The following is a 144,179-nucleotide window of genomic DNA, read 5'->3' as shown; positions in this document are numbered from 1 at the left end:
CAACCCACTCCAGTATTCTAGCCTGGGAAATCGGATGGACAGAGGAGCCTGACAGGTTACAGTCCATGGGGTCATGAAAAGAGTGAATACTACTTAACAACAACAAAGAAACCTCAGAGTGTCTTCAGCCTCCTTCTTTTAAACTAGCAGAAGCTGAAACCTAGGTGAGCTTGGCTGGTTCCACCTCTAACAAATATTTACTGAGCACCTAGTAGGTGCCAATCCCTAGCACCAGGGAAGCAGCTCCACCCTGCGATGGAGCCCCCTACCTTATGAGTGGCAGAGAGGAAAGTGAACAAGTGGGCTCATGAATAAGCAAGGTGATTTCAGGTTTGCTGTGAGAGTTCCTGGGGTGGAGTGGTTGGTGGAGAGCATTCCACACAGAAGAAAATATGCGAAGTGGGCATGAGCTTGGCCTACTGGAGGAATAGAGAGAAGGTGATCTGGCTAGAACTGAATGAGCCAGTGGTAGGAGAGAGAGTGTTGAGGTCAGTAGGATCAGATCCTTCATTCATTCAATAATATTCAATAGACACCTATCATAAAAAGAGAATGCTGTTAATAGGCTTTTGGGGAGTGGCTGACAGATATATCAGTTGAAGTTTGATGGTAAATCTCTGCTTTCTGCTCTTGACTAAGCAGTCTGCTCGCTGACCAGAACTGTCAATGAGTCCAAAAACATGTGTCTCCTTGTTGGAAGCAGGGACCAGTAAACACTGGTTAAGTGCTTGGAAGATGAAGGACAGTGTTTGATTGGAAATAATTATATGAGGCATCTCCTGCTCTAACCTTTCCATCTTTAAAATTTTGAGTTCCATGATTGAAGGAGGAAATTGTTTTTGTCTCAGCAAGGCAAAGCCCCTTATAACCTTATATGTTTTACATTTCCGTAATGTGATACACAGTTGGAGAGCCCTGTTCAAAAAACAATGTTTAGTCTCTCATCTCAGGATGCTTTCGGAGCATGTTTTGAGGCGAAGAGAGTTGGGGTTATTGGGTTATAACAATAAGCCATAGAAATCTGATCCAGACATTAACTGTTTGAGGATAGAATGTTGTGTTGTCAGGTAGAAGGAAGAACTTTTGCAGTTACCTAGTTCACAGGATTATGGGAATGTAGCTCAGGGAATATTTTTTTCTCTTCCAATTTGAGTAGATTGTGTCCGGTTGGAGTACCAGACTGATGAGTGGTCTTAGTTATATGTTAGTCTTAGGTCATTGAGAGAGAGCCTTGGAAGGACTTGGAGTCAGACCATGTTGGAGTGAGAGGGAAAAGAATCTGGGGGACAAGACGGGCTTTGATGGTTCAGCGCATGTAGCCCAAAGTCCTGAAGGGTGGAGAGAAAGACCAGGACCCCACTAAATGAGCCACAGAAGCTCAGGAGGCACTACAAAGAACACCAGCGCTGAACCATCAAAGCCCATCTTGTCCCACAGGTTCTTCTCCCTCTCACTCCAACAGGGAGGAGAACAGTGGTTCTTTGGAGTCACCTTCATGAGGTTTGTGCAGGCAATGTCAGTTGTTTTTTTGTTACTATGTTAATACTGTTCTCTGACAAGGTTTTACGAATAATGCTTAATAAAAAGTGTAAACTTAGTTGTATTTAGTTCAACAAGTATTTGCTTGGTACTTGCTGTTTGTTTACACAATCCAGGGCTTTGAGATCATTTAACACAGTCGTTTCCAAACTTGCTTGGTAATGTGAATCCCTAGGAGAGATTTTTTTTTTTAAGCTATTGAATCAGAGGCTCCAGTGGTGGGAACTGGAAGTTTATATTAAAAATCAAGAACAACTCCAAATTTTCTCCTACTCTGATGAAAACTGGCTCTTTCCTAAAGACACTGCTCCTTTCGGCTCCTGGGAAGGAGCTGGATCCTGGTCGTGCCCCACCTGTTGCCAGGAGGTGGGGTTGGGTCCTCGTAGCTCCCCACTGCCTCTGCTCTGTGGCGAGTCCAGGCTTAGCACTCCCTTTGTGTCCTCTCTATAGTGCCTCTTAAGCTTCTGGGGCTCATTTAGTGGAGTCCTGGTCTTCCTCTCCTCCCAGACTCGCTTAAGCCCTCGAGACTTCGTGCTACGTGTGCTGAACCGTCAAAGCCCGTCGTGTCCCACGTTCCGTGTCACTTCCAGGGCCGTGTGCTCAGGGTGGCCCTGCCAGCCACTGCAGTCCCTCTGCAGGATATCCACGCTTAGTGCTGCAGCCCAGGTATTTCTGCCACATCCACCCTTCAGGCGTCCCTTCTCTCCTGGTCTAGCTGGCGGGCCCCTCCCTGGAAGCCCCTAAGACTCCTTCCCAGCTCTTGCCTGGGCTGGTACTTATCTCACACAGCCTGCCTTTTGCAACTTTCCTTCAGCACTGAGCAACTCTGACTGTCCTGGGAGAAAAAATCACTTTAGGTATGGCTGGGTTGACTTTAATTTGATGATCACAAACTTCAAAACCAGCTCTTCTGCCACCTGCTAGTTTCTTCTGGAGCCTTGCTTTCCTTGTTTCAGAAATGTCTCCTTCCTACTTTCTCTTTTACCCTGAAACCTTCCACACCCCCATCCTCCACTCTCCTCTGATACTTCATTGAGGAAAATAGAAACTGTCAGATGAGGTCCCCTTTCTGCTGGGATGGAGGGAGTGCTTTATCTGTGGAGGGCCCAGCTCCCCATTTCTGGATGTCCCCTCCTCCCTGCTCCTTTCATTATCCTCCTCTATTCTTCATCAGCCACCTCTCTCTGTCAGCTTAAAACAAGTTTAGGTTTCTCAAGCAAAAATAACCATCCCTTGATCCACGTGAGTGCTCGTTTCTCTGATCCTTTCAGAGTCAGACTTTAAGAGGTTGTGTACACATAGTATCTTCACTTCCTTGCATTCACTCCAAAAATAATTCAGTTTAAAAATTGGGTGTTATTTAAATATACAAATGTACAAAGAAGATGATAATAATAATTGTTCATATTCCCACTATCTAGAATCAATATTTTGAATTTTTTAAAAGAAAAGGCATTCTGTGTGATCATTATAAAGAATTCAAACAAGAGAAAAATATTAGGGTAAAATTTTTAAAATTACTATAGTTGACATTAGGCAATAACTTCAGACATCTTTTAGATAGATGGATGGATTGGAGAAAGATAGTTTGAATTACTTTTTATATAAAATATATTTATAGATATAGCTACTTATTTGCTCATTTCTTTATAAATTACTTTCTTTAATTCAAAAAGGAGTGGGAAATGAGTGGGAGCTTTCATTTAATTATTCAGTTGTTTGAGGATCACCAAAGTCCCTCTGAGCTTTCCTGGTGGTTCAAATGGTAGAGGATCTGCCTGCAGTGCAGGAGACTTAGGATCAATCCCTGGGTCAGGAAGAGCCCCTGGAGAATGGAATAGATACCCACTCCAGTATTCTTCCCTGGAGAATCCCATGGAGAGAGGCATGGGGTTGCAAAGAATTCGACATGACTGAGCAATTAACACTTAAGTCCCTCTACCACTTTTTATTATGAAAAGTTTCAAGCACACAGGAAAGTAGAAAGCAAAGTACACTGAACATTTGTACATACACCACCAAAATTAAGTAATTAACATTTTGCTATATTTGAGTGCTGAAGAATTGATGCTATTGAATTGGAGTACTGGAGGAAACTCTTGAGAGTCCTTTGGTCTGCAAGGACATCAAAACAGTCAATCCTAAAGAAAATCAATCCTGAATATTCCCTGGACGGACTCTTGCTGAAGCTGAAGCTCCAATACTTTGGCTACATGATGCGAAGAGATGACTCATTGGAAAAGACCCTGATGCTGGGAAGGATAGAAGGCAAAAGGAGAAGAGGGCAGCAGAGGATGAGATGGTTAGATAGCATCACCGACTCAATGGACATGAATTTGAACAAACTGTGAGAGATTTTGGAGGAAGAGAAGCCTGGTGTGCTGCAGTCCATGGGGTTGCATGAACCATTGAATACATCATTCATACATCATGAACTGCACTCTCAGATATTTCAACATGCATGTGTGTGCTTGTTCAGTCGTGTTTGACTCTTTGCTACCCCATGGACTGTAACCTGCCAGGCTCCTCTGTCCATGGGATCTCACAGGCAAGAATACTGGAGTGGGTTGCCATTTCCTTCTCCAGAGGATCTTCCTGACCCAGGGATGGAAACCACATCTCCTGTGTCTCCTGCATTGGCAGATGGATTCTTTACCACTGTGCTACCTGGGATGCCCTATTTCAACATACCTCTCCTGAAATATGGATATTCTCTGACATTAGTATCATTTTTGCTCTTAGCAAACTAAATGGTAATCTCCTAAAATAATCTAATACCAAATCTATAGTCATCCCAATTGTCTCCAAGTTGTTTTTATGATTGTTTTAAACATTTGAATCAAGAACAAATTGAACTTCATGCAATGTATACAGATACGTCTTTTTAGTATATTTTAATCTAGAAAAGTTCTCCATCCACCTCTTCCCCCTGATTATTGCTGTTGTTTAGTCGCTAAGCTGTGTTCAACTCTTTGTGACCCCAGGGACTGCAGCCCTTCAGGCCCCTCTGTCCGTGGATTTCCCAGGCAAGAATACTGGAGTGGGTTGCCATTTCCTTCTCCACTTCCCCTTGATATTGACTTTGAAATGCCTGACCCAAGTGTGTTATAAAGTGTCCCCTATTATGGATTATTTGATTTATTTTTTGAAGTCTCATTTAACCTACTTTCTTTTTTTTTTTTAACTGAAAGTTAGATCTAAAGGCTTGATTACATCCACATTAAACATTTTTTGGCTTTATACTAATAACGGACCCTGTACATTTCAGCTTGCATCATATGAGGGGTTGTAACACCATTAGTCATTCTGGCTGCATTTGTAGGCTTAAGGTGAGGGCTGCAAGTTGCATGTATGTATGAAATTTAGTTTTAACTGAATTGAATGGAGAGAAGAGAAATTAGAGTTCAATGAAAAGAATTGTTGACTTTCAAATATGTTTCTTCAGTTTCTGACTGTATGTATGTCCTCTCTGCTATGAAGCATGACACCTGTGTACTTCTTCCTATCTCCCCTCCCCTCCATGTCTTCTTTTATAGGGTAGCATCCTGTTGTGTAAGTATAATCCCACAGGTGTTTGAATCTGGTCTGTGTTAAATGAATGCAGTAGTCAGCAGTCTTTTATCGCGGTGTCTCCATTCCAGAGTCCAGTGTTTTGGTTTGACTCCTAAGTGGTGGATTCCATTGCAGGGTTTTTATGGAGAGTTCATGGCTGCTGTATTAATCGTGTTGAATATTCTTAACAACTTTTTCTGCAACAAATGTGCTTTTAGATCTGGAGAGTTTGCTTATTTTCCTCATGTCAAGGAAACAAATTTGCCTTTTTTATCTTCGAATTATTTTCTCTATTGAGAGAAAACAGCACAGAAATTAGCCCTTTCTGGTGGTATCTGTCTTCGAAATCTGTTTACCTTTGAGAATGTATCTTTTTCCTGGTCATTCACTGTGATTGCCTCATCTTGGTAATTCATGTTTCAGCAGCAGTCGTTGACTTCCGTTGTTTCTAAATTACTCATACAGCAGTTATGTTTTCTTCCTCAGTTGGTTTCCTTAAGATCTGTGCTTCCCTTTTCATCTCACTTGTTTGCTTTGTTATCTCAATTTTGAGCTGTTGATTTTGTTGATATCTTCTTATTAAGGTGTTCTGTAGCTGGAAACAGTTAAAAAGGTGCCTTCGCTTCTTGTGTTACATTCTCTGCTAGGCTGAGCTCTTCGTCTTCCTTCCATAAGCCTTTTGTTGTTGTTTTACTATTTGTTTATGTTGTAATCTTATTGTTTTGCTTGCTGTTGCAGGTTGTATTCCTAGGCAAGGAGACTCTCAGATGCGAGGAAAGTATACTGGGCAGTGCTCTTGGGACCCACTCCTGTGGGAGAGTGAGGGAAGCAGGATTAAGAAGACAGAGAAGCTGGGCTATGCTTCATCACAACAGAGCCTTATCCCAGGGTCTCTGGAGCTGGAAGGGCTCAACAGAGTTGTCTTGAATTGGGTCGAGGGCCCTTGGCCTTTATACCTCTGCACAGACATGCAGGCTTGGAACACAGGCTGGTCTCAGGGAGTTGGGGGCTGTTGGCAAGGCACTTTCTCCTTCTGAGGATGCTCTTGGGAAACTGGGGAATGAGGGCTTCAGTCCAGAAGCAGATGTCTGGGTGACACATCCGGCATCCATTAGAGTTCATTTTATTCTCATGGTGGCGCTGTTCATTCTGTTTTCCCTGACAAGGTAAGTTAGTCCCTTATTCTCTTCTCACCCTATCTGAAACAGGCATGTTTCCCTGTGACATGCAGTTTAGGAGATGAGGTGGTGTTGGTGGTGGTGGTTTTTTGAGTGATATTCCCTCTTTTTAATAGCTGGACAGAATGACTGGGAGCCAGTGAAGGGCTGGACAGTGAGTGAGCCTGGCGAGGTGATGTGCTGCCTTGTTAAGTACGGTATTAGGTAGGGAGCAAGCTTCTGTATCCAGTTGCCTGGTGCCATTTGTTAAAAGACCGACTGTCTTTTCCCTACTCCTCTGTGTGGTCATCGTTGTCATGAGTCAGGTTTCCATGTAGGCGTGTATCTGTCCTCATCTCTGTTTTCTTGCATTGTCTGGTTAGAATATCATTGTGCAAATACCACACTCTCTCATTTGGTGTGACTTTAAAATCAATCCTGGGAAATTCCCTGGTGGTCCAGTGGCTAGGGCTCTGCCATTCCACTGCAGGGAATGGGTTCAATCCCTGGTCTGGGAACTAGGATTCCAGCATGCTGCAGCCAAAAAAAAAAAGAAAGAAAGAGAATACTGGCATCCAGCAGAATCAGTCCTCCGATGTTTTTTCTTCATGATTATCTTAGATCATGTTTGCTTTTGCCTTGAAATTCAGTTTCAGGGTCAATACAAAATACCTGTTCTTATTTGTAAAGAGAGATTTGAGTTTATAGATCAGTTTGTGGATAATTGTTCACTACAATATTGATTCTAATCCATGAACTTTATTTAGAACTTCTTTCATTTTTTAAGTATAGATTTATAGTTTTCTATGTAGAGGTAGTTCTTGGAAACATTTTATTAGATTTGTACCTGGGTATAGTATTTTGAAGAAAGGAAACCAGTATAATGAATCTCCATGTAGCCGTCATCCAGTTTCGACAAGTTTGTTACATTTATATCACTCTTCTTCTCAATTCCAACATCTCCCCCCAGATTATTATGAATTTCTAAAGGATAAGGTGGACTATTTTGTTTTAAAAACACCACAATATCATTTCATGCTTAAAAAAGTAAAAATAATTTTTTATTACTATAAAATACCCAGTTAGTATTATTTGATGTTTTTGCATGCTATTGAAAGTGAAAACCTTTAAAAGGATTATGTTCTTTGTGTCTTTATGATATATAGACTTAAAAGTGATTTTTTTTCACGTGTTCATCTATCCAGTAACTTTGCTAAAGTTATTTATTAATTCTAGTCATTTATCCCCAGATTAATTGGGCTTTCTACATATACAACTGTGTTGTTTGTTAATATGACAGTCTGCCTCAAGGGGCAATAGAAGTTTGCCAAGTTTAGCAATGATCAGTTTAAAAAATGGAAAAGAAATGAACAATGAACAAATTAGATATTTTCACTAAGACAGAAAAAATAGCCTAAGACCTTTTAATAACCGTTTAATAAGTTCAATAAGCTTCTAATAACATAACCTTTTAATAACTCCTGTCATTCTGTGTTGTATATTGTTTTCAAATTTTTTCATCAGTTGCTAAAATTATTTGTCATTCTCTATTTTTTGTAGTTTCCCCTCACCAATTGTTCTTGGAGTTGGACAGGTAAGTGAAAAAAGATAAATTAACCTCTTAATTATTTGTTAGTACATATGATGAAATTGTAAGTGCTTTTGTTGAAGACTGTGGTTTACGAATTTGTTCAGTTGGCAGAGGACTGTGGTACTTTGGGTGAAACGACTTAAAGTATTGATACGTTTTATTTCGTTTTACAATTTAGGAATAGTTGTATTTGTAGGAAAAATGACTAATTCTCATTTCTTTAATAGAATTTAATTACTCTAAAGTAAGGGGGCAGCAGACTGGAAGCCTCTAAGTCCTGCTGGGTTACAGATGAGTGTGCACAGTTGAAGTCACTGTGCTTGTTTAAGAAAAGGATTGGGGGGATGAGGTGAGGCTCACTAGGAATCAGGGAAATTTTATTTTCACAGCAAACCTCCCAATTTGTAAATGGTGGCAACAGATTCATATTTTTTCATTAAACTCTCTATGGGCCAAACTAAACAGGTTTGCAGTTTCCTTCCTGAACTTCGTGATGTTTGTTCTCAAGTGTAAGGTTAAGCTTGGATAAACTTTCAAACTTACCCACATTTGGCTGTTTCTGAAATTTTCCATTAATATTGTTTTGTGACTTGCTTACATTTTGTTTTGGGGGTCATATGCTAGTAATTTCTAGTAGACCATGTTAACAGGTACTGAAGGGGTTTTTTTGTTGTTGTTGTTGATCTTTAGTTTACAGGGAGAAAAAATATAAAGATTATGTCTGTTAACTAAATTTCAAATTGTGAATCTGGAATTTATACAAATAAACATTATTCTAGTTAAACATTTTGCTAACAAGATACTCTTTGCACATCATTTTAGGGTGAAAAAATAACAAGGAAACAGTGTTTCCTTAAGGTAATAAAAATATATCTTTATGGTTCAGTGTGAAAATATGTTTAAAGAAGTACTTTAAAAGATCAATAGTATGTGGTAATATGCCCTATGTAATGCCCAAGGCAAATTAATTCACTGTCTTGTACTCAATTAAGGAAAAAACCTTTCTGATTTGCAGTTTGTAAGGGAAGAAGCCAGTAGACCAAACTTTAAAAATTTGAGTTGCAGAATAGTTTACATCGTGTTGGTATATTTCTGTTAAGAATTATAAGGTAAGTCATAAATACAAACTACAATTATTATTCAGAATGGCCCAAGTTGTATAAATCTATCATAAGTATCTGTACACTCAGGCTTGAGGTTTAGGACAATAATCATGTTGAAGGAGTCCTTATGTTTTTGCATCCTAATATGGAGAAAAGTGAATAAATTCTAAAATTTTCATAGAAAGATGATATTAAAACTATTTATTTCATAATAATAATCTGGAGTATTCCTGATATACCTGGTGGAACCCAGCTGAAGAGCATTTGAATGAGGTATTTTTGGTAACACTGGCTAGGTGGAGAGAAAATGTCTTCTGTGTTATAGAAATTGTGTACTTTACAAAATATGTTTATGTGTGGAATTTGCCTCCCTTCTGCCCCTCCTTTCACCCCAACACTTACTTTATGGGGGAAGGTGACCATATGCTTAGTACATGGGAGGTAGGTATGGTTCAGGATCAATAAGCAGCCTCACTGACTATGGTCATACTGGTCTGTTTGGGGCACACCATTGTTTTTTCCCTCTATTCTTGTTCCTTGAACCGTTTGAGATCACATGTATATGTGTGAGTCTATTTAATGTTATACTTTTTGCCTATAGTTCTAATGCAATCTATGCAGTGACAAAAAAAGTTAATATTTTAAGGAATAATAATTTTTTTGGAACCTAGAAAATAGATTTTTCCAATACATATGTTTTTGGTGAATCTCTTTTCTTCTTCTGATGTATTTGTACCTCAAATAGTCTTTCTAGATATTTTGCTGAAATTTTTCTCTTCCATTTTCTTTAGATGGCAGTTACCATAATGATACTATACGTGTCCAAGCTAAATAAAATAATTCACTTTCCTGATTTTGACAAGAAAATTCCTACAAAGGTATGTGATGGAAAGCACATATAGCTATGTTGGAAGGTGTGAAAATGATATAAAATTACAAATTGATCTTAGAGTACAGGTCCATTTCCATATACCTTGTGCTTCCTGCTGGTTAGAAACTTTTTAATAAAGATTTCGTATCATTCAGTGGTCATTAATGTAACATGGTAGTAAAAGTGTGTGCTTAGCAGTGGATATTAAGTAAATACTATGTGTCTTCTGAAATAGCAAAACTCTCTAACAGAAATTGTCAAGCTTGTTTGGTAAAGGACCAGATAGCAAATAATTAGACTCTGTGGGCCAGACTATCTCTCTTGCAGCTATTCAGCTCTGTTCTTTGAAAGCAGTTGTAGGTGATGTGTGTAAAAATGAATCGATGTAATTGTGTTCTAATAAAACTTTATTTGCATAAATAGAAGATGAATTAGATTTATCTCTTGGGCCTTCCCAGTTTGCTGATCTCTGCTTTAAATTTTCATTTTTAGCTTGGGTAGATAAAACCTGTGAGTGGAATAAACAGTAAATACAATTTGATATACATAGTTTGTTTTTTTTCCCCCCATGGTAGAACTACAAACACGAGACCTGCCACTTCTTCCTGGGTATGTGGAATGGAACTAATTTTATTGAACAGTTGCTAGGTGCCAGGCGTGAGGCCAGACATTTAATTCCTAGAACAGTCCCCTGCGACTGGTGGTATTAAATGGATCATGGTGACATTTTTGGATTTAGGGAGGTTAAGTCAGATTGCAGTTCCTTGAAAGTAAAGAGCTCACATGGATTGTTCACTCCATGTCTCTAAGGCCTGGAAAAACATTGGCATCTAGCTCTGGATTATTCATCAGGCTGACTAAACATACTTACAGCATCAATAATCAGGGACATCCACAAACAGAGAAAAACAAACCACTGAAGTGTAGGAAAGGTATTAACCCAGTCATCATAAGAAAAATCAGAATATTGTTGGGCTTGCCTACACTTAGTTTATGATATAGTTTTAAATACTTTAAACAACTGTGAAATATCTAGACATAGGGTAAAAAGACATCATCCATGAATGTGTAGTTGAATGAATAATTACATTGTAATCCTTACCTCAGAGAAGGCAATGGCAACCCACTCCAGTACTCTTGCCTGGAAAATCCCATGGACGGAGGGGACTGGTAGGTTGCAGTCCATGGGGTCGCTAGGAGTCGGACACGACTGAGCGACTTCACTTTCACTTTTCACTTTCATGCATTGGAGAAGGAAATGGCAACCCACTCCAGTGTTCTTGCCTGGAGAATCCCAGGGACGGGGGAGCCTGGTAGGCTGCCGTCTATGGGGTCACACAGAGTCGGACACGACTGAAGCAACTTAGCAGCAGCAGCAATCCTCACCTAGGTCATCAGATGGGGGTCACAGAATCCTTACCTGTTAGGTTCATCTAGTCAAGGCTATGGTTTTTCCTGTGGTCATGTATGGATGTGAGAGTTGGACTGTGAAGAAGGCTGAGCACTGAAGAATTGATGCTTTTGAACTGTGGTGTTGGAGAAGACTCTTGAGAGTCCCTTGGACTGCAAGGAGATCCAACCAGTCCATTCTGAAGGAGATCAGCCCTGGGATTTCTTTGGAAGGAATGATGCTAAAGCTGAAACTCCAGTACTTTGGCCACCTCATGTGAAGAGTTGATTCATTGGAAAAGACCCTGATGCTGGGAGGGATTGGGGGCAGGAGGAGAAGGGGACGACAGAGGATGACATGGCTGGATGGCATCACTGACTCAATGGATGTGAGTCTGAGTGAACTCTGGGAGTTGGTGATGGACAGGGAGGCCTGGCGTGCTGTGATTCATGGGGTCACAAAGAGTCGGACACGACTGAGCGACTGATCTGATCTGATCTGATTCTGACTTTTGTCGTAATGATTTTCTTGAGTTCTTTGTAAGTTTTCTAAGTTTGTATGTATACTTGAATTTAGTTTTGCCTGTTTTTGGAGGTTATATAAAGGGAATTAAACTATATATTTTTTTGTATTTTGCTTTCACTTTATTATGATGGTAAGATTCATCTACACTGTTGTGTGTAGCTGTATTCTTTTATATTCACTGTATAAATATAATTTATCTGTTTTACTGTTTATGGTAATTGGAGGTGTTTCTGGTTTGGGCACTAGAAAAATAAAAGGTACTGTTCTGAATGTACTGAGAGTTGGATCTTGATGCAGATGTATTAGTCAGATAAGGCTCCCATAACAAAATACCATAGACTAAGTGGCTTAAAAAAAAGGAATTTATTTTCTCACACTTCTGGAGACAGGAAGTCCAAGATGAAGGTGCTGATAGGGTTGGTTTCTGGTGAGAGTTCTCTCTCCTTGGCATATAGACAGCTGCCTTCTCACTGTGACCTCATGTGGCCTTTATGTGGTGCCTATGCACTCCTGGTGTGTCTTCCTCTTCTTATAAGGACACAGGTCTTATTGGATTAGGACCCCACACTTACTAGCTCACTTAACCTCAATTACCTCCTTCCAAGGCTCTATCTTACCTGCAGTCACCTGGGGTCTAGGGCTTCAAGATGTGAGTTTAGAGCAGACACAGTTCAGTCCAAAACAGCACATGTGCATGTCATTTCTTTGGGAGGCTTATGACGAAGTGGAACTGCTGACTCTTGCTGCTGCTGCTAAGTCGTTTTTGGAGCAACTAACTGAGCAACTCTGTGCGACCCCATAGACAGCAGCCCACCAGGCTCCTCCGTCCCTGGGATTCTCCAGGCAAGAACACTGGAGTGGGTTGCCATTGCCTTCTCTGCTGCTGACTCCTAGAGTGAACGTATTGTCAACTAGAAAAGATAATGGCAAACTGTTCTCCCAAGTGGTTGTACCAATTCACATTCCTGACAAAAGTATATGAAAGTCCCTATTGCTCCTCATTCTTGCCAATGCTGGGTGTGTAATGACATCTTCTTGGCTTTTATTTGCATTTCCCTGGTTATTAATGAGGTTGAGTGCCTTTTCGTTTTTTAGTGTCCATTTGGATATCCTCTTCTGTGAAGTACTTGTTAAGACTTGTGCCCATTTTTCTGTTGGGTTTATGTCTTTTTCTTACTGATCTGTGTTGGAGTTTAAAAAATACATTAAAAATATATTAATGATAGTCCTCTTGTTAGTTATTATAGCATTACAAATATATTTTTCCCCTTCTGTGGCATGTCTTTTTATTTTATTGATTATGTATTTATCTTGTATTTCTTTCTCATGGAAAAGAATCTTTCACTATGCAAAGTCTCACTGTCTGATAGAGCAAGTCTTTACCTCCCGAATTCTTGGTTCTTCACATTTTTAGATGAATATTAGAAGCACATTGTCAAGTTTCAGGAAAAATAAGCTTTTTGGATTTTGATTGGGATCGCATTGAGGCTCTAAAGCAATTTGGAGTGAATTGACATCTTTAAAGTGTTGAATCTTACAATCTGTGTACATGGTTACATAAAAGTGAAAGTGTTGGTCACTCAGTTTTGTCCATCTCTTTGTGACCACACAGATTGAAGCCCGCCAGGCTCCTCTGTTCATGGAATTCTCCAGGCAAGAATACTGGACTGGGTTGCCATTCCCTTCTTTAGGGGATCTTCCTGATCCAGGGATCAAACCTAAGTTTCCCGCATTGCAGGCAGATTCTTTACCATCTGAGCCACCAGGAAAACACATACTCCCTTTTAAATTGCCCTCAGTAAAGTTTTATAATTTTCTCTTTATATGTGCGTGTGTTAGTTGCTCAGTCGTGTCTGACTTTGCAACACCATGAACTGTAGCCCTCCAGGCTCCTCTGTCCATGGAATTCTCCAGGCAAGAATACTGGAGTAGGTTGCCATAGAGTTCTAATATTTTTTGTTAGAAGTAGATTTTGTTGTTGTTGTTGCATATATCATTTAAACAGGAAAATTTCCTGGTGTCCAGTGTTAGGACTCTGCAGTTCCATTGCAGATGGCACAGGTTTGATCCTTGGTCAGGGAACTAAGATCCTGCATGCTGCAAGGCATGGGCAAAAAAAGATTATTTGGAAAGTTAGAGGTATGTTGACTTAATATTGTTCACAAACCTTAAATTTCTGAATTGTAGTTTATTCAGCAGGAATTTTTAGGACTTCAAGCCTAGGAGGCAGCATCTCAAGTAATCGTGAGAGAACTACTCTGAGGAGTTGAGGCAGGGAGCTAGGACATATAGGAGTTTTGCAAAAAAGTGAAGGTAGTCTGAACTTCAAACAATTACTGTTAATTAAAGAAAACCAAATATGTTAACTTAAGGTATATAGCAGTTTTCTGTTTACAAGAAGATGCCAAATCTGGGCTTGGAAATCATTCCTTTGATATGCACCTCAGCTATCTGGGCCAGTATCCTGTTTTCATATCCTAAATTTCCTTAAGTCTCATCTGGGAGCAACTGCAGTCTGATGGCTCCTATATGGCAGGTTTTCTTTCCTTCCTGAGTTCCCTTAGGCCTCACCAGCTCACCATAGGCTGTGGCTGCGCAGGTGGCGGCTGCAATAGCTGATGACCTTTGTTTAGTGACATAGCATGAAATAGCCCATTTCTCAGGTACACGTGTTCATCTTTCTTTTGTATATAGTTTTTGTATCTGCAACGTTCTTTCATTTCTTTTACTTGCTTTCCTGTATAGCATAGGACCTACAATTCAGTGTTAGAAATGTAAATACTGGGCATTTTTGTCTGATCTCAAAGGGAAAGCTTTTACTATTTCGCCATTAAGTATGTTGTTTGCTGGAGGTTTATTTGAGATGCCTTTTATCTGTGTTCTAGTTACCTTTTGCTGTTAGGACATAGACCCTACCTCTGGATGGAAAGTGAAAGTGAAAGTGGCTCAGCCGTGTTTGACTCCTGGTGGCTCCATGGACTATACAGTCCGTGGAATTCTCCAGGCCAGAATACTGGAGTGGGTAGCCTTTCCCTTCTCCAAGGGATCTTCCCAACCCAGGGATCGAACCCAAGTCTCCCACATTGCAGGCAGTTTCTTTACCAGCTGAGCCACAAGGGAAGCCCACCTCTGGATGGAAGGGAGTATCAAAGTCACATTTTAAGAGTATGTGAGAATGGAGATACTGTTACAGCCATTATCTCTGATTATGGATTTGTCTATTTCTCTTGGTATTTGTTAGGTTTTTTTGTTTTGTTTTCTGTATTTTGAGACTGTATGATTAGGTGCCTAGGTCTTTTTTTTTTTTTTTGTCCCACTACACAGCATGTGGGAATCTTAGTTCCCTGATCAGGGATCGAACCCATGCCCCCTGCAGTGGAAGCACAGAGCTCTGACCAGTGGACTGCCAGGGAATTCCCATAGGTGCCTAAAATTTTAAGTTAGTTAAACCTTCCTGGTGCATTAAAGTGTTTAATTGTACGAGGTGGAACTCTTGTTTCAGTTCGTTTAGTGTTTCCCTGGAATCCAGAACAGGCATGCCTAACTCACCAGATTATAATGGTGAATGTATTCTCCCGTCAACAACGCAAGGACTTTCACTCCATTTCCCTTTCCTCTGAACTTATATGCTCTTGCCACTAAGTGATTTAACACTCTAAATCTCGTAATACATTTTAATTTTCTTTTAAGAAAATGTCCATTTATATTTACTGCTTCCTTTGTTTTCCTTTCCTTTGTGGATCTCACACTTGCCGTTTTCCTCCTGACTCAAACTACCTTGTTTAGAATTTTCTGATGGTCTGCTTCAATTCTCTTCATTTTTGTCTGAAAAAGGGGAAAAAAAATTCCTTTGTTTTTGAAATATATTCTTGTTTGAATTCTGCTTTCGCAGAGCTTCAGAGATGTAATTCTGCTATCTCTGGCTTCCGTTGTTTCTCTCTGGGTTTCTGTTCTCCCTTTATTTTTGACCTAGGAGTTCCTCACTATCTTCCTAGCCCTTTCATGCCTTATGAAGGTTTTAAATTATTTTACCTAGCGTTTTTAATTGTTTTCAGCAGTGGTATTTTTTTTCCCCCAGTGGTACAGCTCTATTTTATTTAGACGATAGCAGGAGAATCCCTCCTTGAAGCGTGAGGGCATGCCAACCCAAAGACATGAAGAGAAGAGAGTTGGAGGAGCGCGCCAGCGCGAGGGAGAGAGAGAGAGAGAAAGAGCGCACGCACACGGGGGAGAGAGGGAGAGACCTCGCTTTGGCTCCTCCTTTTGTATGTTTTTTCCTGCCCCCCCCCCCACCCCCGGGCCTGCCCTATGCAAATTGGGCTAGCCAGGAGTGTTGTTTGTTCTACCTGAGGTCTTCACTCTGGTCCTCGGACCTTCCTTTGACCTTCCTTTATTCTATTTTTGCAGGCTTTTCCCTTCCTCGTCTTTTAGCCACCGCCATTTTGGACTCCTGTTTCCTATTCTAACTACCTAACATTCCCCCCTCAAGAGATGAGAAGTCCAGTTCTTTGAGAATAGGGGCGTCGAGGTCTTTCTGGCTACTTCCTGCTGAATTGGGACAGCGAGGGGTATTGGGCCTCCCCCTCTTGCTAGTCTCAGGCCTCAGAGTCTTCATAGTGGTGTCCATCTAAGAGTGAGCGGTATTTTCCATGGTCGGCTGTAGTTTTGTATCTTTGTTGAACTGGCACTGCATGTTGTAGCTTGTTGACCTGCCACATCCAGTTGCACCCTTGGCTCCAGCCCCATGATGGTTATCTGTGACAGGCAGGCTGGCTGGAGTGGGCCTCTTCAGTCCTTAACTGGAGGTCTTCTGGAATCTGAGGCTGAGCTGCGTGAGCTTTCTGCTGAGTTCGTTTTTCGCTGTCCTGGTCTCCAGCATGATGGGCCTCTTGGCACTTCCCTTGCGCTGGGTTTTCTTCGCTTTCTGCTTCAACCATGGGAGGTTTTGCTGAATTGGGCTCCTGCTGTGCTTGGCCTCTTCCTTGAGTCACGGCACCATAGATGTTAGGCGAGTGTATGCTCCTCGGTTCTGTCTCGTCACAACAAAGGTTCGGAGTGATGGACATTAAAGCCCTCAGCACGTCACAGCTCTCGGGTCTTAGACAAACCATGTTAAAGCTCTTAGACAAATCAGTGTTACAGCTCTATTTTATTTAAAAGATAGCAGGAGAATCCATCCTCGAAGCGTGAGGGCATGCCAACCCAAAGACATGAAGAGAAGAGAGTGGAGGAGCACGCCAGCGCGCTGGAGAGAGAGAGAGAGAGAAAGAGAAAGAGTGCACGCATGTTGGGGAGAGAGAGAGAGAAAGAGCGCACGCACTCGGGGGAGAGAGCTCAGCAGCGGTATTGACACAAATAATTTTGCCCATGGTTACCAGAAACTAGAAGTCAGTACTGCCTTTATTTTGAATTCTATATGGTAGTAGGGGCAACTGATACTCTTCAATACCTAAGAAGCTCTGAAATTGTAATATCACCAGCTATATGACTGAGTCAGTTGTACACTGTTAACCAGAATATTGTTGACCAGAAAAAAACACACAACCTGAAAGTTGAAAATTGTGTTTTATTGTGAAGACAAAACGAGGACTTAAGCCCAGGAGGCAGTCTCTCAGCTGAGATAGCTCTGAGAGAGTGCGCCAAAGAGGTAAGGGAGGAGCCAGCATATGTAAAAATTTTTGCAACAAAGATCAGGTAGTTGGAACTTCAAAAGATTACTGTTAATTAAAACTGTGTAGTCAAGGTTATGGTTTTTCCGGTTGTTACGTATGATGTGAGAGTTGGATGATAAAGAAGGCTGCTGCTAAGTCACTTCAGTCGTGTCCTACTCTGTGTGACCCCATAGACGGCAGCCCACCAGGCTCCCCGGTCCCTGGGATTCTCCAGGCAGGAACACTGGAGTGGGTTGCCATTTCCTTCTCCAATGCATGAAAGTGAAAAGTGAAAGTGAAGTCGCTCAGTTGTGTCCGACTCTTAACGACCCCATGGACTGCGGCCTACCAGGCTCCTCCATCCATGGGATTTTCCAGGCAAGAGTACTGGAGTGGGGCGCCATTGCCTTCTCCGATAAAGAAGGCTGAGTGCCGAAAAATAAATGCTTTCTAATTGTGGTTGTGTTAAGGAGTCCAAGCTCGCTTTACGTGTCACACGGTAGGCCAATAAATCCAAGAAATGAAGCTTTAAGACAAGGAAGAGACTTTATTTGGGGAGCCAGCTGACAGAAGAGAGGCTAGGCCTCAAAATAACTGTCTTGTTGAGGGCTGAATGCCAGGTTCTTTTATGGATCAGAGATGGTGGGGAGGTAAGGAAACAAAGTCAAAAGACCATTTAATTCTTGCAAATATCTCCTGGAGTGCAAGCCTCAGGCAGGGGCATGTGTTAGTTTCACTTCCTTACACCCTTCACAAATCAAATCCCTTACACAGTGGAAGTGACAGATTATACAGTGGAAGTGACAAATAGATTCAAGGATTAGATCTGATAGACAAAGTGCCTGGAGAACTATGGAGGAGACAGGGATCAAGACCATCCTCAAGAAAAAGAAATGCAAAAAGGCAGAATGGTTGTCTGAGGAGGCCTTAGAAATAGCTGAGAAGAGAGAAGCGAAAGGCAAAGGAGAAAAGGAAAGATATAACCATTTGAATGCAGAGTTCCAAAAAACAGTAAGCAGAGATAAGAAAGGCTGCAAAGAAATAGAGGAAAACAATAGAATGGGAAAGACTAGAGATCTCTTTGAGAAAATTAGAGATACCAAGGGAATATTTCATGCAAAGATGAGCATAGTAAAGGACAGAAATGGTATGGACCTAACAGAAGCAGAAGATATTAAGAAGAGGTGGTAACAGTACACAGAAGAACGGTACAAAAAAGATCTTCATGATCCAAATAACCACGGTGGTGTGATCACCCATCTAGAGACAGACATCCTGGAATGCGAAGTCAAGTGGGCCTTACGAAGCATCACTACAAACAAAGATAATGGAGGTGATGGAATTTCAATTGAGCTATTTCAAATCCTACAAGTTGATGCTATGAAAGTGCTGCACTCAATATGCCAGCAAATTTGGAAAACTCAGCAGTGGCCACAGGACTGGAAAAGGTCAGTTTTCATTCCAATCCCAAAGAAAGGCAATGCCAAAGAATACTCAAACTACCGCACAATTGCACTCATCTCACACACTAGCAAAGTAATGCTCAAAATTCTCCAAGCCGGGCTTCATCAGTATGTGAACTGTGAACTTCCAGATGTTCAAGCTGGATTTAGAAAAGGCAGAGGAATCAGAGATCAAATTGCCAACATCCGTTGGATCATTGAAAAAGCAAGAGAGTTCCAGAGAAGCATCTGCTTCTGCTTTATTGACTATGCCAAAGCCTTTGACTGTGTGGATCACAACAAACTGTGGAAAATTCTTAAAGAGATGGGAATAGCAGACCATCTTACCTGCCTCCTGAGAAATCTGTATGCAGGTCAAGAAGCAACAGTTAGAACTGGACATGGTTAGACTGATTCCAGATCCAGAAAGGAGTATGTCAAGGCTGTATATTGTCAGCCTGCTTATTTAACTTATATGAAAAGTACATCAAGTGAAATGCCAGGCTGGATGAAGCACAAGCTGGAATCAAGATTGCTGGGAGAAATATCAACAGCCTAAGATATGCAGATGGTACCACTGTAATGGCAGAAAGTGAAGAGAAACTAAAGAGCCTGTTTATGAAAGTGAAAGAGGAGAGTGAAAAAGTTGGCTTGAAACTCAACATTCAAAAACTTAATGGAACGGCATCTGGTCCCATCACTTCATGGCAAATAGATGGGGAAACAGTGGAAACAGTGACAGCTTAATTTTGGGGGGCTCCAAAAATCACTGCAGATGGTGACTGCAAGCATGAAATTAAAAGATGCTTGCTTCTTAGAAGAACAGGCTACATTGTTTAACCTTGGTAGATATTTACTTATTGTAGGGCTCTAAGACAAAGTAACGCGGCCAGCATACACAGCTTTTTGAAAGCATCACTATTTGACACGTCAGTGAGATGTGAACCTTTGTCTTCGTCCAGAAAAGTGCTTATATGCCTAGATAGCAGAAGTTTGTACACTTTTTCAATGGCTTTCTGAGCCTCATCCATGATCTATATTTATAGAGTTTATAAACTATAAGCACCCATCCTCAACTCACCAACCTAGCTAGGGGTCTCCGCCCAAGAGAGGTGCTTGTTCAGAGCTTTGTTTTCAGGAAACAGTCTACTAATGTGGGCAAGGCCAAAATTTCTGTTTCTATCCACCTTCCCCACCACCACCAGGATTGGGGATATCACTGCATACCTATTTTTTGATCATATGGAGAAACTTGTATGTGTTCTGGATTCTGGAAAATTCAGTCATTGCAAGTAAAGGAACTCTGAATGAATTGCTTTCTGATGCGGAGTGAATGTCACCATCTTTATTGATGAAGGAAAATGTTATTGGAGTTCTAACCAAATATTCTTTCTTTCTTTCTTTTTTTTTTTTTTATTGAAGCTGTTTCCTCTGCCTCTCCTCTACGTTGGAAACCACATAAGTGGATTAGCAAGCACAAGTAAATTAAGGTAGAGTGCAGAATAACGGTTGATTGGCGGTTCTTCACTAGTTTTCTTTTAGTGTCACAGAGATAAACTTTGATTTTTTCAAGATATTGCTTGGGCTATATATGGAAGATAATAATATTTCATAATTTTAAGGAAATAAGGTAGTTTTGAGTTTGATAATGCTTTAGAAATGTTAAAAAGCTGATATAGTTTTCTTTATGTCCAAGTCTGAAGATAGAATGTGATATCTGTAGAAATCAAGATAGAGAACGTATGATTTTCCAGGAAGATTCATTTATATGAATGTGGTTCTGTGTAACTTTTGATTCCATCACAGTTTTATAAAAGCAGGAACACTGTCAGTTTTCGGGTAGTTCAAGTTTGGTACAAGGAAAAATTAATGACAGATATTATTTTCAAGTATGTGATACATATTTCTGAAGTTTGCATCTGCATTTATTTTATGGTCCTTTGACTACTTTGTTAATAGTCCCTATAAAAATGAAAATGGAACTGTATGATGAACAAGTCATCCTATAATTTGTAAAATGTGGTGTGAAATATGTAGCCTAATGAGTACACATGTGGGTCACGAACCTTATGATAAAGATGTGAATAATGAGAAAATCAAGTTTATATAAAGGGTGACAGAAGTGGAGTAAAGTCTGTTCGTATAGGAAGAGTAGAAAAGAGGCAGGTAGGAAGTAAGCCAGAAGGAGAAAGTACATAAAACCTGTTGCCTGTCACTCTTGTTTGGAAAGGGCAGATCGTGGTGGTTGTGAAAAACAAAATGTACAATCCTGTTTCTGATTATACCTTTTAGTTGTTTCTCTCTGGGATCAGGTCAACCAATTTTCCTTAATTTCCAAGTTTGTATTAAAGCTTCCTGTGGCAGGTGCTGTTGCTGTATTGCCGTGTAACCTCTTGGCCTCTCTCTGAGCCCACTTGCAGCGTGGGAGTGCCTTCAGTTACCCTGATAGCTGCCCAGCTCTTGCACTGGGGGTCTGGGTAGATGAGGGATTCTTTTTTTTAGTGATCTTAGAAACATCTTTATTAGAAGTGTTCTTCAATACTTTTCTGCATGCATAGCAGAAGAGGAAGATGAAGGCCTTTAGCAAGTAAGACTGAGGAGAAAGGAAGGAAATTGCTTATGCATGGTGTCATGTGGTATGTTTCTGTCTCCCCTGTTTCCAGTAAACTGGAAGTTGGTTCTAGAGGCTTAATCAAATTTAGATTCAGTTTTTCAGGCAAGATCAGTTTATTAGTGATGTTGGGTTCTTTCTTCTGCATCACCTCACAGGGCACATAATGTTTTATCCCACTTCTAATGATATTTAATTGATCAAAAATTCAGTCTTTAATGATTTTAAGGGGTCAGTCTGGTCCCTTCATTAGAACGTTCCCCATCAATTTTTTACCTAATGAGGTTAGCACACGCTGATGATCACTGTGTAGATCCATTATTTCATTACAAATTGAAAAATGATGATTTTCTAAACTGTATCTCCCCTTCTGCAATTATTATCTAAACTTCCTCAGTGAATACAAATTTTCACTCACCATTTCATACAGGAAAGGCAGGACAAAAGCTTTATTTTTAGGCCTCCAGAGTAATAAACCAGTGTTGTGTCACCGTCAGTAGTGAGCTGCAGATTTTTGTTTGTTTTGTTTTTTACCAGCATTATTAACTCATCAATTGTTATTTACAAGTCCCATATGAGATATGCACTTAGCAAATATTTTCTCTCAGTCTATCGCTTGCCTTTTCATTCTCTTAACACTGTTTCTCAGAGCAGAAGTTTACATTTTAATGACGTTCCACTATCGTTTTTTTCTTTCATGGATTATGCCTTTGATATTTTATCTAAAAACTCATTACTAAACCAAGGTCCTCTAGATTTTCTCCTACATTATCTTCCAGAGGTTTTATGTTTTACATTTAGGTGTATGGTCCATTTTGAAGTTAAGTTTTGTGATAGGTATAAAGCCTGTGTCTAGATTCAGTTGTTTTTTGTTTTTTTTTTAACATGTAGATGTCCGGTTGTTTGAAAACCATTTATTGAAAGGCTAGTCTTTCTCCCTTGAACTGTATTTACTGCTTCGTCAGAGATCAGTTGACTCTATTTGTGTGGGTTTATTTCTGGGCTCTCTATTCTCTTCCATTGAGCTATTTGTTTCATTTACCTAATGTTTTAGTTCATTATACGCATCTTCTTTTGATGCTTAGATTGTATCATCTCAGGTCAGTGGGAGCTCTTTGAGTAGACTCCTATGTTCTAGGGCTCCAGTAGTCTTTGATTACTTCCTTGCTTCCTGGCACATGATGTCCAGGTTTATCAAACTATTTCTGCCATTTCTCCAAGGGTCTCCTAGTTATTTTTGTTGTGAGACTGAGGCCATAGTATGGATGCTGGATATATTTGGAAGGAAGGGCTAACACAGTATCCTGATTAACAACATACAGTGTATGAGAACAAGAAAGACCAAGATGCCTTCATGGTTTTGGGCCTGATTAAGTGCTATCAACTGGGTCCATACCTGGGAGTGGGGTCGCTGAGTCATATGTGTTTAACATTTTGAGGAACTGCCAAACTATTTTCCAAGTGGCTGTACCATTTTACTTTCCCACCAGCAGTGTATGAGGGTTACAATTTTTCTACATTCTTGCCAAATTTGTTATTGTCTATCTTTTTGATTACAGCTGTTGCAGTGGTTGTGAAGTGGTATCTCACTGTGGTTTTGATTTGCATTTCCCTGCTGACTAATGATACTGACCATCTTTTCATGTGCTTATCAGCCATTTATCTGGCTTCTTTGGAGGAATGTCTATTCAAGTCCTTTGCCTATTTTTAATAGGGTTATTTATCTTTTTATTATTGAGTTTTAAGTCTTTATATAGTCTAGATACAGGTGCTTTATTATATACATGATTGCAAAATTTTCTCCTATTCTGTGGATGTCTTTTTACTCTCTTGATGGTATACTTCGAAGCACAAAAGTTTTAAGGTTTTAAAAATTTAGTGAATAATTAAAGTTAAACATACCTAATATAAACATTTTAACCATTTTTAAGTAGACAGTTTATTACATATATTCACAGTCTTGAGCAACCATCACCTCTACCTATTTCCAGAAAGTTTTCATCATCCCCAACAGAAATTCTGTGCCATTAAACAGTAATGCCCCATTCGCCCTCCCCCCAGCCCTGGTAAACTCTGTTTTACTTACTGTCTCTATGAATTTGCCTGTTCTAGATATTTCATACAAATGGAATCATACAGTATTTGTCCTTTTATTATGTCCAGTTTATTTCAGTTAGTGTAATGTTTTTAAGTTTCATCCATGTTGTAGCATGTATCAAAATTTCATTCCTTAGTAAGATTGTATAAGATTCTACTGTTTGGATCTATCATATGTTCTTTATCTATTTATAGATTTTGGTAAAATCTGATATATCTATTTTTTGTTATTGTTGCTGTGCTTTTGGTATTGTGTCTAAGAAAACTTTGCCTGATCCAGGGTCATAAAGATATAATCCTATTCTTTCATCTAAGAGTTTTATAGTTTTCCTATATTTAGGTCTTTGATATATTTTGAGATAATTTTTTATATATAGAGTGAGGTAGGGGTCCAAAATCATTCTTTTGCCTATGAATGTTGAGTTGTTTCAGCGTTATTTATTGAAAGACTATTTCCCCATTGTATGGTCTTGGTACCCTTGTTAAAAATTAATTTAACATTTCTAATTAATTAGAAAGATTTATTTCTTGATTCTCAATCTTAATGCTTTGATTAAATGGTTAACTTTAAACCAGTACTAGATAATACTGAAAATTGTAGCTTTGTAGTAAGTTTTGAAATTGAGCTCACCAACTTTGTTCTTCTTTTTCAAGATTGTTTTGGTTTGTTGGTTTTCTTGCATTTCCACACTGATTTTAGAATTAGTCTGTCCGTTGCTGGATGAAAAGGTGGTTGAAATTTTGATAGGGATTGTGTTGAATCTATAGATTTATTTGAGAAGTATTTCCATTTTAACAACATTAAGTCTCTGATCCATAGCATGGAGTGTCTTTCCATTTAATCTTTCATCCTTTAACAGTATTTGGTAGTTCGTAGTGTATTCCACTTCTTACACTGCTTTTGTTAAGTTACTCCTAAGAATTTTGTTCTTTTTGATGCTATCATAACTGGAGTTGTTAATTTCCTTTTTGGATTGCTCATTTCCTTTTGGGGTTGCTCATTGCTAGTATATAGAAGTGCAGTTGATTTTTGTATATTCTTTTTGTTTCATGCATACTTATTTCATTTGTTCTAATAATTATATGGTGGATTTTTTAGTATTTTCTAGATATGTATCATCTGAAAATAGAGACAACTTTCTTTTCTTTTTTCCCAAACTATATGCTTTTTTTTTTTTTTTTTGGACTAATTGCCCTATCTAGAAATTCAAGTGCAATATGAAATAGATGTAGTGGTGAGAGCAAACATCCTAGTCTCATTCCTGATCTTAGGGGAAGAACATTCAGCTTTTTACTATTAAGTATCCATATCTGCTTTTATTTTATTATTATTGTTTTTTCTTTTGGGCCACAGTATACAGCTTATGGGATATTAATTCCCCAACTAGGGCTCAAACCCATGTCTTTGGCACTGAGAGTGCAGAGCCCTAACCACTGGACCACCAGGGATTTCCCGTGCTGCTTTTAAAAGGCATCTAAAAGTATTTTTTTGAATTTAATTGAAAATAATGACTTTTTAAAATCTTGCTTTGAAAAAGGCCATTCAAACCAGTCTCATAAGACATCTTTAAGTGGGGACGTAAAGTTCCTGAAAATTCTTTCTGTACTGTTCGCTGGTTGTCGTGGGAAACCCCTCCGCAGGTCTGGTCAGGAGGAGCTGCCCCCTCTCCCTTAAGGTTCTGACTTTCCTTCTTTAGGTCACATCTTCTGAGAGTCACACTGGAAACAGATGGGGGTGGGTTTCTCCAGCCCTGGCAGTGTGGCTGTGCATTGAGCTGTGTCCTGGAATCTCTGGGTTTTGAGTGAAAGCCTCATAAGTATTTTTAAAAGGCAGTGAATATGGCCTTTTACATAAAGTTTTGGGGGTAAATTACCCATAATTTTATCCTCTTGCATACTATTTAAAATATTCACTTTCAGTCTCTTTCTGTACATAGAATGTATCTTATTACAGTTGTAGACTCTATATAGTTTCATTACCTCCTTGATTTATTTAACGTTTGTTTTCTAAGAGTAGTAGAGTTTTATATTATAGGGTTAGTGCATAATGTTCCCTCAAGTGGATTTAACCAGAATTTGTTTGATCATTGCCTTGTCTGATATTTAGATTGTTTCTGATATTTTCCCCAAATACACTACTGCAGCGAACATCTTTGTGCACATGAGTTTTCTCTTTTCTTTGGGTTATTATCTTAGGGTAAGTTTCCTAACAAGAAGTGATTAGATCTGCGGTTAGGACCATTTAATGACTGTCCATACCTAGTCCTAACTTGTTTTGTCAAAGGGTGTATAGGTTCACATTGCATATAATCTTTTAACACAATCTTTGTAGTTTCAACACTTTGTAGTAGTTGGATAGTATGATGTTTTGAATTGCTAATAAGTACAAGTGGCATGAAATTATTAAATTTCCATTTCTTTTTATTATTTTATATGACTTAGTAACATATGTGATAATTAAAGTTGACTCATATTTAATTTAGAAAATTAATGGGCTTAATTGAAAATGTAAAACATTAAAAAAATACTTGGTGTCTGATGTTATTATACTTGATTCTTTTCTGACAGCTTGCCGATGTTCACTGTGCTCAGGAAATTTACCATTCCACTTACTTTACTGCTGGAAACCATCATACTCGGGTGATTTTTGTTTTTCCTCTCTTCCTTTGGTGTCCTCTCCCCACACGCCCACATTATTTTTACCTAGCAAATTCTCAACATCTAGTCATCTTTACAAATAGTTGGTTTGAAGTGCTTGTTGTAATAACTAAAGGGCCAATGGTTTATTCATTTAAAAGCAGACTCCTATGTCCATGATTTCTTAACATGTTGTGAGTGTTTTTTTAAAAAAAGTTATAATTTTACAATTAGACAAATAACATGCATGTGTGGTAGAAAATTCTAAAAAAACCAACCACTGCAAAACAGATGTAGATCTGTTTTCTGAGCTGAATGGAATATACACTGCTCCTGGAATGGCAAGGAGAAGTTGTCCACATGTATAGGATGTGTGCTGTACTATAGTAGGTGTACAGGAGATCAGGGAAATTCATTCTGATGCAGTAATTATGATGTAACATCAGAATAAATTAATTCTTATAATGTTGGCTTAAAAATGTCATGTAAAAGATATTCAGGTTGACTCTAAAATGGATTCTTGGTTTTGCTGTGGAGATTACTTAACAATGAAATTAGGATGATGGTCCGGTGTTCTAAGTTTTACTATTGAATTTTATCTTAATCTTTGGATGCTTGATAAAAATACAAACCAACTAGACCTACCAGCAGGAGCTCTTCCACTTTTTTTTTTAATTGAAGGATAATTGCTTGACAGAATTTTATTTTTTTGCTTTACAAAAAAAATTGCTTTACAAAATTTGCTATTTTCTGTCAAACCTCAACATGAATCAGCCATAGGTATACATATATCCCCTCCCTTTTGAACCTCCCTCCCATCTCCTGCCCCAATGCATTCCTTTAGGTTGATACAGAGCCCCTGTTTGAGTTTCCTGAGCCATACAGCAAATTCCTGTTGGCTATCTGTTTTATATATAGTAATATAAGTCTCCATGTTACTCTTTTCATACATCTCACTCTCACCTCCCCTCTCTCCATGTCCATAAGTCTGTTCTCTATGTCTGTGTCTCCACTGCTGGCCTGTAAATAAACTCTTCAGTACCATTTTTCTAGATTCTGTATATATGCATTAGAATACAATATTTATCTTTCTCTTTCTGACTTACTTCACCTCTTATGCATTGTGTCCCAGCATCTCTCTAGTGAGAACAGAGAAATACATTTGTAATTAGATTAAGACAAATACTTAAGAAATAGAGTAAATTTGGTTTGATTTACTAATCCATTTAATGTGCTTTTAGTGCTCTTTTTACATAAAGCATTGTCCATTAGATTTTATGATAGCTATAAAACTGTTAACAATGTCTATTCTCAGTTTATTTAAAGTATAATTTATATTTTTCCTCTCCTCCTCCTTTTCTTTATCTATCTACCTATCTCTCCACCCACTATTTATTTATTACAGGAAACAGTATTCCTTGAACATCATCGTCAGTGTCTTTGCCATCATTCTTGGTGCTTTCGTAGCAGCTGGGTAAGACTTTGGACTATTTCTGCTCAATAACTCCTTTGTGTCTTTGACAACAGGCCTGGCCCTGTCCTCGTTTTTCATTTTCCATCTGGTTGCAGTTGAATTGAACAGCTAAGAGACAAATCTGTTGATGTTAGTGGAACCTCCATATATTACTGTGAAAGTCAAACTGAGTTCCAAGTTGGCCAGAACATTTCCGAGAAATATGTATAGAGAGCATTACAAGATATTAATACAGCTTTTTTTCATAAAAGGAATGAACTGTGTACTTTTATTACTGAATGTTTGTCTTCAATATAAAAATTTTACCAAGAGTTTTGAGAAGTTCTTAGGCTAAGAATATAACAGATTTATAAAGCCCTTATATGCTGATTTGTTTTATCATCCAGTAATGCCTTAGCGGTCAATATTTCCAAGGGTGGAATACTCTCATTAAATGTATTTGTATGTTTGGGACATGAGCCAATACCAGTGTATGACTGCTATCTTGTTCATTAATAAGCCTGACCAGGAATAAGGACTTCAAGTTTGCATCTGAAAGCAGGCACTCAGACTCCTTTTATAGCACAGTGTTTAAAGTATGTGTGCAGTTACTTTTCTTGGGTTGGAAACTTAACCCTGCTGTCTGTTAGCTCTTTCTTAGCCTCTCTGTACCTGTTTCCTCATTTATGATACATTTAGCCATTTGTATCTGAGGCTTTTGCATCTGTGGATTTAACTAGGTATGGATCAAAAATATGTTTTTTTAATTCTAGAAAATCCCCAAAAGCAAAACTTGAATTTGCTGTGCACTGGTAACTGTTGACATGGTATTTACATTGTATTAAGTATTACAAGTAATCTAGAGATGATTTAAAGTATATGGGATGGTGTACATAGATTAGGGCTTCCCTGGTGGCTCAAATCATAAAAGAATTCACCTGCAATGCAGGGGACCTAGGTTTGATCCCTGGGTCAGGAAGATCCCCTGGAGAAAGGAGTGGCTACCCACTCTAGTATTCTTGCCTGGAGAATTCCATGGACAGAGGAGCCTGGTGGGCTACAGTCCATGGGGTCCCAGAGTCAGACACAACTGAGTGACTAACAACAACAACAACAACAAAAACAGCATAGGTTACATACAAACTTTGCACATCGATTTATATAAGGGACCTGAGCATGCACAGATTTGGGTATCTGCTTGTGGAGGGGTTAGAGGTGTGGGGTCCTGGAACCAATCCCCTGTGGATATGGAGGTACAACCGTAATAGAAGAGAAAAACCTACATGAAGTGAAGGGGAGAAAGAAAAGGTTGGAGAAATTTCAGTTAAACTAGTTTCATTAACTCATTTAGAAGCAAGAGTTCTGGATCATCAATTGCAAATTAATGGTATAGGCTACAGAGCCAGGATGTCTGGAACCTTATTCTAGTCTCCTCACTTACCAGCTGTGTAACTAAGAACAAGCTACTCAGCCTCCCTGTGTCTCAGTTATTTTGACTGTTAAGTGAAGATTAGAATAGCATCCACCTAATACGGTCACTTGTGAGAATTAAATGAGATAATAGTGAGCCAGGATTCACTCTAATTTATGGCTGAGTCCAACAGAAACATGTTGCAGCATTTACTGTATGCCAAGCATCATTCTGTGTGCTAAAGAATCTAGCAGTTAATAAAACAGACTAGAATTCTTGCCTTCATGGAGTTTCCATTCTAGTAGATGGTGACAGATATTAGCAATAATAATGATGTTTATTATTGTTATATTGCAAATAGAAGGGGAAAAAAGTGGAAACAGTGACATATTTTCTTTTCTTGGGCTCCAAAATCACTGTGGATTGTTACTGCAGCAATGAAATTGAAAGATGCTTGCTCCTTGGAAGAAAAGCTATGACAAACCTAATAGCTTATGAAAAAGCAGAGACATCACTTTGCCAACAAAGGTCCATATAGTCAAAGCTGACTTTTCCAGTAGTCATGTACCATGTGAGAGTTGGACCATAAAGAAAGCTGAGTGCCAAAAAATTGATGCTTTTAAACTGTGGTGCTGGGGAACACTCTTAAGAGTCCCTTAGACTGCATGGACATCAAACCAGTCAATCCTAAAGGAAATCAACCCTGAATATTCATTGAAAAGACTAATGCTGAAGCTGAAGCTCCAATACTTTGGGCACATGATGCAAAGAGATGACGCATTGGAAAATACCCTGATGTTATTGAAGGCAAAAGGAGAAAGGGATGGCAGAGGATGAGATAGTTAGATAGCATCACCAACTCAATGGACATGAATTTGAACAAACGCTGGGAGAGAGTGAAGGACAAGGAAGCCTTGTGTGCTACAGTCCATGCAGTTGCAAAGAGTCAGACATGACTTAGAAACTGAACAACAAATTATTGTTATAAATGTGTTTAGTCCCTTACCTAGGCCAGGGTTTATTATTTGAATTTTTATCTATAATTTCCTCTTCTCCAATTCTAGCTATGTCTGAGCTGGCCTGTTTGGTTTCAGTGCTGGTCCAGACAATAAGCATCCACAATTAGAGCCTAAGTTTTGGTCATGAAGACTTTTGTTCAAACAGAATAAGATACATAAAGTAGCTAAAAATGGGATTTGTTCTATTGAAAGTGCCTTCCTCCTACAGTGCTCTGAGGTCTCCACTGGGCCTCCTCTCTTTTCTAGGTTTATTGGAGCTCAGTTTGAAAACCACTGACTTAGAGTCATTGAAGACTTTAAAAAAAATTAGTTTATAAAAATGTAAGTCTTTGATGAGGAATGACAGTTCAGGTACTGTGTGTGTGAAGGCACATTTCCAGAAGCAGTCAGTAGGAATTCAGCTCATATTTAATATATGTGGTAACTCTAATGAGCTGAAAGGGTAAATAGTGCTTCCTGAAACATCTGACTTCTACCCAAGAGCCAGCTTGGAGTAGTAATTCTCGACTTTTTCTTTCCTCAGCACCCACAGAATGGATAACCTTCTTATGGGTAATGGGTACAGTCTTAGCTACAGGCCAGCTGTAACCCCACCTTTCTGTGCTGTCACTCAAATTAATTCATCAAATGCAAGTATAGATGAGCCAGTTTGGGCTGCTATAACAAAAAGAGCCCACATCTTGGTTGTTTAACATACCAAATATATTTCCGCCCCATTCCACGTACATACCAACATCAGTTAATGCTGTGGGGGTGCTCTGCCCATTATAGCTACTCAGGGACCCAGGCTGATGGAACCTCTGCCTCAAAGGGGGTTTCCTTTCTCATCAAGAAAGGAAGAAGACATGTGGGGAATTGTACACTGGCTCTCCAAAGTTTTCCCCAGAAGTGACATGTGTTACCAAAGCAAGTTACATGGCCAATAACAGTTGAAATAGAATGTCTGTGAACAGCCCTAAATGACAAGGGTTAACCATGAATCCGCCCCCATCTATAACACAAGTAAATTCTTCTCAAACTTCTGTGCTTTCACTACTGGCCTAAACAGATGATGCTGGGAATTCTTGGTCCCCCTCAAGTAGGAGATGTGAAAACTCCAAGAATTCCCCTAAGGCTCTCTGAGGAAGTAAGTAAAATACTTCCTTTCCATTCCTCTGGAATCTTCAGGTTTTTGCCCATTCAACTCTTGGCCATCCTAAGGATGGCAGATTCTTTTTTTTTTTTTGGTTATACAAAATCCTTATTTTATTTGCATTGTTTTACATTTTCCAGATAATTCAGTTTAGACTCTCAGGAGCTTCCATAGAATCTTGTAACATATGCCAGTCCTCTGTAATAAGCCCATCTTCTGTGCAGGTTCTTCTTTACACTGAGCTGAATGGGGTAGGCACGATTTGGAAAACTCTCCTTTGAGAGATTCTATTTTTGTGACTGAACCACAGAATTCTGATTTACAATGATTTAAAATTATAATGTCACAAATATATTTGTAGGTAAGTAATACCAGTGGAAGCTTCAGGCAAAGTCTGGTTTAATCTGCATTCCAATCTTGATGCAGTTTTTGCATATTTCCTTCTTTTGGGGTAGAAATAATCTTATTTTGATACTGAAGGGGATGAGGATATGCCATCCCAAAATGTGCCACTTTGACATAAATGGTATTTTGACTTGAAGGAATTGAGAATCAACAAGTATGGGAAGAGTTCTCTGCCCTCCCCTTTTCTGCATAAAAGTAGACCATAAATTTCCGTTTGTGAAGGTGTCCCTGGTCCTTAGTCAGAATAGGAAAGCAGTTCTTATCACCAGACACAGAGAGTCAGCATCAAGATGAGTCAGCATAAGCAAACCTTATTAAAATAACCCTTATCTTCCATAAGTTTCCTCCATATATTTCCCAGTGCCTTTTCCACAATTTATTTATTCCTTGAAGCCCACACCCTCTGCTCTGTTTATGTGGTATATAAGCTCCATAGTCTAACCACCTCTTTGAGTTTCATTTTTTTTCTGTGAACTCCTGTGCATGTAAAATATTTAATATGATTTGTATTTTTTTCTCCTGTTACTCTATTGTCAGTTAAATTTGCAGGCCCCCAGATACTGACCCAAAGGTGGTAGAGGAATCCTCCTTGACAATATATAATTCATGTTATTCATACTTATGAATTATGACATGGGTGTGGTGCTGTTTGCAAGGTCAAGTGCAGGTGATGAATCATATCTGGGCTTAGCTGTTGTTTACTCTCCTCCCTTTGCCATATTCCCCTCAAACATGTTTATAGTAGTGTTGTTTATTTAAAATGGAAATTGAAGAGAAGCCTTCAAAGAATGGGAGGAGAGAGGCCTTAGAGGAGTTGCAGAGAAGGACATGGACCCTGCCTTGCCTTTTTGATGGATAGTGAGGGTACTGGTGGTGAAGTGATGTTAGGGGACCAGATGGAAGTGTCAGTTCCTCCTTTGACCTCTTTGGCCTGTCACTGCCCAGCTGTCCCCAGAGGGCTGTACTCTGGGGATGGCCCTGTGTACCACAATAAGAAAAGCCACAGGTGGGTTGAACAAATCATTCCCCTTAGAAAAACAAGGCTCATGCTGATTTATTAGCAAAAGAAGGGCTTCCTAGTCAAAGGAAGATGGTTAATGTCCGTCTGGTTTTAAGCTGTTATGATTAAGATGAAGCTTCCTGGTGGCCTGATTTTGTTCTTGTCTGGAGGCAGGGGAGAAGAATTAGCTATTCACCGCCACACAGGGGGAAAGTATGCCAGAGAAAAGGCAGTTTTGCTAGCACTACAAATGGATTTGATCAGGGAAAGAGAAAACAGAAGGCCTCTGAGGCCAAGCTGTGAGTTTTTCTTTTTTTTGAGTTTCTGATAATCATATTCCTTTTTATTCTCCCTCCCAGTTCTGACCTTGCTTTTAACTTGGAAGGGTATATTTTTGTATTCCTGAATGATATCTTCACGGCAGCGAATGGCGTTTACACCAAACAGAAAATGGACCCAAAGGTACCAGACTTTCGCTTCTTTGGCTTTTAGGCTTTGTCATCTGACCCCTGAAATAACATGAAAAAAATAAACTTGTAAAGCGGGCATGTAATTTAATTTACATGTTATGATCTACAGATTACTAATTTCTTTTAAATGATACTGTGCATAGGTTCTTGTTATTCCTTGTCATGCAAAATTTGGGGTGAAAATTAGGTAGGAAAGGAAAAATAGGCACTATTTTGGGTGCAAAGAAAGAATGCTACATAGAAAGGGGATCATTTTGAAAGGCAAAGTAAAACTAGATGTTTTTTACCATCACCATCAGTGATCAAGTAAAGTCGGGAGTATTCTGAAAGCAGCTCTAATTTGAGAGTCTGGAGATGTGGGTTACAGATGCAAGTATTGCTGAACAAAGTGAAAGTGAAGGTCACTCAGTAGTGTCTGACTCTTTATGACCCTATGCACTATAGTCCACCGGGCTCTTCTGCTCATGGAATTCTCCAGGCAAGAATACTGGAATGGGCTGCCATTCCCTTCTCCAGGGGATCTTCCTGAGCCAGGAATCGAACCCATGTCTCCTGCATTCTTTGTCATCTGAGCCACCAGGCTGACAGGTTAATGTGACTTCACTTCTCCAAACCTCAGTTTCCTCCTCTGTGGAGTTAGATGACTGGAATGGATAAATGGTAAGGCCCTTTCATGAGGGGCGGGTGGGCAGATGGGCTTTCCTCCCATGTGGCTGCCCCTGGGTTGGAGCTCCAAGCCCTTACCCCCACCCCAGCTGTGCAGGAAGCTCTGGAGGATGGGCCAGGCATACATTCCTTTGTTCCCAGTTCTTAGTGTTGAGTGAGGATGTTTGCTTTGATGGACAGGCTTATTCCTATGAGCTGTTTTTTATCTGCACTGTATTTTTCTGTATTATCATTTATTTTTTAATGGCAGTTTTACATAACTGGGTTTGTTGCCTTTTGAGAATCACAATATGTCACCCTGTATGGAAAGTGGTGGATGTAGTCTCTTTAATGAAAATTAAATTTATGCAAGATTGGAAACAAGATACCTGGTGTTTTTACCCTGCTGTTCCTTAATAGAAGGAGCAGATGTTTTTAAGAAGTTTTGTTTATATTAGCATTTTTAATGCTATTGACTTTGTTCCAGACTTCCTATTTTGAATAGCATGCTTTAAAAAAAAAAAAAGGAACAATTAGCATGGAGAATCCCAGGGATGGGGGAGCCTGGTGGGCTGCTGTCTCTGGGGTCACACAGAGCTGGACACGACTGAAGCGACTTAGCAGCAGCAGCATGTTAAAGATTGGTGGAACCTCGGAGTCCATCCAGCTCCATCCATTTTATATCTCATTTTTTGGGTAAAACAAATTTTTTTTAAAAATCACAGTATACTTGAAGCATTTTATTTTATGTCAGAAATTTGCTGAAAATATTCAAATACAGAACCGGTCAGAATGTGTATTCTAACTCTGCATAAGTACATCAGGCGAATAAATGGCTCCAAGAAATCTGACACTTTATATTTCTAAAACTGAGTGGAGTTTCTTGGCTTTTGCAGGAGTTAGGGAAATATGGAGTGCTTTTCTACAATGCCTGCTTCATGATTATCCCAACTCTTATCATTAGTGTCTCCACTGGAGACCTTCGACAGGTAAGCTGATGACAGTCATTCATTCTACTTAGCAGTCTTCACAATTTTAATATTTAGCCTGCAGTACTCATTAAAATAAAAAGTGTATAAAGGAAAAAAGTGTCTAAAGGTACCTAGGATTTCCAAAAGCAAGATGTTTGATATCCTCAGTAATACCTTTAGCACTTTCCTTTCTTTGCATTTGTCTTTAAACCCCTGGGAAGTAGCAGGAAGTAGTCAAAAAAACTCTGGCCTTGACGCTTTTAGCAAGACAACAATAACGAAAATCTGGAGTTTGAGTCTCCCTTTCCCCTTAGTTGGTGTGAGGACCCTGGGAAAGTTAATTAACATTGAAGGGGATTTTGATAGTTTAAAAAATGGATTTACTTATTTATTACCTTTATTATGGACATTTGGAAACATACGCACAAAGTAAAGAATGATTTGATGAGCTCGCATGTATCTATCACACAACTTCAGCGTATTTTGGCATTTCACCATTCTTATTTCATCTGTCGTCATCTGCTTTCACTCCCCCTTCTTCCCCTGGAGTATTTTAAAGCTAATCCCAGACGTCATGACATCTGCCTCTAAATATTCCAGGATCTGGAATTTTGAGAAGATCTTGTTCTTTTGGTATTTGCCCTGTTGACTTATCTGCTGCATACCTGTCAGAGACAGGTAAATTAGCAGAAGGATATGAGGTTCAGCTGGGGCATGGAAGTATCTCTTAGGAAGGGTGAATGTTCACCCCATAACATCCACAATGGCCACCTTGAAATGTGCTGACTCAGAAAGTTGCCAGACACACCACTTGAAGTTCATGTGAGAAACGAGGTGTGCTGGGCAAAACCCTTGTCCAGCGTGGCCTCTGGCCTCTCCCACAGATGCCCACCTCACCCCCCGCACCAGTAGCCAGGCATTAACCTCATTAGTCCCGTTGTTGCTAGGCTGGGGTGGTGTTTACAGCCCCCTACACCTGCCACCACAGCAGATGTTTGCCTACCATACGACAGTATTTCTGCATTTAACAGCATGGTTGTGGTGCACACTGGTTGAGCCTCAGTGCCCCTTGTGCCCGCTGGGGGTTTGAATGACTTCAGAAGGCTGCAGACTCCTGGGGACTCCTGGGGTGAATATCAGGGCTTCTTGTTCCTTCTCAGAACTATACTTTCTCCCTTTTCTGATTTCTTTCTCAGAACAGGGGAATAGTGGACTGGCTTAGTAGCAATGTCCCCAGGGGTAAACATCCATTTCCATGTGTTTATATTGAAGACTTCCAAGAAACAGCAGTTTTAATATAGGAGTCTCAGTTTGTGAACCTGGGCCTCATTGTTAATTCAGAATATTGGAAGTTAAAGCAAGCACCCCAAGCGTCTTTATTAATAATGAACAAGGGCAGAATATCTAAAAACACAGTACTTATTTTTTAGTTACCTTCAATTAAACCAATTTAGTGCCAGCAGCCTTACATAAACAAGATGAAATTATGAGCCCTCAATGAAGTAGTCCTATTGGCTTGCCTCATTTCATTATTATAAAAAGGAGTTTTTCTTTTGAGTCTCTGGAATTTATCTCTTCTGAGATTCTGATGTTTTATAGATTTTCAGATATATATTTATTTCTAAAGTATAAATCTAGAAACTCTTAGAACACTTGATTGAAACTAAAAGTTTGTTTCACCATAGAAACAATGTTATGAATGGCATAGTGACCAGAAACTGAATTTTAGGTACCTTTTGAAAATAGACTACATGTATTATGTTAATAATTTATAACAGTATTTCAATAGGAATATGTATTTCTACATTCAAGTTATTGACTTACAAACTTACAGCATGGTGCTTTCAGAAGTTGCCACCTGCTGTAATTATTATTATGCAGAATTATTATACTTTCTCATGTAATAATAAAAATAGTTAATAATTATCGAGGAATCATTCTATCAGACATTGTTTGAAACAGTGTACATGACCTATCTCATTACATTGCCACAATAGCCTGAGGAGAAGGTATTATTAATTATTCCCATTTTATATACAAGGAATCTAGGGCACAATATTCAAATAACTTTCCAAGGAAAGTAGGTGATGGATCCAAGAGGCTGTCTTGCTCTAGAAACACACCCTCTGCTGTAATCTCAGTTTTTAAATTTGTATATTGAAAGTGTTTGTTTCTTTCCTTCATATATGAAAAAGCATGACCTATCACTATAGCTTAGAAAGTATAAGAGACCTTAGATTTTCTTCAGCTTACTCAATTCTAGTGTTCTGGGAGAATATTGTATTCCTATTCTGACTTTCAGCTTACTCAATTCTAGTGTTCTAGGAGAATATTGTATTCCTATTCTGACTTTCAGCTTACTCAATTCTAGTGTTCTGGGAGAATATTGTATTCTTATTCTGACTTTCAGCTTACTCAATTCTAGTGTTCTAGGAGAATACTGTATTTCTATTCTGACTTTCCATGCTGGAGTATCTCAGTATTTACCCTATCTAGCCTCTTCCATTTGATCAGTCTCTTAAGATTTCAAACAGAAGTTCCTATAGTTACCTTAGAGCCCAAGCAATAATAACTATTCTCTGAAATTCCAGATGCTGCTAAGTCACTTTAGTTGTGTCCGACTCTGTGCGACTCCATAGACGGTAGCCCACCAGGCTCCCCTGTCCCTGGGATTCTCCAGGCAAGAACACTGGAGTGGGTTGCCGTTTCCTTCTCCAATACATGAAAGTGAAAAGTGAAAAGTGAAAGTGAAGTCGCTCAGTCGTGTCCAACTGCTAGCGACCCCATGGACAGCAGCCTACCAAGCTCCTCTGTCCATGGGATTTGCCAGGCAAGAGTACTGGAGTGGGGTGCCATTGCCTTCTCCGAGGCCTCTATAAGATGACAAGAATACAAAAATCATTAAGTTAAAAATTTGACTAACTTAAACGTGTTATATGGTAAAAGATGCCAAAAGAGATGAGATACTGTAATCAATAATTTTAAAAAACTCTGTAGGAAAAATAGTAAGATTCTCATTTCTTTCACTTCATTGTTCTGCCCTGTGTTCACTGAATCATCATGAATTTCTTCCAGCTGGTCACTTTTAACCATGGCTGAATCCATTTTAGACTGTGAACAAAATATAAGAAGAGCTTATATAATTAGGTGTGTTAGTCTGCCATATAAAATTGTGTTTTATTACCAAGTTTGGTTTGATTGTATTGAAAGTTGATTGATGAATTTGAGTGAAAGGTTAACTTCTCTTATTAATGGAAGGAGTACTTTGATGAGTCATTTTTTCCCAGTTGACCAAAGGGTCAGAGATTCTGTTGAGACTCACGTGTGTGACTCACTGTACTCCTGGACCTTGGACTTCCACAGTCTACAGATCTGGTAATAGCACCCTGATTCTGTTTGTGATTAACAAAGTCAGTAATGCCAGCTCCTCTTGTTAACAAATTAGGCTCCTGGAAAATAATGTGTAAACTTTCTTTAGTTAATCAAATCACTGCAATAAGTTCAAAGTACAGTTAATGTATTGCAGTTGATGAATAGAAATAAATAATAGGACTTTTTTCTGATTTAAAAAAATAATGAAAAATGAAAAAGATTCACACTCCAACGTACTTTCACAGAAATAGTAAGTTTAAAGCAGGAAGTGCTTTATTGTTACTCACTTAAAATTATTTTCTGTTTTCAAATAAGTATCATTCTATGTGATTTTTTAAAATGCCACCAACACAGCTCATCATTATTAAAGGAACAGAATAAAATTAAAATCTATCAAAATTGAAGTTGGCAATGAATCCAAATATTTTTAATGAAAATTACCACATAGCACTCAATGGCTTATGTGGTATCAACAACATACAGTTTTTATTTATTGTTTTTATAAATACTCCCAGTTCTTTGAGTAGATAAATGTTTCCTATCTTTGGTTTGAAGTTAGGGCCATGTGGCTTTCTCTTATTCCCAATTTTATTTAATTTTTCAGACACAGAATGTTTTCCAGAAGTTTCTGTTTTGTTTTGATTTTTGACAATCTTGGCATAAAATGTCCTGGATGTTTTCTGACCCTTTGATTGGCTTGGGGCTTGCCCGCAAGACAGATTTATATTGACTATGTTTTTTGTTTCAAAAGTAAGTGTTAAAAAGAAAAGTTTTATTATGAAAACGTGCAAACCTATTCAGAAGGAAAGAGAATAGTATGCAGGTCCCATGTACCCATCAACCAGGTTTGGTGGTTATCAACATTTAATGTGTATTTTTTTCATAAGAAAGGTGGGCAAAGTATTACTGATGAAACAGGTACAGTAAAGTGTGACAAGGTTGTACTAGTCAGAGAAGAGAGTTCCACTTTAATTGGTTTAAAAATTTGAATTATAAACTTAAGGAGGATTTAGTGTTAAATCTATAAAGTTACTAAAACTTGGCTAACAAAGTGTTGTTAAACAGAAAGTGAGTAGAAGTCATATTTAATCATGTTATTAAGCACATTCTTACACAGAGTCTTGAGTCACTGTGAAATCATTTTTGGATTCAGGCAAGGGAAAAATCATGAATAAAATACTCCTTTTTATTGTTACCTATCTTTTCCAAAGGGTTAATTTTATTTTCTCACCTAGGGACTAAGAGGAGAAGGCAGTGGCACCCCACTCCAGTACTCTTGCCTGGAAAATCCCATGGACGGAGGAGCCTGGTAGGCTGCAGTCCATGGGGTCACTAAGAGTCGGACACGACTGAGTGACTTCACTTTCACTTTTCACTTTCCTGCACTGGAGAAGGAAATGGCAACCCACTCCAGTGTTCTTGCCTGGAGAATCCCAGGGACGGGGGAGCCTGGTGGGCTGCCGTCTATGGGATCGCACAGAGTCAGACATGACTGAGGCGGCTTAGCAGTAGCAGGGACTAAGAGAAGAAGCTGAGCATTAAACTTCTCTACCAGCTCCTTTACCCCAGTTACTTGATTGGTTTGTAAATAGGAAACAATAGTTTATTTGTTCATGATACTTTTATAAGCATCTATAAATTCTTTTTTTTTTGCCTGCTCTTAGTTCCCTGACCAGGAATGGAACTTGGGCCCCAGCAGTGAAAGTGCTGAGTCCTGGCTACTGGACCATCAGGGAATTCTCCTTCCACCCTTTTCCTTTTGTGCAAATTCTTAAAAATAGTTTGTGAACTGAAAAGTTTTCTTAGTCTTGCCAATATCATTAATTTTATAATAAACTTTCTTTTAAGATTATTAAAAAGTGAACACAACCTTGATTTTATGACTAGAAATTAGTAAAAATTTAAAAATAACCACAGCAATAATAGCTGTCATTTTGTTCTTGCCACCTGCCAGGTTCTAAACAGTTTAATTAAATCCTCACATTGACCTTTGAGGCAGTTTTTAAAATAATAATTCCCATTTTGTGAAATGAGCCTCAGGTTCGGAGAAGAAAAGTAATTTGCCCCATTTCTCACAGCTGATATTACCCAGGAGTTTTGAAACTGTATTTTTCTGTTTGTGAAAGTGGAATTTGCACTAGACTGTGCAGATTGATAAAACCAGTATTATTATTCTAACCATTAGTTTTCTTTGCTTTTTTTTAACAATAGGCTACTGAGTTCAATCAATGGAAGAATGTTCTGTTTATCATACAGTTTCTTCTTTCCTGTTTTTTGGGGTAAGAAGCCACAGATAAGAAGCTTTGGTCTGTTGTATCTCTTGATAAGTCAAATCAAAATATACATTCTCTCTGCTTTGTCAAAATCCCTTAGTCTGTGCTTCTCCTGCTTTTTCTGAGAAGTAGCCCTGTAGCAGCCCTGGAGAAGGAAATGGCAACCCACTCCAGTACTTTTGCCTGGAAAATCCCATGGATAGAGGAGCCTGGCAGGCTACAGTCCACGGGGTCACAAAGAGTTGGACATGACTGAGCAATTTCACAAAGCTCTGTAGCAGAGGAGTGGATCGGGACCCATGACCTCCAAAATATGATGTTGCCTATTGATTTCTGCAAGTTAGTTTGAAATAAAGTCAGCTGCCGTATCACATTCAAATGTGTTTTTTGTCTTTGTCCCAATGTCCCAAGTTTCCCAAGATTCTCACCTCACATAAATATGTGGAAATAACCATTTTCTGTAGTGCTGTACCTGTTATATTCAGGGTGTTTTCTGAGGAGATTTGCCCAGGCCATTGTCCAATAATTTTAGGCTTTTGTTCTTAAAATTTTCCTCAGGTGTATCATTCTGTTGAGGGGCCTTGCAGCTTGTATTTTTTTATATGTTCCCCAAACTTGAAAATTTCCTTTCATAAGTAGATAATACATACAACTAGTAAATAATTCAAAAGCTGCAAAAGGATGCACGGGGGAACATAAGCTACCCTCTGTTCTTCCCTGCCTTGTGGCACTCACTGAAGTTTTCCTCTTTAGAAGTTTTGAAGAGACTTCCTCTCCACTGCTTGAAGTCTTTGAAGTATCCTTCCTGGGCTGGGCTCCATGTACATGCAAGCACCCGTGTCTTAGCCCATGAGAAAGGGTCTTTGAATGACTGTCTTGGAATTACTTGTCAAAAGATTTTTCCTGTGAAGAAAGATGAATTCCCCCTTATTATTATTATTATTTTCATTGTTGTGTAGATGGACTGAGACAACTCATGATCTCTTTGGTCAATAGTCTTCAATTCTTAAACTTGATCTTCCTTGCAGTAATGTAGTCTCATATACAGTAAAAGTGTTTATGTATATTCTCCAGCTCAGTAATTCTTTCTTTAGCTGTGTCTGATTTAATATTTAAACTATTTCTTGGAGTTTTAAAAAAATTTATAGTTTATTGAGGTTTAGTTGATGTACAATAATATATAATGGCAACCCATTATATAGTAGAATACTCCAGTATTCTAATAAGTATATATAAGAATACTCCAGTATTCTTGCCAAGAGAATCCCATGGACAGAGGAGCCTGGTGGGCTATATAGTCCATGAGGTTGCAAAGAGTCAGACATGACTTAGTGACTAAACAACAGCAATTATATATGTTTCAGGTATACAGCATAGTGATTCACAGTTTTTAAAGGTTATAGTCCTTTATAGTTATTATGAAGTATTGGATATATTCCCTGTGTTATACTATATATCCCTATAGATTATTTTATACATAGCAGCTGGTACGTCTTAATCCCCTATTCCTTTCTCACTCCTCCCCACTGGAGTTTTTTATTTTAACAATTTTATTTGTAAAAGTTCCAGTTTTTTAAAAATGTAATCTGTTCATTCATGACATTCTTTTGTTGGTTATCTTTGTGACTGTATCTTTTATTTCTTTAAATATTACACACATAGCTATTCTGTATCTGATGATCCCAATATCTGCAGTTCTTGAAAATCTAAATATATAGGTTGTCCACTCAATATGTGTTTATGTCATTATGGTTTATTTTCTTATGTATTTGGTGACCTGTGATTTGCAAGCATGTGATTCAATCTTAATCGTTAGGATTAATCTTAATTAATCATAATTTTGTGGACCAAAATTAGGAATTTGAGAAACTTTCCTGTATGGACAAATTGTTTTTAGTCTTGTTGGTAGCCAGGTGTACTCCTGACTTGGACCATTCTGGCCTTTTTGAGGGTCTGGGCTCAGTGGGCTAGTGTCTCTTCTCATTTGAGGTTTGGCCCAGGGCTCAGGCCCAGAGACTGTTGTTTTGCAATGGCCTCTGCCCTGACGTACTCTGATCCTGTACCCAGTTTCTCCTGTTTTCAAAGGACGGATTTTGGGCAACCTCTTGCGCCTCTTTCAAAACCAGTAATCTCTCAAATAATGTGTTCTTTCCAGGCGTTGATTGTTTGACAATGGTGAGTACTAAGTGCTCCCAGTACTTAGGCTGCCATTGTTGAATGCCTAACCATAGTAAGATATTTATATCCCAGTTGTGACTGAGAACAAATAATTTTGAAAAAAATCTACTAACCTGTGTGAGTTACTCTTTGTCAATTACCTTCCCCCCATTCCAGATAATAAAAAATTCAACTTATATCACAGACTCAGACTAGTGCCTTTCCTTGCCTAAGCCTGTGTTCATCTATATGTAAACAGCAGAGTCAAGTTTTAGTTCTATCTTATGTCATTAGAAACTTAATGAGATACAAGTGCTTTTTTTTTTCACTTGCACTTTATATATATATTTTTTCACTTGCTCTTGTAGCCATGACATTCAGAAAATCAAGAAACAAACCCTTTGATGTCAGCTGTCTTCATTGAGTGGTGGGGTAGGCAGTGCCTAGATGTGAGTTGGCAGCTTCTGGGGCTTCTTTGTCAAAATCTTGACCCCATCTGTCTACAACTCTATACATTTTTTTCCAGTTAACAGTGTGCTTCCTAGAAAACAAAGACGCTCTTGATAAATGTTCTTAATTGTTATTTTATGAGTAGTCATTTTGCAAGTAAAATCTAATAAAGGCTTTACCATCTGAGCCACCAGGGAAGCTCAATAAAGGCATAGTAATTAAAAATAAATCAGTAAGTAATAAAAACAATACTTCAGATTCTACAACTTTAAAGATGAAAATTAGGTGAGTTCCAGTTTTTTGGAGAAGAATACTGCAACCCACTGCAGTATTCTTGCCTGGGAAATCCAATGGACAGAAGAGCCTGGCAGGCTACAGTCCATGGGGTTGCAAAAGAGTCAGACAAGATTTGGTGACTAAGCAACAGTTTTTAAAGGGGGTCTTTTGAGGACATTAATTCATGGCATCAATCTAACAGTTCGGTGCCTCTCCCCTGGAATCAGATGGATTTGAATCCTGGCTTTGCCGCTTTTTAGTTCTGAGTCCGTGGACTAGTTATTTACTCTCTTTGAGCCTCAATTTCCTTATCTTTAAAACAAGAACAATGAGGTTACATAGCTGATTTATAAAGTTCTGTGAATTGTGGATTCCTCAAACTCATGTCCATTGAGTTGGTGCTGCCATCCAATCATCTCATCCTCTGTTGGCTCCTTCTCCTCCTGCCCTCAGTCTTTCCCAGCACCAAGTTCTTTTCCAGTGAGTCAGCTCTTCACATCAGGTGGCCAAAGTATTGGAGCTTCAGCTTTAGCGTTAGTCCTTCCAGTGAATATTCAAGATTAACTTCCTTTAGGATTGATTGGTTTGATCTCCTTGTTGTCCAGGGAAACTCTCAAGAGTCTTCTCTAGCACTACAGTTTGAAAGCATCAGTTCTTTGATGCTCAGCTTTCTTTATGGTCCAACTTTCACATCTGTATATGACTACTGAAGAAAAACTATGTTTTGACTATATGGACCTTTCTCAGCAAAGTGATGTCTCTGCTTTTTAATATGCTGTCTGGGTTTATCATAGCTTTTCTTCCAAGGAGTAAGTGTCTTTTAATTCTGTGTCTACAGTCATAGTCTGCAGTGACTTTGAATGCCAAGAAAATAAAACCTGTCATGTTTCCATTTTTTCCCCATCTATTTCCCATGAAGTGGTGGGAACAGAGGCCATGATCTTCATTTTTTGAATGTGGAGTTTTAATCCAGCTTTTTCACTCTCCTCTTTCATGTTTATCAAGGGGCTCTTTAGTTCCTTTTTGCTTTCTGCCATTAGAGTGGTATCATCTGCATATCTAAGGTTATTGATATTTCTCCTGGCATCCTGATTCCAGCTTGTGATTCATCCAGCATGATGTACTCTGCATTTTGTTGTTGTCATTCAGTCACTCAGTTGTGTCCAACTCTTTATGACCCATGGACTGCAGCATGCCAGGTTTCCCCTGTCCATCACCAACTTGTGGACCTTGCTCAAACTCATATCTGATGAGTCGGTGATGCCATGGAACCATCTTGGCCTCTGTCATTCCCCTTCTCCTCCTGCCATCAAGATTTCCCAGCATCAGTGTCTTTTCTAATGAGTTAGCTCTTCACGTCAGGTGACCAGAGATTTGGAGCTTCAGCTTCAGTATCAGTCCTTCCAGTGAATATACGATTTCCTTTAGGATTGACTGGTTTGATCTCCTTGCAGTCCAAGGGACTCTCAAGAGTCTTCTCCAACATTACAGTTCAAAAGCATCAAGTCTTTGGTGCTCAGCTTTCTTTATGGTCCAACTCTCATATCCATACATGACTACTTGAAAAACCATAGCTTTGACTATACGGATCTTTGTTGGCAAAGTAATGTCTCTGCCTTTTAATATGCTGTCTAAGTTTGTCATAGCTTTTCTTCCAAGGAGCAAGCATCTTTTAATTTCATGGCTGCAGTCACCTGCAGTGATTTTGTAACCCAAGAAAATAAAGTCTGTCACTGTTTCCATTGTTTCCCCATCTATTTGCCATGAAGTGATGGGACCAGATGCCATGATCTTAGTTTTTTGAGTCTTGAGTTTTAAGTCAGCTTTTCCACCCTTCTCTTTCACTTTCATCAGGAGGCTCTTTAGTTCCTCTTCGCTTTCTGCCATAAGGGTGGTGTCATCTGCATATCTGAGGTTATTGATGTTTTTCCCAGCAATTCTGATTCTAGCTTGTGCCTCATCCATCCTGGCATTTCATAGAAGTTAAATACGCAGAGTTACAATATACAGCTTTGATGTACTCCTTTCCCAATTTGGAACCAGTCTGTTGTTCCATGTCTGGTTCTAACTGTTGCTTCTTGACCTGCATACAGGTTTCTCAGGAGGCAGGTAAGGTGATCTGGTATTCTCATCTCTTTAAGAATTTTCCATGGTTTGTTGTAATCCACACAATCAAAGGCTTTAACATAGAAAGCGAGGCAGAAGTAGATGTTTTTCTGGAATTCGCTTCCTTTTCCTATGATCCAACAGATGTTGGCAATTTGATCTCTGGTTCCTCTGCCTTTTCTAAATCCAGCTTGAGCATTTGGAAGTTCTTAGTTCACATACTGTTGAAGCCTAGCTTGAAGGATTTTTAGCATTACCTTGCTAGCAGGCGAGAATAGTGCAATTGTGCGGTAGTTTGAACATTCTTTGGCAGTACCTTTCTTTCGGATTGGAGTGAAAACAGATGTTTTCCAGTTGTATGACTACTACCGAGTTTTCCAAATTTGCTGGCATATTGGGTGCAGCATTTTAACAGCATTATCTTTTAGAATTGAAATAACTCAGCTAGAATTCCATCACCTTCATTGGCTTTGTTCGTAGTAATGCTTCCTAAGGCCCACTTGACTTCACACTCCAGGATGTTGGCTCTAGATGAGTGCCAACTGGATAACCACACCATCATGGTTATCCAGGTCATTAGGACCTTTTTGTACAGTTCTTCTGTGTATTCTTGCCACCTCTACTTAATCTCTTCTGCTTCTGTTAGGTCCATACCAGTTCTGTCCTATATTTTCCCCATCTTTGCATCTATCTCCTATTTTCTTGAGAAGATCTCTAGTCTTTTCCATTCTGTTTTTTCCCTCTATTTCTTTGCATTGTTCACTTATGAAGGCTTTCTTATCTCTCCTTGCTATTCTTTGGAATTCTGTATTCAGTTGGGTATATCTCTCCGTTTCTCCTTTCCCTTTCACTTTTCTTCTTTTCCCCAGTATTTGTAAGATCTCTTCAGTCATTTTGCTTTATTGCATTTCTTTTTCTTGCAGATGGTTTTGGTCACCGCCTCCTGTACAATATTGTGAACCTCCATCCATAGTTCTTCAGGTACTCTATCAGATCTAATCAAACCACTAGGCAATTCACGTATGACCTAAATCAAATCACTTATGATTCAGTTCAGTTCAGTCGCTCAGTCGTGTCTGACTCTGGGACCCCATGAACCACAGCACGCCAGGCCTCCCTGTCCATCACCAACTCCCGGAGTCCACCCAAACCCATGTCCACTGAGTCGGTGATGCCATCCAACCATCTTATCCTCTGTTGTACCCTTCTCCTCCTGCCCTCAATCTTTCCCAGCATCAGGGTCTTTTCACATGAGTCAGCTCTTCACATCAGCTGGCCAAAGTATTGGAGTTTCAGCTTCAACATCAGTCCTTCCAATGAACACCCAGGACTGACCTCCTTTAGAATGGAGAGTCTTCTCCAACACCACAGCTCAAAAGCATCAATTCTTTGGTGCTTAGCCTTCTTTATAGTCCAACTGTTATATCCATGCATGACTACTGGAAAAACCATAGCCTTGACTAGACGGACCTTTGTTGGCAAAGTAATATCTCTGCTTTTTAATATGCTGTCTAGGTTGGTCATAACTTTCCTTCCAAGGAGTAAGCATCTTTTAATTTCATGGCTGCAATCACCATCTGCAGTGATTTTGGAGCCCAGAAAAATAAAGTCAGCCACTGTTTCCACTGTTTCCCCGTCTATTTGCCGTGAAGTGATGGGACTGGATGCCATGATCTTAGTTTTCTGAATGTTGAGCTTTAAGCCAGCTTTTTCACTCTCCTCTTTTACTTTCATCAAGAGGCTCTTTAGTTCTTCTTCGCTTTCTGCCATAAGGGTGGTGTCATCTGCATATCTGAGGTTATTGATATTTCTCCTGGCAATCTTGATTCCAGCTTGTGCTTCTTCCAGCCCAGCACATCTCATGATGTACTCTGCATATAAGTTAAATAAACAGGGTGACAATATACAGCCTTGATGTACTCCTTTTCCTATCTGGAACCAGTCTGTTGTTCCATGTCCAGTTCTAACTGTTGCTTCCTGACCTGCATACAGATTTCTCAAGAGGCAGGTCAGGTGGTCTGGTATTCCCATCTCTTTCAGAATTTTCCACAGTTTATTGTGATCCACACAGTGAAAGGCTTTGGCATAGTCAATAAAGCAGAGATAGATGTTTTTCTGAAACTCTCTTGGTTTTTCGATGATCCAGTGGATGTTGGCAATTTGATCTCTGGTTCCTCTGCCTTTTTATTATTTCTTCTATTATGTGTACTTCATCTTCAGTCAGTTTTAAGTCTGAAACTGATTTAGAAGAAATCTATTTTTTCATGGTGCATTTTTCAGAATGCTGCTTTCTTACAGTTTCTCACTCAGAAGACACTGTGATCAGATCATTTCCTTCTTGGCAGTAATACAAACCTTTGTAAGCTTCTGAGCACATCCTTGGTTTTCAGAGCAGCTGGGACTGGGCTCGGACTGTCCCTTCGCTTTGGTTCAAGCTCAAGGAGCCACAGGATTAATGTGTGCACGTTCCAACCCTGACTCCAGAAAACTCTCTGTCAGTTTCTCTCTTATTTTCACTGCTTTCAAGTTTGCATTTCCAACTTGCTTTTTCTGACCACCCAACCTCTATCCAGAGTTGAAAATGTAATTTAAAAACTTTTTAACACTTTGAAAATGTACATTAAGAAGCCAACAGAATGATGAAAAGGGCAGATTTTTTTTTGAGCTAGGGTTAAGGATTCAGCTTTAAGGAATGCTATTTGTAACCAAGAATTTGTAAATAAAGCTTATGATGAAATTGCATCAGGCAGGTAAACTGGATTGTGGCAGCCACGATAATTTAACACAGGCAAAGGTAAAATAAGACTGAAATTTAAGTAGACAAACTAGATTTTAAAAAGCTAGCTCTGCCGGTCTTTTTAATCTTGCCCAGAAGTGACAGGTTCTGGTTCGTTCACACCAGCAGCTGGCACCAGCCCCCAGGCCCTGGAGGCAATTATTTGACTCTGTTTCTGCCCCAATAGCAGCCTCTTTGATGGGCTTCCCTGGTGGCTGAGTCAGTAAAGGCCTAAATGTCCCTGGGTCCGCCTGCAACACAGGAGACACAGGTTTGATCCCTGGGTTGGGAAGATCCCCTGGAGGAGGGCATGGCAACCCACTCCAGTATTCTTGCCTGGAGAATCTCATGGACAGAGGAGCCTGGCAGGCTACAGTCCATAGGCTCGCACAGAGTCAGACACGACTGAAGCAACTGAGCATGCACACAGCAGCCTCTTTGATCTCACTGAAGCAGTAATATGTTCCTTAATAGAAATACAAGTGTATCTGTTTTCCCTGCTGACAGTATAAAGAATGTTCTATTCTTTGAAACTTCACTGATACTGCCAAGATGTAGGGTCCAAGACAAAACAATTCTGCTGGTTGCTTGGGCACTGGAGTGACAGAACCTTCAAAGAGTTTAGATATCCCCATCATTGCCCAACAAAGTACATCCTAGTGTGAACTCAATGCTCCAGGAAAATGGGCCATATTTATCCCATGGCTTTGGCTTCCTTGGCACACCACTGTGGTCTGGGGTAAGAGTGAGTTCTTACTAGAGTTGGGCAAGATGAGAGTACTTGAAGTTCTTTGAAATCTGGAATAAGAGAGTAATGTGCTTGGGTATCATTGTGATTGGTGGAAGGAGTGTGAAAGTGGCCTTTTATTACTCGAACATTTGTGTTGGATTTCTATATATGCTTGTACGTGGAATAGCAATCAACAACAAGATGTAAACAAGGCCATTTAGGTTCTGCTTGTGACTGCCAGGAGTGTGCCATCCAACTTTGGGTTAATCAGTTATTTTTTGTGTTATTTTTCAGAAACAGGAAGAAACCTTTGAGCAGGGGTTCTGGTCCAGGGGTTTCCACATGAGCACCTCCATCCCTCGGGGCCCTATAAACACCAGCTGGTATCTGTTGTCTGAATAAATGTATCTTGTATCTGTGCCATCATTTTTCAGATGTACACAGATGATAAGTATGATTTTAAAAGTATGGAATGGCAGAAAGCTACTGAGAATTCAGCAATGCTTTTAAATGTCTTTTCATTTTATTAATTCATAGATGCTAAAATCAAAACTATCATGTGAAGATTGACATTTTTGGTTTTAAAAGTGGTTTCCTTTGCACTGAGCTAATGGAGGATCTCTTAGTTCAGAATCTTGGTCTTAGCCAAAGGACTGTATAGGTCCTTTGCATATAGAAAACTATTATATTTCTTAGAAAATTTTAATATACTCCTTTGGGCCTAGTCATTTTATATAATAGTTACTCTCTCTGCCAACATTTGTTGGATCATAGAAAAAGCAAGAGAATTCTAGAAAAACATCTGCTTCACTGACTATCCTAAAGCCTTTCACTGTGTTGATCACAACAAACTGTGGAAAACTCTTAAAGAGATGGGAATACCAGACCACCTTATCTGTCTCCTGAGAAACCTGTATGCAGGTCAAGAAGGAACAGTTATAATTGGACATGGTACAACAGACTGGTTCCAAATTGGGAAAGGGGTACATCAAAGCTGAATATTGTCACCCTGCTCATTTAACTTCTATGCAGAGTACATCATGTGAAATGCTGGGCTACATGAATCAGAAGTGGGAATCAAGATTGCTGGGAGAAAGATCAACAACCTCAGATATGCAGATGATACTGCTCTAATGGCAGAAAGCAAAGAGGAACTCTTTAAAGAGCCTCTTGATGAAGATGAAAGAGGAGAGTGAAAAGCTGTCTTAAAACTCAACATTCAGAAAACTAAGATCATGGCATCTGGTCCCATAACTTCATGGCAAATAGATGGGGAAACAATGGAAACAGAGACAGACTTTGTTTCCTTGGGCTCCAAAATCACTGTGGATGGTGACTGCAGCCATGAAATGAAAAGACGCTTGCTCCGTGGAAGAAAAGTTACGACAAACCTAGACAGTGTATTAGAAAGCAGAGATATCACTTTGGTGACAAAGGTCTGTCTAGTCAAAGCTATGGTTTTTCCAGTAGTCATATATGGATGTGAGAGTTGGACCGTAAAGAAGGCTGAGTGCTGAAGAACAGATGCTTTTGAACTGTGGTGCTGGAGAAGATTCTTGAGAGTCCCTTGAACTGCAAGGAGATCAAACCAGTCAATCCTAAAGGAAATAAACCCTGAATAGTCACTGGAAGGACTGATACTGAAGCTGAAGCTCCATTACTTTGGCCACCAGATATGAAGCTAGAAAAGGACCCTGATACTGGGGAAGACTGAGGGCAGGAGGAGAAGGGGGCGACAGGATGAGATGATTAGATGACATTACGGACTCAATGGACATGAGTTTGAGTAAACTTCGGGAGATAGTGAAAGACAGGGAACCTGGCGTGCTGCACTCCGTGGGGTCACAAGGAATCAGGCAGGACTTAATGACTGAACAACAGCAACAAAAGAAATGCAGCCCGTCTGTCTGTAGAAAGTGGCTGTTCCTGTATCAGACGCCATCTGGCACTTAGGAGAACTGCTGCTAATTCGGATTCCCCCAGGAGGCTGGAGACAGGGACTCCTCCCCTCACTCAGCCCAGCTGGTGGGTGAGTATCCTGGTGGCCCACATTCATGGTAGATGGAAATTGGCCAAGGTGGTTTCACTAAAATTTGGAATGAAGAAAACATTGCACGTTTGGAACCTTGGATTAGGAAATTTAAACAAAACTGGAACATAAAGAACATCTTTGTTGTCTTGGGTATAACGCTGTGGTCCAGGTTAGGAAGTCTACAGGAAGCTTTACTGTGTCCTGGAAACTGGGTTGGGTCCCTCCCAGGAGTTGTGATTTCTGCTATTTTATTAGACTCTTAGCTCCTCCAGGGCAGATGCTGTGGCTTATGTGCTCTTACTACCCAGGCCCAGAAAAGCAGGCAACAATCAACATTGGGTTGATTTTTTAATCTTTTTATTATGCATGCTTTGGATTATTTATAGCTGCCTGGGTCTATAAATTAATGTTGAATTTATTAAAACTGTAAAAAAAACTTGTATTTTCTTAAGCCAATTTATAAATACTCTTGCTTTATTTATAAAATTAGTAACTTTTGTATTAATATAAGAATACTTTCATTATTTGGTTAATGGTTTAAGTGAAGTTTAAGTGATTGAAATCTCCTAAACAACTTACTGTAAATCAGTCTCATAACTTAGTGAATTAAAAAAAAATTAAACATCTTAAATGTAATTTACAAATGTAATTTACCTGATATTTTCCTAGCAATTCCAAGGTGTTATGAAACCCTAGAGAAGCTGATGGGCCAGGTTGTTTTATAAACCTAGAAACTCTTTGAAATCTAGTAAACCAAACTTGGCAATGTGGTAAATCACCTTTTAAACATCAGAATACTGTGTACAGACTTAGATTTTTGTATTCTTTTCAAGTGAAAATTGCAAATTTAATATAGATTTCAGATACAAACAACAAAAGTCAAGATGTTGGATTCTCTCACTTGTAAAATTGTTGTAATTACCTTAATAACAAAGACATACATTATTCTGAAGATTACAAAATTTATTTGTAATTGAGTTTATTCCTTAACTTAGTATAAAAACTTGATATATATTATCTCTAATATTTTTTCTCTATCATTCCTGGTAATGAACATATTCAGGCCAAAAACGGTTATTGTGTTGCATATTAGTGATCTAGATTCTATTGTTAACAATCAGAAATTTGGACCTGGACCTGAAACTGGTAGGTACATTGCCCCAGGGGGAGTCTCCCTAATGCCCGGGGCCTGAGCCCTTTCTTAGAGTACAGTTCCCAAGCTAGGATTTAGCTTTAAAATCCAACACATCTTATGTTCTCTGTATCTTTCCAGTTTCATTCTTAACCAGTTTTGATGGTAACCTCTTTCAACATTTAATCTCTGATTCCAGTGGATGAAATTTTGCACCCCACTTGGGTTACACCTAATTTTCTTTACTACTTGAATGAAATGAATGTATTTCTTTACTTTTGATTGGATTCTTCATTCTTTTCTGTGTATGTGAATATATATTTTCTTCTCTGATGCCTGGTCATGATTCTGTAATCATTTTGTTGACCAGTGTCGGACATACTGGTCAATGCTGAATACCTGTTGAATTAACTTTGGTAGTAGAGTACAGGAGTATTATAGGCATGTGGAACCCATTATCTAAATCTTCTTAGTCCAAAGCTAGCAATCGTTCAGCAGCTTTCCCTGGTAACACCAGTGTTTCTCAAAACTAGCTGCATGTTATAATCATCCACAGATCTTTGATACAGCACGTGTCTGGGGCCCCACCTCAAACCAGATGGAGACTGTCTGTCAGGCATCATGGTGTTAAAAGTGCATCAAGCGATTCTGATCCACAGAGAGGATTGAAAACCATTGTTGTAACATAGCTGTTAAGTGAAAGAGTTCAGATCATTTAAAAAAATCTTATTGTCTTTATGCCCTTTTTGTGGAAACACTGACGGGAAATGCACAGATAAAATGAAAAGGACACCTAAGGTAGAAAGTTTGGCTAATGCACGACTAGACTATTTTCCTGTAAAAAGTTGAAGTTAATAAGGAGGTGTTTTAAAATGTAGGTTATAAAATCTTCATAGTATGTTTTTCTTTTTTATTTGTTTAAAACAGCTGACTCTCCACTCAGGTGTTTGCTTCCTTGTCCCAGGTTTCTGCTGATGTACTCCACAGTTTTGTGCAGCTACTACAATTCAGCCCTGACAACGGCGGTGGTTGGAGCCATCAAGGTAAGTGGTTGAAGCCTTGAAATAAACAACCAAATTGGGGGATTGACTGTTTGATTTTATTGTTATTATCCGTGGTATAGTAAGAACGGAGGCTTGTGATATTTTCAGCTATGGCTGGGTAATCCCTTCTTACATTTTCTAATCTTTTAATCCACAAGACAGAGGGAAGGCCTGCTACTTTAAAGCTTGTTGTTCTGTTGCTCAGTTGGGTCTGACTCTTTGCAACGCCATGGATTACAGCACACCAGGCTTCCCTGTCCTTCACTGTCTCCTGGAGTTTGCTCAAACTCATGTCCACTGAGTTGATGATGCTATCCAACCATCTCATCCTCTATAACTTTTAAATTGGGAATGGAAGGAAGGGATGGTATGGGAAAACCAAGTAAAATAGCTGAAAAAATTACAAATTTCTGCGACAAGATACAGAGTGATCTACATTTTGATTTTCTGGGAGAATACTGCTGACTAAGGGAATCCTTATGAAGAACTGTTTTCAGTCTAGATCTGCACACAGTTATAAGGTGATTAACGCTGGGATTGGTGTATATGCTGTGTGTGTACAGCATTTGAGTACACACACTAATGAATCGGAGGGTGAGGTATTCTAAATTCTGTTCTGCAGTTGCTTTGTGTTTCTGTTCACATGAGCTTCTATGATGAATGAGTGCTTCATCAGTAGACTTATCTTTTGGCTACCCAAAGACCATTGAGAATATCCTGGACTGAGTACTGCTTAGAATTTGTCAGCTGTCTTAATCAGTTTACGTTTAGGACTAATATGATTAAAATTCCCTACCCAGTGATGATAAAGAGATGAGATCTGAAAAGCTGATTACAACCCAACTCTTACATCTTTTTTCTGGTATAGTATGTGGAAGAAGGTATAGATGATGCAGTTCTGTGATTATAGTGTTATAGTTTACTTCATTTTCTTTATAAAGCCATATGTTATAGTTTTTATTCACATATTCAATATTCCATGAATTCCTATTATATGCAAATCTCTTTCAAAAGTAACTGAAATATTTTGTTTCAGATTTCACCTTATATATGTGTTTTCCCCCCAAATCCTTTACTTCTAAGATCACTAATCCTCTCTTTTTGCAGAATGTATCCGTGGCCTACATTGGAATGTTAGTAGGTGGAGACTACATTTTCTCTGTGTTAAACTTTGTAGGGTTAAATATTTGGTAAGTGGGATTTTTAAATGAATTCATTTTAGTAACATGAATTTTAAAAGCCTGGTTAATATGTTATAAGTGAAAGAATAGGAGGTGTTTTGATGTTACAATTCCTAGGATAAATTTTGCTTGAAATATTCAGTTCATCTCTTTATGACATACTTGCTCATGTGGTTCATGGGGATGTGTGTAATGAAAATTCAGAGTCGAGAGCTGAATTTAATTCATGTGTCCTCCTCACAGAAAAGACCCTACATGTGGCCTTCCTTTTGTGAATGGGCCTCACTAAATCTGTGCTCCATCAAAGCACATGTGTTAAAGATGTTGGGAGATACTTTTGAAAGGCATTTTGGGGTCTCAGAGGTAGGACATCATTTTAGGATAATCAGTTCAGTTCAGTCGCTCAGTCATGTCCGACTCTTTGCAACCCCATGAATCGAAGCACCCCAGGCCACCCTGTCCATCACCAACTCCCGGAGTTCACTCAGACTCACATCCATTGAGTCAGTGATGCCATCCAGCCATCTCATCCTCTGTCGTCCCCTTCTCCTCCTGCCCCCAAACCCTCCCAGCATCAGAGTCTTTTCCAATGAGTCAACTCTTCGCATGAGGTGGCCAAAGTACTGGAGTTTCAGCTTTAGCATCATTCCTTCCAAAGAAATCCCAGGGCTGATCTCCTTCAGAATGGACTGGTTGGATCTCTTTGCAGTCCAAGGGACTCTCAAGAATCTTCTCCAACACCACAGTTCAAAAGCATCAATTCTTCAGCGCTCAGCCTTCTTCACAGTCCAACTCTCACATCCATACATGACCACAGGAAAAACCATAGCCTTGACTAGACGAACCTTTGTTGCAAAGTAATGTCTCTGCTTTTGAATATGCTATCTAGGTTGGTCATAACTTTCCTTCCAAGGAGTAAGCGTCTTTTAATTTCATGGCTGCAGTCACCATCTGCAGTGATTTTGGAGCCCAAAATAATAAAGTCTGACACTGTTTCCACTGTTTCTCCATCTATTTCCCATGAAGTGGTGGGACCAGATGCCATGATCTTCGTTTTCTGAATGTTGAGCTTTAAGCCAACTTTTTCACTCTCCACTTGCACTTTCATCAAGAGGCTTTTTAGTTCCTCTTCACTTTCTGCCATAAGGGTGGTGTCATCTGCATATCTGAGGTGACTGATATTTCTCCCGGCAATCTTGATTCCAGCTTGTGCTTCTTCCAGTCCAGCGTTTCTCATGATGTACTCTGCATATAAGTTAAATAAGCAGGGTGACAATATACAGCCTTGACGAACTCCTTTTCCTATTTGGAACCAGTCTGTTGTTCCTGGTCCAGTTCTAACTGTTGCTTCCTGACCTGCATACAAATTTCTCAAGAGGCAGGTCGGGTGGTCTGGTATTCCCATCTCTTTCAGAATTTTCCACAGTTTATTGTGATCCACACAGTCAAAGGCTTTGGCATAGTCAATAAAGCACAAATAGATGTTTTTCTGGAACTCTCTTGCTTTTTCCATGATCCAGCAGATGTTGGCAATTTGATCTCTGGTTCCTCTGCCTTTTCTAAAACCAGCTTGAACATCTGGAAGTTCACGGTTCACATATTGCTGAAGCCTGGCTTGGAGAATTTTGAGCATTACTTTACTAGCATGTCAGATGAGTGCAATTGTGCGGTAGTTTGAGCATTCTTTGGCATTGCCTTTCTTTGGGATTGGAATGAAAACTGACCTTTTCCAGTCCTGTGGCCACTGCTGAGTTTTCCAAATTTGGGGGCATATTGAGTGCAGCACTTTCATTGCATCATCTTTCAGGATTTGAAATAGCTCAACTGGAATTCCATCACCTCCACTAGCTTTGTTCGTAGTGATGCTTTCTAAGGCCCACTTGACTTCACATTCCAGGATCTGGCTCTAGGTCAGTGATCACACCATCGTGATTATCTGGGTCGTGAAGATCTTTTTTGTACAGTTCTTCTGTGTATTCTTGCCATCTCTTCTTAATATCTTCTGCTTCTGTTAGGATAATAGTATATTGTTTATTCCAATAATAACCAGGTGCTTATTTCTCTCCAAGTTTATGTGTTAGATCTGACCTGCTCTTTTTCTACTGCCAAAGATTTGTAAATAAGAGGGCTAATTCTCATCAATTAATCCACATATTTGAGGAAGTAAAACAGGGGGTTTGATAATTTCCTTCACATTAGGCCAGTTCAGTTCAATTCAGTCGCTTGGTCGTGTCGGACTCTGCGACCCCATGAATCGCAGCACGCCAGGCCTCCCTGTCCATCACCAACTCCCGGAGTTCACTCAGACTCACGTCCATTGAGTCAGTGATGCCATCCAGCCATCTCATCCTCTGTTGTCCCCTTCTCCTCCTGCCCCCAATCCCTCCCAGCATCAGAGTCTTTTCCAGTGAGTCAACTCTTCGCATGAGGTGGCCAAAGTACTGGAGTTTCAGCTTTAGCACCATTCCTTCCAAAGAAATCCCAGGGCTGATCTCCTTCAGAATGGACTGGTTGGATCTCCTTGCAGTCCAAGGGACTCTCAAGAGTCTTCTCCAACACCACAGTTCAAAAGCATCAATTCGTCAGCGCTCAGCTTTCTTCACAGTCCAATTCTCGCATCCATACATGACCACTGGAAAAACCATAGCCTTGACTAGCCGGACCTTTGTTGGCAAAGTAATGTCTCTGCATTAGGCCAACTGCATTGTAAATCAATTATACTTCAACAAAATTTGAAAAAAGAAATAAGTAGCCAAAGTATCAAAAAAATTAGGCTGATTATCTTTATCAAGAGTATAACTGTTGATGGTACCACCTATGGAATTTATTTTTACTGTTGTTTTTTTCCTTCTTTCAGCATGGCAGGAGGCTTGAGATATTCCTTTTTAACTCTCGGCAGCCAGTTAAAGCCTAAACAACCTGTGGATGAAGAAAACATCTCTCAAGATTTGAAGGTCTAGAACCTGGGGCAGAATTGCAGAGTCGCTTGCAGACTGTGGGGAGGGGGGGATATTCCTAGCTGTTTTGGCTGTGGCACTTGCCCTTCTGGTTAAGGCACAACAGGAATGTCTGCAAAATGCAAAGTGAATCTACCTCATGCGCTGCACGAGGAGCCATCATCAACCCTGAGAAACGTACCCGGGCAAAGCCTTACCAGCTGAAAGTGAATCTTTTCAAACAGTTGGTGAAAGGCATCGTTTCATGGCACTTGCGGGGCCCACACACCTGTGCACTCTTCCAGGTATCCACAGTGCTTCGGGGCGGTCAAAGGCCAATGCTGGTGAGTGTGCTTATCAGCACCTTGGCCTTAATTTCAAAGATCCCAGCCAAAGCAAAGTGCCAATGAGAACATTTCTTTGGTTTAAGCAGACATGTCTTCATTTTAGTAAAATCAACCACTTAACTGCCAGTAAAGTTGTTAGCTTTGATTTGATCTTATATGTTGGTATCTTCACAACCATCAAAGTAAAATAAAAAATAATTTATATGCATGCCTCATACTGTTATGTTATTGTAGGCAGGCAGTAAACAGTAAGTCATTTTATTCAGTCTGCCTTGAAGGGTAATAAATGACTCATGTTGGGAAAAATTACAAAATAACTCAATGGAAAAACAATACTCAGCGTGCTCTGTCAACATTTAAGTAGGTTATATTATTTAAGTAGGTTATATTTCTCTCCTGTTCTCCTCCCAGGTTTGTTCAGGGGACTCTGAAATTCAGATCACATCAACTTTAACCAAGGTATATATTTTTTTTCCTGGGCTTGCCTGACTTCCCAGACCAATGGTGCGTGGGAAGCAACCTCGGATCGGATGACAGTTCTTATCATCTCCTCCGAGGTGTCTCAGTGGTAAAGAATTCACCTGCCAAAGCAGGAGGCACAGGAGATGTGGGTTCGATCCCTGGGTTAGAAGGATCCTCTGAGGAGGAAATGGTAACCCACTCCAGTATTCCTGCCTGTGAAATCCCATGGACAGAGGAGTCCACTGGGTTGCAGAGTCTGACATGACTGAGCACGCACGCACTGTACGGCACCATTTAGAAATGGACTGTCCTCACAGGGGTTGTGGCGCAAGGTAAGGCCCCACTCTGGGAATCAGGGGCCCTTCTTTTCAGTCTTGTCTTCACTGCTGACTCACTGAGAGCTCCACAAGTCACCTTGCCATGGTTGCCTCCATTTTTTAATCTGTACAATGGAACAATATTCCCAAATCCCTGCCAGCTCTGACTTTCTAAGTTTATAGAAGCTGAACCAGATGGACAGGGCAGCAAATGAAGGAATGACTGTGTTGACATGTTTAATTAAAAAAATTAATTGTAAAATACACATAACATACAATTATCAGCGTAACCATTTCTAAGTGTACAGTTTAGTAGTGTTAAGTATATTGACAGTGTTGTGTAGCCAATCTCCAGAACCTTCTCATCTTGCAAAACCAAAACTCTATACCCATTAGACAATGACTCCCCATTCCTCCCTTTCCCCAGCCCTTGGCAACCACCATTCTGTTTTCTGTCTCTATGAATTTGACTACTATAGATACCGCATAAAAGTAGAATCACACAGTATTTATCTCTCAGCTAGCTTATTTCACTTAGGATAATGTCCTCAAGGTTCATCCATGTTGCAGCATATGTCAGAATTTCCTTTCTTCTTAAGACTGAGTAATGTTCCCTCATATGGATATACCACATTTTGTTTATCTATTCATCTGTCAGTGGACTCTTGGGCTGCTTCTACCTCTTGGCTATTTGTGTATAATGCTGCTATTAACGTGGGTGTACAAATATTTCTTTGAGACCCTGCATTCAGCTCTTGGATGGTAAAAGGAAACCTGTTTCTTCTACACATAAAACACTTCTGACACCAAATGTGTAGGGACTTTCCCTCACATTAAGCAATTCTTCAACTCTCTGGATGCCAACAAGGGGTCCTACAGTTAAATTCTGTCTCCACCCATATTTCACACAGACCCCCCAGGTTAAGGGCCCAGTCCCCCAAGATTCCCCCTACTTCAGATGCCAGTCCCAAGTCTCAGGTTGTGACTAGTGCTTCTGACTAACTGACCAGAAAGCTGGAGTCTTCATACCCGCTTCCTTGGGTTCAGTAATTTGCTGGAATGGCTCACAGAGCTCAGGGAAGTGCTTTACTCTCTATTGCCAGTTTATTATAAAGCATTTGACTCAGGAATAGCCAAAGGGAAGAAGTACATAGGACAAGGTATATTGGAAATGGTTTGGAGTTTTCATAACCCCTCCTGGCACATTAATGTGTTGGAAGCTCTCCAAGCCTCATCATTTTTCACAGTAACACAGAGACCATTTTGTATTCCCAGCCACAGTGAGGGGGTTCCTATTTATCCACATCCTCACTTGTTATTTGCTCTTTTTGGTAGCAGTAGTAGGAGGTGGTGGTGGTTTAGTCGCTAAGTCGTGTCTGACTCTTGTGAACCCATGGACTGTAGCCTGCTGGGCTCCTCTGTTCAATGGGTGTGAAGTGATACTGTAGGTTTGATTTGCATTTCCCTGGTGATTAGTGATGTGGAGTGTCTTCTCGTGTGCTTGTTGGCCCTTTGTACATATTCTTTGGAGAAATGTCTGTTCAAATCCTTTGCCCATTTTGAATTGGGTTGTTTGGGTTTTGTTTGTGTTTTTGAATTGTAGGAGTTCCTTATTGTTTCAATTTACTTTTAAAGGCTTCTCGAATATTACCTTGGGGCTCCCAAACAGTGTAACCACCTTTTCTTGCATCATCATCAAATGAAATCCAGGGACCAAAAGTACTAAGACTTGGAAAATGTTAACTCCAACTCATTTTTTTTTTTTCAATGTTAAGCTTAAACAAGGTTTGTTTTCTTCCAAAATTGTTTTTTCTCATTTTCATTTTTAGAATTCTTAAAGGAAGATGCTTTTGTGTTTTTCTAGTCTTACTATGGTTGGTCTTTTGTTTCAATAGCCAGGATGCCTCGGGATGGGGTCCTTTTATTTATTTATTTAATTGAAGGATAATTGCTTTACAGAATTTTGTTATCTTCTGTCAAACATCAAAATGAAGCAGCCATAGGTATACATATTCTCCTCCGTCTTGAACATCCCTCCCGGAATGGGGTTCTTATTTAAGTATTTTTCTTTTGCGGTCACCTCAAATGCTTGGTCTTACATGACCGGCCCCCGCCTTTTTTTAAATCAGTGGAAAGCTTTCCTTCCCTTGTTTCCATATGTGGCCAGCAGAGGGCACCCTATGAGCAGTCCAGCAGTCCTGTGTGCTGTGGCTAGCTTCCTCCTGTCCGACTCAGTGTGATCGCATGGACTGTGGCCCGCCAGGCTGCTCTGTCCATGGGATTCTCCACGCAAGAATACTGGAGTGGGTTGCCATTTCCTTCTCCAGGAGATATTCCTGACCCAGGGATTGAACCTGGGTCTTCGACAGTGCAGGCAGATTTTTGTAGCTGGGTTGAAACGTGCAAGTTCTGCTCTCCTCTACAGAACTAGGGTGGGTTGATGGGAATGCCAATCTGGGTTTTGAATTAAGTTTAGCTGAGAATGCTGGATGCAGAGAGGTGGTGCAAAAGGGATCCACGAACTTCAGAGAGGCTGAAGAAGAATAGCCCAGTGCATCAGGTCTCCAGATTTCTTTTTTCTTTAAAAAAAAAAAAAAAAAGGTAATAAAAACCATTCTAGTGGAACAAGGAAAACTAGTTTAATATACTTGCTACTTTGCTTACTTTTGGCTATTTTACTGCTAATAGCAGTGACGTTTGTTAACTTGTACTTTTTCCTGTTGTTTTAGTATTTTTAAAATATATTCCATATATAAGTAAAAGTACAGGGGCACTAGAAGTTAGTGAAAGCTGAGTTTGCCTAAAGAATAAAACCTAGTTTAGAGAAGAGTTATATATTATATGTGTATAATTGTTAGTATATGTTTATATATTTTACATATTTTTAATTTATATATATTTTCTGTGCTCTCGGGAAAATGGCAAAGATACATATGTCAATACTTTCAGAGACTTTAGTGAGTTTTTTCCTTTTGCATGATCACTTAAGCTTTGCAGTCTTGTTGAGTCATGTTTACAACTTGTGAGTACTTTTTGTTTTCTGTGAATGGGTGTGTGTGCTTGTGCATATATTTTGAGGACTGGGACTTGTCAAGGGTCAGTGGTTTAGCTGATCAGTAGCTGCCACTCTGTACTTTGGGAAACTGAGGGCGCCCAGCAACTCAGGATCTCTAAGTTCCCTTTCTGTCACTAGATACTGAAGCATGTGGTAAAACAAAACATGTCCCTTTAGGATGAAGCCATCCCTGGGACCTCCCAGGGTCACGGAACACCATCTGTGTGTCTCTGATTCTTACCTCCATTCCAGACTGAGGTCTCCCATAATAAGCCTCAGAACCTTTTCTCTGCAATGTGTGGTTCCTGGATCAGAATATCAGCATTACCTGGGGCTTGTTAGAAATGCAGAATATCAGGTGCACACACACACTGAATAGGAATCTGCATTTTAACCCTGGTAATCTGAGGAGCACTGCTGCTGCTGCTGCTAAGTCACTTCAGTCGTGTCCGACTCTGTGCGACCCCATAGACGGCAGCCCACCAGGCTCCCCCGTCCCTGGGATTCTCCAGGCAAGAACACTGGAGTGGGTTGCCATTTCCTTCTCCAATGCATGCAAGTGAAAAATGAAAGGGAAGTTGCTCAGTCGTGTCGGACTCTAGCGACCCCATGGACTGCAGCCCACCAGGCTCCTCCGTCCATGGGATTTTCCAAGCAAGAGCACTTGAGTGGGGAGCCACACTACCCCAGACTTTTGGTCCAGATCATCTTTTTAGTATCAAGGGTTCATAGCCTGAGGTTCACAGAATTTAGAGGGCTGATGAACTTGAATGGAGAAAGAAAACATCTTCATTTTTTCTAATGAAAATGCAGCATTTCTTTTCATTTGAATGTAGGCAAGATCATAGTTAATACTGGCTGTACTTGTGACTTAGTTATCGATAGAAGTTGAAATATTTTCGTATCACCTTAGAGTTTTTGTAGAAAATCATTGGTGCATTGCTCAGTATTCTTATAGTTCTTAGTGCCTCCACTAGTTCTTATTGTTTAATATGTTCATAAAGAAGAATACATCAGATTTAGATGTATTTTAATGTTATAGTACATCATATTTAGAAAATATTGCTGTAACTTTATGACAATTGGTTTTCATTATAATTTTATGTGTTTTATTTCTTGCATTTAAAAACATTATTTGGAGAAGGAGGCTGTAGCCATCTATAGACTGCCATTGTAGTTCATGGCACTGAAAAAAGTAAGGATCCCTGCTTTAGAGGAAAATAAAAAATTCAAGATTAATATGTTTCCTCAAGAAGTTGTCCCATTTTTGGCCTCAGGAGGCTTGCTCCTGGATGAGCCCAGGGGTAATTTTTATATCTGCTACCTGGTGGGAAGGCATCTTCCTCCAGCCAGCGTGGTCAGCTGGCTGCAGTCAGAGGGAGAGAGAGAGGCAAAAGGAAAGGAAGGGGAGGAAAAAGGGGGGAAAGGGTAGGGAAGGGAGAGACCAGGAGACAGGACAGCTAGGCTTCACTGCCACATCCTTCTCACTCACAGCTCAGAACAGAGATGTGCCTCATAATTGTGTCACAGTACTTGAACCTTGTTCTTCAAATTCTGCTTACTTGAAGTGTGACATTCTGTCTAGGGAAGGTGGGACAGCAGCATGAGATGCTCTGTGGGCCCACTCTCCAGGAATACAAGGGGAAGTAGAGAAGACTGTAAAACCATTTAAGATCCCTGGAAATTGTCCAAAGGAAGATTAGAGATTGCATTATTTAGTCTCAGTTCAATTCAGTTCAGTCGCCCAGTCGTGTCTGACTCTTCGAGACCCAATAGACTGCAGCACGCCAGGCTTCCCTATCCATCACCAATTGCCAGAGCCTGCTCAAACTCATGTCCATAGAGTCGGTGATGCCATCCAACCATCTCATCCTCTGTCATCCCCTTCTCCTCTGGCCTTCAATCTTTCCCAGCATCAGGGTCTTTTCCAATGAGTCAGTTCTTCACATCAGGTGGCCACAGTATTGGAGTTTCAGCTTCAGCATTAGTCCTTCCAATGACTATTTAGGACTGATTTCCTTTAGGATTATTTAGTCTATGCTTTGTTAAAATGCTTTTTGAGTTAGTGGCTTTATTTTCTAGCTGTCATTCAAATAAATTTTTTTTTAATAAAAATTGAGAAATTTCACATTAGAAACTGGATTTCTTACAATAGTTGAAAAAAAAAATCACAACTTGCCAGGTGGGCCAGAATCTCCATAGGGTAACAGTCAGCTGGAGCTGAGGTCGGGGGTAGTTGTTATTTTGTCATGTTCTCCACCATTTTCTGTGTCTCCAGTCGTGTGACTGAGTGTCTGCCTTTCATTAGTGTGCTTGTAGTGTTGTTTTCCTTGAAACAAAGTCGAAGGACTTTTATGGTGGCCCAGAGGCTAAGACTCTGAGCTCCCAGTTCAGGGGGCCCAGGTTCAATTCCTGGTTAGGGAACTATTGATAGATCTCGCATGTCACACCTAAAGATCCGGCACAGCCAAATAAATAAAAATAAATGTTAAAAAAAACTCCAAACAGAGTTGAGAGCATAGGAGGAAAATAAAAGCTGAATCAAGAGAGCCAAAGGTTCAAGAGTGTATTTGTGGAAATAGAAATTACACCTACTATGTGCTTGTTTTGAAACAATACAGATTAAGGTGCCTGGCCTACTTCATTAATTTATATTACTTGTCTGCCTTGGGGCTCCCCAGGTGGTGCTAGTGGTAAAGAACCTACCTGCCAATATAGATGATATGAGACATGAGTTTGATCCCTGGGTCGGGAAGATCCCCTGGAGGAGGGCATGGCGACCCACTCCAGTATTCTTGCCTGGAGAATCCCCATGGACAGAAGAGCCTGGCGGGTGAAGTCCACAGTGCTGTAGAGTTGGACGTGACTAAAGTGACTTAACATGCACACTAATCTGCCTTGACTGTAGGCATTTCGGTCTTTGATTCCAGTTTCAGAGGCCCAGTTCTCAAACTATTCTGTCTCCATCCTATGTAGAGTTACGAGACATGTATCATAAGGACACTTTTTTGTTACCATTTATTGAATTTAGGCTTCCCTGGTGGCAGTAGTAAAGAATCTGCCTGCAGAAATGGAGATCTGGGTTCGATTCCTGGGTTGGGAAGATCCACTGGAGGAGGAAATGGCAACCCACTCCGGTATTCTTTCCTGGTAAATCCCATGGACAGAGGAGCCTGGTGGGCTGCAGTCCATGGGGTTGCTAAGAGTTGGAAACGACTAAGCACGCAATGTATTTACAGATAAACAATATATTGGTGGTTGCCAAAGGGGCGGGGCAGCAGTGGGTGAACTAGATGTAGGGTGATCAGGTCAAAAGGTAAAAACATCTAGCTATAAATAAGTTATGGGGATATAATACACAGCCTGGTGACTATAGTTAATAATACTGTATTGCCTATTTGAAAGTTGCTAAGACAGTAGATCTCACCATAAATATTAAAAAAAAATTTTGTAACATATATGGTGATGGATATTAACTAGACTTACAGTGGTGATTATTTTGCAACATGTACAAATATTAAACCATTATGTTGTGTACCTGAAACTAATATAATGTCATATGTCAATTATACCTCAATAGAAAACTCAAACATTTAAAAATTTTGCTGATATAAGTATACTTAACGATGACTTTCCCGGAGAAGGCAATGGCACCCCACTCCAGTACTCTTGCCTGGAAAATCCCATGGATGGAGGAGCCTGGTAGGCTGCAGTCCATGGGGTCGCTAAAAGTCAGATACAACTGAGCGACTTCACTTTCACTTTTCACTTTCATGCATTGGAGAAGAAAATGGCAACCCACTCCAGTGTTCTTGCCTGGAGAATCCCAGGGACGGGGGTTAGGGTTAGGGTTAAATAAATCAATGTTCTGATTTATTTTACTGAAGATTAGATTTGACCTAAATGGCAAATAGATGGGGAAACAGTGGCTGACTTTATTTTATGGGGCTCCAAAATCACTGCAGATGGTGACTGCAGCCATGAAATTAAAAGACGCTTACTCCTTGGAAGGAAAGTTATGACCAACCTAGACAGCATATTAAAAAGCAGAGACATTGCTATGCCAACAAAGGTTCGTCTAGTCAAGCCTATGGTTTTTCCAGTAGTCATGTATGGATGTGAGAGTTGGACTAAAAAGAAAGCTGAGCACCAAAGAATTGATGCTTTTGAACTGTGGTATTGGAGAAGACTCTTGAGAGTCCTTTGGACTGCAAGGAGGTCCAACCAGTCCATCCTAAAGGTGATCAGTCCTGAGTGTTCATTGGGAAGATTGATGTTGAAGCTGAAACTACAATACTTTGGCTACTGATGCAAGGAGCTGACTCCTTTGAAAAGACCCTGATGCTGGGAAAGATTGAGGGCAGGAGGAGAAGGAGACAACAGAGGATGAGATGGTTGGATGGCATCACTGACTCAATGGACATGAGTTTGTGTAAACTCTGGGAGTTGGTGATGGACAGGGAAGTTTGGTGTGCTGTGGTCCATGGGGTCGCAAAGAGTCAAACACAACTGAGCGACTGAACGGAACTGAACTGAAATGGCATCGTATAGTAAATACATGTTGTGGGTAGCTTCTGAAACGGATCACAATGCCTGCCTCCTCATATTCACTTCCTTGTATAATCTCCTCCCTTTGAATATGGGCTGGACCTAGAATGTGCACTAATTTCTCATTATAGAATACAGCAAAAGTAATGGGTGGTTCTTTCCAAGATTAGGTTGTAAAAGAGTGTGGCTTCTCTCTTTCATCTGACTCATCATTTGCTTGATCTGATGAAGCAAGGTGCCATTTTGCAAGTTGCTTTCCAAAGAGACTTGTGTGTCAAGGAACATCTAGCTGTATGTGTGGGGCTGGGGGGGGGTGCGGGGGGGGGTGCGGGGGGCGGGGTAAGGTTGAAAGTGGAAGTCGCTCAGTTGAGTTCAGTTCAGTTCAGTCGCTCAGTCATGTCCAAACTTTCCGACCCCATGAATTGCAGCACGCCAGGCCTCCCTGTCCATCACCAACTCCCAGAGTTCACTCAGACTCACATCCATCGAGTCAGTGATGCCATCCAGCCATCTCATCCTCTGTCGTCCCCTTCTCCTCCTGCCCCCAATCCCTCCCAGCATCAGAGTCTTTTCCAATGAGTCAACTCTTCGCATGAGGTGGCCAAACTACTAGAGTTTCAGCTTTAGCATCATTCCTTCCAAAGAAATCCCAGGGCTGATCTTCAGAATGGACTGGTTGGATCTCCTTGCAGTCCAAGGGACTCTCAAGAGTCTTCTCCAACACCACAGTTCAAAAGCATCAATTCTTTGGCGCTCAGCCTTCTTCACAATCCAACTCTCATATCCATACATGACCACTGGAAAAACCATAGCCTTAACTAGACAGACCTTAGTTGGCAAAGTAATGTCTCTGCTTGTGAATATGCTATCTAGGTTGATCATAACTTTCCTTCCAAGGAGTAAGCGTCTTTTAATTTCATGGCTGCAGTCACCATCTGCTGTGATTTTGGAGCCCCCAAAAATAAAGTCTGACACTGTTTCCCCTGTTTCCCCATCTATTTCTCATGAAGTGATGGGACTGGATGCCATGATCTTCGTTTTCTGAATGTTGAGCTTTAAGCCAACTTTTTCACTCTGCACTTTCACTTTCATCAAGAGACTTTTTAGTTCCTCTTCTCTTTCTGCCATAAGGGTGGTGTCATCTGCATATCTTAGTTGTGTCCAACTCTTTGTGACCCCATGGACTATAGAGTCCATGGAATTCTCCAGGCCAGAATACTGGAGTGGGTAGCCTTTCTCTACACCAGAGGTCTTCCCAACCCAGGGATTGAACCTAGGTCTCCCACATTGCAGGTGGATTCTTTACCAGTTGAACCACCAGGGAAGCCCAAGGATACTGGAATGGGTAGCCTATCCCTTCTCCAGCAGATCTTCCCGACCCTGGAATCAAACTGGGGTCTCCTGCATTGCACACGGATTCTTTACCAACTGAGCTATCAGAGAAACCTTTGTGAAAGCCGCTATCCATTTCTGGATGACGTTTGATGACACACATCATTAGAAAAAATTAGTTTTGTTCTCTTTTACTGAAAACTTGGCAACAAAGTCACATTCTCTTCAGGTCTCTCTGGTGTGAAACTTATAATTTTTTCCCCTAATGCATACCACAGCTTACTTACACAGATGCTTCAGGCGGAAGGCCACGCCCTTACAATTATCTTACAGCCTTCTTCAGGCCTCTTTCTTTCTCTGAATTTCTCCAGTTTCCCACCCCCTTGGCTCTCCCCTCCACATCTTATCACATTAAGTCCAACCATTGTGTCCTCTGGGACAGGTAAACCCCAAACAAATATTGATAAATGGGTCAGTTGTGAAGGAATCCATTCCCTTCTTTGCCTTGTTCATTCTTTTGCATTTCCTCGTCACTTAACTCCACAGGCTTCCAGTCGAGATCCAGCCCTCCTCCCTGAGGCTCTGCAGCTTGCCCCCGACCTGTACCAGTGTCTGTCACCTGTCTACCAAAGACTTCTTTAACAGGACAAACTTCATTGCACCCACACAAAACAAAGGCTCATTTTTCCTTTTTCCTTAAAGAGTGAATATTTATTGAGTGGGCTTCCCTGGTGGCTCAGACGGTAAAGAATCTGCCCGCAATGCAGGAGACCCAGGTTTGATCCCTGAGTTGGGAAGATCCTCTGGAGAATAAAATGGTAATCCACTCCAGTATTCTTGCCTGCAGAATCCCATGGACAGAGGAGCCTTGTGAACTATGGTCCTTGGGGTCGAAAAGAGTCAGACACAACTGAGTGACTGACAACAACATTTATTGAGTCAGTTCAGTTCAGTTGCTCAGACGTGTCCGACTCTTTGCGACCCCATGAACCACAGCACGCCAGGCCTCCCTGTCCATCACCAACCCCCGGAATCCACCCAAACCCATGTCCACTGAGTCGGCGATGCCATCCAACCATCTTATCCTCTGTCGTCCCCTTCTCCTCCTGCCCTCAATCTTTCCCAGCTTCAGGGTCTTTTCAAATGAGTCAGCTCTTTGCATCAGGTGGCCAAAGTATTGGAGTTTCAGCTTCAACGTCAGTCCTTCCAATGAGCACCCAGGAGTGATCTCCTTTAGGATGGACTGGTTGGATCTCCTTGCAGTCCAAGGGACTCTCAAGAATCTTCTCCAGGCGCTGCTAGTGGGCTGGCGGGCCGGGCGGGACGCGGTCTGTCGCGCGGCAGCCCAGGGCCGAGCAAGCATAAAAAAAAAAACAAAAAAACAAAAAAAACAAACAAACAAACAAAAAAAGAATCTTCTCCAACACCACAGCTCAAAAGCATCAATTCTTTGGCACTCAGCTTTCTTTATAATCCAACTGTCACATCCATACATGACCACTGGAAAAACCATCACCCGACTAGACGGACCTTTGTTGACAAAGTAATATCTCTGCTTTTTAATATGCTATCTAGGCTGGTCATAATTTTCCTTCCAAGGAGTAAGTGTCTTTTAATTTCATGACTGCAATCACCATCTGCAGTGATTTTGGAGCCCAGAAAAATAAAGTCAGCCACTGTTTCCACTGTTTCCCCATCTATTTGCCAGAAGTGACGGGACTGGATGCCATGATCTTTGTTTTCTGAATGTTGAGCTTTAAGCCAACTTTTTCACTCTCCTCTTTCACTTTCATCAAGAGGCTTTTTAGTTCCTCCTCACTTTCTGCCATAAGGGTAGTGTCATCTGCATATCTGAGGTTATTGATATTTCTCCTGGCAATCTTGATTCCAGCTTGTGCTTCCTCCAGCCCAGCATTTCTCATGATGTACTCTGCATATAAGTTAAATAAGCAGGGTGACAATATATAACCTTGACTACTTGCTTTTTTTTTAACCATATAATTATATTTTATTTAATTTTCATGTTTGAAATCATCATGAATATTCAGGTTTTTCACTGTACATTTTAGTATAATATAATTATTGCAAGCAAAAGATTATGTGTGAAATGTATATAAGTTATAAAACATTGTATTATATTATATAAACACTCATGTGCATACTACTAAGTTCAAGAATCACATGATAGCAGTAGCTTATACCTGCCTATAGGACCTCTCCATCATATCATTTCTCCCCAGATGAAACCACTTTATTGAATTTTGTGTTTATCATTCCATTGTTTGTAACAACAATTTTATCACATTTTAACATAAGCAATATATTTCTTTATATTGCTTTTTTGAGTTTATAAAATATCAGACTTAATGTAATATTCTGGCATTTGCTTTTTTTGACTCAACATTGTGTCTGAATGTCACATATTGTTCTGTTTGGCTATCATTCATTCATTTGCACTACTGTATAATATTCCACTGTGAGAATAAACTTATTGGGATAGTTCTCACTTTTCCCTGTTGAAACAATGCTCTTTTGAATATTCTTCTACTTGTCTCCATTTGCTATATTAAGGAGCTGTGGGTCAGAGTACTTTTGTCTACAAAGCAAAGTCCCAATCCAAAGGAATTTACTTGTCATGGCAGGAGACCCAACCACAAGCAATAAATAAGATAAGCCAATAAAAAATATGCTCAGAATAAAACTAAACCAGAGTCACAGGACAGACTGCTGGACATTGGCCTGGCTTTTCCCAGACCTTAGTAAAAACAATAATTGTTGTCTTCATGTTTATCAAACACCTCAGCCTCTCACTCCTTTGGGAACATTTGTGGATGAGCTGAGATGGTTGATCTACACTATCTGCTTCTGCCAACTAACCATCAGTGGAAAGAGTAATAATTAACCAAGACAGGTAATCCTTGTAATGTGCTTAGTACAGAGTTGGGTACACAAGACATAGTAAATAAGGGGCAGTCGGAAAAACGGGAAGAAATGGGGAGCCACTGTTGGCAAAGGCCATCTCATTTGCTCTAATTATAGTTTAATCTCCATATTACTTGTACTTTTTTCAGGTAGCCCATAGCTTCATGAACAAGTGACAGTTGGAACTGAGAAGCTGCTCCAGATAAGGACCTTAGTTGAAAGTGCCAGGGTAAATACATGCCATGGTTTAGAGAACGATGCAGGCTGAACTTGGCAGTAACTTGTACCTCTCACTTTCCTTCCTGGGTCTCCTCCTCACTGAAAGGATTTTGCTCATCACCTGACATACAGGCAAACCTGTCTCCAAGGTTTTTAATCTGAACAACTGAAACATAAGAGCTGCCATGTTCTGGTATAGGGAAATTGGCAAGGGAAATAAGTTTTGACATTTGAAGGTAATATCAGAAGCCATTATTAGACTTAAGCTTGAGATGACTATTAAGCATTCAAATGGAGGTGTTAATGTTACTTGCATTCAAATGGAAATGCAAGTATGGATGAGCAGCCTGGTTACCGTTGAAGTTATACATTTAGGGGTTCTCAGTGCCCAGAGTCCTTAAAGTCAAGAGATTAGGTAATGCCATCAAATGACTAAGTGTGCACACCAAAGAGAAGAGGGCCAAGAGCTGAACATGAGGACACTATTCTTGGATGATGTCAGAGTCTCTTCATTCCCCTGTTTCTATGTCGTGATCATTCTCCATCTCTACCTCCAAAAGGTCACCTTTTCTCAGCATCAAGTGACTCAGATTATGTAATGCTATTGTCTTGGAAGAAAAGCTATGACAAAGGCAGAGACATTACTTTGCCAACAAAGGTCCATATTGTCAAAGCTATGTTTTTTTCAGTAGTCATGTATGGATGTGAGAGCTGGACCATAAAGAAGGCTGAGAACCAAAGAACTGATGCTTTTGAATGGTGGGGTTGGAGAAGACTCTTGAGAATCTCTTGGACTGCAAGGAGATCAAACCAGTCGATTCTAAAGGAAATCAACCCTGAATATTCACTGGAAGGACTGATGCTGAAGCTGAAGCTCCAATACTTTGGTCACCTGATGAGAAGAGCTGACTCATGGGAAAAGTCTCTAATGCTGGGAAAGACAGGGCAGGAGGAGAAGGGGATGACAGAGAACGAGATGGTTGGATGGCATCACTGACTCAATGGACATGAGTCTGAGCAAACTCCAGGAGATAGTGAAGGACAGGGAAGCCTGGCATGCTGCAGTCCATGGAGTCACAGAGTCGGACACGACTGAGTGACTGAACAACGAAAACAACAATTATCTGAGTGTCTTTGGTGGCTTCCTCTCACTTAAGTCCAAACTCCTCACCAGGAGTATCTGGCTCCTCCGCATGCCTCCATCTTACTTTATTCTTTTCTTTTGTTCTGTACACACCAGATCCTCTGTGTAGTGCTATTTACTCCTCAAATACATGCATCTTTCTCATTTCAGGTCACTTGTACTAGCTGTTCCCTCAGCCTGGAGGAAGAAACTTATCTTTGTAGGGCTATCTCCTTTCCACTCAAATTTCAGCTCAAAATACCACCTCTTCACAGAATTTTTTCCTGTCACTCCACAGCACTTTTTTATGGCACTGATATGTGACATTATCTTTTTATTTGCATATTGACTCTGAATCTCAGCTCCCCCTGGCAGTGACTGCCCGTGTTTACTATTCTCTATTCCCAAGGCTTCAAACAGTGATTGCCACCTGGTAGGCAGTCAATAGATAGTTGTTGACTAAGTGAATGAATGACTTCTAGAATTTTGCATAGTTTTTAGTATCTTTTTTAGCTTCCAGATTTAGGGAGGGAATGCTGGGCTGCCATTTTTCTTTGTCCGGTCTTTATCTTTATGTTCACCTTTGACTTCTTCAACACTCCCCTGCCTCACAAAAGCCCAACTGTGCTATAAAAATATTAGAAAGAATATTTTATTTTAAAGCTTGTGAATCAGAGGATTGTGTAAAGAAGTTACTCTAATCTGAATGCCTTGACACAGTGACTCATTGAAATGTTCCCAGTGACTCCAGAAGGGGACCGACGCTCCTGCAGAGCAGCCACGCTCACTTCGAAGGCTGTGAGGGACTGGACCAGGTCTGAAACAGCATCTGCCATGGTGCCATCATGAAGGAGGCTCTGGAGCAGTTCTTCATTTTTGTAGGGTTGCTGGTTTGCCTGGTCTACCTGATGAAATGCGTGAGATTCTCTAAATGTATTTTCCTGCACTTCTGGAAAGTTTTGCCAAGGTCTTTCTTGAAGTCAATGGGAGAGTGGGCAGGTAAAGAAAGCTTTTCATCTTTTGTTCTTGTTGTTTTTATTATTACTTAGGTCTCAATGATATATTGCATCTTTTCCTTTTGAGAGCAAAGATGTAATTCCTTTGGGTTAATTTGCGGGGTTGGAAAGTACAAATGAAATTGACTGAAAAACGTGATGTGAGGCATCAGGAGAATCATTCAGGAAGAATGTGACTCAGTTCTTTCCTGTGTGCTTTTCCTCTCATCCTCATTAGTTGGGTTTTCTTATTTTTGGAGTTTCTGATGATACAAATCATGGATGAGGCAGAAAATTATGTATCATCTTCCCCAGATTTTCAAAAACCCAGAGTGCTTTCATTTCCTTAAACAGAGCTTCAAAATTCTGAAATCCAATAATAATTTAAATCCATTTTATTATACTAATTTCTCAGAGACCTGTCACCAAGTGAGGGTAATGCAAAATCAAGGCAATAAAGATCTCTGTGGAGACATGTTTTTAAATGGTTATATTCAGAATCTGGGTCTGGTTTATGTCCCAAGTAGATTGATTAATCACTGCCTCTCAATAGAATTTGGCTCCTGAAACTGTCATGCAGAATTTCAGCCCTATACTGAGTTTAAGGTGAAGAACAGGAGGCTATGGTTTCAGCATCTCCTTGAATGAAGTGCTAGGTTTGCATTTCAAAGTTGGTATTATGTGTTGGTGTCAGTCTATCAATAACCAATGCTGTGACCTGGCCTGCCCTTGTGGGTCTTACTATGATTGCAAAATGCCTTTCAGCACCATCAGGAAACTTAAGAAAAAATAAAGGTTTATTACCTACAGGACCTGTAAATTATACAGCGCACCTGGTGCCACAACAAGGTCATGTGTAGAAAGAGAGGGAGAGAGTGAACGGGCCTGGGGTTCTGCATTTATTTTATTCCGGACTGGGGGCCTAGGGTTTCAAGAACTCTTTCTTTAATAGTGAATTTAAAACATAAGAGAGGGAAGTTAAAGCACGGGAAGAGAAAAAACAAGTGGTCAAAATGGTCAGTTATTGAAACCAACCAAGATTTTTAAAAGATGCTTGCTCCTTGGAAGAAAAGCTATGACAAACCTAGACAGCGTATTAAAAAGCAGAGACATCAGGTTTTTTTTACAAAGGTCCGTATAGTCAAAGCTATGGTTTTTCTAGTCATGTACAGATGTGAGAATTGGACTATAAAGAAGGCTGAATGCCAAAGAATCGATACTTTTGAATTGTGGTGCTGGAGAAGACTCTTGAGAGTCCCCTGGACAGCAAGGAGATCAAACCAGTCAATCCTAAAGAAATCAACCCTGAATTTTCATTGGAAGGACTGATGCTGAAGCTCCAATACTTTGGGCACCTGATGCGAAAAGCTGACTCATCAGAAAAGACCCTGATGCTGGGAAAGACTGAGGGCAAGAGGAGAAGTGGGTGGCAGAGGGTGAGATAGCATCACTGACTCAATGGACATGAGTTTGAGCAAACTCTGGGAGATAGTGAAGAACAAGGAAGCCTGATGTGCTTCAGTTTTGTGGGGTTGCAAGGAATTGGACACGATTTAGCAACTGAATAACAAAATTTTTAAAAAAGAGACCTCGTTTGGGGGAGATTATCTGGCTCTTTACTTTATCCTGTGGCTAAAATAACTTATATTAGCAATCACCGTTTTTAAAGTAGGTGCCTCTTTGAAACTGATACCTAACTGGCAATCAAAGCATAAGCCAAGACCTTGCATTATGAAAAAGAAAAAAACAAAAACAAAAACCCACCTGTCAGGTTTTATGCTACAATAGGGTTGTAAGAAATCCAGTGACTTAAAAAAAATAAAAAAGATTTTAAGTGGCTTTAGGAATACAATCCCAGGCTAAATAGGAGAGATTGTAAACAACCTTATAGGAATGCCAGATAAAATACAGGATTCTCAAGTTATATTTGAATTTCTTATTTAGTGATAAATAAATAATTTTTAATACATGATACTCTAGTTATTACATGGGACATTCTTATACTAAAAAATTATTTGCTGTTTACCTGAAATTAAAATTTAACTGGGCATCCTGTGTCCTTATTTGCAAGAGCTGGCAACCTTATACCCTCAGCATTGGAAATTAAAAAATTATTATATGGAAATTGTTTGGCATGAAAAAAATGTGTTTTTAACTGTTGCTTGTTATATCTGGAGAGAGAGAGAGAGAGGATATGTATGTGTGAGAACTCCTTCCTCTCAGGTCAGTAGGAAGTTCCCAAAGTACTTGCTGAGCATTCTGAACTTGAGTGTTCTGGATCCTTTAAGCCCAGCTCCACACAGATTTAAATGCCATGCTCTGAGGGGTTAGAACTTGGCCCTTCTAAGAACAAGCATTCCAAAAGAAATTCATATGCAGCTATATGTGGCCGATTTCCCAATTTTGTCACTGGTATCCTTTATAGAGTTTTGGGACCAAGATCAAAGCCTGGGTTCAGATCCTGCTGCCATCATCTTTAGCACTGCGGCCTTGACTGGGTTAAGAACTTTCCCTTAGCTTCCTCATTTATAAGGGAAATGATGGTCCCCGCATTACAGGCTTGTTTTGAATGTTAGATGAAATGGTGGCTGTGGGGCTGCCCAGCCACATGCGCTTTCTGTGTTTCTGTAAGCCTGACAAGGAAGAGCTTTACTGGACCTATGATGCCTGTTCCACCTTCTCCCTAAATTCAAACAGCCTCATCTGTCACCCTCACCCCCAACTCCCGTGAAGAAGCTGCTAGTGGGAGCCCAGGTGGCTGTGGAGTGACAGAGCCTGGACCTAATTTAACCTGTGTCCCAGGCCCGGTCTGGGAACTGGGACGGAGGCGGCACTGAGAACTTCACCGCTAACGCCCAGAAGCAGGAGGGGAGGCAGCCAGGAACCTCAGATGCCAGCCGCCTCCTCTCTTCTGTCTCCTGTCCATCTCATGCTGTGTAAAGCTGCTGTGTAATTTAGTTGGTAAATAATTAGGTCTAAGTGAATGACAAACAAACGCCCCAAATAAAGTGCATGGCAGAAAGTAAGCACTCAGTAGATGCCAGCCACTTAGCGACAGGATCTTGCCTATGTAGTTCAGGCCTGGTACTTGGTGATTTGGAGGACGCCTGTAAGGAAGGGGAAGATGGAGCGGAAGACAACAGAACCCTGAGCATAGTACCTCTACCAAGTGAAATAGGTCATATGCATGGAGTCACTTAAAAGTATCCAAATAAACACATAAAATAATTGGTAATTATTAAAATGAGGGTGCTTCTGCCAGTGTGCTGCTTGCTTGGTCCGCTTTCCCTCTCAAGTAAACTAAATGCACACACAGCTTTCATACACACTTTTGGAAAGCATATCCTTCGATTTTGCTGCAAAGGTAAATTGCAGATAGGTATATACTGAATTGTAGTTTATTTTGAAGCTATGACATTCACACAATTGAGTTTTACTCTGGAGCTCAGTCATTAAATATGTATGTGCTGTTATACAGTGGAAAAGTACTCAGTTCTACAAGGAAAAAATTGAGTCAGTTGCAGTGAGGTAGATGAACCTAGAGCCTGTTACACTGAGTGAAGTAAGTCAGAAAGAGAAAAGTATCATATATTTATATATATATATATATAGTATCTAGCGGAGAAGGTGATGGCACCCCACTCCAGTACTCTTGCCTGGAAAATCCCATGGATGGAGGAGCCTGGTAGGCTGCAGTCCATGGGGTCGCTAAGAGTCGGACATGACTGAGCGACTTCACTTTCACTTTTCACTTTCATGCATTGGAGAAGGAAATGGCAACCCACTCCAGTGTTCTTGCCTGGAGAATCCCAGGGACGGGCGAGCCTCGTAGGCTACTGTCTATGGGGTCGCACAGAGTTGGACACGACTGAAGTGACTTAGCATAGCATAGCATAGCATGGTATGTAGAAAAATGGTGCTGATGAACCTATTTGCAGGGAAGGAATGGAGATGCTGATGTAGAGAATGGACTTGTGGACTCAGCGAAGGAAGGAGAGGGTGGCAAGAGTTGCAGAAAGTAGAATTAACATATATACACTCTTATGTGTAAAATAGATAGCTAGTGGGGAGCTGCTATATAACACAGGGAGCCGAGCCTGGTGCTCTGTGATGACCTAGAGGGGTGGGATGGGGGCAGGGAATATATAATTATGACCAATTTCCATTGTTATATAGCAGAAACCAACACACCACTGTAAAGCAATATTCTACCAATTAAAAAAAATTTTTAATGTATGTGCTATGGACTATAAAAGGACTAGATAGCACATCTCACTGTCATCTATTAATCAGTTGATCTAGTGAACACAAATTCTTTAGGTTCCTTCATGTCACTCCATCCTCTTTTTGCATTTCTGTATTTTCCTCCTTGTTAAAAGTTCTCTATCTTCCATGGGTTTTGATTTCTGCTGTCCTATGAGGGTGAGGATAGGAAATGGGGAGAACTTGACTTTCACTAGGAACCTTGAAACATCCTTACAGTGACAACTGGGTGTGTGGGTAGAGAGAGAATAGAGTACACTGCTTGTCCTTGATGAACTAAGGCTTAGAACTGTAAACCCTTATGGGGTCTGAATAAAGTGTTCTTTGGCTAAGGCACTTTGTTTCATTTTGGACCATGTTTTCCATAGCCTCACCAACTCTTCCCCCAACCCCATCCAAAAAAAAGTTTCATTTTGAAGTTTAATGAAGGAAGTCAAGGCTGGAACATTCCCAGTTAAGCAAAGTTGGTCACAGTTGAGCAGAGTTGGGTTAGAGAGTAGGAGGGCATTGCTTTGGAATATTATATTGTATCTTAGAGAGTAGGCCTGCAGTCAAATGTAGCCAGCAAGAAAGAAGATCTTAAAGATTAATTAATTCTATCCTTTAAAACCATTTCTGCTTTTTTCAGTGATCACCGGAGCAGGAGATGGGATTGGGAAAGCTTACTCATTCGAGGTAGGTTGTGTTCTTGGGGACTTTCTCCTCTCCTTGTATTAAACATACCATGGTCATGTGTCACCACAAACACTACTTTTCTGATTAGAAAAGCAAGAGACATTCCTTTACGAAGAAAACTATTTTCTATTGAAAAGGAAATTTAAAAATTACAATCTCACCCCCTCGCTACCTTAAAAAAATACAATGATATTCAAAGGTGGCAGTATCTCTCCTTAGGAATTGTTTTAGGAATTTATGGGGGCACTGTTATTTTCTAGGGTAATTATACCATAAGCATTTATTATACTTAAAACAATAAAAAATTATCAACTACTTTCCTTGTGTTTATCCTTTACATCATAGCCAGGGCATATGTTAATTTAAAAATCATTTGTATAGGTAGCATATATATATAAAACTTTCATTTCAAGAAGATTAATGAACATTAAAAAATAATATAAAGAGAATCTGATAGGGTTGAGGGTCACTGGTGTATGATGTCTTTGAGTGTTTTCTTCCAGGCTTTTTGTTTCTCTGTAGACAGATAGATAGCAGGTAGTAACGCTTTTCTAAAAATGTGTTTACAGGATATGTAGTTTGGTAAGCTATTACTGGGCTTCCATGTGGTTCAGTGGTAAAGAATCTGCCTGCCAATTCAGGAGACACAGCAGACGTGGGTTTGATCCCTGGGAAGATAGTCTGGAGTAGGAAATAGCAACCCACTCCAGTATTCTTGCCTGGAAAATTCCTTGGGTAGAGGAGTCTGACAGGCTACTGTGATCAGTGGGGATCACAAAAAGTCAGACACGACTTAGCGACTAGGCAGTGGTCTAAGGGTCAGGAGCTATGTACTCTAGTCCTCACTCAGACACGGTCTGCAGATTTTGGACAAATTATATATCCTTTCTGGGCTTCCAGGTCTTTATTAGCACAAAAGATACCACCTAAGAACTTTCAAATTCTGTTTCTGTTCTAGACTAATTCTTGTCTTGCTCTTGTAGAATCTTATTCTTTGTTTCCTTTCATTCTTTTCTAAGGCTGTATTAAACAATTTTCTGTGATCTTTCTTTCATGCAAGATTTTCTCTCTTCCAGAGAACCTGTTCTTGTCTCCCTGCTAAATGCTGCTTCAAGGAAAGCAGTTCGGAGTCTGGAATACTATGGATTGTAATAGCTAAGAATTTGAGGTTGAAAATTAATTAGATCACTGTCTGTTCAAACTCTGCCTCCAATATGCTTACTGCAGAATTTCCACATCAATAAACTGGAGGAGATGCTAATTCCATCTGGGCTTTTGTAAAAGTTAAATGGATGAGGTGGGCAAAATGCTTTGCAGAGAGTAAGCTCTCCAAGTTTAGCCACTGTTATTATTGAATGTATAAGCTGCCTTTTCTCTCCCATATATTGCTTTTTTTTTTTGAGAAAGAAAATGTGTGGTATTTACCATATTTTTACTCTTTTTATTGTTTATTCTTCCCTAATGTTCCAAGATTTTTTCTTTTCTAATTTCCTATCTATTTAGAGAAGTTCCTGTAGCTATTCTTTTATAGTAGTTCTGCTGGTGGCACATTCTCATTGTTTTTCTTCATCAGAGAATGTCTCAATTTCCCCTTCATTCCAGAAGGATAATTTCGCTGAATATAGAATTTATAGTTGACAATCCTTTCCTTTCAGCACTTGGAAAATGTTGTGCCTCTTCCTTCTGGCCTGTATGGTTTCTGGTGAGTTTCGTGTCATTCAAATAATTTTTCTCATAGGTCAAGTGTTGTTTCTCTTTCATTGTCTTCAACACATTTTTCTTTGTGTTCAGTTTTCAGGAGTTTAGTTATGTTTCTTGGTGCGGGTTTATTTGAGTTTATCTTCTTTGAGATTCACTTAGCCTCTTGAATCTGTAAGTTTATACATTTTCACAGATTTGAGAATTTTTCATTTATACTTTCTGCAAATATTCCTTCTGCCTTCTTTTCTTCTGGGACTCTGGTGACACAATGTGAGATTTTTCTTATACTCCTTCCTGGTAGGTCTCTGAGATGCTGTGCATTTTTTTCAGTGTATTTTTTCTCTCTTTAGATTGCAGTTTAGTTGCTCAGTCATGTCTGAATCTTGTGACCCCATGTACTATAGCCCGCCAGGCTCCTCTGTCCATGGGATTCTCCAGGCAAGAATACTGGAGTGGGTTGCCATTTCCTTCTCCACTGTTTAGATTGGATAATTCCTATTGTTTTATCTTTAAGTTCATGGATTCTTTCCTTGGTCTCTCCATTCTGCTATTGAGCCCATCGATTGAGTTTTTAATTTCACTTTCTGTACTTTTCAGTTCTAAAATTTCCATTTGATTTTTTTTATCTTTATTTGCTGAAACATTCTATTTTTCTTTTGTTTTACTTAGGCTTGTGATTGCTCTCTGCAGTGTTTTTATGGCAGCTTTTTAAAAATTCTAACCAGATAATTCTAATATCTATGTCATCTCAATGTTGGTATTTGTTGATTGCTTTTATCTTACTCAAACTGAGATCTTCTTGGTTCTTGGCATGTTGAGTTTTTTTTTAATTGAATCTTGGATATTTTTGGTTTTAAGTTGTGAGACTCTGGATCATATTTAAATTTTCCTATTTAGATGTGAGTGGCCATTGCTTCAGAAGGGGGAGGAGAGGGTGCTGACATTTTTCTATCAGGTGAGATAGGAGCCCAGGTTTTCCACTTGGCCTCCACTGGCAGTTGCTGGATATGGGTAGGAGTTCTGGCTTCTCAAAGGCCACTCTGGATTTTGGGGGGAGAGAGTGCGTCCTTAATGCTCTCCACAAGTGGTACTTGGAGGCAGTGGTCTCACTGTTACTGCGGTGATGGTATAAGTCCTGAATATCCACTAGGCTTCCTCTGTCATCATTCCAGGGGAAGGAAGAGGGGAGAGAGCTGAGGGGGTGCTCTGGCACCATCAGGTAGGAGTGGAAGCTCAAGTCTCAGCTGACATGAGGGGTAGGATGGCTGGGATGAAAGTCCTGGCATCCTGCTCAGACTTATCTGATGCCAACATGGCAGGGGTTGGAATCCTTGTTAGGGCAGCCTTCCCAGGGTGGAAGTGTCAGCTCCCCCCTCAACCTTTGGAGGCGAGGGTGGCAGTAGAAGCTTATATGCATATATATATATATATTTGAGTTATTTGCCTGCAGTAAAGCAGTTATTTTCTAAAGTTTTCAGCCTTGCTAGCATGCCCATTTTCTAGTCTTTTTGTTAGAGACAGCAGACTCTTGTTGGGACTTTTTATGTCCATATCTGTTGGTGTTTCTGAATATCCAGCTTATCCAGCAATAAGTCTGGGATATATGAGGCAAAAATAAAACCCAGGAAACTCATGGCTGGTTTCCTCAGGTCTCAAGGCCCATAGCTACTCTTCTCACTCTCTTTTGGAGTCTTCTTATATTTATTTTATGTATTATGTCCACATTGCCTGTTTTAGTTGCATTTCATAGTAGAGATAGGGAAAAGTATTTTCACTCCATCTTTCTGGAAGCATTCTAACCTAGTCTGTATTTGTAACTGGAGAAGCAAGAGAGACTTTGTCTCCTTTTAAAGGAATGTCAACCATTACTGGAAGCAGGTGAAAAAAGTTGTTGAGAGGGATGGCATGGAGGAAGGAGGACAAGAATGAGCCTGCTCTTCACACCTCTGAAGCCTCTGCTTCACTCTGTATTTCACACCATTTCTGTTCCTTTGGCACCTGAATTCAAGCTTTTCTGTTTACTGCCTCACAGAAGAAGCCCTGTCTTCCCTGGTGTTCCCACCACCTGTTACAGATTAGCGGTGACAAGCACCTTCCTTGAACCAGGCCCTAACACACAGCAGAAGGAAAACGGCCCATTCATCACAGCAGCAGCCATTCTTCTTTAGTACAGTGCCCAGCGGGGAATTCTGGGAAAGTGAGTGCTTCAGGGGCTTAACTCCCTGAAGCAGGGGCCAGTAAAACCCATATATGGAGCCTGTCAGCCTGGACATTCTAGAAATAACATTGAGCCCTGCTCAAATGGACAAAGGGAACAATGCTGGCCCAGACAATCAAGTGTTTTCCATGCCCCCCTCCTGACTCTGACCACTTCACACGGAACCTTTACAAAGTCTATGGCTCGTAAGAGAAATGGCACAATTCAGGAGAGGCTGGAAGCCCACAAGGCAGAGAGTCCTTTGTGCTGAAAATGCAAATTGTTTTCCATTTAATGAACAGTTTCCTTTCCGGGAGGCTGATGAAGTGAATTGTGAGACGAAGGTGCTTAATTTTTAGCCATGGTTTGCTAGATTCCCAGACTGAAAATGAGGGCTGGTGGAGGGTGGGAGGTGGGGGATTTTCCAGGAGAGAAAGAGAAGACTTCACGATATCACTAGCCTTAAAATTGGACAGTTCTTACTTTTAATTTTTTTATCTTTTAATTTTCTATTTATTTTGAGAGTTTTAAAGTAGACAACTTTTTTGAGCAGTTCTAGACTGACCACAGAATCTTGCAGAAGGTGCAGCGAGTTCACATATACGCCCTGTCCCCATATATACTCCAGAGTGGCAAGTTTGCTACAATCAGTGAACATACACTGATACATCATTATCACCCAGTTTACCTTGGGGTTCACTCTTCTTGGTTTAGTTTTTCCATGGTGGTTGTTTTTCAGAGGGAAGTGTGGTATGGGCACAGCTGAAAATGTGTTTCTCTTAGGGACCCTCTTCCTACCCTCTCCTCTGTTCAGTCTGGTCTGAATGAAGCTTTCTCTATCTCAAGTCAGTCAAAATTGATACAAAAGTCTTTGAGAGATTTTCTGTGGCTTATTTCCTTTCCATAGCTATGTTCCAGCCAAACTGCCTGTGAGTAAATTTCTTTGCATGTCATTTAAAAATATACTAGGAAATCAACTATTTAAAGAAACGACAGATGCAGAATGAAAAAAAAAAAGGGAAGGTGTTAGTCACTCAGTCGTGTCTGACTTTTCGACCCCATGGACTATAGCCTGCCAGTCTCCTCTGTCCATGGAATTATCCTGGCAAGAATACTGGAGCGATAGCCTTTCCCTTCTCCAGGGGTTCTTCCTGGCTCAGGGATTGAACCCAGAATATCACCCCTAATTTTATATATATATATATATATATATATATATATATGTCTTTTTACAAAGTGAAACCTCACTATACAGATTCCAGGCCAGGGGTGGGACTTGTAATAATACTTTATGACTGAAGATCAGCGTTATACTGAGTATAATTTGCTTTAAAATACTTCAGCATGCATAATATGATATATATGTGAGTCCGTAAGTTTAAACAGTTTCTTGAGGTATAATTCACATACCATAAAATTTACCTAAATGTACAGTACAATAACTTTTAGTAAATTGGCCAAAGAGTTCACCATCATCACTATCCAGTTTTAGCATATGTCCATCATCCTAATGACCCTAGTGAGATCACTGACAACTGGCCATGGTTAATCCCCCATTCCTACCCCTAGTCCTAGGCTGCTGCTCATCTTTTCTGAACATTTCATACAAATACCACCACACACTATGCAGTCGTTTGGGTCTGATTTCCTTCAGAGTATTTTTGAGGTTCATCCATGTTGTAGCACGTGTCAGTGGTTCTTCAGTTTTTATTGCAGAATAATATTCTATCATATGGATACACCACAGTTTGTTTATTCATTTATTAACTGATGAATATGTGGGTTGTTCCCTCTTGGGAGGTATATAATATGCTGCTGCGAATACTCTTATGTGCTGTTTTGCATGGACATATATTTCCATTTCTCTTGGGTAGATTACCTAGGAATGGAATCACTGGGTTGTACGGTAAATTTGTATATAAGATTAGTGAGTGCACGTTTCTGCTGTGCGTTAACAGTTGAAGATAATGTCCAAGGTGGTGTGTGTTGAGTTTCTTCTACTTGCCCCCTCAGGATTCACTCTCTGCTCTTCTTCACCCTCCTCTGTGCCCCAGGAGGCTGACTTGCACCAAGCACCTCAGTTGGTCTCTGGTTTCAGCAGGGTTTGTGGGGGTTGGGAGACACTGGCAACAGGTAAAAGGGAGTCAGGAACATTAAGCTGGGTTTCTTTCTGCTCTCTTTCTGTGGGTCAGGGAAGGCTGTGTCCCTCTGCTGAAGGCCGTAGCTCTGTTGAGCAGCCCTCTCCACCCTCTGGTTCTGGTATCCGTTCATCCCCCAACCCTTTCAGGTTCACAGCTGCTGTTGTTAATAGCTCCAGAATATCGTGGGTTTTCCACACACTATTCACACTTTGTAAATCAGCCTTTTATTAAACTGTCTGCAAGTTACCCAGAGAGTGTGCTGTTTTTGCCAAGACTTTGGCTAAATCCAGGTTTCAGCTAATTTTTAAAGATGCTAAATCAGACTTCATCAACATCTGTGCTTCAGCTAACCTGACTTTCATTAGAGAGTTTGCCCCTTAGCCTAAGAAAGGTTATCGATAGTTTTCCTGAGGAAGTATCTTCCAAGATGTGTGGATTTGCTAGAAGTGTTGCACAGGCACTTTCACCCTCCTGTGAACAAGGATGTGGTGTCTATGAGCAGGGCAGAGTGGTGTTCTTGACCTTGAATGGATTTGGCCCCGTGTCCTGAGAGTGGAGGATTCGGTCACCTAACCCTGCCAGAAGTTTGACTGCACCCTGCCCCCAGAACATGATCGTATCTACCTGGGATGAGCCTTCACAGAGTGCCTAAGGGACAGATGGCTGGGACTCCACTAAGCTATGAGAACAGGTTCATAATTGCTTTGATGGCTGCTTACTGACAGAATTTGTTATTGGTAGGATTTGGTCTTAGACTTGTTTGCATTTTGCAACACATCATCTGCTGGGTAGTTGTTGGGCAACAGGGAGATCTGTAGCCAAAATCTACCTCTAATCACTGGAGACTACAAGAAAACCCAGTGATTGTGAACAATCAAGTAGGTTAGGTCAATAGGCATATTTAATGCCTCCCAGGGTTCCAGTCTGGAGAAGGCAATGGCACCCCACTCCAGTACTCTTGCCTGGAAAATCCCACGGACAGAGGAGCCTGGTAGACTGCAGTCCATGGGGTCTCTGGGAGTCAGACACGACCGAGTGACTTCACTTTCACTTTTCACTTTCATGCATTGGAGAAGGAAATGGCAACCCACTCCAGTGTTCTTGCCTGGAGAATTCCAGGGACGGGGGAGCCTGGTGGGCTGCAGTCTATGGGGTCGCACAGAGTCGGACACGACTGAAGCGACTTAGCAGCAGCAGCAGTAGCAGCAGCAGGGTTCCAGTCATTCAGAGTTCTAGTCAGCTCTGCCCAGTGCTTAGGGAGCATATGCACTGTTACCTAATTTTCCTGTATTTATTTAGTTCTCCTTTAACTTTTTTTTTTAAACTAATCTTTTGCTGCTAAGTCACTTCAGTCGTGTCCGACTCTGTGCGACCCCATAGACGGTAGCCCACCAGGCTCCCCCATCCCTGGGATTCTCCAGGCAAGAACACTGGAGTGGGTTGCCATTTCCTTCTCCAATGCATGAAAGTGAAAAGTGAAAGTGAAGTCGCTCAGTCATGTCTGAGTCTTCGAGACCCCATGGACTGCAGCCCACCAGGCATTTTGAGATATTTATAGATTCATAAGTAGCTGTAAGAAAGAATACAAAGAGATCCCATGTACCCTTTACCCAATCTTGCAAAGTTATCATATAAGTCACGGTATCAACATCAATACAGTCAAGACACAGAATATTTCCATCATCATAAGGAGCCCTTGTGTGGCTGTTTTATAAATACCCCCACCTCCCCTCTTTCTTTCTCCTTCCTTCCTTCCTTCTTTCATTATTTCTTTCTTTAAGTATAATTGATTTATGATGTGTTAATTTTTGCTGCATAGTAAAATGATCAGTTATATATATTCTTTTTCATATTCTTTTCATTATGGCTTATAACAGGATATTGAATATAGTTTCCTGTGCTACAATAGGACCTTGTTGTTTATCCAGCTGATAACAAAATAGTTTGTATCTGCTAATCCCAAACTCCAAATCCTTTCCTCCCCCACCTCTCCACCCCGCTGGCAATCATGAATATGTTCTCTGTGTCTCTTACTTCCTTCTTAACCTGTGGCAAATGCTTATCTGGTCTCCAGTTCTATAACATGGTCTTTTAAAGAATGCTATATAAATGGAATCATATGCTTTGTAGCCTTTTTGAATTGGTTTTTTTCTGCCCAGCATAATTTTCTACAGATTAATCCAGGGTGTCCCAATATTCTGTTCCTTTTCAGTACTAAGTAGAATTCCATGGTATGGAGGTTACACAGTCTGTTTAACCATTCATCCATTGAAGGACATTTAAGTTGTTTCTGTATTTTGGCAACACAAATAAAGCTTCTATAAACATTTATGTGTAAGTTTTGTGTGAACATAAGGCTATTTTTTTCTGAAATAAACACTCAGGAGTGCAATTGCCAGCTGGTATGGTAGAATCCCCATGGACAGAGGAGCCTGGCTGGCTACAGCCTGTGGGGTCATAAAGAGTGGGATACAACCGAGTGATTAAGGACAGCACAGCATGGTAGCTGCATGTTTAGTTTTTTAAGAAATTGCCAAACTATTTCCCAGATTGATTGTACCATTCTCAACAGCACTGTGTGAGTGGTCCATTTTCTCAGCATTCTCAGCAGCATTTGGTGTTGTTATTTTTTTCTTTATTTTAGCCATTCTGAGAGCTGTGCAGTAACATATCATCGTGCTTTAGAGTTGCACTTTCCTGATGGCCGATCATGTTTATGTCAGTTCAGTTCAGTCGTTCAGTCGTTTCTGACTCTTTGCAACCCCATGGACTGCAGCATGCCAGGCTTCCCTGTCTATCGCCAATAACTGGAGTTTACTCAAATTCATGGCCATTGAGTCAGTGATGCCATCCAGTCATCTCATCCTCTGTCGTACATTTCTCCTCCTGCCTTCAATCTTTCTCAACATCAGGGTCTTTTCAAATGAGTCAGTTCTTCACATCAGGTGGCCAAAGTTTTGGAGCTTCAGCTTCAACATCAGCCCTTTCAATGAATATTCAGGACTGATTTCCTTTAGGATGGACTGGTTGGATCTCCATGCTGTCCAAGGGACTCTCAAGAGTCTTCTCCAACTCCACAGTTCAAAAGCATCAATTATTTGGTGCTCAGCTTTCTTTATAGTCCAATTCTCACATCCGTACATGACTACTGGAAAAACCATAGCCTTGACTAGATGGACCTTTGTTGGCAAAGTTATGTTTCTGCTTTTTAATATGCTGCCTAGGTTGGTCATAACTTTCTTTCTAAGGAGCAAGCATCTTTTAATTTCATGGCTGCAGTCACCATCTGCAGTGATTTTGGAGCCCAGAAAAATAAAGTCTGTCACTGTTTCCACTGTTTCCCCGTCTATTTGCCATGAAGTGATAGGACCAGATGCCATGATCTTAGTCTTCTGAATGTTGAGCATTAAGCCAACTTTTTCAGTCTCCTCTTTCACTTTCATCAAGAGGCTCTTTAATTCATCTTCACTTTCTGCCATAAGGGTGGTGTCATCTGCATATCTGAGGTTACTGATGTTTTTCCTGGCAATCTTGATTCCAATTAGTTCTTCATCTAGCCCAGCGTTTCTCATGATGTACTCTGCATATAAGTTAAATAAGCAGGGTGACAAAATACAGCCTTGATGTACTCCTTTCCCTATTTGGAACCAGTCTGTTGTTCCATGTCCAGTTCTCACTCTTGCTTCCTGACCTGCATACAGATTTCTCAAGAGGCAGATCAGGTGCTCTGGTATTCCCATCTCTTGAAGAATTTTCCACAGTTGTGGTGATCCACATAGTCAAAGGCTTTTGGCATAGTCAATAAACAGAAGTAGATGATTTTCTGGAACTCTCTTGCTTTTTTGATGTTCCAATGGATGTTGGCAATTCGATCTCTGGTTCCTCTGCCTTTTCTAAATCCAGCTTGAACATCTGAAAGTTCATGGTTCATATACTGTTGAAACCTGGCTTGGAGAATTTTGAGCATTACTTTACTAGCATGTGAGATGAGGGCAATTATGTGGTAGTTTGAGCATTTTCTGGCATTGCCTTTCTTTGGAATTGGAATGAAAACTGACCTTTTAGAATCTTGTGGCCACTGCTCAGTTTTCCAAATTTGCTGGCATATTGAGTGCAGCACTTTCACAGCATCATCTTTTAGGATTTAAAATAGATCAATTGGAATTCCATCTCTTTCACTAGCTTTGTTCATAGTGATGCTTCCTAAGGCCCACTTGACTTCACATTCCAGGATGTCTGGCTGTAGGTTGGTGATCACACCATCGTGATTATCTGGGTCATGAAGATCTTCTTTTTTGTGTAGTTCTTCTGTGTATTGTTTCCACCTCTTCTTAATATCTCCTGCTTCTGTTTTAGGTCCATACTGTTTCTGTCCTTTATTGAGCCTATCTTTGCATGAAATGTTCCCTTGGTAGCTCTAATTTTCTTGAAGAGATCTCTAGTCTTTCCCATTCTATCATTTTCCTCTATTTCTTTGCATTGATCATTGAGGAAGGCTTTCTTATCTCTCCTTGCTATTCTTTGGAACTCTGCATTCACATGGGTTTATCTTTCCTTTTCTCCTTTGCCTTTTGCTTCTCTTCTACTCACAGCTATTTGTAAGGCCTCCTCAGACAACCATTTTGCCTTTTTGCATTTGTTTTCCCTGGGGATGGTCTCGATCCCTGCCTCCTGTACAGTGTCACAAACCTCCATCCATAGTCCTTCAGGCTCTCTTTCTATCAGATCTAATCCCTCCAATCTATTTGTCACTTCTACTGTATAATCATAAGGGATTGATTTAGGTCATACCTGAATGGTCTAGTGGTTTTCCCTACTTTCTTCAATTTAAGCCTGAATTTGGCAATAAGGAGTTCATGATCTGTGCCACAGTCATCTCTCGGTCTTGTTTTTGCTGACTGTATGAAGCGTTTCCATCTTTGGCTGCAAAGAATATAATCAATCTGATTTTGGTGTTGACAATCTGTTGATGTCCATGTGTAGAGTCTTCTCTTGTGTTGTTGGAAGAAGGTGTTTGCTCTGACCAGTGCATTCTCTTGGCAAAACTCTATTAGCCTTTTCCCTGCTTCATTCTGTATTCCAAGGCCAAATTTGCCTGCTAATCCAGGTATTTCTTGACTTCCTACTTTTGCATTCCAGTCCCCTGTAATGAAAAGGACATCTTTTTTGGGTGTTAGTTCTAGAAGGTCTTGCAGGTCTTCATAGAATGTTTTTGTTTTTAATTCAAAGAAGTGTAAGGAAGAAAAGAGAGAAAAGGTCGTTATCTATTTGCCCAGATAATTCCTATTAAAGATAAAGTAATACTGGTATAAAATTAGAAAACTCAAGCAGCACAGAAAGGCATAGAACGAGAAATAAAGGACTCTCCTCACTCCTGCCCTTACCTGGCCCTTCTCTGTACAGGTCACCAGCGTTCACAATATCTTGAGGTTCCTTTCAGAAAAGGTAAAGGAAAACCATGGCTATATCCATACTTACATGTTGATATGGAGGTTGATAGTACAGAGTAATTTCAGCATAACAATCCAGAGACTTTCCTGAGTGGCAAGTGGCTCTGTCTAGTTCCTTCTGTCTTGCCTCTTCATCTATCCTGTAAGCCTCTGTGCTACTCTTCAAGATTGGAGCTGGGTCATAAGCATGTCTGTGTCCTGGAGCCCATTGACAGTACTCAGTCCTGTAACCAGAAGAAAGACCAGGAGTGTCATCTAGTCACATACCTGGGAAGAAGAGGGGGGCAAGTTTTACTGGCCCCCTAGCAGTCTCTTAGCAGAAATCACACCTATATGTTTACCTTTTTTCCACATGAGCACAATTGGGATCCTGTGTCCCACAACCATAAACCCTTGTTTAAACTTTGCTTGTTCATGTAATAATGTAACAGGGAGATCTTGCCATAGCAAAGGCAAACAGATGGCCTTCATTCCTTTTAATCATTTCAGGTTATCCTATCCCAGCAATGTACTGTGTTTCTTTTATTGGGATGGGCTTGTCTTTTATTTTTGTATTTGCAATAATGTTTCAAGACACATCTTTGAAAATAAACCTACATATATCCAAGAATACATCCCTATCAGAAAGATTGCTGGATCAATGGGTGTGTGCACTCAAGTACTGGATATGAGTGCCAGATTGTCCTCTATACTATTGAACCAATTTTAACTGACCCTCTACTACTATAAATTTTAATATTTATATACATATAATATATTTAATATATATTTAAACATTATAAGATTTACTTTTCATCACTCTAATATACGTAAACATGCATTCTTGGCTATTAATATGCACAGAGTGCTAGAAGCAAAATATATGACTAAAGATTGTCTGGTTAATTTCTTCATACCTGGGCAGTTCTAGTGCCACCCCCCAACATCTGGGATGATAAAAATGCTACAAGCTCCAGTGTGTCAGACAAGCTGTTAGAATTCTTCTCAGGACAGTGATCCTGGCAGATACAGGTAATGGCACAGAGTTGCGTCTTCAATTAAAATCCCTTGGCTCAGCCCAACCCAAGAAAAACAACTGCTTTTCTCTATTCTTGAATATTATCCTACATGTACTGGCAATATATGATGGTGTCTTATGCTGTTTCAGCAAGGAATTTCTTCTTCCTAATGTCTAAATTATTCTAGTCTAAATTACTCCAGCTGCACTGTAAGCGTATTTGCTTTCATCTTGCCTTAAATGAAAGCAGCAGCTTTTAATTATCTTTATATTTTCTTGGCTTCCTTTCTCTGTTCCTGTGTGGCTTGACTTCAACCCTATAATTTCTGATTCAGGCTTTGAATATCCTAAATTCACTGTATGTTGAATAGTGTGCAATTATGTTGTGGCTGTGTTCATGTGTGTGTGTGTGGAAGGAGGTGTACCAGACAAGAATGTATATAATGAATAAGCAAAAGTCGCTCAGTTGTGTCTGACTCTTTGTGACCCCATGGACTGTAGCTTGCCAGGCTCCTCAGTCCATGGAATTCTCCAGGCAAGAATACTGGGGTGGGTGGGTTGCCATTTCCTTCTTCATATAATGTCTGAATGTGATTACAAAAATAAAAATTAAAATGAGTGCAGTATCCCTTATCACCGAGCTTAAGAAATACAGCCTCCCCAGTTCCCTTGAAGCTTGTCATACAGGCACATGTCATGCCTTTGTGTTTCCCCTCCCTCCCCCCATAGATGTAACACTATCATGAACATTGTGTTAATAATTCCCTTACTCTAAAAAAGTTCTGTAGCATGTGTGTGTCTCCCAGTACATTTGGCTGCATTACTTAATTTGAACTTAATGTAAATTGATTCATATGTCTTTTGGAATCTGTTTCTGCTTCTGATCAATACTGTGCTTTTTGAAATTCATTCATGCTTGTGTGTGTAGAACTTGGTTCATTCATTTTCAGTATTGTATGGTATTCCATTATATAAATTGACCCAATTTAGTTATTCATAATAGTTTAATTCACAATGCCACATAAGATATTGATGGCTGGAGCAGCTAAGTGTCCCCCAATTCCGTATTCTTCCATTGTATAAAGGTGTAGCTGGGAGGCAGCTATCCAGCCAGGGAATTTCCCAGACTCCCTTACATCTAGCTGGAGTTTTGTGACATTTGGCCAGTGAAATCAAGTAGAAACGATGTGTGTCACTTGGTCAAGGAGGTTGAGGGAAGAGTTGTGTCTTCTCCATCCTCTTTCAATCCTCTCACTGGCTGGATGTCAACAGCCAGGGCAACCTTGGAAACCTAAAGTTAAAGGTGGCAATGCCTTTCTCAGTTGTGGGTCCTAAAGAATTATGTGTAATAGAATCTGTTATATAAGATAAAAACCAAACTGCATTGTGTGAAGCCACTGAAATTTTGGAGTTATTTGTTATAGAAGCTTAAGTTATCCTAACTAATGCAAACTAACAAGAAATGCCCAAGATTTTTATGAAGAAACTTCTAAAAGTTTTAGAAGAATGCAGAAGATCTGAATAAATAGCATGTTATGGACGAGATAACTGATTTCTAAAAAGATATAACGTTCTCCTTCAGTTCAGTTCAGTTCCGTCACTCAGTTGTGTCCGAGCTTTGCGACCCCATGAATTGCAGCACACCAGGCCTCCCTGTCCATCACCAACTCCCAGAGTTCACCCAAACTCATGTCTATCGGGTCGGTGATGCATCCAGCCATCTCATCCTCTGTCGTCCCCTTCTCCTCCTGCCCCCAATCCCTCCCAGCATCAGAGTCTTTTCAAATGAGTCAACTCTTCGCATGAGGTGGCCAAAGTATTGGAGTTTCAGCTTCAGTATCAGTCCTTCCGATGAACACCCAGGACTGATCTCCTTTAGGATTAACTGGTTGGATCCCCTTGCAGTTCAAGGGACTCTCAAGAGTCTTCTCCAACACCACAGTTCAAAAGCATCAATTCTTCGGTGCTCAGCTTTCTTCACAGTCCAACTCTCACATCCATACATGACCACTGGAAAAACCATAGCCTTGACTAGACGGACCTTTGTTGGCAAAGTAATGTCTCTGCTTTTGAATATGCTATCTAGGTTGGTCATAACTTTCCTTCCAAGGAGTAAGCGTCTTTTAATTTCATGGCTGCAATCACCATCTAATTTCAATATAATACATAAAAAATACAATTTTATCATTTACTTGGTAAATTAAACAAAGAAGAAAACACAATAACATTTTGAAAGAAAATAACAAATAGTAGAGACTTCCTCTGGAGGAGGCAATGGCACCCCACTCCAGCACTCTTGCCTGGAAAATCCCATGGAAGGAGGAGCCTGGTGGGCTGTAGTCCATGGGGTCGCTAAGAGTCGGGCACGACTGAGCGACTTCACTTTCAGTTTTCACTTTCATACATTGGAGAAGGAAATGGCAACCCACTTCCTTGATATCAGACACCAGATATCAAAGCCTATTATAAGATGGTCAGAAGTGACACTGACATAGGAAGTAAGAAACAGTCCAGTGCAACAGAACAAACAGGTCAAAGACAGACCCACATACATATGAGAACTGGGCATACAACTAAGTATTTCAAATCAGGAAAAAAATGGATGAATAGAAAAATGTTGCCAAGACAATTAGCCACCCATTTTGAAAAAAAATAATACTGGATGATTTCAACCTCACACTATTCTCACAAAATAAAAAACAGCAACAAAAATCAACAAACTACAAAGGGTTATAAGAAAATGTATTTATATCCTTAAGATTAGGCAAATAATTAATACCAAGAATATATAAAAATAAAACTCCTACAAATTGATAAGAAAATGAAAACTGAAAGAGTAGAATGGGCAAAAGGTATGTTCTGGTTATATCTAGACAAACCTGTAATTCAAAAAGATAAATGTACGCCTATGTTCATAGCAGTGCTATTCACAATACCCAATGCATGGAAGCAACCTAAATGTCCATTGACAGATGAACGGATAAAGAAGATGTGTGCATACACACAGTGGAATACTACTCAGCCAGAAAAAGAACTAGATAATGCCATTTGCAGCAACATAGATGAAACTAGAGATTATCATACCAAGTGAAGTAAGTCAATATGACATAAATGAAACTATCTACGAAACACAACAGGCTGGACGTTGGCAAGGGGGAGAGGATTAGAAAGGGATGCACTAGGAGGTTGGGGTTAGCAGATATTAGCTTTTATATAGAGAGTGGATAAACAAGAAGGTCCCACTGTATAGTACAGAGAGCTACATTCAGTGTTCTCTGATGTGTACCACATCTTCCTTATCCATTCCTCTGTTGATGGGGACATACGCAACAGAATATTACTCAACTATAAAACGGAATGAAATAATGCCATTTGCAGCAACATGGATGAACCTAGAAATTGTCATACTGAGTGAAGTCAGACAGAAAGACAAATATCGTATGATATCGATTATATGCGGAATCTAGAAGAAATGGTACACACGAACTTATTTACGAAACAGAAATAGTGTCACAGTTGTAGAAAACAAACTTATGGTTACAAGGGGAGATTGGGATTGACATATACACAATAATATATATAAAATCAAGAACTAATAAGAACCTGCTATATTGCACGGGGAAGTCTACTTAACACTCTGTCATGACCTATATGGGAAAAGAATCTAAAAAAGGAATGGATAACTCATTCACTCTGCTGTACAGCAGAAACTAACACAACATCGTAAATCAACTATACCCCAATAAAAATTAAAAATATAAACACAGTGGGAAAATTTTTCAAAAAAGGTGCACTTAAAGGTTCATTGATGATGGGCGAATAAACAAAATGTGATATAGGCATATAACACAGTACTTTTGAGCCTTGAAAAGGAAGGAAATTCTGACATACTCTACAATGTGGATGAATCTTGATGACATGCTTAGTAAAATAAACCAGTCACAAAAAGAGAAAAACAAAATATTCTGTGATAAACCATAATGGAAAATAATATTTAAAAAGGAACGTATATATATGTATAACTGAATAACTTCGTTGTACAGGAGAAATTCCCTGGAGAAGGACATGGCAACCCACTCCAGTATTCTTGCCTGGGAAATCCCATGGACAGAGAAGCCTGGTGGGCAACAGTCCATAAGGTCGCAAAGAGTCAGACACGACTGAAGTGACTTAGCACATACACATAGAATGCCACTTATAAAGTGTGAAAAAAAGAAACCCCACAAAACAAACTTCTATTTCTGTATGTACGTATGGGAACATGTATATGGAGAAAGTTAGAGAGGAGGATCAACAGCAAACTAAAGATAGCAGGAGCCCACCTTCGGACTCATGAAGTGCCAGGAGCGCCATGGAGGCCGGCAGGGCTAGAACTACTGCATGAAAGAAAGTGAAAGTGAAAGTCATTCAGTAGTGTCTGACTCTTTGTGACCTCATGGAGTATACAGTCCATGGCATTCTCCAGGCCAGAGACTGGTGTGGGTAGCTGTTCCATTCTCCAGGGGATCTTCCCAACCCAGTGGTCGAACCCAGGTCTCCCACATTGCAGGCAGATTTTTATCAACTGAGCCACCAGGGAAGCCCAAGAATACTGGAGTGAGTAGCCTATCCTTTCTCCAGTGGATCGTCCCAATCCAGGAATCGAACCAGGGTCTCCTGCATTGCAGGTGGATTCTTTACCAGCTGAGCTACCAGGGAAGCTCCAGTGAAGCATCCATAATGAGGTAACACTTGGTTCTTGGGAAGGTGGAGAACAAGTTCCAAGACCACGAGCACCATGAACTCAAACCCAGTTAGATTGCATCTGTTGAACTGAAACCTTTCTTTTAACTTGTTGATGAGCTGCTCCATGTCACACTTGAGGAGGTCGCTGCTGGTCTTGGTGCAGAGCCTGCAGTTCTGCTTGTTGAGCTCACCCTGCAAGACCAACTTCTCCAAGTACAGGTAGACATGGACACCGTCATGGCTCCAAACCACACTTCCTGGACAGGTTCTGCATTTCTGGTTTTAAAGTTCTAATTTTGCTTAGCGTTAGCTCGATGTGCAGGGACTTCTCTGGGAAAGTTTTGCTCATGTCCTTCTTGAGGTTGGGGGGCTTCACGTACCCTATCACTGTGGTGATATAGCAGATGGACATGAAGACAGCACTCGCGCTTGCCACAGGGCCCAAGAGTCATCCAGGAGGTTGGGGTTGTACTACAGGGCATCCCCGAGTTGTCCCCTAGATCTGAGCCGGCAGAGTGAGGGGACGCTGGACCAGGGCTGTCTGTCTTGACTGTGACTAGGGTGTTGGTGGAGTACAGGAACTTGACGTAAGGCACAACCTCTCCATTTGCCCCCAACTGGAAGACTGTCTCAGAAGAGCCACTGGAGGGATGCGTCTGCTCCTGGCTGCCCACCCTCAGGTCACTGACCCGCAGCCTTCTCTGTAGGGTGGGCCTGAGAAGGCTGCACACTGGGACCGCTTGGCACAGATCAGCGCAGTCCTGTGGTTCTTGGAGTCATACTGCCTTATGTCCTTGATGAAGTGAGTCTCCTCCATGCCTTTGGGTCTGGGGATCTAGATATGTTTGGTTCTTTGAAAGAGGCACATCCCACTGCGTCTTTCGAGGGCAGGCCACACTCAGCCTGCCTGTCCAGGCTCTGGCCCAGTCTGAGGGCTGAGCAGGCCCTGGGGTCTCAAGGCCCTGCCAGGGGGTTCCAGCAGCAGATGGCTGCAGCAGGGGCAGCAGGTGCTTCTTGCTGCGCAGGCCCAGACTCTGGGGCTGCCCGTCGAGGGGAGAAGATTGCAGCCTGGTTGTATCTCCAGTCCCCTTGCTTCTTCAGCACCTGCTGGGTGGCCCTGGCAGCATGGCTGGGTATGGGCCTGGAATGAGCAGGGTGCTGCACATGCTTTGGCCACTGCCCTCAGAGATTGTTAACTGGATGGTTTTGGTGGGAATTGTGTTGTTTGTTTGTTTGTTTGATGTCTTCCTAGGTGATTCTGAGACCACAGGCTTGAATACTGGCTATTGGAGACTATATGGTAAAGTCCTCAATTCAGCTTAAGTGTTTTAATAGTATAACTTGTTAAAATTTGGCATAGTGTTTGCTTTGGCAGCACACACGCTAACACTGAGCGATGCAGAGAAGATTAGCATGGGCCCTGTACAAGGATGACTGGCAAATTTGTGAAACATTCCATATAGTTGTTAGGACGGCAAATTTTATGTCGTGTGTATTTTACCAAGGTTTAAAATTGTAACAGTTTTGTTTAATTAAAAACATTAAGAAGGATTTCAGTTCATTGAGCCATGTCTCCATAGTCTGGGCTTGGGTTGGAAAAGAATTTCCAGACAGTATTTCAGAAAGGAGTGAGTTTGTTAAGAACAAAGAGTAGAGATAATGAAGGTGCTGCAAGCACAGAGGGCTGACCTCCTAACAGACCAGGGGAGAGTCCACAGGAAGCTATTAGATCAGTGGATTGGCTCAAGGGAGAGCCCACAGAAGTAATAGATACTTCTGAACAGATAGTTCTGAATGAATTGATACTTCTGAATAGATAGTTCTGAGTGAATAGATACTTCTGAATAGATAGTGAGGGAGGCTGCAAATACACCAGGCCGACTTCCTGACAGACCAGGGAAAGATGACTCTTCATGGGTTAGTAGCCAATTTTTGGAGCCTCAAGACAAAGAAAATTCTTGCTGGAAGGGTAGCATTAAGTGATTTATTAGGGCACTATAGGGTGAGCAGCGGGGTGGGCATTTTTGCCTAATACGGGGTCAGGAACTGGCCAACAAGGATCGGGGGCTTTTGGCAGCGGTTACAAAGGGGCTCAGTCATTTCTGGAAATGACCTTGGTTCTGGGCTCTGCCTCTGTGGCCTTCGTGTGCAGCCTTGCACCTGTGGGCTTGAGATAGGACTCCGTAAGTCCTTTGTCACTAACTCAGATGTTGTCTGTTTCTCTCCAGATGAACGTTGGTTTTCCCATTTTTCTTCAGGCAAAACTCTGTGTTTTCTCACCTGTAGCATTTTTACGTGTGAGGAGTCTGGGCCTGTCTGTGGCCGCCCAGCACACGTGTCCTCTGGGCCATATTAACATACGCTGCTTCTGCACATTGTTGCTCTGCCCCTGTGAGTCGAGGCACTGTCCATTCTGAAGAGAGTTCCTTGTGATCTCAGGAGAACATCCATTTACTCTCCAGTTCCCTATTTCATTTTCTAGCCTGTTGGGAGCCAGAGAGCAGAAAGAGAGGGCTCAGGTCCATGACTGTGCCTGAGTGAGGAGAACCACAAAAGAACGTCCTTGTGAATAGAAGCCAGCTCAAAAGTTGCTGCAGAATTTTTTTTAAATTATAGATTGCTGCCCTAGACCTTGTTACATAAATTATAGTATAAAATCCTCCAGATTCTGAATTCCAACACACATCTGACCATAAATGCTTCAGGTAGAGGGCATTCAGATTGTGGATCTGTACAGAAAAGCACTTAGAATAATAGTTCCTGGCATGTAATGTGTGCTCAGTTGCTTCCGTCTTGTCCGACTCTTTGAGACCCTGTGGTCTGTAGCCCTCCAGGCTCCTCTGTCCGTGGGATTCTCCAGGCAAGAATACTCGAGTAGGTTGCCATGTCCTACTCCAGGGCATCTTCCCAACTCAGGGACTGAACCTGCGTCTCCTGCGTTGTAGGTGGATTCTTACTGCTGACCACGAGGGAAGCCCTGGTGTATAATAAACATACACAAAGAAACTACTGGTATTACGTCACGTTTAGCCTGGCCCAGTGTGGCTGTTTTACTTAGCCTAGAAGCCATTGTCACATTGTGCACATTTAAACTTAGGAAGATCAAGCATATCACCCTATGACCAAATGGGTGATGCTCCAATTCACTTTAATATAACAAGCCTTCCTTGTCTGCTTATCATCTCTGTTTTGGCTTTCCCATCCCTGCCTTCAGTTAGCAAGACAGGGATTCAATGTCGTGCTTATCAGCCGGACACTGGAAAAACTACAGGCCATTGCTGCGGAGATTGGTGAGTGACTCCAAGAAATAAGGGAGATGATGTGGAGCCCACTAGCCAGGTCTGCTCACATCCTGCCTGCAGAGGCATCTGTCAGCATCCCTACATTTGCTCTCTGGTGCCTGGGGTACAAACCTCCTTTGGGGAGCCCAGTTTACAAAGTTAAGTGCAGGACATAAGTGGCTTGAGCTCACTTTAGTTCATCAGTGATTCTTTGGGCTTCAACCCCACAAATAGGTCCACTCCTTTCTTGTGTCTAGGGTCCGTCTCTAGAATCAGATCCCCTCATCCAGAGGCCTCAGCTGTCTGAATGCTTCAGTTACTTCCTTGAAAAGCAGGGACTTCCTTCCCTATGTCTGTGCTGTGCTCCTTGCAGAGGGATGAGAGACAATGCTCACTGCTAATCGTTAGATTAAAAAAAAAAAGATTTGATTCAGGGCTGCTATGTATGGTGTGAGGGTTGTCACTATACAACCCTAAGAGGTAGGATTTATATTATAATATTTTATTTTGATGATCCACTCTGAAGTGTTTTTAGTCAATAATGATCATCATATCCCCTTCTGAGCATTTGAATTTGAATAATTAACTATTAACTTAGTGATTAATAAACTCAATGCAAAGGAATGAGCCTTTAACTATGAAGACTCATGAAGACCATAGCAGGCTGTCTGCGGACAGTCTTATTTCCCTGGGACAAATTTGAGTAAGAGAAGACCGTGGGGGAGTATGTGTCTGAACACTCACAATGAGGAGGCTCAGTGCCCTTGAACCAGTGAATTCTGCTTTTGTTCTCTGACTGGATATCTGAAATAACTTTGACCAGGACTAGGACGTTCTTCAGTATTTTCCTTACTGTGCACTTTTTATTGTCTTTTTGAAAAACAAGTAGTGTCTTTGAATTGTCCCCAGGCTATGCCTTAAGATCACTTGCCCCAGAAATATTGGGTCTAACTCCAAAGCTGAGTGGGCAGCAGCTAGTGAAATCTGCCTGCAGTTTTTATATCTAAGAAAAAGCTCCAGCAGAAGGCAAGTCCACATAGACCACTGGAAAGATTGAACTTGGAGGGAGCAGAGTGTGGGTGCCCTTGGTCAAGCTAGTAAGCTTCTTAGAGCCTTAATTTCCTCCTCCAGAAAGTGGAGACAATGCCTACTTCATTCTTGAGAATATTAAAAAAATATACTGTGCGTGTAAATGTTTTGTAAATGCTAAAGTGTTGGACAAACGTGAAGGGTTTCTGAGTGTACGTGAAGAGGACCGGATACTCACTGAGCACAAGGCTCACACTTTGCTCTAACAGCCTTCAGCCCACGGGTCTGAAACTTGAGCATGCACCACAGTCACCCCCAGTGCGTGTGAAAACAGATCACCAGGCCCACTCCCAGGGTTTCCTGGTTCAGCAGGTCTGGGTGGAGCCTGAGATTTTATTTCTAACAAGTTACCAGTGATGCTGATGCTGTGGTCTGCAGGCCTTGCTTTGAGAACTATTGTATTAAATCTGTTATAATGCCTTTACTTGTCACTGCAGTGACTCTTAGAATCACACAGAAACCATCATTCACAAATCCTTTAACGCATTCCAGCATTTATCTGAGGCTATTTCTTGTTTCTAATTAAGATGATGGGCTTGTGTTCTTAAGTGTCTGTTCTGTTCAGGTAATACTCAGGGAATATTAGGGGAATAAGGACAAGAGGGGGATTTAGACACCTGTTCATTGAAAAATAACTATTGTCTCTCATGCAGAGCTGACGATAGGAAGTACTGTGAAGATAATACAAGCAGATTTTGCCAAAGATGACATCTATGACTATATTAAAGAAAAACTTAAAGGCTTAGAAATTGGAATTTTAGGTAAGTAAATTGCAATAATGCAAAGCTTGTCGAAATAAGTCAGTGAAATAATGATCTTAGTGAGACTTGATTATTCAGTAGTAGCTTAAATTTAACCCATGACTGTAAGCTGTAGCATTAAACCAAATATTAAAGTTCAGTTCTACAAAAGGCATTACTGGATTAACTAATTTGTATATGGTTTTGGAATGTAGCAAACCTACATAATTTCAATCTTCCCAACCATATTTCCTAGCATTAAAATATTTTTCTTTTGCTGAAGGTTGACATTTGACAGGAAGAAGGAAACTTTGGTCTAATGGAATTAGTTTAGTAAACAAACATTGCCGTGATTGATTCATGAAGTAGTGAGTCAGTATGGTTATTTGAAGATAGTTTCTCATCTGGGAAATAAGAGCCAGTTTTTTTTCTGTGATAATTTATAGATGATCTGTTTTGTGATCGCATACACAGTACAATGTATTGTAGAGAGAAGGAGGATTTGATTTTCAAAATAATTACATGTTTACTAATAATATTGTAAAATGTACTCTAGGAAAACTAGAAAGAGCAGATGAACACATAGAAGAATTATGAGTTCCTTAAAATCTTTAGCAGCCTGAGATGGCATCTTGGTACATATCTTTCCAGATACATACATGCATATTTTCAAAATGAGGATTAAACTTACATACGGTTTTGCAACATTTAAAAAAATTATACATTACAAATGTTCTCCCAGGTTTTTAAAACTCTGAGCAGTCATAGTTTTGAATGACTGCATTGCATCCCACCATATGGCTGTACCATGGTTCATTTTATCTGCATTATATTATTGGACCACAATTTTTTCCCTTCCAGTTTCCTCACTGTTATTGAATTATGTTGCAGAGAACAGCCTTTTATATAATCTTTTTGTACATGCTTTCTTGGAAAACTTCTCAAGAGAAGAATTTCTGGGTTGAATATGACAATTTTTAAGGCTTTCAATAGACATTTGACATGGACTCTTCTGATATCTTTTCGTTTTGCCTTTCTTGGTCAGTCAACAATGTTGGAATGCTTCCAAACCTTCTCCCAAGCCATTTCCTTAACACGTCAGATGACATCCAGGTAAGCTTGTACTGTTCTGTGGATGTTTCCTCTCCCCCAGTCCTGAGCCCCCAACTGGGTAATACCAGGGCTGGGAAGGGGTGATGGGAGTGTGGTCAAAATTCTGCAATGCAGGTGGATGACTGGAGGTGTCCCTTTCAAGTACTCACCTGAGTACTTGATACATAGTGAAGGGTATCACTGTTCTAGACTATCTCTAGGAAAAGAACATCTTCCCTCTTCTCCACACATCAAAATTCACTTGTCCCAGTCTTTTGGGGGCTCTATACTGTGCTTTATAAGGGAAGTAATGCTGCCTAACAAATTCATAGCTCTGGATTCATTGGGAGAAAGCCAGCTCTTTGGCTTTCTTTGCCTTTCAAGGTCATAAGATTCACTCAACTTTCAGTGTGAGGGAAGTCCATAATACAGACTTTGTGGCTGAGGGTGTTGTAAGTTCAACAAGCTTAACTCAGACCCATGACTTGTCATTGTTGGTCTTGAGTAAATTTATTATGCATTAACAGTCTTTGAAGGCACTGTATTTTGACTCTTCTCCAGGCTTTGCCCTTTGAAATCAAAGGGTTATACCAATTTTGAACAGGCTATGATGCTTCTATTCCCCAATCTTGCAAGTATTCCTAAAGGTTCCATGTAAGCCCCAAGTGTACTGCATGGACGAATAATGTCAGATTGCTTGGACACTGCTGAACCTCCTCACCAAACCTCTTCTGGCCACATGTCTAACTCCCTGTTCCCTGTTTCTGGCATAAGTCTGTGTGTCTTTTCATTAAGCTCACTCCATTCCTGCTTTTCTTTATTTATGTCTACATTTGTACTTGTCTATGTGTCTGTCCCTCTTTCCTTCTTTGTGTGTCTTGGGTGATTCTGGTAGTTTCTTTATCTGGCTTCTGGAGCCCAGAACCTCTACCTTATATTATACAACCATTCATCTTAATAATCTTTATGTTGCTACTGCTAAGTCGCTTCAGTCGTGTCCGACTCTGTGTGACCCCATAGACGGCAGCCCACCAGGCTCCTCCGTCCCTGGGATTCTCCAGGCAAGAACACTGGAGTGGGTTGCCGTTTCCTTCTCCAATGCCTGAAAGTGAACAGTGTAAGTGAAGTCGTTTAGTCGTGTCTGACTCTAGTGACCCCATGGACTGCAGCCTACCAGGCTCCTCCGTCCATGGGATTTTCCAGGCAAGAGTACTGGAGTGGGGTGCCATTGCCTTCTCCAAATCTTTATGTTAATGTCTTCTAGACCCACATTTACTAACCTCCCTTTTTTTAGCTGGAAATTGACCATCTCCCTTTGAGAAACACTGTCCATATTCCTCCCTAAATTTTCAAGGAAACTCTTAATTGACTTCTATTCAAGATCATGTTCTTGGAGACGCATAGTATAGTTGTCAGATTTTTCCCAGTTCTAGTGCATTGTTGCTGAATATCAACTTGGAGTGTAGTTTGCAGACTAAATGATACAACAATTTAGGCACACATTTTTGTCCACTTTGTGGTTCTTTATCATTGAATATTTGTCAAGAGAATTTCTCAAATGATCCAGCTAAATCATGATTGTGATTATTTATTACAGAGCCTCATCCACTGTAACATCACCTCCGTTGTGAAGGTATGTGATCAATGTATGTGCTCAGCGCATTAAAATGTAGTAGCTGTTGGAATTTGGCAACTCAGGAGAACTGGCCCCTTCCCTGTAAATGTAGAATTCTTTAAAATTGAACTGTACTTGATTGAAAGACTATGTAGTAGCCTTTTAATTGTCTCATTCATTTTTCATTAAGAAAATACAGTGAATTCACTCTCCCTAGCATCTGAATCTTATTTCTGCATTCAGTTTTGTCATATGTCAGAACATATGCGGCTTGATGATGATGAATTCAGGATTCCAAAGCAACTTATAAAAATGAGTACCCTCCTCTGAATTTAGTCTTTGTAAATAGAGGAAAGCTCACTCTGTTTGGAAAAAGGACAGAGACTGTGGTTTAAATTTTATAGACTTGTTAAAAAAATTTTTTTTGTTGAATTGAAGTTCAAGTGCATGTGTGTTCTGATTCCAGATCAGTTACTAGTTAAGTAGACAGCATTGGGCATGCTATTTAGCTCCCTTGAACTTCATATTCTTCATCTGCTATTAATGTATTGAGGGTTGAACTAAATGGTGTGTCAAGTGCCATTGAGCACTCAGGTCCTTTTATTAGAATTTACTGCATAAGCATTTATAGGCTATCCTATGCTGTACCTATGTATGAATAAAAAAAGGTAGACAGATTGGGCAGACAGTTTGGAGAAAGGTACTGCCTGAGAGTGGACATAGCCCTATGCTTGATGAGTAGATGATGCTTTTGTGTGGAAACAAAAAAAGCCTTTAATCTTTCCCAGCATCAGGGTCTTTACCTCTGAATGATGAAAGCCATCTAAATGGCTTGAGTGAACCCTGGACTTTTAGCCCACACTCACTCCCACAGCTGGGCATCTTGTATGGTATACGCAATTCCCAACTGTGCATGGAAGCCCTCATAACTGCTCTGGATGGTTCAGTGAAACATCAGCAATGAATCAGGCATGACTGATTTTATTAAACTGGGACCCTTGTTGTAGAGCAGTGGGAAGTGCAGACTCATCTTCACAACATGCACTGGCAGCAGAAGACTGCTTTCCAGAGGAAAGGGGGGTAGATGCTGAGCAGACCAAAACTCTCTCTCTATATATATATATACCATTGGTTTTTTTGTTTGTTTTGGTAAATATACATTCTTTTTATGTTGAACGATTAATGGCTTTTTAAAATCCCCAGGCCATATAACTGAAAGTTTTATATGTCCCACTGTTGTCTGCAGCCTTACCACTAAAACCTTTCCATTAATGTATACATTGCTCTTTTAGTCTTGGTCTGTTTGATCACAGGGTTTCCCAAATGTATTTGACAACCTTCTGATTCTTTTAGCAGAAAAATGCTTTGATTTTCTAAAAAAAATATATATTTTTTACACACTGGTAGACACTAACTTCCTTAAGTAACAAAGAAAACAAATTGAAGGTTAGCTTCTAAGTATGTCATGCCCAAGATGGCCATGCTGGTTGGAAACATGACTCAGTTCAGTTCAGTTCAGTTGCTCAGTTGTGTCCAACAATTCGTGACCCCATAGACGGCAGCATGCCAGGCCTCCCTGTCCATCACCAACTTCTAGAGCTTGCTCAAACTCATGTCCATCGAGTTGGTGATGCCATCCACCCATCTCATCCTCTGTTGTCCCCTTCTCCTCCTGCCTTCAATCTTTCCCGGCATCAGGGTCTTTTCCAATGAGTCAGTTCTTTGCATCAGGTGGCCAAAATATTGGAGTTTCAGCTTCAGTGTCAGTCCTTCCAATGAATATTCAGGACTGATTTCTGTAAAGATGGACTGGTTGGGTCTCCTTGCAGTCCAAGGGACTCTCAAGAGTCTTCTTCAACACCACAGTTCAAAAGCATCAATTCTTCAGTGCTCAGCTTTCTTTATAATCCAACTCTCACATCCATACATGACAACTGGAAAAACCATAGCTTTGACTAGATGGACATTTGTTGGCAAAGTAATATCTCTGCTTTTTAATAATGCTGTCTAGGTTGGTTATAACTTTTCTTCCAAGGAGCAAGCATCTTTTAATTTCATGGCTGCAGTCACCATTTGCAGTGATTTTGGAGCCCAAAAAGATAAAGTCTGTCACTGTTTCCATTGTTTCCCCATCTATCTGCCATGGAGTGATGAGACCAGATCCATGATCTTAGTTTTCTGAATGTTGACTAGTATCATTTAGTTATTCCAAAGGAACCATCTGGAAACACTAGAGTTCTCTATCAAGGGCAAAATTGGAGAATGAGTTTGAGGGCAAAGGGAAGGTAGGATAAGAGACTAAATACTGGAATGTTTGAGACAGGGACCCACAAAGTCCGGTGTTGTCTGTCTAATTGGGATCATTCACCCAATCAGGCTTTTGGGAGACTTTGAGAAATGCTGTCCAACAGTGCTCCACCGTAATGAAGTTGGGAGAATCAAGGCAAGGGTGTTGCTCCAGAACTGACAGGGAGGACCTCTCCCGGGGGCAGTAAATTGGACTGGGGAAGGGATTTTTCAATCCTGTTATAACTCCAGCAGACCAGCAGACATGTATCTAGGGAGCTATTTCATAGACCGCATGCAGGCTAACAAGGCTGCTGTTGAATTGAAGAGATGTCCTTCTTTATCTCGTACCTTGTATGTGAGATGGACACTTGTTAGGTTTCCTGACGGTTCCCTAATTCTAACTCCTGTGGGGTTTTATAATGGCCAACCTACTTTTACCTCTGCCAGAATGAAGGGAGTCTGCGAGCCTCATGGTTGGTCCCGTAGCCATATGTCAGTTCCATAGCTTTTCGCTTCGTTTTCCACAAAGACTTCAGTTTTAGGAAGAAGAAACCAGAGGCCTCTGAACTGTTTGCCATTTGTTTAAGATGCCTTCGGTAGGTTCCAGCAGACTCTAATGTTGCCAAAATTACCTCCAATGAGTGTCAGCAGATTTTCAAGGCCATTTGAGAAGCTGAAGTTCTTTCTCCAGTTTCTTCCAGCACCTATTTCCCAAATTCCCACTGCCCATTGCTACTTTGTTTCTTTAATGTCAGGGCTTTGGTCTTCTCTTATAGATGACACAGCTGATTCTGAAACACATGGAATCAAGGTAAGTTCTTTCCTTGAAAAGGCTTGGAGCAGCCTGTGCTGCCTGGCCTGGCAGTCAGCTGAGCTGGGGATCAGGGGGACAAGGTTCATCTGCTGCTGCTTTAACAAATGATAAAACTGCGGTGAAGGTTCATGGAGATTGTGGTTGAAAGCCTAACATTCTGGACCAGGCCAGCTTTGCCAACAGATAAGCATATATGAAGGTCAAATGTAGCATATACTGGAGGGAGGAAGAAAACAGCAATTCCAGCAGACCTTGTATTAAAAAAAACTAACTCACAATGAGCTTAAAAGAAACTTCAGAAGTTGGGCTGAGACCATTTCTTTGTTATTATGTATTTCAACTCTTGTCAGAATGAATACTCCAACTTAGGGGTAAAAATCACTATCCCATCAGTGTCTCTATTTATTCCACATTTTAAATCACCCTAGTACAATGCCCTGGAGAAGGCAAGGGCACCCCACTCCAGTACTCTTGCCTAGAAAATCCCACGGACAGAGGAGCCTGGTAGGCTGCAGTCCATGGGGTTGCTAAGAGTCAGACATGACTGAGCGACTTCACTTTCACTTTTCACTTTCATGCATTGGAGAAGGAAATGGCAACCCACTCCAGTGTTCTTGCCTGGGGAATCCCAGGGACGGGCGAGCCTGGTGAGCTGACGTCTATGGGGTCACACAGAGTCGAACACGACTGAAGCGACTTAGCAGCAGCAGCAGCAGTACAATGCCCATTTGGGAACTGGTTTTGCTCAGGTGGTATTCATTAAAGCAAATGGTTGATAGTTTTATCTTCCCTAGAGAAAGAAGGGGCTTGGCCCTGGTATTCAAATGTGAAGCTTCTTGGTTTTTCTGGATTGAATCCATCTATTAGGGAAGGGTTAAAGATACTGAACTTCCAAAGGGTAAGAACCTCAGAGACTTGTGTAGAAGTGCCTGTGTAAGCTGATGATGGACTGTCAAATTCCACCCAGGGAAGGATTCTACATATGACATCTTTCCTGTTGTGGGTCATTTTTATGAGTCAGAAGGGACTTTGAGCTCATGTGGTCACACTTGAGAGAGAAGCCTCCCTTCCCCCTTGAGTCTTGTCTGAGCTGAGTTCTCTGCATTTTCATGGGGGATCTTTGCTGGAGCTGAGCCCCTGTTTCCTGTCACCAGCCCTTGAGGTCAACTGGCTACCAACTGACATCATTGTATGGTAGTATTGTTCATGATGGAGGTGAAGTTGGACTCAGTTCTTGGAAGCAAAATGCTTAGCACACACACAGAAACCTAGAGAGGATGGAAGTTTCCTGGTGTTCACATGAGTCCCTTTGTTTTCTCCCTTCTCAAGGTGTAATTAAGTATCAAAGTAACTGAAACTTTGTTTCATTGCCTATTAGGCAGAAAGGTCTCATCTTGAACATATCTTCTGGGGTGGCCCTCTTTCCCTGGCCTCTGTACTCCATGTATTCAGCTTCCAAGGTGAGTGACAGATGTAGCCCAAGTCTCCTTCTCCTTCCTTTGGTTTTCCCATTTAGCTCTTTCCTTCAGATCATCTGGCAAGCTGATAGGCAGATTTGCCTAGAGGCACTCTTCTAGGTACAGGGAGCTAGTCCACCAGTATCTGGGTGCAAATTTGAAAAAGATGTGCCCTTGGGCTGATGAAGCCTTGGGGTAGCACAGCCAGGCTCTGCAGCCCCCTTAGAATTCCAGCCCCCTTTCACTTCCTTGCCTGGGAGCCGGTGCACTTTTCCTGCCAGCAAGTAACATTGTATTGATAGTTTCTTTCCATCCCAGAGACCTCCCTGGGTATGGCATCTACACATGTGGCAGCCCTAAGTAGGTATTTATTACAAAATGTATATTTCTGCTTTGAGGAAGCTCTTCCCAGACCAGGAAATGAAGTTATAACTAACTCCCATCAAGGCAAGCTCCCTTGGTGTCCTTTGAAATCTGAGCAAGTTGGCTCCAAGAGAGAATCAAGTCCTTAGGTGTTTCTCCTTCTTGTTCCAGGCTTTTGTGTGCACATTTTCCAAGGCACTGCAAGCAGAATATAAGGACAAGGGAATCACCATCCAGGTGAGGTCAATAGTTCTGAGTCCTTGGGAATGGGGACTCTGGACCCCATGGAGCCAGGGTGACTCCTTCTGGCAGGACGGGCTGAGCATGTGTGACTGGGAGAGAGGGTCTGTATGACACCACGTGGGTTCCTGTGATCCTTGAGGTGGCAGTTGGGCCACCATGGTTCTGCCTGTTGCTGCCCTCATCCATGCCCTGAGTGCCGGAGAAGGAAATGGGGTGGGGTGAGTGGGTGCTCAGAAACACTTGCTGCCTGATGCTGCCATCAGGACAGAAATTAGGATCTTGTCTAACCATCCTTTACTCTCTGACCTAGATCCAGAAGATAGGCTCATGTGGGAGGAACTATGTGTGGGGAACAAGCAACAGAAAACCGGGTACTTTGTCTATGTTGGAAGAGGGGAGAGAGTGCTGTGTTTGGTTGCTGTTCATCTGTGATGGGCTACAGAGATTCCACAGTCTGGTTCTTGAGCAGTAGGGGAAGAGGTGCTCTGCTTCCTCTTGAGTCATGGAGTTGACCTTGTTTGAACTGTAAACAGAGTTGTATCATCACTGCGGTCTTTAGCCTGAACAGTATGCCATGTGCTTTCTTTGGCAACACAGTTAACTCTCAAGTGGTTTCTGGAACTTGGAATAAACAGTTTAGAGAGGTTTTTTGTGTTAATTGTTTGTGGAGAAGTTTGATGACATGCTATTATATATGAATAGGGCTTCCCATGCAGCTCAGTCAGTAAAGAATCTGCCTGCGATGCAGGAGATCTGAGTTCAACTCCTGGGTCAGGAAGATCCCCTGGAGAAGGAAATGGCAACCCACTCCATATTCTTGCCTGGGAATCCCATGAACAGAGGAGCCTGGCAGGCTACAGTCCATGGGGTCACAAGGACACCACTTAGCAACTAAACCACCACCATTATATATGAAAAAGTCACACTCATAGTTTTATTTTTAAAATTAGTGCTATACGTACCGATTTTCAATTAAAACACTCAGGTGGCCATTCCTATGAATTAACAAGTTATAGGATGAAGCTTATTCAATAGGCAGGTGTGAGTTAATAGTAGGAACTGTGTAAATAAAAGCATCTTCCCAGTTATAGTGAGTACAATCCCATTCTCAGCCTTGCTGAACCGAAGTCTTACTTATCAAAGATTTTTCCCTTCTATCCATTCTGCAGCTCCTAGCTGAGGACAGATTCGTTTTGCAACAGTGTTACTCTGCGTAAGCTAGTTTTGCTGCAGTAAAAACCAATTCCTAAAATGTCATTAATTTAAAACCACAAAGATATTTCTCATTCATGCTGCATATTCACTGTGAACTGTCAGAGGGGATTAATTCATTGTAGTGACACGGGTGCCTGGCTGATGGAGCAGCCTCCATCGAATACTGTCAGTTGGCATGTCAAAGAAAAAATAGAACAAGTTCAAGAGAACTTCCTTTGATAATTAAGGGCTCTGGGTCAGATAGGTCACCTGTCACTTTTACTCATTCTCATTGGTTAGATCTGATTACATGGTCCCACCCAACTATAGGGACCCAGGAAGTGCAAGTCTATCATGTGTTTGGAAGAAAGAAGAACTAGAAATACTTGGTGAGCAGTGCTAATGATTACCAGAGCCACTTACACTTAGAGATCTTTGGAAGAAAAGTATTATACAAATGAATAACTGTGTCAATTTCCGTGAGAACAAATTGAATTGAACTGACTGACACACACTGGATTCAACTGTGAAACAATGTAATTTCAAGTGTGATTAGAAAAAAAAGTGATGTATCAAAAATTTCAAAAGTAATGTGAAGAAAAAGAAAACAAGATTTTTTTCCCTAAAGATGCCAAGGTCTCTATGTCAGGGAATAAAGTAAGAAACCCCATCATGAAACCTCACGCCAGGCCACATGTGGTGAGACCATCGGTGGAAGCATGGTGGGGTTTTCAGAGTCCAGTGTGCAGCTGGTTTTTTTTTTTTCTTACCAGAATAGGAAAGATTATGAGGTATGTGCTGTTCCTGGCTCCTAACTAAAGTGTGAAAGTAGGAATCTAAAGTACTTGAAAGGGCTCCAACTTTGGTCACGTGTGTTAGAAATAAACTTCTGTGATATCTCTGCCAGATGAAACATAGAACATCCAGTTAAATTTGAATTTCAGGTAACAGATAATACTTTGAGAATAAGTATATCCCATCAATATATAATTAAACATTTTTCCATTGTTTGTCTGAACTTCAAATATAACTGGATGTCCTGCATTTTCACTTTCCAAGTGGGGGAACTGGGTTCTAAGAGCTCATGTTCTCACTCACATTGTGTCTACTTGAACCACCTGATGTAGTGTGACTAAGGCCTCATCCGGAGTTGGTTGCTAAATTAAGCCAGAAATCAACCTTTCTGATCCCAGCTCTGTGCTGGTTCCACACCTTTAACTATTCTATGATCATATATTGTCCTGAGACTTTTTAAGGGAAGAATAGAGTTCGAACACGAAGGGATGGTAACATGGGTGTTAATTTCTCAGGGCTGGGCAGATTGCTCCTGTGTCATGGTTTTCATTTCCCGTTGTAGGTATTGACCCCATATGCCATTTCAACTCCAATGACCAAGTATCTAAGTACCAACATGATGACCAAGACTGCGGATGAGTTTGTTAAAGAATCACTGAATTATGTCACGATTGGAGACGAAACCTGTGGCTGCCTCACCCATGAAATCTTGGTAATTGATAACTTCTCCTTTCTTGAAGCAAGGGAGGACAGGCATGCGTGTGGCCCCAGCAGGGATTAGTCAGCTTTTCCTTGCTGTCGGAGCTTTCAGTAGTTCTCTGTCACACAAGGGTGGTGGTGCCAGAGGTATGCTGCTGAGGGTAATCCAGCCCATGAAAAGGCATATTTAGCCAGGGCAAGGAGAAGCTGGAGGGCTGGATGTCCAGCTGTAGATGACTCCGAAGTTGGCTTATCTCATCCTTGGGTGCCTCACCTCTCCCCTCAGAAAGTAAAGTGATTCCCAGAGCTTTGCGGAGGTCAGACCAAAACTCAAGGTGCTTCTTCCCTGTAGGGGCTGTCTATGTTTTTGGCCTTCTGTGCCAGTAAATGTTTAACTTTCCAGGAAAAAAAAAAGCAAAAAAACAAAATACCTTGAAAGAAAGTGAAAGTGAAGTTGCTCAGTCGTGTCCGACTCTTTGCGACCCCGTGGACTGTAGCCTATCAGGCTCCTCCTTCCATGGGATTTTCCAGGCAAGAGTGCTGGAGTGGACTGCCATTGTGTAGCATTTACTGATTGATTACCATGATTGATGTGAAGCTACCACTGTGTTGTCACTGCACATGAACTCAGGAGGAAGCTCACAATTGGCTCTCGTGAGCAAGTACAAGACGGTTCCTGTACGCTATGGACTCCATCAAATGTGGAAATAAAGTCTGAAGTATGTGGCATGAGGAGTTCTGGCCATTCCTGGGCTGTTTTTAGTAAAAACAAACAAACAAACAAACATGAAACAAAGGTAGAGGAGTTGCATACTAATACTGAAAACAGACAGACAGGATAGTTCTGTTTCCAGCATCACCAAAGAATTTTAGCCAGGTATTTACTTTTCCTTCGTATATTGACTTTCTCCTCTATCTCATATGCTTTTCTGCTGTGGGAATTCAGTTCAGTTCAGTCGCTCAGTCGTGTCTGACTCTGCGACCCCATGGACTTCAGCACACCAGGCCTCCCTGTCCATCACCAGCTCCTGGAGCTTGCTCAGACTCATGTCCATCAAGTTGGTGATGCCATCCAAGCACGTCATCTTCTGTCATTCCCTTCTCCTCCTGCTGTGGGAATTATCTCTTTCTTTCTCTCTCTGATGCTAGAGGGATTCATAGGGCAGTGCACTGAATCCTTCCAAAGCATTAGGCTATCTCCTGGGCCTCAGTACTGAGGCTGTGGCAAGAGGTGTTGAATGTCTTAGCTGATTACTTGCTACTTTTACTGTAGAATGTCAACAATGTGTGGAATCACTGTTCGAACTCACATTGCAAAGTAGACAACCAGAAAGAATATAAGATCTTTATTGCCAATTGCTGATCTTGTTTTTCTTCAGACCACTGCTTTCTGCATGACATGAAAACAAATTAGTGGAATGTCTAATGAATTTTAACTTAGTTTGATCTGATAATCTAAACTGTGCATTTAGGAAATATGCTGCCCATTATTTAGAGAAAAATGTTCAGTCTTGCTGGAGTGTCCCTTCTTCCTGCCTCTCTAAGATGACACTGGGGAAAGAGTACTTAAGAGCTCCTACTGGTCCTTAAGTGTATGTGGCCGGTGTCCCCTCATCTACCTGATGATCGCTCACCTTGCTGGTTTATGTCTGTGGGCATGAGGGGGTGACTCTTTCTGTCCTTTGGGCTAGCTAGTGATGGCTGCAGATCCCTGAATCTCTGCTACCTCCTTCATCCCACCAGAGGCCAGCTGTGCATCAGCACCAATGTGAACTGAGAGGTGCTGGAAAATCAAATCTCAGCACCTACCTTGCTAAGCTGAGATAATATTCTGTGGCTGCACTCCAGGAAGAGTGGAGACAATAAACCCTCCTTGGCCACCCTTACTTATTCATCACACTTCTCTATCATTCACCCCAGGCCCCCAGCCCTCCAGCATAAGCCCAGAGGGCAAACATATCAGAGAACACACATCTGGCTATGTCTCGCGCTTTCTCTCTTCTCCTTCCCATCATCTCCAGGGCTTTTTGCATGCTTTCCCACTGTCACATCCTGTCCATCTCAGAGGGATTTAGCTAGCTCCAGTGGGTAAGACTTCAGTGGGCTTCAGCAAGCTCCGGTGGGCTTCCCTGGGGGCTCAGATGGTAAAGCGTCTGCCTGCAGTGCAGGAGACCTGGGTTCGATTCCTGGGTCAGGAAGATCCCCTGGAGAAGGAAATGGCAATCCACTCCAGCACTTTTGCCTGGAAAATCCCATGGACGGAGGAGCCTGATAGGCTACAGTCCATGGGGTCTCAAAGAGTCGGACACGACTGAGCGACTTCACTTTCACTTTCAGTGGGTAAGACATCCTCTCCATCCCTTAGCAGAACTCTGTACTTGCAGTCATCCAGGATAGCATTTAGAAAATATTTTCTTGAGACAATGGCGTGGCTTGCAAGACTATTGTCTTGCTACATACTGTGATACAATTCTAGATGTCAAAAGTTGAATTAAAAAAAAATTTCTCTTTGATTTCTTATGTAACAAATTCTGATCTCTACTGGCAAACAGATGCCAAAAACAAGAAAAAAGTCTGTGCTTGGTGAAGCAAAAGAGAAAACAAGGAAAACACGTAAATCATTAAAACCCTTAAAACCAATTTTGAATATGCCAGGGTGTAGAAAGATCACTGAATCTAAAGTTATGGGTAATCAAATAAAATCAACCAGCAGACAAGCAAGTCTTCCACTTCAGAGAGGTGAGGTCAACACAGGATGCTGTGTACCCCCAAGGAGTTTTGGGGCAACAACTGAGGTGGGACTGGAGCCTCTGCCTAAGAATCCATGTGGAACTTGGGGCTTCATAGTTACCTCATTTAATTCTCCTAAACATCTTGTGAGACAGGACATTGGCTCCCCTTTTACAGCTGAGGAAACCGAAGCTCAGAGCTGGATCAGATCAAATGAAGCTCAGATGGATCCAATGGCCTAAGAGCACCTGGCTTGTAATGGTAAAGCAAGGTTTTAAGCCCACTTTTGCCTGATGCCAAACATTTCCTGTCCCTTCTACATGGTGCCTCCAGGTTGGGAGAAGGTAGATAAAGATGGGGATGGGAGAGGGGGCTTTTTAGAACATTGTCTTGGAGGCTGAGATTTCCAGTTATTTTATCTATGGCTGACTTCAGTAATCCAGAACATTTAGTTCAAGACAAGGCTAATGATGTTAATCTATGGATGATTCATGTATGACAGAAACCAACACAATATTGTAAATCAGTTATCCTCTGATTAAAAATAAATTAATTAATTAAAAAAACCAAGTTAATGGTTTTGTTGTGAAATTAAAAAGTTCTGGCTGGGATAAAAATGAAGTTTTTTGAAGAAGTTGTGTTGATTCATAGAATTGGCCAGTGGAAGAAGGCAATTGGTTCAACAACAGAAGTTCAACTAGAGGAAAACTTGAACCTTGTGGGGAGTATCGTGATTTCTTCAGGCAGCTTGAGCCTTGTGATTTTTGCACTCCTCTGAGGTATCCCAAAGCAGGAAACTAAAAATGGTTTCTGGGATGTTTTGTAGATCGATTGAGGAATGTTGGATTAACAGGATGACACTGTGGATGAAATAATTGCTTTTACCTAGACCTGTCTTATAGGACACAAATGTAATTTGAGGTCAAGAACCTTCCAACGCCTGCGCCTCTTGCCTCATATGTATGTAAATAGGCATCTGTGCCTCAACTTGCGGCTTCCCCCCTTTTTCAAAGTAAATACTCCACGATAATAACTTACGCCTTGCTATGCCTGATTCTTGGAGAAGGCAATGGCACCCTACTCCAGTACTCTTGCCTGGAAAATCCCGTGGACAGGGGGAGCCTGGTGGGCTGCCGTCTCTGGGGTCGCACAGAGTCGGACACGACTGAAGCGACTTAGCAGCAGCAGCAGCATGACTGATTCTGGAGAAGGAAATGGCAACCCACTCCAGTATTCTTATCTAGAGAATCCTGTGGACGGAGGAGCCTGGTGGGCTGCTGTCCATCGGGTCCCTTAGAGTTAGACACGACTGAAGCGACTTAGCGTGCATGCATGCATTGGAGAAGGAAATGGCAACCCTCTCAAGTATTCTTGTCTGGAGAATCCGGGGGACAGAGGAGCCTGTGGGCTGCCATCTGTGGGTTCACACAGAGTCGGACACAATGAAGTGACTTAGCAGCATGACTGTAAGTCATTAACTCTGTAAATGATTTTTTTTCTTCCAGTTTTATTGGGATTTAATTGACATAACAGCATTCTATAGATTTACAGTGTACATCATAATGATTTGACTTACGTGAAAACTTTAGCACAATAAGTTTAGTGACCATTCATTATCTCATACAGATACAAAATTAAATAAATTTTTTGTTTAATGAGAACTCTTAGGATTTACTCTCTTAACAACTTTCATGTATATAATACAACGTTTATCATGTTGTACATTATATCCCTGGTACTTTCTTATCTTGTAAGTGGAAGTATGTACCTTTCGACTACCTTCATTCACATAACATATCCTCATCGCTGGTAACTGCAAATCTGATCTCTTTTTCTGTGTGTTTGTTTTTGGAGAATAATTGACTTACAATTTTATGTTAGTTCTTGTTACACAACATAGTGATTAGATACTTCTATAAATTTTAAAGTTATCCCCGTAAGTCTCTCACTACAGAAAGATATTATATAATTATTGACCGTGTTTCCCACACTGTCCATTTCGTGCCTGTGACACATTTGTTTTGCAACTATAAGTCTGTGCCTCTTAATCTCCCTCATCTATTTCTCTTCTCCCACCAACCTCCCTTCTGGAAACCACGTGTTTGTTCTTTGGGTCTGTTTCTGTTTTGTTATGTTTGTATATTCATTTCATTTTTTAGATTCCACATATGAAAGAAATCATAGAGTATTTGTCTTCCTATCTGCCTTATTTTACTTAGCATAATGCCCTTTAGGTGCACCTATGTTGCCACAAATGGTAAAATTTTATTACTTTTATGGCTGAGTAAATTATGTATAATATATAAATTATTACACACATTAATTATTAATATATAAATTATTACATCATATATATTATATATATATATCACATCTTCTTTATCCATACATCTACTAATGGGCACTTAGGTTGCTACCATATTTTGGCTACTATAAATGATACTGCAATGAACATAAAGGTGCATATATTTTTCAAATTAGTGTTTTCATTTTCTTCGGATAAATATCCAAGAATGAAGTGGCTGGATGTTCTGCTGCTGCTGCTGCTAAGTCGCTTCAGTCATGTTCAACTCTGTGCTACCCCATAGACGGCAGCCCACCAGGCTCTGCTGTCCCTGGGATTCTCCAGGCAAGAACACTGGAGTGGGTTGCCATTTCCTTCTCCAATGCATGAATGTGAAAAGTGAAAATGAAGTCTCTCAGTCGTGTCCGACTCTTAGCGACCCTATGGACTGCAGCCCACCAGGCTCCTCTGTCCATGGGATCTTCCAGGCAAGAGTACTGGAGTGGGTTGCCATTGCCTTCTCCAGTAGTCTATTGTTAATATTTTAAGAACTCTTCATACTGTTTTCTATAATATCTGAGGGTTCCCTTTTCTCATATCCTCGTCAGTACTTGTTATTTGTTGTCTTTTTGACAATAGTCATTCAGACAGGTGTGAAGTTGTATCTTATTGTGATTTTGATTTGCATTTCTCTGATAATTGGCGATGTTGAGCATCTTTTCATGTGCTTGCTGGATATCTATATGTCTTCTTTGGGAAAATGTCTATTCAAATCCTCTGCCCATTTTTTCTTTTTTAATTAATTTTAAATTGGAGTATAGTTGATTTGCAACGTTGTGTTAGTTTCTTCTGTACAACAAAGTCAGTCAGCTATACATACATAGATCCACTCTTTTTTAGATTCTTTCCCATGTAGGTCATTACAGAGTATTGAATAGAATTCCCCGTGCTACTCAGTAGGTTCTTATTAGTCATATATTCTATACATGTCAATCTCAATCTCCCAATTTATCCTTACCCCCTGCCCCTCCTTTCCCCGCTGGTAACCACAAATTTGTTTTCTACATCACCTGTGACTCAACTTCTCTTTTGTAAATAGGTTCATCTGTACTATTTCTTTGGAGTCCACATACAAGTGATATTATATAGTATTTATCTTTCTCTAACTTCACTCAGTATGATCATCTCTAGTTCCATCCATATCACTGCAAATGGCATTATTTCATTCTTTTTTATGGCCAAGTAACACCCCATTGTATATATGCACCACACCTTCTTTATCCATTCCTCTGTTGATGAATGTTTAGGTTGCTTCCATGTTCTAGCTTCTGTCCATTTAAAAAAATAATATTTATCTATTTTTAGTTGATTGGTTTACAATATTGGTTTGATTTCTGTCATACATCAACATGAATTAACCATAGGTGTACATATGTCCCCTCCCTCTTGAATCTCCCTCACACAAGTTGGTTGTTTTTTTTGATGCTGAATTTTATGTGATCTTTGTGTACTTTGGATAAATCTTTTGCAAATGTTTTCTCCCATTTGGTAGGTGACCTTTTTGTTTTGTTGATAGTTTCCTTAGCTGTGCAAAAGCTTTTTAGTTTGATATAGTTTCTTTTGTTTCTTTTTGTTTTTGTTTCCTTACCTGAGGAGATATATGCAAAGATATTATTAAGATTGATGTCAAAGAGCATATTGCCTATATTTTCTCCTAGAAATTTTATAGTTTCAGGTCTTATATTTAAGTCTTTAATCCACATTGAATTTAATTTTGTGCATGGTGGGAGAAAATAGTCCAGTATGATTCTTTTGCATGTAGCTGTCCAGTTTTCCCAATCCCTTTTATTGAAGAGGGTGTCTTTCTACTCTTGTATATTATTGTCTTCTTTGTTATAGATTTATTGCCCATGTAAATGTCAGTTCAATTCTCAGTTCTCTATTCTGTTCCACTGATCTGTCTGTTTTTGTGACAGTACCATACTGTTTTGATTACAGTAGTATAGTTTGTATAGTATAGCTTGAAATTAGGTAGCATGATACATAACTTTGTTCTTTTTCAAAGTTGTTTTGCCTATTCCTTTGCATCTTTTGTGTTTCTATGAAAATTTTAGAATTATTTGTTCTACTTCCTTGAAAAAATGTCATTGGCATCTTTATAGGGATTGAATTAAATCTGTAGATTACCTTGGGTAGTGTGGTCATTTTAACAATATTAATTCTTCCAATTCATGAACATGTTGTATCTTTCCACCTTTGTGTCATCTTCAGTTTCTTTCATCAGTGACCTATAGTTTTCTGAGTACAAGTCTTTTAACTCCTTAGGTAAAAGGTCTTTTTTTTTTTTTATGTAATGGTAAATGAGATTGTTTTCCTAATTTATCTTTCTGATAGTTTGTTGCTATTGTATAGAAACAGAGCAAGTTTCTGTGTGTTAATTTTGTATCCTGAAACTTTACTGAATTCATTGATGAGTTCTAATGGTTTTCTTGGGTCTCTTTAAAATTTGCTATGTATAGTGTATGTCATCTACAAACTGATAGTTTTACTTTGCCCTTTTCAACTTGGATTCCTCTTGTCTGATTGCTTTGCTAGGACTTCCACTAATATGTTGAATAAGCGTGATGAGAATGTTCTGACCCTAGAAGGAATGCTTTTTCTCATTTAGTATGTTAGTGGTGGGCTTGCCATATTTGGTCTTTTTTATGTTGAGGAAATTCCCTCCATACCCACTTTGTTGAGAGTTTTGATCATAAATGAATGTTAGATTTTGTCAAAAGCCTTTTCTACATCTATTGAGATAATTATATGATTTTTATTCTTGAATTTGTTAATATGGTGTATCACATTGATTGATTTGGGAATATTGAACAACCCTAGCATCCCTGACATAAATCTCACTTGATTATGGTGTATAATCTTTCTAATTATTGTTGAATTTACTAACATTTTGTTGAGACTTTTTGTATCTATATTCATCAGTTGTATTATCCTGTAATTTTCCTTTTTGGTGTGTGATATCTTTGTCTGGTTTTGGTATCATAGAATGAGTTTATATATATATATATATATATACATATACATACATATATATGTGTATATATATATATATACACATTTACATATATATATATTCTTTTTCAGTCTTTTCTATTATGGTTTATCACGAGATATAGGATCTTGTTATTTATCTACTTTATATATAGTAGTTTGTATCTGCTAATCCCAAACTCCTAATTTACCTCCCTCCCCCCTGCTATCCATTTTGGTAGCTATAAATTTGTTTTCTATATCTGTGAGTCTATTTTTATTTTTTAATAAGTCCATTTGTTTATTGTTTTTTAAGATTCCACATGTAAGTGATATCATATAATATTTATCTTTGTCTGACTTACTTCACTTATTATAATCTCTAGGTCCATCCATGTTGCTTCAAATGAAATCATTTCATTCATAGATGTATATATACATACATCCTCCTTATTCATTCATCTGCTAGTGAATATTTAGGTGGCTTCCATGTCTTAGTTATTATAAATAGTGATGGTATGAACATTAGGGTGCATATATTTTTTCAAATTCAAGTTTCTCCAGATGCCCATGAGTGGAATTGCTGGATCATATGGCAACTCTATTTTTAGTTTTTTAAAGACCATCCATACTGTTTTCCATAGTGGCTGCTCTAATTTACATTCCTATCAGTAGTGTAGGAGGGTTTCCTTTTCTCCAGACCATCTCCAGCATTTATTATTTGTAGACTTTCTAATGATGGCCATTCTGACTCATGTGAGGTGATAATGCATTATAGTTTTGATTTGCATTTCTGTAATAAATAAGATGTTGAGCATCTTTTCGTGTACCCATTGGCCATCTGAACCTTGAATATTCACTGGAAGAACTGATGCTGAAGCTGAAGCTCCAATACTTTGGCCACCTGATGCAAAGAGCTGACTCATTGGAAAAGACTCTGATTCTGGAAAAGGTTGAAGGCAAAAGGAGAAGTGAGTGGCAGAGGATGAGATGGTTGGATAGCATCACTGACTCAATGGACATGAATCTGAGCAAACTTAGGAAGATAGTGAAAGACAGGGAAGCCTGGAATGCTGCAGTTCATGTGGTCACAAAGAGTCAGGCATGACTTAGTGACTGAACAGCAACAATGTCTTCTTTGGAGAAATGTCTACTTATGTCTTCTGCCCATTTTTCAGTTGGGTTGTTTGGAGTTTTCTGAGTTATAGGAGCAGTTTGTATATTTTGGAAATTAAGCCCTTATTGGTTGCATTGTCTGCAAATATTTTTTGCCAGTTCATAGGTTGTCATTTTGTTTATAGTTTCATCTGCTGTGCGAAAGCTTATAAATTTGATTAGGTTCCATTTGTTTATGTTTGCTTTTATTTTTATTGCCTTGGGAGATATTGGGAGTCTTTTTAATTACTGATTCAGCTTCATTATTGGTAATTGGTCTGTTCATATTTTCTGTTTCTTCTTGGTTTAATCTTGAAAAATTGTACATTTCTAGTGATTTGTCCAATGCTTCTTGGCTGTCCATTTTATAGGCATGTAATTGTTCATAGTAATATTTTATGACCCTTTTTATTTCTGAGATGTTGGTTGTAACTCCATTTCTGATTTTACTGATTTGGATTCTCTTTCTTCTTTTCTTGATGAGTCTGGCTAAAAGTTTATCAATTTTATCTTTTGAAAGAAGCAGATATTAGTTTCATTGATTTTTCTATTGTGTTTTAGTCTCTATTTCATTTATTTCTGATTTGATCTTTATTATTTCTTTACTTATACTAATTTTGGGTTTGGGATGTTCTCTTTTTTTAGTTCCTTTAGGTGTATGGTTAGATAGTTTATCTGAGATTCTTCATGTTTCCTGAGATAGGCTTGTATCATTATAAACTTCCCTCTTAGAACTGCTTTTGTTGTGTCCCATGGGTTTTACATCATTATTTTTGCTTTCATTTGTCTCCAGGCAGTTTTTAATTTCTTCAGTGATGCACTAGCTGTTTAGTGGCATATCGTTTATGCTGCTAAGCAGTGGCCCACATGTTTGTGTTTTTTTCAGTTTTTTTTTCATTGTTGTTGTTGTTTGATTTCTAGTCTCATAGTGTTATGGTTGGAAAATATGCTTGATATGACTTCAATCTTCTTAAATTTCCTGAGACTTCTTTTGTGGCCTATCATATAATCTATTGTGAAGAATGTTCCATGTGCACTTGAAAAGAATGTGTGTTTTGCTGCTTTGGGAAGGAATGTTCTATATATATATATATATATATATATATATATATATATTAAGTTCATCTGTCCTAACGTGTAATTTAAGGCCTGTGTTTCTTTATTGATTTTCTGTCTGGGTGGCCTGTCCGCTGATGGACAAGTGAGTCGTTTAAGTCCCCCCACTTTTACTGTGCTACTGTCAGTGTCCCCCTTTAGTATTTGCTTTATGTGTTTGTGTGCTCTTATGTAGGTTGCACATCTATTTACAATAGTTATATCCTCTTGAACTGATCCCTTAATTATTAAATAATTCCTACTTTTTCTCTTATTACAGTCTTTGTTTTAAAGTGTATTTTTCTGATATACGTACTGTAACCTGACTCTTTTTATTTCCATTTGCATGGAATACCTTTTTCCATCCCCTCATTTTCAATCTGTATGTGTCCAAATTAATTACTTAATTTGGTCACAGTGCCACAGCTTGTGGGACCTTAGTTCTCTGACCAGGGATCAAACCTGGGATCATGGCAGTAAAAGTGCTAAGTCCTCACAACTGGACCACCAGAGCATTCCCTGTGTGTGTCTTTAGATATGGAGTGAGCCTCTTGTAGGCAGCATATATACTGGTCTTGTTTTTATATCCATTCCACCACTCTGTGTCTTTTGATTGTAGCATTTAATTCATTTACATTTAAAGTAATTATTGATATGTATGTTCTGCCATTTGAATTGGGTTGTTTTTGTAGTTCCTTTCAAAGTTTTTTCCTTGCTTTCCTTTATTTATTTATTTTTTTTTAGTTTTTTTTTTTTTGACGTACTTCTTTTTTTTTTTTTTTTTTAAACTTTACATAATTGTATTAGTTCTGCCAAATATCAAAATGAATCCGCCACAGGTATACATGTGTTCCCCATCCTGAACCCTCCTCCCTCCTCCCTCCCCATACCATCCCTCTGGGTTGTCCCAGTGCACCAGCCCCAAGCATCCAGTATCATGTATCGAACCTGGACTGGCAACTCGTTTCTTACATGATATTTTACATGTGTCAATGTCATTCTCTCAAATCTTCCCACCCTCTCCCTCTCCCACAGAGTCCATAAGCTTTCCTTTAATTTGGTGACAGTTGTTAATGTTATATTTAGGTTCCTTTTTCTTTTGTGTGTGCATATATCTATTATAGGTTTTTGGTTTGTGGTTACCGTGAGGTTTATATATAGCTGTCAAGGCTTGGTGTGCAGCAGTCCATCGTGTCACAAAGAGCTGGACACAACTGGGTGACTTAAAACATGATTGTTTTAAGTTAATGATTGCTCAAGTTTAAACACATTTTAACAACTCTGCATTTTTACCCCCTGCCCCTCCATATTTACTTTTTTGACATTATAATTTGTATCTGTTTGTTTTGTTTATACCTTGACTACTTATTGTGGATATAGATGCTTTTACTATTACTTTTTTCTTTTAACTTTCCTCCTAGCTTTATATGTGGTTAATTTACTACCTTTACTGAATCTTTGGCTATACTGATGAGATTTTTTATTTAGTACTTTTTGTATTTCTACTTGTGGTCTTTTCTTTTCTGCCTAGGGAACAAGTTCCTTTAATATTTCTTGTAAAGCTGATTTCATGGCACTGAACTCTTCAAGCTTTTGCTTGTTTGTAAAACCCTTGTTCTCACCTTCAAATCTTAATGAAAATCTTGCCAGGTAGAGCATTTTTCATTGTAGGCTTTTCACTTTCATTCTTTTCAATACACACGCCACTCTCCTCTGGCCTGCAGTTTCTGATGAAAAGCTAGCTGATAGCCATTTGGCAATTCCCCTCTATGTAACTTGTTGCTCTTCTTTTTCTGCTTTTAATATTCTCTCTTTGTCTTTAATTTTTACTGTTTTTAATACTATGTGTCTTGATGTGGTCCTCTTTGTGTTGATCATGGTTGGGATTCTTGTGCTGTCTGGACCTGGATATCTGTTTCCTTTCCCAGATTAGGGACGTTTTTAGCTGTTATATCTTCAAATAACTTCTCTTTATGTTTTCTCTATAAAAAAAAATTTTTTTTAACTTCTCACTCTGTTCATCTTTGGCCATTCTGCTCCTGAATTCTTTGAGCATCTTTCTGATCATTACCTTGAACTTTATCAGATAGATTGCTCAACTCCACTTTACTTAATTCTTTTTTTCTGGTGTTTTATCTGGTTCCTTCATTTGGAACATATTCCTCTGTTGCCTTATTTTGCCTAATTTACTGTTTTCATTTCTATGTATCTGGTGGGTTGGTTAAATTTCCCTATCTTGAAGAAGTGGCCTTTTGTAGGAAAGGTTCTGTATATCCTAGAAGTACGCTCTCCTCTGCTCAACAGAGCTGTATATTCTAGGAGTGCCCCCATGTGGACTGTGCGAGCTCATCTGTTCTGGTGGGCTGATTACTGTGGGTGGTCTGATAAGCTTGGCTGGCTTCCAGTTCTGTCTTTTGCAGAGGCTGCTGGCGGGTGGGTCTGGGTTGTTAGGAGCCAGGTGGGAACTCCAGCGGGGTCCCAGGGCTAACGCTGGCTCACTGGTGTGTGCAGTCAGACTTCAGGGTGACTGGTTGCAGGGCTTGGCATCCTGGATCTAGTGTAGGTCTACTAGTGGGTGGGGCTGGTTCTTCACATGGCTGGCTGCTGAGTCTGTGGTGTTCCAAAGCTGTAAGCTGGGTCTGATTCCAGGGCAGCTATGAGTCCCAAGGTGTTTCAGGAGGCTACTGATGTTAGCCTACTGGTAGGTGGACTGGGTCTTGACATGTTAGGGTGTGGGAATGTTGCATTCTTGGAAATAGTGTCCATCTGCTGGTAGGTGAGACTGGGTTCAGGGGCTAGTGACAGCCCATTGGTGGGCAGAACCAGGTCTTGGCTTCTCTGGCTAAAGGGCCTGTGGGTCTTGGAACTGGTGTTTGCCTGCTGGTATTCAAGACTAGGACCCAGAGTGTCCTGGAGCTAGTGACAGCCCACTAGTGAGTGGAACTGAGTCCCAGGGTCTCTGGCTGCAGGCCCTGGGAGTCCTGGAGTTGGTATTGGCCTGCTAATGGGCAGGTTTGGGCCTGACAGCTGACCATGGGGCCCTGAGGGTCTTGGGGCCAGTGCCAATACACTGGAGGTTGGGGCTGGATCCTGGGGAAGCTAGGTGTTCAAGAAGGTGTCCTAAGACAGCCAGCCTACTTGTGGGTGAAACTGTGTCCCTGACTGGCTAGTTGCTTGGCCTGAGTAGTCTCAGTATTGGTGCTGAGAGGCTGGTGAGTGGGGCCACGTTCTGACACTAAAAAGCTAGTCGGAGGATTCCAAAATGGTGCTTACCAGCATCAGTGGTAGAATGAGCTCTCCAAGTGGCTGCCCAAGGGTCTATATCTCCAGAGTGATCTCTACTTGTCTCCTGCCTTTTTGGGAGGTTCTCTAAGATCAACAAGTGGGTCTGACCCAGGCTCTTTTCAAATTACTGCTTCTGCCCTGGTTCCCAGAGTGTGTAAGATTTGGTGTGCACCCTTTAAAAGTGGGGGTTTCCTGGTGGCTCAGTCGGTAAAGAATCTGCCTGCAATGTGGGAGACCTGGGTTCAATCCCTGGATTGGGACAATCCCCTGGAAAAAAGCATGGCAACCCATTCCAGTATTCTTGCCTGGAGAATCCCCATGGATAGAGGAGCCTGGCAGGTTATAGTCCGTGGGGTCACAAAGAGTCAGACATGACTGAGCGATTAAGCACACAGCACTTTAAAAGTGGAGTCTCTATTCCCTAACACCCTCTGGCTTTACTGAAAGTAAGCCTGCTGACCTTCAAAACTAAACATTCTGTGGCCTCCTCTTCCTGACAAAGGACCCTTGGGCTAGGGAGCCCAGTGTGGGGCTCAGACACCTACTCCTTAGGAAAAACCTCGGCACTTGTAATTATCTTCCTATTTGTGGGTCTCCTACCCAAGGGAAAGGGCCTCGACTATACCACATTCCACCACTTTTACTCATCTCTTTGTGGTTTCCTCTTTCTGTCTTTAGTTGTAGGAGATTTTTTCTGCTAGATTTCAGGTCTCTGTCATTAATCGTTGTTCTGTAAATAGCTGTAATTGTGGTGTGCCTGTGAGAGGAGAGGGGCTCAGCATCTTCCTACTCCACCATCTTGGCCAATCTCCTGTTCATTAACTCTTTCATGCGTTCAGGTACACCAGTGTGCCTCAGCATTGTGTCAGATGATGGAAAGCATTTCTGATTCTTTCCTGGAATCTCATTTTAGTAGAACCTTGGTAGAATAAATATAAAGATACTGGGAGATCAAGGGCCAAGAGAAAGGTGCTCACCAAGAGAAGGAAGATAGGGAGGGTGTTACTATGGACAGAGTTCTCTTAATTTAGAAATATATCACAACTGATCTGACAAGTGACCACTTTGGTTCCTGAGAAAACCTCATTTGCCAAGAAAGTGTCACAAGACCTTGAAACTTTAATGACTACTTATAAGGTTTGGTACTTAACCTCATTCATCAGATATGTATTTTTAAAGATGATGAATATAAACTGAGATGTTATATTGCATCCTCCTTGCTCCTCTTCTCTCCCAGACACTTATGTTTTTGTCTATTTAAGGCTGTCATTCTGAGCCTGATCCCATCATGGGCCTTCTACAGCAGTGTGTTTCAGAAGATGCTCCTGACTCGTTACGTGGACTACCTCAAGAAGAATGCCAACATCAGATAGTGCTGGTGAACTCGTGTGCCATCCAGCATTGCTTTCTTCACCAGATTCTGCACTGGCCACAGAGGACTCAGAAACAGACCACTACCTTTAACCTCCCTGAAACTGGAGGGCCCATGTCACAGATACAGCACATAAAACTCAACTTTTTTTTTGCAATTTTACTCAAGTCTGGAGATCTTTGGGAGAGCTGTGATGTAAAAACATGTGTTGTGCAATAGGGTTTTAATAGAGAAGGTAAGAGTGTCTGTATGTCATACTGGAAAATTTCTATATGGGATTATATAATGTGAGAAGAAAGCTTCTGATTCTTTGAATATTAAAAACAATTATACCTAGTAATCTACTTTTATAGCTATATGATAGACTGTCTGAATTCCCTAAACATTATCAAGATTGTAGTAGTTCTTGAGTAGTCACTGGTTCTCAAGCTGGCTTCCTTCGAGACCCAGGAAACTGTCTAGGAGAATAGGTGGGGCAATGGCTACTTCAGGACAGTTGCTGGGAACCCCTTGTTTCAACTAATGCTGCCCCAGATTTATCTATTTCAATTTTATTTGGAGTTCCATGTAAGACTGTGTTTATAAAAATAAAAACAAAAAATGATACATTGCTAAATAAAAGTAGTTTAAAAAACCATTGTTCTAGTGCAGGAGTTGATATCTACAGAAATGAGGTTTTTACAGGTCTCCAGTTCTTGGGGTGCTGGACTGAGGGTTTCAACTGTCAACATATATAGGGTGGCATGTTGGGGAATTACTCATTCAAGTCTTGAGGGAGTTGAGGGAGGAGCATGCCAGCTGGTGAGCTGGTATTGTCTGGTGTTAATGAAGGGTGCCCCCCTTAGACATCATCATGCTCCAAGTACTGGCAGTGCTTGGCGGCATCTATCTCTTCTGAGACTGTCATTTGCATTTGTGGTGTGAACAAAGATTATGTGCTGGAGTGGGTAGCTGTTCCCTTCTCCAAGGGATCTTCCCAACCCAGGGATCGAACCCACGTCTCCCACATTGCAGGCGGATTCTTTACCAGCTAAGCCAAGAGGGAAGCTCAAGAATACTAGAGTGGGTAACCTAACCCTTCTCCAGCAGATCTTCCTGACCCAGGAATCGAACTGGGGTCTCCTGCATTACAGGTGGATTCTTTACCAACTGAGCTATCAGGGAAGCCTGTGACTGGACCTGAGCTAATTTGTCACTTGATTATCTTGCTCTATCTATGAGGCAGGCTAGTTGTGTGAAATCTCTTTTTTATGATGAAGAATAAAATCTCCTTATCAGCCAGTATCCCAAGAGGAAACAGAAGGCATGATTGAGAAATGTGAGGAATTAATTGCAAATGTGTGGGGAGAGTGTTAGGTAAGTCACCCGAGCTAGTGATTGAGGGGTGCTTTTACTACCCCAAGGTCTGAAAGGGCTAGCAAAAGAGGAAATATTAGGAAGATTGGGAAGGAGGGAGGCAGAGAGAGAGGGGCATTGTATAAGAAGCACTGCCTCAGAGGAGCTGTGACCTTCGACTGAAAGATGTTACTAGGCTGTGGCCACACCATAGACAGGGAGAGGTGGATTGCAACATTGTTATTTGCAGTAAGAAACATATATTTCATTTTCATTACCATTCTTTGGAATTTACTAAATGTTAAGATCTATAAATATGTCAACTGTTATTCATAGTTGGCCCCTTTCATCTGCACTTGAGTTTAAGTTAATGAGGTTGCTTTTAGAAAGCCCCTAAAAATGACAGGTGGTTGCCAAGGGACCAACCATGTGACTAGAGTTGGAACTTTTAGCCCCACTCCTCAAATTTTGGGGAGAGATGAGATTGAGTTCAATCACCAATGACCAAAGATTTAATCAATCGACTATGTAATGAAGCCTCCACAAAATATGAAGTGTAATTATGGGGTTTTGAGAACTTCCAGGTTGGTGAACATGTGCAGGTGCTTGGAGGGTATCGTGCCCACAGTGGGCATGGAAGCTCCACATGCCTTCCCACATACTTTGACTTATGCATCTCTTTCATCTGGCTGATCCTGAGTTGTGTTCCTTTGTATATAAACTGGTAATTTAGTAAGTAATCTATTTTCCTTAGAACTGTGACCTATTCTAGCAAATGATCACACCTGAGGAGGGGGTTGTAGGAACTCCTGATTTATAACCAGTTGGTCAGAAGCCCAGGTAACAGCCTGAAGTTCAATTCCCATATGAAGTGGGAGCAGCCTTGAGGGACTGAGCCCTGAACCTGTGGGATCTAATGCTATCTTCAGGCAGATAGCATCAGAATTGAGTTGAATTGTAGGACATCCAGCAGGTGTCCAAGAATTGCCTGGTGTGGGCAAATCTCCCCACACAGCTGATGATCAAAATTACTTGAGAGTAGTGAGAAGGATGAATGGAAAAACAGGGATGTTTTTCCTTTACTGGAATGATATCCAAACATTATTCTTTTCTGAATCTCCAGCTGGTGCCTCCCACTGGACATATCCAACTGGAAACTCATTGATGTATTTCATAAGATCAGTCTCCTTAGATACCAAGTTGTGGGTGGGGAGGGGGAAGGGTAGAGACTGGATCTGGAGGAAAGGGTTGCAATATATGTCCCACATATTAAGAGATTTCCCAAAGTCGTACCATTAATAGTTCCTAGCACCTAGATTGGGACATTAAACTTCTTTTCTTACTTTACTTCACTCTGTGTTTCAAAGGGGGTAAAACTTTAAGCCAAAAGACTATGTATCTCATTGTGAAATTTATGATATCAACAAAGTGGGAGGTATTTTATAGACATTAAATGCTCATCTACTTAAATGTGAGACAATCTCTCTTGCTAGCTGTACTAGTTATTACTGCTATGTAATAACTGACTTCCCAACTTAGTGGCATAAACTGACAACCGTCTTCTTGTGCTTATGGATTTTAGGGGTCAGAACAGGCACAATGAGAGGGTTCATTTTGCTCCATGATGTCTGGGAGCTCAGCTGGAAAGACTCAATGACTGGAAATGATTCAGTTTCTGGAGATGGCATCATTGGAAGGGTTGCTTGGTTACATGTCTGACAATTGAAGGAAGTTGTTACCTGGGACCCCGGATGGGGCTGTGGGATGGAAATGCCTACATGGCTTCTCTAAATGCTACTTGGTCTTCCTCACAGCATGATGGCTGGGTCCTATGAATGCGCATCCCAAAGAAAACTAGGAGGGAGCCACAGTGTCTTATAGGACTTAACCTTGGAAGTCACATGGCATTATTTGAAAGCCATCTCAGATTCAATGGGAGGAAACACAAACTCCACCTCTTGATCAGAGAAGTATCACATGTAATAGGAAATATTGTTGTGAACATCTTTGGAAAATGAGCCACACTAATTAATCTTACCATAAGTTTGTCCTGGCCTGTATCAATTGTGGAAAACAACTGCATTTCAACTATCAATGGAACAACTTTTAAAAGTGTAGACATTGTGTTTCTAAACCTTTATTTCAATCCCTGGTAAATTTGCCTTTGGAGAAGAACTTATATAACCAGTATCTTAGGTGATAAAAGGAATGCAGCTCAGCTAATAAAACCAGAGCCAGATTTTAGATGTAATTTTTACCTGTGTGAAATAGGGGTTTTTCTGCTGTGTTAATCCTGGGTTGATTTGAAGGATTGATTATCTAATGAGATTTTTGAGGGTTTTTAAGAGAGAATTTTCCTCATAGGAAAGTCTTAAGATGTCGGACTGGATGAAATGAGGGTAGAAAAATTCTGTATTTTAAGATCTTTATTCCCATCACCACTAGCACTAGATAATAACTTGTTGAGTACTAATCATGTGTCAGTTCAGTTCAGTCGCTCAGTCGTGTCTGACTCTTTGTGACCCATGGACTGCAGCATGCCAGGCCTCCCTGTCATGACTAACTCCCAGAGTTTACTCAAACTCATGCCCAATGAGTCGATGATGCCATCCAACCATCTCATCCTCTGTTGTCCCCTTTTTCTCCAGCCTTCAATCTTTCCCAGCATCAGGGTCTTTTCAGATGAGTCAGTTCTTTGCATCAGGTGGCCAAAGTATTGGAGTTTCAGCTTCAGCATCAGTCCTTCCAATGAACATTCAGGACTCATTTCCTTTAGAATGGACTGGTTAGATCTCCTTGCAGTTCAAGGGACTCTCAAGAGTCTTCTCCAACACCACAGTTCAAAAGCATCAATTCTTCGGTGCTCAGCTTTCTTTATAGTCCAACTCTCACATCCATACATGACCACTGGAAAAACGATAGCCTTGACTAGATGGACCTTTGTTGGCAAAGTAATGTCTCTGCTTTTTAATATGCTGCCTAGGTTGGTCATAACTTTTCTTCCAATGAGCAAGCATGTTTTAATTTCATGGCTGCAGTCACCATCTGCAGTGATTTTGGGGCCCAAAAAGATATAGTCTGTCACTGTTTCCATTGTTTCCCCATCTATTTGCCATGAAGTGATGGGACCAGATGCCATAATGTGTCAGGACTATGTAAATTCTTCTTCTGTAATAACTTAGGAAATAGGTAAGAAATCACATTATCATTACCTTCATTGTACAGATGAGGAAAGTTAATTGTGAGCCACAGTGAAGTGAGTAAGCTGTATAGGTTCCCCTGACCAGTGAGTAACAGAGCTGGGATTTGAAATGGGTCCTCTTCCAGTGTCTGTAGGCTGAAGCACTACAGTATAGCCCTACCTGCCTGGATAAGATTCTTTAACTGGAATTAATAGCAAGGAGTGAACACTATTGCCCCCAACTCTGTATTTTTCACTTTCACATGTCGTGGAGAGAGAGGTGGAATCAGGCTTTGCAACCAGGCCCACGTGTCTTGATTTCAACACTGACCATTTTCCAAATTTACCATCATCTGGGAATCATTTGGGAACAGGGAAGCTTGCCAAATTTCATGGAACTTTTGTTTCCGCTGAGTAGGACTGGGCTCTTGTTTCTTTTTGTTTGGAGGGCTTAGGACCCCAAGGAACAGCATTAGCAGCTGGTCGTCCTTCCAGCCTTCCATCTGTATTACCTCCCTAGATGCCAAAGGCGGAAGAATCTCCCTGACAACACTTGGAGCAGGAAAATGAGGTGATTATGGGCTGCTGCTCTGAAAAAGTTGGGAGCTGTCGCTGGGGCAGTTCCCTCAGGCATCGTCCATTTCTTGTTCTTGTGGGATGGGAACCAGAATGCCCTACTTCAAAAAGATTTTTTAGCCAGTGCTTGCCAAAGAAAGCTGAAGACGGTCATCCCAAGGTCAGCATGATTTTAATCATGTTTGTCTGCTTCCGATGCCAAAAAAATGATGATTTTTTTCATTGTAGCTTATCCACTGCACTTAGGACTCAGTCTGTTTTAACTTGTGACTGCCCTCTAATGGTCTAGGACAGGCACTGTTGGGTTTTTCTCCATAATCCTGTAGGAGTTTTAGAACAGAATCCAATTTGGGGAAAGGAATCTCTCAGATTATTTTTAGTTCTTTTTTTTTTTTTTTTTTAAATTGAGGTGTAATTGACCTATGGGGCTTCCAAGGTGGCCAGTGCAGGAGACATAAGAGATGGGAGTGGGGAAGATCCCCTGGAGGAGGGCATGGCAACACACTTCAGTATTCTTGCCTGAAGAATCCCCATGGACAGAGCCTGGCAGGCTACAGTCCACAGGGTCACGAAGAGTCAGACACGGCTTAGCATGCACACACATAACTGACATATAACATTATATTATGAAAAAATATTTGAAATAACATATTTCAAGTGTACAACATAAATCAATACACGTATATATTGCAAAATCCTCACCACAATAAGTTTCATTAACATTCATCATCACACATGGTCACAAACATTTTTTTTCTAGTGGTGGGAACTTTTTAGATCTGGTCTCTTAGCCCCTTTCAAATATACAACATAGTATTGTCACCTTTGGGCTCCTCAGGTGGTGCTAGTGGTAAAGAACCTGCCTGCCATGAGATGTAAGGGTGGCAGGTTCGATCCTTCAATCCTGTAAGGGCATGGCAACCCACTCCAGCATTCTTGCCTAGAGCATCCCGTGGACAGAGGAGCCTGGGGGGCTGCAGTCCGTACGGTCGCATAGAGTTGGACACGACTGAAGCTTGCGTGCACACTGGTACCTTCAGTTGCCATGCTTCACATTACATCCCCAGGACTTGCTTGTCTGGGAATATGATAACGTCATAACTGGATGTTTTTACCTTTTGACCACCCTCCCCCACCTATTCCCCCACTGCACCCTGCCTCTGCTAACCATCAATCTGCTCTCTGTATCTATGAAAGTGGGTTTTCGAAAAAAGATTCCACATACAGATGAGATCATATTGTATTTGTCTTTTCTGTCTGACGTTTGTCTTAGCATAATGCCCTCAAGGTCTAGCCCTCAATTCATTTTTTGAGCTGCTTTTGTGAGTGCGTGTGCTTGTGTATCTGTGTAGGGTGTCATCAAGAGAGAAAGAGCGGGCAGAGGGGAGAGAAGGAGGGTGAAGGGGGTGGTTCAGGCTGTGATGCGAGCGATGCACTGCGAGTGGTAATGCGAGTGGTAGATGAAGCTTCACTCGCTTGCCCGCTGCTCATCTCCTGCCGTGGGCCCAGGTTCCTAAGAGGCCTAGGACTGGTAGCAGTCCACCCGCCCAGGGACTGGAGACCGCTGGGCTAAGGCACTTAGCCTTTTCAGTAAAATTACTTCAATAGTAAAATTAGAAAGATCTTATTATATGATCACGGAGAAGGCAATGGCACCCCACTCCAGTACTCTTGCCTGGAAAATCCCATGGATGGAGGAGCCTAGAAGGCTGCAGTCCATGGGGTTGCTAAGGGTCGGACACGACTGAGCGACTTCACTTTCACTTTTCACGTTCATGCATTGGAGAAGGAAATGGCAACCCACTCCAGTGTTCTTGCCTGGAGAATCCCAGGGTTGGGGGAGCCTGGTGGGCTGCCATCTATGGGGTCACACAGAGTCGGACACGACTGAAGTGACTTAGTATAGTATATATAGTATTATATGATCAATAATTTGCTATTCAGCTCTTATAGTCTATACATCTCAAGTAAGTTTTGAAAATAAGCTTTTTTTCTCAATCTTTAAAAGATAATTTTCCTTACTGTAAAATACACACAGTATAGGAAATACAGAAACTACAGAAGAAAGAGAAGAAAATAAAGACCACCATTTATCCCATCACCCAGTATTAACCATTCTTTACTGGTTAAGGATTTTCTTTTCTACATTTTCTCTCTGTGTGTGTTTGAGACACAGACTTTACATTCTGCATTTCCCTTTAAGATTATAGTATGGAATTTCCTTGTGTTAATCAGTATTCAAAAGATGATTTACAATGGTTACTTAATATGACTAAACATATTTATTGTATAATTTTTTTTGCTTTGCATTTAGATATTTTCTGATTTTTAAAATTTTACAAATAACTTATAACAATATATTAGATTGGCCAAAAGTTTCATCTGGGATTTTCCGTAAGATGGTATTTATTAGACTGTAAATTGTTCACAAAGCTGAGCAGCAACTGACAATTAATTTTAGAATAATTTCAGAACATTTCATCACCCCACATAGGAAGACCATACCCATTAGCGGTCACTCGCTAATCCACATGCCCCATCCGCAGCCCTAGGCAACCACTAATCTACTTTTTGTCTCTATGGATTTACCTACTTTAGACTTTTGGTGTAACTGGAGTCATATAAAACGTAGGTTTTTCATTGGCTTCTTTCACTTAGCATAATGTTTTCAAAGTTTATCCATCTTGTGGCAGATATCAGTATCTCCTTTTTATTGCTGAATAATATTCTATTTTATGAAGAATATCACCTTTTATTTGTCAGCTCATTTGATGGACATTTAGGTTATTCTTACTTTTTAGCTGTTATAAATAATGGTAATATGATCATTTTGTACAAATTTCTGTGTTTTCATTTCTCTTCGGTATATACCTGGGAGTGGAATTGCTGGGTGATACGTTAACTCTACGTTTGGACCTTTTGAAGAACTGCCAGACTGTTTTCCAAACTGAGGATACCATTTTTACATTACCACCAGCAGTGTTTAAGGGTTTAAGCATTAAGGGCCCTCCACATCCTCACCAGTGCTTGTTATTATCTATCTTTTTAACTATAACCATCTAGTGGATTTAAAATGATATCTCACTGTGGTTTTGATTTTCATTTCCTTGGCGGCTAATGATGTCAAGCCGTTTTTAAGTGTTTATTGGCCATTTCTTTATTTTCTTTGGAGAAATGTTTACTCAGATTGTTTGCTCATTTTTAAATGTTGTTGTTATTCAGTCGCTCAGTCATGTCCGACTCTTTGCGACCTCATGGACTGTAGCACGCCAAGCTTCCCTGTCCTTCACTATCTCTCAGAGCTTGCTCAAACTCATGTCCATTGAGTCAGTGATGCCATCCAAGCATCTCGTCCTCTGTCATCCCCTTCTCCTTCTGCCTTCTATCTTTCCTAGCATCAGAGTCTTTTCCAGTGAGTCAGCTCTTTGCATCTCATGTGTGTATGAATTTACATTACTGGTTATTTTTTTTGAAGCAGGATTTCTGGAGGGAAAGATCTAAACATTAAAACAACAACAACAACAACAAACAAACTCCTAATGCTTATTACCAATTGTTTCCAGAAAAGTTGCATAAATTTATACCTCCATCTTTAGCAGTGGTCCTCAATCGTGGTTGTGATTTTCTCTCCCGGGGGACATTTTTCAATGTTTGGAGGTATTTTTGGTTATCTGAACTCAGGGAAGGAGGATACCACTGGCATTTCTTATGAATAGAAGCCAAGCATGCTTCTAAGCATCCTACAGTGCACAGTTATAGCCAACTGTCTCGCTGTTCATACTGTCTGCACTGTTCACTGTTCGAGTCTTAGGCAAGACTCGAGCTAAGAGGCTGGAAGAAGACGCGAGGAGCCATAGGAACTGCAGATATGTTTATTCTTTCCTGGCTGGCATGTCAGCTGTAGTAGCCGCCACAACATAACCTCACACAACATAACCATGGTGTCGCTCCAGTGTAGCTCCAGTGCAGCAGCAGCCAGGGCTTTCATGGTGGAACTCATACAGGCGTAATGCATAGGGTAGCTCGTGACCAAGCGAGTACCTCACGATGTGCACGCACAATGCTGTAAGTGAGCTCAGCTGTTACATAGCCACGCAAAGTCATTGTTTACAGAACATGGGGCAAGAGGGCATGAGAGTGTAGGGCAAGAGAGCCTAACTGGCTCCATCTTGTTAATTTCCCCACAGTGTCTATCTCAATACCCAGGTTCCTGCCAGCTTATTACTACTCTATTCCTAAGGTGTCAAGTTGGTGGCTGAATCTCACACATTTAAATGCCATCTGCATTTCGGTAGCAAAATGGAAGAAAGGGATGACAAAAATGGAACAAAGAGTGTATGCCAGTTTTATTTGAAGAAACATTCCTTTTATATAATAGAACTTGTATTCCTATTACATAGTAAAAGCTATATTCTTTGATTTCCCATGGGTAGAAACTAGCTGCAAGAGAATGACATTCTGTGACAACACATGCAAATCTCAAGACTTCTATTATGTGAAAAAAAGGATAACAGAAATGGGGAGAGAACAGCAGTCTGTGCATAGTTTTTGCTCTCCTTTTAGAGATAAGGACATGGAACCTCAGGGACACGTATAAATGCCAGACCTGAGATTTGACCCTAGCTCTCTCTGAGAATAAAATTCATGTTATTTCTATTATATCACATCACATTTCATTTAAAGTTTTAATGAGATACCAGGACACGAATCAATTATAAAACAAGGCAGATATTTTTAAGGTGTTAGAATATGTGTCAGGGAGCAGTGGGCCCCCCGATCTAGCTGTGGTCTTATAAGCTCCCACGTGCCAACTTCATGCCAGAGCTGTGACTCACCCTTTGAAGAGAGCTCACAGGAATCTGTGACAAAGACCGCCAAGTGGGACAGTGAGTTGGGAAGCTCATCAGAAACATTGGTTAAACCTGGGAATCAAGAAGGATAACACATACGTTAAACATTTTAACTTAAAAAATTATTATGGAAAATTCTAAACACAAACAAAGCAATCACAGTAGTTTAAGCCACCCTCATTATACTTTTCAACAATGATCAACATTTTGCTCTTCTTGTTTCATCTATAACTTCATCTTCTTCCAAGCCTCCACTTGAATTTTTAAATTCCATTTTCTTTAGGTTAAATTTACATACATTAAAATATACAAATCTTAACTATACAATTTTGAAAATGACAGATGTGATCCATGATCTTATCAGGTTATCAAACATTTTCATTACCCCAGAAAATTTTCTGAATTCCATCAGTATAGATTAGTTTTGCCTGTGCTAGAATTTTATGTAAATGAATCATATAGTCTTGGTTCTTCTGCGGCTGACTACTCAGTATCATGTCTGTGAGTTTCATCTATGTTTTTTCAATCATTCCTTTCCAATTTGGATATTATTTCATGTAGGAACATATCACATTTTGTTTATCCATTCTTCTCCTGATGGACATTTGGTTTTCCAATACACTTGTAAAAGTGTATTTCTTTGGCAATCTTTTGACATAGGGCCAAGTCCTTTCTTTTAAATATGGTCCCACTGATTGGAATTGCAACTTGTCTTTCTTACATAAATCATACTCATATAATGCATCAGTTACAGCATATAGATTTTATTTCTTTAAAGGGGGATGAGAACTTCACATTTAGAAGCAATCTGAATGCAGAATCATTTTGAAGTTTCAAAATCCCCCCAACAATATTTCACAGTTGTTTTGTCCATGTCTAATTCTACTGTGATAATTTTTTATTGATTTCCCATTACTGAGTCTTGCCAAAGCACTAACTTTAGTTTTCCTAATATTAATAATAATAATCATCTTGACGTACTCCTTTTCCTATTTGGAACCAGTCTGTTGTTCCATGTCCAGTTCTAACTGTTGCTTCCTGACCTGCTTATAGATTTCTCAAGAGGCAGGTCAGGTGGTCTGGTATTCCCATCTCTTTCAGAATTTTCCACAGTTTATTGTGATCCACACAGTCAAAGGCTTTGGCATAGTCAATAAAGCACAAATAGATGTTTTTCTGGAACTCTCTTGCTTTTTCGATGATCCAGCAGATGTTGGCAATTTGATCTCTGGTTCCTCTGCCTTTTCTAAAACCAGCTTGAACATCTGGAAGTTCATGGTTCATGTATTGCTGAAGCCTGGCTTGGAGAATTTTGAGCATTACTTTACTAGCATGTGAGATGAGTGCAACTGTGTGGTAGTTTGAGCATTCTTTGGCATTGACTTTCTTTGGGATTGGGATGAAAATTGACCTTTTGCAGTCCTGTGGCCACTGCTGAGTTTTCCAAATTTTCTGGCATATTGAGTGCAGCATTTTCACAGCATTATCTTTCAGGATTTGAAATAGCTCCACTGGAATTTCATCACCTCCACTAGCCTTGTTTGTAGTGATGCTTTCTAAGGCCCACTTGACTTCACATTCCAGGATGTCTGGCTCTAGGTGAGTGATCATACCATCGTGATTATCTTGGTAGTGAAGATCTTTTTTGTACAGTTCTTCTGTGTATTCTTGCCACTTCTTCTTAATATCTTCTGCTTCTGTTAGGTCTTAAACTGGACATGGAACAACAGACTGGTTCCAAATAGGAAAAGGAGTATGTCAAGGCTGTATATTGTCACCCTGCTTATTTAACTTATATGCAGAGTACATCATGAGAAACACTGGGCTGGAAGAAGCACAAGCTGGAGTCAAGATTGCCAGGAGAAATATCAATAACCTCAGATATGCAGAAGACACCACCCTTATGGCAGAAAGTGAAGAGGAACTAAAAAGCCTCTTGATGAAAGTGAAAGTGGAGAGTGAAAAAGTTGGCTTAAAGCTCAACATTCAGAAAACAAAGATCATGGCATCTGGTCCCATCACTTCATGGGAAATAGATGGGGAAACAGTGGAAACAGTGTCAGACTTTATTTTTGGGGGCTCCAAAATTGCTGCAGATGGTGACTGCAGCCATGAAATTAAAAGACGCTTACTCCTTGGAAAGAAAGTTATGACCAACCTAGATAGCATATTCAAAAGCAGAGACACTACTTTGCCAACAAAGGTCCGTCTAGTCAAGGCTATGGTTTTTCCAGTGGTCATGTATGGATGTGAGAGTTAGACTCTGAAGAAAGCTGAGCACTGAAGAATTGATGCTTTTGAACTGTGGTGTTGGAGAAGACTCTTGAGAGTCCCTTGGACTGCAAGGAGATCCAACCAGTCCATTCTAAAGGAGATCAGCCCTGGGTATTCTTTGGAGGGAATGATGATAAAACTGAAACTCCAATACTTTGGCCACCTCATGCAAAGAGTTGACTCTTTGGAAAAGAATCTGATGCTGGGAGGGATTGGTGGCAAGAGGAAAAGGGGACTACAGAGGATGAGATGGGTGGATGGCATCACTGACTCGATGGACGTGAGTTTGAGTGAACTCCGGGAGATGGTGATGGACAGGGAGGCCTGGCGTGCTGTGACTCATGGGGTCGCAAAGAGTTGGACACGACTGAGCAACTGAACTGAACTGAACTGAATCATCTTTCTTTTCATAACAAGATTTTGTTGGTTTATATAATTTTTAATTTGTTGAATAATTATAATGATAAATGCAACAGATAAAAACAGGAATAACACAATTCTCTTCATAAGCACTAAATTCTTTTGGTAGGAAGAAATGAAAGGGTAGATAACAGAGAGGAGCATTATACTTGGTAATAAATGTTTAGTTAGCATAGTCCCTGATTTGTAGTCAATGTTTTTCAGAAAGAACTAAGAATATCTGTTTGCTCTGGTTACTGTTGTTGTGTAATGAACACCCAAATTTAATAGCTTAAAGAAATTATTCTATTATGCTTGTGGCTTTTGCAGGTTTTGAATTCAGATAGGATACAGTGGGAAAGACAAAGGATGAGATAGTTGGATGGCATCACCGATGCAACGGACATGAACTTTGGCAAACTCTGGGAGATGGTGTGGGGGACAGGGAGGCCTGGCATGCTGCAGTCCATGGGGTCACAAAGAGTTGGACATGACTTGGTGACTGAACAATAACAAAATAGTGGGAAAGACTTGTATCTGCTTCAAGATGCATGAAGCCTCATCTTCACCTGGAAGGTGTGATGGATGGAAGTGACAGTATCTGACAATTGATGTGAGCTATTGGCTGGGACCTTAGCTAGGGCTGTCAGTTGAAGCCTATCCATGTGGCTTGAGCCTCCTCACAGCACAGAGATCTTGCTTGGTAACTTAGGGTTTCAAAAGAGAGTGTTCTAGTGAATTTGTAGGAAATGCACTGTTTTTTAACCTAGTTAAGAGTTATTCTGTTTTTTACAAGTAGCTAATAGTGAATATATTTTTATGGACTTTTTTGGCCATCCTTTTTGTGGGATTAGCTAGTGATTCATCATCTACTAGAATTTTAAAAAGCTCAACTGGAATTCCATCACCTCCACTAGCTTTGCTTGTCATAATGCTTCCTAAGGCCCACTTGACTTCAAACTCCAGGATGTCTGGCTCTAGATGAGTGGCCACACCATCTTTGTTATCCTGGTCATTAAGACATTTTTAGATAGTTCTTCTGTGTATTCTTGCCACTTTTTCTTAATCTCTTCTGCTTCTGTTAGGTCCTTACTGTTTCTGTCCTTTATCATGCTGATCCTTGGATGAAATGTTCCCTTGATATCTCCAGTTTTCTTGACAGATCTCTAGTCTTCCCCATTCTACTGTTTTCCTCTACTTCTTTGCATTGTCCATTGAAGAAGGCTTTCTTATCTCTCCTTGCTATGTTAAAATGCTGCACTCAATATATCAGCAAATTTGGAAAACTCAGCAGCAGACCTTGGACTGTAAAGGTCAGTTTTCATTCCAATCTCAAAGAGAAGAAGTGCCAAAGAATGTTCAAACTACCAGACTGTTGTGCACATTTCTCATGCTAGTAAGGTTATGCTCAAAACCATTCAAGCTAGGGTTCAGGAGTATGTGAACTGAGAACTTCCAGATGTCCAAGCTGGGTTTAGAAAAGGCAGAGGACCAGAGGTCAAATCACCAACATTTGTTGGATCATAGAGAAAACAAGGGAACTCCAGAAAAAAGCATCTACTTCTGCTTCTTTGACTACACTAAAGTGTTTGATTGTATGGATCACAGCAAACTGTGGAAAATTCTTAAAGAGATATGGATATCAGACCACCTTACCTATCTCCTGAGAAACCAGTATGCAGGTCAAGAAGGAACAGTTATAACTGGATATGCGACAACTGACTGGTTCAAAATTGGGAAAGGAGTACAACAAGGCTGTATATTTTCATCCTGTTTATTTAACTTACATAAAGAGTACATCGAGTGAAATCTCAGGCTGGATGAATCACAAGCTGGAATCAAGGATGCTGGGAGAAATATTAACAACCTCAGATATGCAGATGATATCCCTCTGATGGCAGAAAGTAATGAAAGCCTCTTGAGGAGGGTGAAAGAGGAGAGTGAAAAAGCTGGCTTAAAACTCAACATTCAAAGAACAAAGATCATGTCATCTGGTCCCATCATTTCATGGCAAATAGAAGGGTAAAAAGTGGAAGCAGTGACAGATTTTCTTTTCTTGGGTTCCAAAATGACTGCAGCCCTGAAATTAAAAGACACTTCTTGGAAGAAAAGCTATGACAAACCTAGACAGCATGTTAAAAAGCAAAGATATCACTTTGCCAGCTGAGGTCTGTATAGTCAAAGCTATGGTTTTTCCAGTAGTCATGTACAGATGTTGGGAAAGATTGAAGACAAAAGGAGAAGAGGGCATCAGAGGATGAGATGGTTGGATCACATCACCAACTCAACGGACATGAATTTTAGCAAACTCCTGGGAGATAGTGAAGGACAGGGAAGCCTGGTGTGCTGCAGTCCATGGGGTTGCAGACTTGGATATGACTTAGCAACTGAATATCAATAACCACAGAAATATTTGCTTTCGGGACAGCATTCAGAAGACTCACAATATCTCATGATAGGTGATGTTAAGTTTGAACACTGGTTAAGATGGTAACCATAAAGGCACTATTTTTCTCATTGTAGTTAATAATTATCTTGTAGAAAAATACTTTGAGACTATGCAAATAGCCTGTTACTTCTCATCATAATTTTTCCCATTATTATTTTTTAAATGCATCCCATGGAATTTTTCTTTATAGGAGTATGATTGCTTTACAATATGTGTTTGTTTCTGCTGTATGACAAAGTGAATTAGCTATATGTATACACATATCCCCTCCCTCTTGAATCTCCCTCCCACCCACCACCCATCCTACCCCTATAGGTCATCACAGAGCACCAAGCTGAGCTCCCTGAGATATACATCAGCTTCCAACTAGTTATCTATTTTATACATGGAAGTATATACATGTCAATACTACTCTCTCAATTCGTACCACTCACCCTTTCCCCTGTAATCACATGTTCATTCTCTATGTCTATGTCCCTATTCCTGCCCTGCAAATAGGTTCATCTGTACCATTTTTCTAGATTCCATATATATATATGTGTGCATTACTATACAATATTTGCTTTTCTCATTTTGACTTATTTCACTTTGTATAACAGATTCTAGGTTCATCTGCATCCCTACAAATGACCTAATTATGTTCCTTTTCATGTCTGATTAATGGTCCATGGTATAAGTACCATACCTTCTTTATCCATTCATCTGTTGATGGATATCTAGGTTGCTTCCATGTCCTGGCTATTGTAAATAGTGCTGCAGTGAACACTGGGGTAAATGTGTCTTTTTGAATGATGGTTTTCTCAGGCCAGGAGGTTAGCATATGGTAATTCTATTGTTAGTATTTTAAGGAACCTCCATGTTGTTCTCCATAGTGTCTGTATCCATTTATGTTCCCACCAACAGTGCAAGAGAGTTCCCTTTTCTCCATATCCTCACCAGCATTCATTGTTTGTAGAGTTTTTGAAGATGGCCATTCTGACTAATGTGAGGTGATATCTCATTGTAGTCTTGATATGTATTTCTGTAATAACGAGAGATGTTGAGCATCCTTTCATGTGTTAGCCATTTGTATGTGTCTTTTTTGGCAAAACACTTTATTAAGGTCTTTCCCCATTTTTTTATTGGGTTGTTTGTTTTTTTAATATTGAGCTGCTTGTATATTTTGGAGATTAATCCTTTGTCACTTGCTTCATTTGCAAATATTTTCTTCCATTCTGAGGGTTGTCTTTTCATTTTGTTTGTGGTTTCCTTTGCTGTGCAAAAGCTTCTAAGTTTAATTAGGTCCCATTTGTTTATTTTTGTTTTTATTTTCATTACTCTAGAAGGTGGGTCGAAAAGGATCTTGCTGCAATTTATGTCAAAGTGTGTTCTACCCATGTTTTCCTCTCAACATTTTGTAGCATTTGGCCTTACATTCAGGTCTTTAACCCATTTTGAATTTATTTGTGTGTATGGTGTTAGAAAGTGTTCTAATTTCATTCTTTTACATGTAACTGTCTAGTTTTCCCAGAACCACTTATTGAAGAGGCTATCTTTTCTCCATTGTATATCCTTGCCTCCTTCATCAAAGATGAGGTGACCATAGTTACATGGGTTTATTTCTGGGCTTTCTATCCTGTTCCATTGATCTGTATTTCTGTTTTTGTGTTGGTACCATACTGTCTTGATTACTGTAGCTTTGTAGTATAGTTTGAAGTCAGAAATGTTGATACTTGGAGCTGTTTTTCTTTCTCAAGATTGCTTTGGCTATTTGGGGTCTTTTCTTTTTCCATACAGATTGTGAAATTTTTTTGTGCTAGGTCTGTGAAAAATGTCATTGGTATTTGATAGGGATTGCATTTGATCTGTAGACTGCTTTGAGTTAGTATAGCCCCTTTCACAATATTGATTCTTCCAATTCAAGGATAAGATATATCTCTCAATCTGTTTGTGCCATCATTGATTTCTTTTATCAGTGTCTTATAGTTTTCTCCTTAAGTAGGTTTATTCCTAGGTATTTTATTCTTTTTGTTGCAGTGCTAAATGCAATTGTTTTCTTGATTTATCTTTCTGATATTTCATTGTTAGTATATAGCAATGCAAGAGATTTCTGTGTATTAATTTTGTATCCTGCAAATTTACTAATTCACTAATTAGCTCAACTAGTTTTCTGGTGGTATCTTTAGAGTTTTCTATGTATAGTATCATGTCATCTGCAAACAGTGACAATTTTACTTTTTTTCCTATTCAGATTCTTTCATTTCATTTTCTTCTCTGATTACTATGGCTAGGATTTCCAGAACTATGCTGAATAATAGTGGTGAGAGTGGGCACTTTTGTATTGTTCTTGATTTTAGAGGAAGTTCAGTTTTTCACCATTGAGAATAATGTTTACTGTGGGTTTGCTAGATATGGTCTTTATTATGTTGAGTTATGTCCCCTCTATGCCCACTTATTGGAGAGATTTTTCATAAGTGGGTGTTAAATTTTGTCAAAAGCTTTTTCTATTAAATATATCTATTGAGATGATCATATGGTATTTGTCCTTCTATTTGTTAGTATGGCACTATTTTACTAACATATGATATTTCTGTTTTTGTGTCAGTACTATATATATAACAATATACCATATCCATATTTCTGTTTTTGTGTCAGCACCATACTGTCTTGATTACTGTAGCTTTGTAGTATAGTTTGAAGTCAGAAATGTTGATACTTGGAGCTATTTTTCTTTCTCAAGATTGCTTTGGCTATTTGGGGTCTTTTCTTTTTCCATACAGATTGTGAAATTTTTTGTGTTAGTTCTGTGAAAAATGAAGTTGGTAATTTGATATTGGTAATGTAGATATTTGTTAGTATGGCACATATCACACTGATTGGTTTGTGTATATTAAAGAAACCTTGCATCCCTGAGATAAACCCCACTTGATCATGACATACTATCCTTTTAACTCTGTTTGTTGTATTTTGTTGAGGATTTTTGCATCTACATTTACCAGTGATTTGGCCTGTAATTTTTTGTGTGTGATATCTTTGTCTGTTTAGTAACAGAGTGATGGTGACATTGGAAAATGAGTTTAGGAGTGTTATTCCCTCTGCAATTTTTGGAAAGAGTTTGAGAAGGATGCTGCTGCTGCTGCTAAGTTGCTTCAGTCGTGTCCGACTCTGTGTGACCCCATAGATAGCAGCCCACCAGGCTCCCCCGTCCCTGGAATTCTCAAGGCAAGAACACTGGAGTGGGTTGCCATTTCCTTCTCCAATGCATGAAAGTGAAAAGTGAAAGTGAAGTTGCTCAGTCGTGTCCCACTCTTAGCGACCCCATGGACTGCAGCCCACCAGGGTCCTCCATCCATGGGATTTTTCCAGGCAAAAATACGGAGTGGGGTGCCATTGCCTTCTCTGTTGAGAAGGATAGGTGTTAGCGTTTCTCTAAATGTTTGATAGAATTCACCTGAAGCCATCTGGCCTTGAGTTTTCATTTGTTGGAAGATTTTTAATCAAAGTTTCAAATTCAGTGCTTGTGATTGGCCTCTTCATATTTTCTATTTATTCCTAATTCAGTCTAGGAAAGTTGTACTGTTCTAAGAATTTGTCCATTTCTTCCAGGTTGTTCATTTTATTGGCATATGGTTTGTAGTGGTCCCTTATGATTCTATGTATTTCTGCAGTATGAATTGTAACTTCTCTTCTTTCATTTCTAATTTTACTGATTTGATTCCTCCCCCCCCTTTTTTTTTCTTGATGGATCTGGCTAATGGTTTATCAACTTTGTTTTTCTTCTAGAAGAATCAGCCAGTTTTAGTGATCTTTGTCATTGTTTTCTTCATTTCTTTTTCATTTTTTTTTTATGCTCTGATCTTTATGATTTCTTTCTACTAACTTTGGTTTGTTGTTGTTATTCTTTCTCTA

At 40.3% G+C, this 144,179-nt stretch overlaps 2 protein-coding genes, 1 non-coding gene and 1 pseudogene across 26 annotated transcripts in view; 3 read left to right on the top strand and 1 right to left on the bottom strand.

Annotated features, from left to right (window-relative positions):
* Nucleotides 1–57,691, top strand: part of SLC35D2 (solute carrier family 35 member D2) — a 59,063-nt gene extending 1,372 nt beyond the window's left edge. Inside the window, exons 2-14 of one of the 23 annotated variants that reach the window (XM_086417018.1) lie at nt 7,809–7,842; nt 9,734–9,820; nt 20,244–20,311; nt 26,098–26,169; nt 27,572–27,640; nt 32,946–33,048; nt 34,598–34,690; nt 40,256–40,323; nt 46,230–46,287; nt 49,107–49,195; nt 52,941–53,019; nt 54,127–54,209; nt 57,058–57,691. In XM_086417018.1, the coding sequence (XP_086273144.1) occupies nt 7,809–7,842; nt 9,734–9,820; nt 20,244–20,311; nt 26,098–26,169; nt 27,572–27,640; nt 32,946–33,048; nt 34,598–34,690; nt 40,256–40,323; nt 46,230–46,287; nt 49,107–49,195; nt 52,941–53,019; nt 54,127–54,209; nt 57,058–57,160 (1,006 nt within the window). In that variant the 3' untranslated portion in view covers nt 57,161–57,691. Of the gene's footprint in view, nt 1–7,808; nt 7,843–9,733; nt 9,821–20,243; nt 20,312–26,097; nt 26,170–27,571; nt 27,641–32,945; nt 33,049–33,500; nt 33,717–34,597; nt 34,691–39,279; nt 39,373–40,255; nt 40,324–46,229; nt 46,288–49,106; nt 49,196–52,903; nt 53,020–54,126; nt 54,210–57,057 lie in introns of those variants that run through there. The other 22 variants (XR_015170195.1, XM_086417031.1, XM_086417019.1 and 19 more) reach the window with 22 other exon arrangements.
* Nucleotides 57,692–71,857: 14,166 nt separating this feature from the next.
* Nucleotides 71,858–125,864, top strand: HSD17B3 (hydroxysteroid 17-beta dehydrogenase 3). Of its 2 annotated transcripts, XM_086417042.1 has the most exons (12): nt 71,858–72,460; nt 77,348–77,394; nt 97,820–97,895; nt 99,629–99,736; nt 100,761–100,828; nt 102,405–102,440; nt 105,488–105,522; nt 106,904–106,985; nt 107,517–107,582; nt 110,140–110,289; nt 113,184–113,267; nt 125,118–125,864. In XM_086417042.1, the coding sequence occupies exons 1-12, from the start codon at nt 72,307–72,309 to the stop codon at nt 125,226–125,228; spliced, it is 1,017 nt and encodes a 338-aa protein (XP_086273168.1). In that variant the 5' UTR covers nt 71,858–72,306; the 3' UTR covers nt 125,229–125,864. The 2 variants fall into 2 exon arrangements, with proteins under 2 accessions (XP_086273168.1, XP_086273169.1); XM_086417043.1 differs by lacking the exon at nt 113,184–113,267.
* On the bottom strand, nt 80,047–95,473 carry LOC147367560 (CDK5 and ABL1 enzyme substrate 2 pseudogene; annotated as a pseudogene).
* On the top strand, nt 95,965–96,070 carry LOC147367559 (U6 spliceosomal RNA). The gene has a single exon (XR_015132235.1). It is a non-coding gene; the product is annotated as a U6 spliceosomal RNA (small nuclear RNA).
* Nucleotides 125,865–144,179: the final 18,315 nt, after the last annotated feature.

The sequence above is a fragment of the Bos grunniens genome, chromosome 8 (assembly GCF_055505025.1).
Source record: "Bos grunniens cultivar Pamir isolate PY7600 chromosome 8, Bosgru_T2T1.0, whole genome shotgun sequence".
NCBI lineage: Eukaryota > Metazoa > Chordata > Mammalia > Artiodactyla > Bovidae > Bos > Bos grunniens.
This window is presented reverse-complemented; position numbering and strand designations above follow the sequence as displayed.

Bases quoted from the DNA above. Each gene is read 5' to 3' on its own strand.
- HSD17B3 (XM_086417042.1), top strand. From the start codon at position 72,307: ATGAAGGAGGCTCTGGAGCAGTTCTTCATTTTTGTAGGGTTGCTGGTT. The intron at 77,395-97,819 runs GTAGGTTGTGTT...CCCTGCCTTCAG, and splicing joins GGAAAGCTTACTCATTCGAG to TTAGCAAGACAGGGATTCAA. The intron at 106,986-107,516 runs GTGAGTGACAGA...TTCTTGTTCCAG, and splicing joins CCATGTATTCAGCTTCCAAG to GCTTTTGTGTGCACATTTTC.